Here is a 121896-nt window from a genome sequence, read left to right on the forward strand (position 1 = left end):
AACTATAGTGTTCTTTTATCGTATGTCCGTACTGGTAAAAGTACATAACTCCATAAAGTACACATTACGTCATAGTACCAGTACATACTTGTGACGCTTTATATGCCATATATATGTAGCATGTACCTTTGTAAGGCTCGCCTGTTATATAAAGCCTTGTTGTTTATAAATTTAGAAATATTTTTTTAGAGTTATAACTTAGACCACAGAGTTGTTTTACTGTACTGAGCTAACTTTCTTTGTTCATGTATATCGGCCTTACAGAATGAGTTTGTGTACATGATCAGCTGACTGTGTGTCATTCATTCACGCATGAATGCAATTCCACCTGTTATGTCTAAATTGAACTGTAGTTCAGTAGTAAATATAGGTTTTCAGCGTACTTAGTTGAGTTTCCTATTCTCGTGATAGATTAGAGTGCACTTCATTACGTGACCTCTGTGTTGGTCACCTGGTAATAGAGCGAAGACAAACCATCATGGCCTATAACACAAACTAGAATTCTAGACATTGGAGATATTAAAATTATATCTAAATGAGCCTGACGTGTAATGTCATGTACATCTACAATATATCATAAACATTAGATGGCTATACCCCACCCCTAAATAACAACAATGGACCGAAAACAGAAGGAATGTTGCAGTGCAGTTAAAGAAGATACTAAAGCATGCAGGCTTCTAAAAATAGAGATGCTGGATCCCAAAATTAGAGTTGGGTATGTACAAAATCCAAAAACAAGAATGGAGGTGTCCGTAAAAGAGGAGTATGCTTTAATATATGTAAAGTCAAAATATAGAGTCTACTTAATTCATTTTTAGAATTTAAATTATTGTAAGAAAATATGTAAGGAACTCCTTTTCTCACGAAACGTCGTTAATTTGATAAATATCAAAGATGCACTTTTAAAAGATTCAAATTTCAACCGTTACTTTTAAAAAGAGTGTTTAAGGTTCAATCGGTTCGTTTTGGACATTCGCGAAAGAAGTCTGGGTACGCGACCGCAGCGCCCCCTAACCGCAACTCGTCAGCTGCACTCGCTTTAGAGTGCCATACAGAGTTCAGGGCCTTTGCTGCGGTTTTTAAGGGGATATTAGTTGTGTATATATAATCCTCCGTGGAAAATTGTTTACCCGTGTTATTTCCCCCGGGGAGGTTTTAACGACAGTTCTTATATTTGAACTAGTTAAAGTACTTTTAAATTGCTTTTAAAATCATAATAGGAAATGGTTTGACCGGTGATATGGATTTGATTGAGGGAGTATATTATGTATAGCACTCCTTGTTACACGGAATAATTGGGGTCTATGTGCAAAATCCAAATTAAGTATGGTCACCAAATGACACTTTGTATTTAACAAATGGTAATGGTGCATGAAATCATAATCCTTTTCTCACCAGAACATCATAGACAACCGCTTTACGCGATTAAGGAGCGTTAACTTATTTTGAAAATAAAGTCACTTTAAGATGTCACATGCAAAGTCAAGTATCTTATATTGTTTTGATTATTTAAAATACCTCTATGTACATGGATGTTTGGCCCTATGATTTGGAAAAGAGTTTTTTTTTTTGTTTTTTTTTTGCCGAAAATTATGTATTATTATTTTCCTTTACGATACCAATGGTGATATTCCGATAAAACTCGAACTTAAAAAAAACACAAAAAAACCAAACTCGATGCCCGCTACTTTCAATGGGGAGGGGGCAAAACGCTGATTTTATCTGATAAATATTGTTTGTGTATTATCACATGCATTTGAAAAACATATTGACGGCGCGTGTCGCGGTTGGTCGGTGGGTTCGACTCTCACATTAAGGTGGCGCGCACCATCCCGCGAACCCGACACCTGTCCTGTGCCATTGTGACGTCACACTTCCTGTTTTGTGCAAGGTATCCGTACCAGTCACGGTCCTTATCGAGGCTAGATGCCCCTCTAATTTTAGTCTAAACCCACACTTTGAGTTTCCATAAATGATCTCCAGAAATCAGCATTAAAAGAGGGGCGCTGCAAGTGCTTGCCTTAATTATGTGAAAGGGAGAAGGAATCAGCCGCGTACAACTTATAGCATAAGATGGTATGTACATATACTTAGTCTTCAATTAGCAAATTATAATGGAAAATGGTATGAAATAACAACGTAGATTTTTAATTTAAATTTATACATACATACGTAATTATATATATTATACATACATACGTAATTATATATATTATACATACATACGTAATTATATATATAATACATACATACGTAATTATATATATTATACGTATATACGTATCTTATTTATTTATGATCTCAGGGCGACAGAATCCGCGGTTATTCAATAGCGAACGTATAAGAACGCTATCATGTAAACAAATGTTGTTTGATGATTTAATCTTTATCTTTCTTATGAGGATTGCAAACAGCCATAGGGTCATTAGATGCTCTCCTCAATTTAAAAAAAAGATCTTTGTAATCATGTTCTGTGTTTATCGAGCTACCTTTGTAATGTATATGAATAGTTACAAACTTATAGATTGGCCAACTTAAGGCTTTCTTTCTTGTATGAATCAAAGTTTGAAAATAGGGCAGATATACTTATCATAATTATTCTGGGAATTTTCTTTACAAGAAATTTGAATTCTAGTGGGCCGTGTGAATGCACAAACCTAAACAACTACATGTTGTGCATGTAAACTGATTAGTCTCGGGTGCCCTTGGACAACTTCCCATACAACCACCGATGACGTTATTGTATTACAAAAGGAATGCATGTGGTCTCCAACTATACGTAGTTTTCACCCTTATCAAATTGCATCATAATTGATATGTATGTTCACAACTGTCGGTAATTGGTCATGTAAGCGTGCTGCATTAAATCGTTAACGAAACTAGCGAGTCGTATGCAACATGGAGACAGGACAGACCAGACGGCAGTGGGTGGTCAACAGCCAGGAGAGGTGTTATCTCAGATTTCATTGGACACAAATATTGTTTCGACGTCATTGATTGGTCTCTAGTCTATAACATCGTATACGTCCGTACGCCATCTGCCTCTGTGGACCCGTTAGATACCGTATGACTTGCACATGTGCTTGTAATTATGAACACAAGGAAGTAAAAAAGTGAAGAATGCGATCAAACAATAATATACAGGTACACATGTATATGGATACTGTTGTATAACCTACAACACAATGCATTGTTTATCTTCAACGTGAAATACAATGTTATTCCTGATACATCATTTTTAGTACGATTACATATACTTGCTATACTGAATACAAGACTCGAGTAAATGTAAAGTAACACACGTATAATACTTTGTATCTGTCACTAGCGTATTTATCTTACGTAAATAATGATAGTCATAAACAATGACCGTATACTGTACAATGTTGTTCGATATCTACAACAGCATGCATGACCTTACAAAGTAAACACGTTCGTTAGTAATATATAATAATTAACGATGTAGATTCATACTCGTTACTTTCGTGACGTAATGGGGTTTTTTTTACACTAAGGCTGAGGTCTCTCTTTACAGCTCACCACCTTGTGTGTTCTCCACAAAAACAATAGCGCGGGGTCACGTAGTCTAACTATTCGCGCCAACAGACGGCCTTTTGTGCGGGCCTGTTGCGCGGATGGATTTTTATACAACACATATCTTTAATGCATTCGTTTGATGATTGTAATACTGATATTATCAAACACTGTACAATAACTACATAACATTCATTCACAAATGGTGAACGCACTGACTTCATTCTTCACGCGCTTCTCTCGCGCGACGTATTAGCACACTGTAGCTGTAGCTAATTGCGATGCGGACTTTCTCATGTTGTTTTTTGCGCATGCGCAGTTTCTGACTCATACCACAGTACCCCAGGTACCACTGACAACAGCGATCCCGCCGGGAAGTCCATGCATTATAATTTTATGAATGAATGTCAAAGAGGTCTATCCCACCAGGGATTATCGAACAGGGATTATCTTTTCATTCTAAAGGCATCATCTTAACTTTTTTCGGTATTAATTAAAACATTTAGATCATTTGATTGCGCATGAACTGTTTGATTTAACGGGGATGGGTCGCACTTCATTAACTTTAAAGGTGTGCAAAAACACAAAGTGAGCAAGGTCATTGGAACGTTTGATTTCTACCAGATCGAATGTTAATCAATAACTAGGTGCATCTGTATACATGGCCTTAAATTGGTACACGGATATTGATAAATGAACTTGTAGTAATGTCGCACAAGAGGTCCAAAATGCCTGTATCGTTATCATCTATTATGAACCTAAATGACATTGCACCACAGCACTAAAGAAACCTTATTGTATCTAAAAGTTCCAAATTAATTTTTCCAATATTAAATTATTATATTCAATAGTTCTGCGCCCCCAGGAATGAGCAGGGAGGGATTTACGCACTGCTACAATGTTTGTCGTTACTCCTCCCGTCCTTTGGCACCCGGTACCGAATATTTCTTAGTCTTTTGCGGTTTATCTCCCATAGAAATGAATTTTAAATCATGAATTTAGTTTTATTCGTCATATTATCAACATTGTCAAATAAACAGACCAATGTTTATTCAAAGCATTTTGATGAGAACTTTTGCTACCCACGAAAGTTTGACATTTGTCTTTTAGAAAGCGATGCTTTTCGTCAAGAATGCCTTACAGCTCTTAAAAGGCACACACTGGTGAAATCCAAGGAAAATCATTTGATATTACGAAAACATTAAAAAATTAAACACAACAAATTGTATCTTATAATACTTGAGTCGACGTTATCAGCAAATTAACCGGAAGTGACATTGCAGTCGGTAGGTCAGAGTGAGTTTTCTTAGTCAATGTATTCAATGGCTTAAGCTCAGTATTTAAAAAACACCAACATGATATTTTGTGTGCACGTTCTTCAGTTCCATTATTGGAATGTCGTCTGCTCTTTGGATAAATGGATGGATGGCTTCCTATGGTGTGACGTCACATAGGTCTACAAAAATCTTTCTTAGTACACACAGCAAAGGAGACCAACCCGATACAGCATACAAGTTTTCTAGAGACACCACACAAAACTAAGACCAGCATTCCTAATGAAAGGAGAGTAGCTGAGACTTGGATGTGTCGGCTGGCCGTTAGGGGACACAACCCTGTTAATTGTGTCTTGTTCGTCTCCTAGCTAAGTGTCTAGAGCTATTGTTAGTCTTTATTTGTTTGTGATATAGAATAATGTCTGATTGACGTTTTATAGACTAACATGTTTGGAGTCTTGGGGCCGAAGAATCGGCGATATAGTACTCCAGTTACTGGAAATCTGCCAAAGTTCATCCCCCAAATATTGAATCAGATCTAACACTGTCAAATTGCAAGTATATACCTAAGGTTTTACAAAATGTTTTTAGTTTCAAATTACAGTGATGATTCGAACCCATCGTGTTCGTTTTGTAGGAAACCGTCATGGTGGGAATTTTGCCTTGAATTGTCGTGTCTGGAAATACTCATGTGTGGTATCGTACCTTCCTTGAAGTACATGGGACCTTTAACGCCAAAAGTTGGTAGAAAAGAAGAAAAAACACCAATTAAAATAGACGTCTGTGTTTTACTATGTCACGTGATTATCACTAGACCGGAAAGTGAATTGGGAGGTTATCTAGTACGGCGCATGTCTGTGGCTTGACGGAGCATATCCGGGTTCTAGACAGCTGGAAGTCTATCACGCCGTCAGGTAAGTGCGATTTTAATTTTATATTTTTGGCGAAAAAATAATCAAAGTCTTCTTAATTTACTTGTTATATTGTTTAGTCCTGTAAGTATTGCTGCGAGTGATGTTTTGTTGGATTGTCGGAACTTTTAACAATACATAGTGAGACATGTGCGTTCATCGTTAACTTCTGATAGGCAGACAGGGAGAGTTTTAAATGACTACTGGAGCGATGGAATCATCTTCATTGTCTGGGGTGATCATTTTCTTTAGAGACAATTATTTTTATTCCTACATGGAATACATGTACTGTTAAACATTGGGACAAACAAATGAATCTACATATAACGTACAAGTGATGGTGACATGATAAAAAGAAACTTTGACCTACATTGTTCCTTGGAATGATCAATCTGCAACTGATAGCTTGTACAAAAATTGGAATGGAGGTCAATGTGTTCTCTTTTGGGCATACATTCAATCAACATCATACACCAAATGCAAGTCTTAGGGAGGGTACAAAACACCCTACCCTCACATCCAGTGGGATAACAACACCCTACCCCACACCTTAGGGAGGGTACCACACCCTATCCTCACACTCCCGGGAGGATAACAGCACCCTATCCCACATCCCCAGGAGAGTATCACACCCTACCCTCACATCCTCGGGAGGATTACAACACCATACCCCACACCCCGGGAGAGTACCACACCTTACCCTCACACCCCGCGGGAGGATAACAACATCCTACCCCACACCCCCGGGAGAGTTCCACACCCTAACCAGCACCCTCGTGAGGGGGAGTGTGTGCTCTATCAAAAGTCAGTGCGAAATATTGATGCAATTTTAACGTTAATGCTTCTATCAATTTTCGTATATTGCGAATGTCTCCGTCCTTTTTGTAATCTGAAACATGAAAGTTTCTAATGAAAGTTTTACGGCATAACCACCATAATTTTGTCTGAACAAATAAATGGGAAATTCACTGTGAAAGCGTTTCTAATTAAGTAACATATCTCGTAACGCCATGCTGTCGACTTTATCAGTGTTTATATACTGCAGACAACGGACTCAGACGGACGTTATCGATCCCTGACGGAAATCACCGAACCTCGTATTTTCCCTACAAATGTACATTGTATTACGCATGCACATGTAGACGAAGTTAATTGACCCCTGAACTCCGCTTTAGTTGAGACACGTCTGCAGGTATTGATATCCGGGGTCAAGGTCAAATCCGGTTGGATTGTAGTCATATAAATATGTTTTGTTGTTAGTCCTGTCTGAGCGATTACACAATTCGTGTTTTGATACATTATATTTGTCATTGTATACCCCCTCCCCGTTTACCTCCCCAAAACCCATTGCGACCCAATTCATTACATCTGGCTAGTACTGGCGGCCTAATGTTTTGAACGGATTTGAGTGGCAAAAATAGGACCAGGAAATTTGTATAGATTTGTGTCCTTATAAACGGATCCACACATTAACTGACACGCAACGCCAAAAAGTGTTATATCACGGTTGTCGTATGTTTAACGGCAGACTATGTGACGGTTGACATGTGCTAACGGTAGACTATGTGACGGTTGACATGCGGTAACGGTAGACTATGTGACGGTTGACATGCGGTGACGGTAGACTATGTGACGGTTGACATGCGGTAACGGTAGACTAAGTGACGGTTGTGACATGCGGTGACGGTAGACTATGTGGCGATTATGACATGTGCTAACGGTATGCTATGTGACGGTTGACATGCGGTAACGATAGACTATGTGAAGGTTATGACATGCGGTAACGGTAGACTATGTGACGATTGTGACATGCGGTGATGGAAGACTAGCTATGTGAAGGTTGACATGCAGTAACGGTTAACTATATGACGGTTGTTGCATGTGCTAACGGTAGCTTATGTGAAAAGTGTGACATGCAGTAACGGTAGATTATGTGACGGTTCTTATAATTACATGCGGTTACGGTAGATTATGTGAATAGTCTGACATGCGCTAATGGTAGATTATGTGATGGCTGTAACATGCGGTAACGGTAGATTATGTGACGGTTGTGACACGCGGTAACGGTAGACTATGTGACAATTGTGCCTGCGGTAACGGTAGATTATGTGACGGTTGTGACATGCGGTAACGGTAGACTATGTGACGGTTGTGACATGCGGTAACGGTAGACTATGTGACGGTTGTGACATGCGGTAACGGTAGACTATGTGACGGTTGTGAGATGCGGTAACGGTAGACTATGTGACGGTTGTGACATACGGTAACGGAAGACTATGTGACGGTTGTGACACGCGGTAACGGTAGACTATGTGACGGTTGTGACATGCGGTAACGGTAGACTATGTGACGGTTGTGACATGCGGTAACGGTAGACTATGTGACGGTTGTGACATGCGGTAACGGTAGACTATGTGACGGTTGTGACATGCGGTAACGGTAGACTATGTGACGGTTGTGACATGCGGTAACGGTAGACTATGTGACGGTTGTGACATGCGGTAACGGTAGACTATGTGACGGTTGTGACATGCGGTAACGGTAGACTATGTGACGGTTGTGACATACGGTAACGGTAGACTATGTGACGGTTGTGACATGCGGTAACGGTAGACTATGTGACGGTTGTGACATGCGATAACGGTAGACTATGTGACGGTTGTGACATGCGGTAACGGTAGACTATGTGACGGTTGTGACATGCGGTAACGGTAGACTATGTGACGGTTGTGACATGCGGTAATGGTAGACTATATGTGACGGTTGTGACATGCGGTAACGGTAGACTATGTGACGGTTGTGACATGCGGTAACGGTAGACTATGTGACGGTTGTGACATGCGGTAACGGTAGACTATGTGACGGTTGTGACATGCGGTAATGGTAGACTATGTGACGGTTGGACATGCGGTAACGGTAGACTATGTGACGGTTGTGACATGCGGTAACGGTAGACTATGTGACGGTTGTGACATGCGGTAACGGTAGACTATGTGACGGTTGTGACATGCGGTAACGGTAGACTATGTGACGGTTGTGACATGCGGTAACGGTAGACTATGTGACGGTTGTGACATGCGGTAACGGTAGACTATGTGACGGTTGTGACATGCGGTAACGGTAGACTATGTGACGGTTGTGACATGCGGTAACGGTAGACTATGTGACGGTTGTGACATGCGGTAACGGTAGACTATGTGACGGTTGTGACATGCGGTAACGGTAGACTATGTGACGGTTGTGACATGCGGTAACGGTAGACTATGTGACGGTTGTGACACGCGGTAACGGTAGACTATGTGACGGTTGTGACAGCGGTAACGGTAGACTATGTGACGGTTGTGACATGCGGTAACGGTAGACTATGTGACGGTTGTGACATGCGGTAACGGTAGACTATGTGACGGTTGTGACATGCGGTAACGGTAGACTATGTGACGGTTGTGACATGCGGTAACGGTAGACTATGTGACGGTTGTGACATGCGGTAACGTGTTTTAATTTTGTCATTGACTGTAACCTTTACATAGGAAGTATAGTCTTTTGCACAGCTATACAGACGTTTTATTACCGGAATATATGACATTTTCATGTATCATTGGGGATCGTATGCAAGCTTTGTTATATAGAACTATTTGACGATTGGACATTACACAAAATCACTAATTGTCATCCACGGATAGTATCCAACTGTACTGTCTCGAGGAGATTAAATCTGGAGACAAGCGTCTGAATGACATCGAATTACACAATCAACCGCAGAGTTTGATGACAGTCAAAGCAAGCGTTTTGGTGAATAATACATTAGAAGGTATGGCGTTGTTTTACTGCCAGTGTAACGGGATTTTACATATTACACACTTGCTCACAAAGACACTAAATACTATAAAATATATAAACAGGGTTATTTTAATTATTTTCAATATGTTAAAACGAAGCTAGACAACAGACGGGAGCCTTACTTGGTCACGAGACAAATGTATGTCTACACAATTCGTTACATACCTTTCGTGCAGTTTGTATTGACTGTATATTGCCGTAATTGAAGTTAAATAAAATTGACCTTTTTTTTTGCTTGACTGTTTTGTGTGGATGATTTTGGGAGTTGCAGTGTGATTCATTCATTTACTGAATTAGCAAAGACATCAAACTACACACCCCATAAACCGTCCTAAACATAATTCAGGGTGTGTTAATGCTATACATAGATCTCGTGATCACAATGAACCTTCATATAATCACCCAAACACCAGGCCCCTGTGCCTCTCGGTGATTAGCGTATGTGATACTTGCTGTGTAATTTAAAGGTCAAGGTCATTCATTCAATCGAATTTGTCCCTTTTTTCTCCCGTATAGTTCATCAGTTCAATAAACCATGATATATCGGACCCTCTCTGTACCAGAGTCGATTATTTGGGAGGGAAGTATGACAGCAGACGGGGAAAGAGTGACTCAGTGCGAAAAAAAACCCACTTCAATTTGAGAGAAGAATAAGTTACACTTTTAAAGCGTTCGATGTCAAAAGCCATACAAAAGGCAAGTTTGAAAGCTGAAGTACATGTATGTGTGTTAAAGTCGGGATTAAATGTAAAGATGCACGTGTGTAATTACATGTTTCCATTACGTCACATGCATTGAGACCCCCCGCAACGTATTTCTCTCAGCTGATACGTGACGGTTGCTGCAGCGAATCGAATTGCAGCCAAGGGTGCATTGACGTCATAAAGTACACACCGTGACGACACTGGGTTCACGAAGCGGAACGTATCAGTCTAAAGGAGGCATATACTGTGAGCGTACACTCGTTACGTGTGCATGTTCTGGTATATTTTAATATCCAACGTGAAGACGTAAAACAAGTCATGGTAAAAACATATAAAGTTTCTCTGCTATATGGACGTCACCTCACAACATCGGCCCAGTCACAAGCAAAGCTTAGACATATGATGTGACGGTTGAAGACGTTTTTAATGACGGACCCATGTCATTCAGAGGCACACCTTTGTGTGTAATCATATTTGAGCTATCAACATCGAAAATTGTCCTCGGATTCGTGCTAGTAGTTTATGTAGCTGGTGGCTAATGTATTTAAAACAAAGGCTGGTCTTGTCGCATACCACCAACAGTAGTTTGTGTCCAGCATCCATCTCGTCTACAAGAATACAACTATTCCTGTGCATGAAACTAAATGTTTTAATGATAAGCGCTTACAGAATCCCAGGGCAGATTTCAAATGTTGCATTTAGCCCAGTGTTCTGTTAACGTCATCTTTGACATCACATAACACTACAAGTCCCCAAACCTGGTAAGGACCCGGAGGCACGGCCAAGGACGTACCTTGTGAACCAACGCTCGCTTGCATGCACCAAGACAACTCGGGCGCAGAAACAAGGCTTTATGGCCTACAGATCAAAGGAACGCCGCTCGAATATGCACAACAATAGATTGTGCGATATCATACATATTACTGCTTTTTCTCCGTGTGTGATCCTTCTGCAGTGTGCTCGTATAAAAATATAAAAACTTAACACGAAACAAAGAGATCAGAACAAACGCGCCATACGACTCCGCGTATTTTGTGTTCAAGATCCTAAGGTCGTACTTGGTATGAGATATGATGAACTTGTACCAAACCTAATGCCCTCAAAACCTTTGTTTTCCGCCTCAGAAATGAGCATACAACTTGTGAGATATATAACGTAGTTAAGTCACATCATCATTAAGACTGAACAGTCTGAGTAAAGCAAGTCCTTTGAACGTATGGCTCAGTGATCGACATCTCTCTCTCTCTCTCTTTGAATTAGATATATCTAATTACGTATGGTTGTTACAGGGTAGTGATGGGCCAGCTCGTTTAGAAGACGCCGGGTAGCCGGGTAGGAACCATTCCTCGTCCATCCGGAGACTTGGCACAATGTTCGAAAGAGAGATTAATGAGTTGGACGGAGGAAGTGTGGTAAATGTTAATTATTCCTGAGGAAATGTCAATGAAACTATATTTTGGTATACCCGGGGAAGCTTCGGGACAAGACGAGGACTCCAATCAGGTAAGAACTTTCGGATTAACCATAGTACAGGTATGCATCTACAGGAATTAACCAAAGGACAGGTTTGCATTTATTGTAGGATTAACCATGGTGACAAATTTAGTATCGATTTTGTTTGTTTGATTAATTAACGTCCTTTTAACAACTAAATGTAGGGCCATGTAAGGACGGCCTCCCATGTATACGGTGTATTGCGTGTATGTAGTGCGACTGCATGTTTTGGGAGACTGCGGTATATCTTGTATAATGGAATGATTGCCCTTTTTATAGTGCTATAACTCTGGCGCAATCCGCCGAAGACACCAAGCAACACACCCCACCTAACCCGGTCACATAATACTGATAACGGGCTATCTAGTCGTTCCACTCCCTTTATGCTGAGCGCTAAGCAGGAATGGACACTACCACTATTATAGACTTTGGTGTGTCTCGGCTAGGGGACAGAACCGAGAGCCTTCCTCACCGGGGCGAACGCTCATCTCAAGGCCAAAAGTGAGGTCTCAATATTATCTCTCGAGTTTCCAAAAATAGAAACATTAGGTTAATACCCAAAAATATAGAATATCACGTGATCAGTCAGAAGTCAGTAATGTTTAATTGGTACATATGTATAGGATAGTGTAGACCCCTTATATCCCTGATTGTGACGTTAAGTAAGAGAGCAATGTAATATGTGTGTGTGATGGATGCGGATTACTGGGATTAACGGAACCAAGACGACCACACACGGAGTATGGACGTAAACAAATTAGTAGTTTTATTGATTTATACATAAACTACACGTATCATGTAGATCTCGCCACTAAGGTGCCTAGAGTAGTGTATTTGGGAGGAGAAACGCATGGTTACAGACACTCAATATTCCCAATACCAAAAGTATCCATCTCATTTATTCGGTCATTTTATGCGAATAAATACAATGCATGTTATTTTGACCTCGCACAGACGTCCAATTTGAACTAAAAGACAGGTTGATGTTTCCATGGCTAAGTAACAAGGGCCTCGACAGACATAGATTGTGATCAACCGGATTCTTGTCTAGCTACTGAAAATGCTTTGCAATCAAGTGCCTTGATGAACGAAACAATAAATTGAAAATGGACATTAATTTGCAGGTGCGCAGTGACTTTGAATGACTTACAGTTGACGGTTTCCTAGTTACGCTGTAGGCGATTTTGAGTTATTTGACGGGTACACGTGTACAATTAATTCAATGGGTTCCAAAATGACCTTGCCGGTTTACAGTGACCTTGACGAGTGCACAGACAACTTTGAGTGAGTGTTGGTATACCCACGTTGATCAGGAGTTATATATAGACACATCCAAATTATTTATAGTAGTGGTGTATCTCAATTTCCATCATCCCCAAAACATCACGTCTGGGAACTAGACCAGGTGTCCATATCCATGATTATGTCACTTATTGTATATTTGTGCTCTCACTGACCCTCGGTCAAATAGCGCTATGATTGACGTACGAATATAACTGTCGAGTTACAGCAGACAAATTCAAAGTTTACATCAATAGTGCCAAGGATACGCAGGTGGCTAACATTAACAACCGACTGTGACCCTGCTCGTGAAGGACACGTGGATTTTAGGGGTCATTTCCGGCACCTGGGCAGGTCATGACTTTTGACGGAACAATGGTTTAGCTGTCTGATGTCCTGTTTGTACCCCAGGGAGGCTGAGGCGACTGTCAGTCTGGGTAATAGACCTGGAATCGTCACCATCATTTTTACGGTAAGTGAATTTAAGTATTAAGTTTTTTTTTTATCTAGTAAGCGCTATTTGGTTTAAGTTTGGCGAATTAAGGTCAAACAATATGTTCTGGTGTGCTCTGTAACAGTTGTTATATACTTTTGTCAAATTGTTGCTTTAAATCTTCTTGTGCCCTCACATCAGCAACAAATCCCATATTGCACTTCTTTAACATACCCCATATTGTTGCTCTGTGTATACAACTAGTTGTTACCGTGTTTCTCTCGGTATACCCCTTATGATGCCGTGGCTATCTAGGGTGTCTCTTTAGTATATACTCCTTATTGGTACTTCTTGTGTTCCTTCCTTATGGTGGTTTGGTGTATTTTTGCCACCATATTAACAACAAGGGTCATTTAAGGACGGCCTCCCCAGTGTGCAATGGTTTGTGATATATAAATGTTTATGTTTGGGAGGCTGCTATATATATGAGTATTGTGTATCGTTGCAATGGCTCTTTTTATAGTGCTATCTCACTGAAGCATTTCACCAAAAATAACGAACAACGCATACCATCACATTATACCGACAACGGGCAAACCAGTCGTCCCACTCCGTTTATACAGAGCGCTAAGCAGGATCACGGTATGATCTCCTTAGTTTTCCTACCTTTCCTCTATATTAAGCCCTCACTGCACGTGTACCCTACCTCAACCCCAATCATTCTGTCCACCTTTGTAATGTTCCTTTTTAAAACCATCGCCATTTAGGGACGTGCCAGGTTAGTAAAAGGAATAAAGTTGGAGTACCAGGTGAAAACAACCGACTTGTGGTCAGTACATAACTGTTCCGGGAGATTACATCTTTGTTTAATATCCACTACTGCAATGTTGATATACAGGTGGTAACCAGTTACGGTGACTTTTTCGTAGTTCTTTGGAAATTTTCGTTAAATCGACATCAATAAACTTTAGTGAATCCGGTTCAATATAATTTGAATTATCTTTAGACCAAGATACCAGAGTAACAAAAGTTGTTTACAAACTTTGATGATATGTTTTTAAGCAGATTCTAATTGGTACAGGATCAGTTACCCTGAATTCAAAATATATTAATACATCATTCGACTCTAGTAAACATGCGGTAATTTAGTCACTCTCGCATTAACTTTGGTATGGAGATCTAGGTGTCTTTGTTGTACAGCGTGGCCCGTTGTTTAGTCAGACGTGTTCATTGAGAATGTCTTTGTTTGACCAACTGATATCATTGCGTGTTATATTTAAATGTTTAAAATTCCAAACAGTCATTTATATGTCTGTCGGGGGTGTGCAGAGTGTATTGTAAAAGTCACACAGGTAAGTGTGGAATGTTTACCTTGATCTAATACACCCACACATGACACGTAAAAAGGTGATATTTATCTACAAAGTACTTACCCTCTTACCTTTCCTTTTTAATTGGACATGAGATAATCTTTAATCAATCAGTGAGCACCTAGATACCTGCACGTGTATTAGTCCGAAAGCAACCATACCTGTATACCCATCCCATACTTCATTCATAAAATTGATCGGGTGTGTCTCATGAATATTTAAATGTATTATAGTATGTTGTTGGTTATAACAGCAGACAGTGAACTATAGTGCCCAGACTTGTTCGGATCATGGTATAATACACAGGTAATGTATCTTACGTATTGTAACATACACTTATATATAACATTATTAATTTGTTTTAGTTTATTCTCCATTCATGTTCCTCAGTCTAAAACTCGTTTACGTACATTTGTCTATAACTACGCTAACATTTGTCTATACAAATGTATAAGTTCTCAATACCTACGTGTAGGTTTCGTAAGTACCTTAAAATAGGAATTACCTATACAGGCAGGTGTGAACGTGATGTAAGTAGAGTTTAGGTTCTGACATCACACAAAGATATCACGATACAAAGAGTGGCACTAGGTTCTGAAGAAACTCGGATTATGTATTCTAGGACTACCCACGTCTTTCATTGCTAATATTGAAGGTAAATGTTGACGGAATTGTTATGTTAAATAACACCAGTCTAATGATGTTGTTTATTGATCAACATATTATATATTGATGTCATGAAATACGTAACAATTAAAAAAACGTGAAGCAGAAACGTGTGTAAGTGATGAAAATGATGTTACGAAAAAAATAGTTTTAGTGTCAGTCATAGATATGTTAGCCCATGTTTGTACCGGAAATTCAAAGGCCGCCGACATCAGATGTTTTATTACATGACTACGCATATTTCAAATCATCGTTTACAGTCTCCACGTGGTTATGATTGTGCGCGTTTTGTAACAATTACTTATATCCCTACAGTATATATCTACATCCGTACTCCAGTACCGCTGGTCACTGATTGGCCTGACGAATGACTGAGATATTAACCTTGAGCCATTGTTGTTCCGTAACTAAACCCGAGTGTAGATAATGTCCGGACTTGCACGTCATGTTGCACATGTATATCCGCATAGCTATGTAAATTTCAAGCCAATCAATTAGTCCTATCAAGTTTCCAGGAACGTGTATTACAATTCTGGAGTCCCGATCCTTAACATTGTACATGTACGATATCGAGTGATGACGTCACGGACTATACAATAAAATGTACGTGTCTTTGTTCTGAAATCCTATTTTTAGAAATAAAATCATTTATCTTCCTGATTTAAAAGATTTGAAATATTTTTTCTGAGAAATAAAAACCTTATTCGACGATGAAAATATCTAGGTGACGATGAAGTTTCAGTTTCGGACAAAGTGTCAACAAACAAAAGAGTAAATGATATATATAGGTGTTTTGGTTAATGTAGTGTATAAAGTGGTCATTAAAACACCATAAAAAATGTTGACAACAGATCAGCGAATATAAAGCAAGTTATTAATAACACAAACAATTACATTACCCAATAAACAAACAATTAGTCGCATCATATCTCGTCGAAGAAATAACCTATTGCCGACTCACAAATTATAACAATATTATTTAGTATAACGTTATATTTATTGTGCTAAAACGTTACAATACGCATAGTACAATAAATATTACAAATGAATAGCACACAATTCACACTTTTGTTGTATTTTGTGCCGTCCCTCTTTTGCCCACAGGTGTAGTTATTGCGTGTGCGTATTGGTTAATTCAAACAGGAAGACCACGTTCAGGTGCGACGACAGTTTTCCAGGTAAATCACACGTGTAAAAGAGGAAGGGTTCAATAATACTACGTAATACAGATTGATTTTTTATGACAATTTCAAGCTGATATTTCATTAGTCACAGGAATGATAATGTACACTCCTGAGGTTTGGTGGGCAGAGTTAGTCGGGTCTGAGATGTTGGTATTCATCTAGTGTAAAGTCAAAGATAACACTTGAAGGCACAATGTAATGATCATATATCAGTGAAGCTTCACTTTATATTAAAGGTAATATACATATAAACCAATAATATCTATACGTCATAGAAAGAATTGAAAATTTGAAAATTGAAAACGAAACCATGAATTTGGGATTTTTATTTAAAACACATAACAATGGTGAACTCGTGTTTTGATTGTTGTGAAGATAGGAGATGTTGTTTTCAACTTTCCCCCCCCCCCCCCAAAAAAAAGTCTATTTCACGTGAAGCACCGGAAGTAGTTCACCTACCGGTATTGTAACATCCGGTCGATGGGTTTGAGATGTCGTTCCGCAACCCCAACACCAGGCTTCATAAGAGCTAGTTCACGTGAAGCACCGGAAGTAGTTCACCTACCGGTATTGTAACATCCGGTCGATGGGTTTGAGATGTCGTTCCGCACCCCAACACCAGGCTTCATAAGAGCTCGGATTTACTACGCCGGTGTACAGTGATGATAGGCTTTATAACCGAGGTCAGACCACATACATGTAGATCACGGCGCCCGTCAAATGATGTCGCCATGACCGTCTGAAAGAATTCTAATTCGTGGTGTTGACAGTTTGAAAATCAGTGCCGTAATGTTAACATTAGATTAGATTAAGTCAGAATTCATCAGACAAAATGCGTTTTCCTGCGACGGATCCTTACAATGGGCTATTGTTTGAACACAGACGCGGGTTCAACAAGTTTGTACGGCCCTGTATCTGCATACGACTTTTACGAATTAAGGTGGGCATTTTCCCCTTGGATTGTACGTACTACTAAAACACTTAAAGCAATAGATGACTTCTTGATACATGTAGGTCTACCTATGACAGATTCTAAATGTGGAGAAATGCCTGAAAAACCCGAGTATCCGGAGAAAACCACAAAACTGTGGCATATAACCTGTCAACTGCTCCATGTAAGTTTCGAACTAGCGATCGAATGGTCACCGCGACCCTGTTACGGACTAACAGACAGATATGTGTGTATTTATAAATTACGGACAATATGACGGAGACAAAGACGTGTGTTATAGTTCGCCCACTCCTTCAGGGTGAGTGTAAGGCTATGTCCACACCAGGCAGTAGAAAACCACTCCTTGATAAAATGTGTGTATATATCTCACTTTGTCCAAACAGGCGCCCTCTCGCTTAAATATCGTTCTCATTACCGCCATGTTTCTCTTTCAGCGGGATGATTTGAAAAGCCATCGAAACCGCAAATATGCCATAGCGCAGATGGTGGGACCGTATTTGGATCCCGACAAAAACATTCCAAGCTCCCGCTGTATACATGGTTTGTGGTTTTCTGGCATGGTTACCGCGTGATGTCATTTCCTGACCTCACCGGTTCTTTGTCAACTGATAGTTCGATAAGAGTACTGTATATTGTAGGTAATACTGAAGGTAATCCTTTGTGAAGGCTAGATATATATGTATATGTAATATAGGTGGGGCGTAACATATATGCCCACATTGTGTACATATGTTGATATGAATATCAGGACTTTCGAATGATTTATATGTCTTCATTGGGATCCAGCAAGGATCATGTCCTGATAGATGATTTTCAAATTTAAACATATTTGTAATTATACCTAATTTGATCTCAAATTAATTCTTTTTATCCTGAGTATTTCTTTGCGTACGGTGTCTACATATTTCATTGTTTCAATTCAAGTTTTTCTTAATTAATTAAGAAATTTTATACGAAAGTTTTTAGCTATATACATGAAAAAACACTCTAATATTTAAATGATCATTTTCTCTTAAAGCCGCTGCATATTGCATAACCATGATTTAGTTTTCAGATATTTAAATTCGTATTTGTAAGAAAAACCCTAAAGGAAATTAAAGACGGATATCAAATAAAACATTAATGTGAAATGCCACTCGGCTTTCATTGAGCGATCTATAGTAGCACGTGCTCCAACTTGTAATGTCAATTTCAATGAAACTCTGTGTGGATTTCGTGAATGAACTGCAGTGGCTGTTGTTCCCTGTATTGATCACTCGCCCGTGACGGTTATCGCGCTATACATCACCGATTTCTCGATCAATATTCAACATAATGGGTCTACAGACTGTTCTAGCCAGTTTAATTGGCTCCGCGAGATACATTTTATGAATTAACGATCGGGAGTCACTACCGATACTGGCGCGCAACACATTGTAGTACATAATTTATGAATGACATTTTTCTGTACGTTTTATGAATGAACAATATGTTAGTCCGCTCTCAGTGTGCCTCGAGGTCAATGTATAATATGCAGCAGCTTTACAGATCTATATGTGAGTCCTTGGTCGAGTATAAATGAGCAACATAACTTATGAACCAAATAATATGATACATACTTGTATGCGCGTGGGCGTCGGGAAAACCCACGTCTGTAAGAGCGTGACCTTTCACCCATGACCTTTGTGCCACCACGATGCGGTCGCATGAATGACGTTCCGGGAGTTGGTTGTACAAAGGCGGAAAGTCTATCCGTACATTTAGCTGATCGGAACGTCACAATTTACTGGGATTTTATCATTGGAAATGGACCGGCGAAATATCTGTTAAAATTATCATATTTCCACGTGTTACTCGACAACGGCGCATAAGGTAAAACTACTACGTACTGAACTATTTATAGCAAATACGTAATACCTATTTCACAAAGGCAAACGTGACCCAGGGATCATACAGGACGTTGGATCAGGGAGGACTCCACAAGGTGAGTTTCTTTAAAAAACCCAAAAACATTTATACAATTACGCCCATATCCAATAATTATCCCCATAAATACTTTCGCATGTGTATGTGCCGTTCGACACGTGAATACACACATATACGTATTACATTTGTATTGTACATTTCATCAGTCATGCTATTGCGTATTTAAAATATTTTGGGTGAATGTACATGTATCATTCATGTCACTCAACCTTTGGGTACAGATTTGTTGTTTAAGCCGTTATAATTAATGGGTGGTGTTCCATTGTATAACACCAGTGAATAACTACGCAGTTATATTACTCACTCCTGAGTAATTATATCCATGTAGTTTCGTAAGCCATTAACTCTGGGTCAACAGCGTCAGTATTAACACATCTCGTGCTCATTTACGTAATCTAATCGTTATAAATCAGTATTTAAAATATTAAAAAAAAACCACTTGTAATGCTTATAAATACGCTGAATTTATTCCAAATAATACTGGTAATGCATCACACCTTTTGTTTCCGATGTATCATTAATTTACAAATATCATTATTTTAATCTCATTATACATGCTATATATAGCTTCTATTTGTTCTATGGTTCAGTATAAACACACAGGTCCATTCAAGAACCAGTCATATTTCGCTAGTGGATAGAAGTCAGAGTACCCGGAGATAAGCCACCGCCATCTGGTCTAATAGCCTTATGGAAGATTCGGGCCAACAACCCAGACAGAAGATCACTACGTAGTCTGCGTTTATGATTTTTTCACGTTAATGTGTGTTACTACACAACAAACATCGCAGGACCTCGATGTTATACTTGTTGACGCTATGCCCTATCCGTCAGTCGAGGACCTCGATGTTATACTTGTTGACGCTATGCCCTATCCGTCAGTCGAGGACCTCGATGTTATACTTGTTAACGCTATGCCCTATCCGTCAGTCGAGGACCTCGATGTTATACTTGTTGACGCTATGCCCTTTCCGTCAGTCGAGGACCTCGATGTTATACTTGTTAACGCTATGCCCTATCCGTCAGTCGATGACCTCGATGTTATACTTGTTGACGCTATGCCCTATCCGTCAGTCGAGGACCTCGATGTTATACTTGTTGACGTTATGCCCTTTCCGTCAGTCGAGGACCTCGATGTTATACTTGTTAACGCTATGCCCTATCCGTCAGTCGATGACCTCGATGTTATACTTGTTGACGCTATGCCCAATCCGTCAGTCGATGACCTCGATGTTATACTTCATGCCCTATTCGTCAGTCGAGGACCTCGATGTTATACTTGTTGACGCTATGCCCTATCCGTCAGTCGCTGCTTCAAAACAAGGCAGTGCCTGTCAGATAGGCCTAAGTGCGACTAGTGTTTACTACAAGAAAGTTCAAATAGTTAATCGTGGTTTTGGATATGGCTGATGATGTGGATCAGTTGGTGAGACCAGTGTATTGTGTCGGGGGTGAGGGGTGAGGGGGGGGGGGGCGCTCTCAGGATGTATACATTTTAAGGAACGGTAACCACCGATAAGTTACATATCCAGTTCGAGTGTTCAATCCTCGCACCTCCGATCACTGGCATGAACCAGGGGATGCCGCCAAAAAGAATGTCGTCGGTCAGGTAAAGGACAAGGATCTATAAACATTCCTTCATTTCTTAAGTCTTAGATCGCCTTCTTTAGAAATGTTAGCAAGTTTAAGGAAACTGTGCTGCGTAGAGGAATTTTTTAGCATACTATCACTATTTCTGAAACCCTCTTTTTCAGTAGTTATCGGATAGTCCAGTTAAAATTTTATTGTCAGTTTGGTAAATTTTGTGTACAGGTTTTGGTCATTGGATGGCATGCTTGGTGAAAGTAAAAATATTCGAGTTGTATTCGGTGGATTTGTTCATTTGGTGTCTGTCGTGTCCAGTTGTGTCCGGTGCGGTCAGTTGTGATGTCAGTATGAGATTGGTGGAGTGCCGTGCCATTTTTATCAGTCACTGTGTGTGCCTAGGTATCACAGGACAGATGGGAATGGCATGATTTGCCGCCTCTTACTTCAAGGGAAGCAACTCTTTGTCAAGTTTGGCTTTATCCGATCAAACTCCCAATGTACTCGGGGTCGAGAACGGTAGGCCAAAAATAAGACGGCACTATAGACTCCCAAAGTACCCGGGGCCGAGAGCGGTATGTCAAAAACAAGACAGCACTATAGACTCCCAAAGTACCCGGGGCCGAGGGACGTAAGCCGAAAACAAGACGGCACAGTACCCGGGATCGAGAACGGTAGGCCAAAAACAAGCAGCATTATAGACTCCCGAAGTACTCAGTGCTAAGAGCGGTAGGCCAAAAAACAAGACAGCACTATAGACTCCCGAAGTACCCGGGGCCGAGAACGGTAGGCCAAAAATAAGACGGCACTATAGACTCCCAAAGTACCCGGGGCCGAGAGCGGTATGTCAAAAACAAGACAGCACTATAGACTCCCAAAGTACCCGGGGCCGAGGGACGTAAGCCGAAAATAAGACGGCACTATAGACTCCCAAAGTACCCGGGGCCGAGAGCGGTATGTCAAAAACAAGACAGCACTATAGACTCCCAAAGTACCCGGGGCCGAGGGACGTAAGCCGAAAACAAGACGGCACAGTACCCGGGATCGAGAACGGTAGGCCAAAAACAAGACCATATTATGATGGTGGATGAGTTTGATACAAACATGCCGTCCTTACATGACCCTAGATGTTACTAGGGCGTTATTGTAACCAACCGAACCAAAGATTCTTTGTGCTTTAATTTGGAGAAAAATAAATTAAATAATTTCCACCTGACGGAGATAAGTGTACATTTAGAATTAGATAGCTCTTCCTTAAGTCGCCCATAGGAATTGAGTGTATAGTTTGACTTCTGATTAACAAACATCTTTTTATACAAAAATAATGTAGATTAATTATGGGTCAAATTAACGCTCAAATAACGAGCATTACGTAATTGACACCGGGAAATATAAATTCTGTCAAATTGAAAACAAGCATGATGTACATTTCAGTTGATACTTTGTAACAAACAACGTGTGAATTGGGTCATTGAAATCGGGCAGATTGACACTCCTACTTACAAAGTCTCAATCATGTGTACCGATATACAAAGTACTTAGCAATAAACCTTTGTAAACAACATGTAGGTAATGTGTTGCGTTCAAAGCCATTTTTCCAACCAAGATATTTCAGTTAAATAACAATAGTACTTTTTCTGTATAGTAAACTTAAACAGAACTAAAAAGAAGAAACCTATCTTTCTGTAAAGGATTTTAAATTAAGAAAATTGCTCGCAAAACCCACAGTCTAGAAATCGAGGCGGGTAGGACAAAAAAGATTCTCCGTCCTCTGCGGTTATGCAAATTTTTTAACGACATTGATGATGAAACCCACTTCATTTTTAAGTGTTCCGTTAAATCTACAGTGAGAACAATTTTCTTTAGTAGTCGTAAAGATGTAATTAACCATCATCTTACATATTTTGAAAATTTGATACGACTCTTGTCTTCTAATTATCAACAACTTCTACAGGATTTAAGCCTCTTCATTAAAAAGTCATTTGAACTGAGGAAAGCTGGCTTGATAAATGTTTGTTGTTGTTTTAATCTACCGTGTGTTGTGTATGTTTTGCTATCGATCCTTTTTGTTTGGATGTAAGAAAGCAATAAAGCTGAATTTAATAGAATATAATGGAAACGATAATTAAATGACCACTACCTTTCCTAAACAAAAAATAAAAGTTTCTTAAAAACAAGGGTAACTATATTGATCACATAAGATTAGTTTACAACATCAAACAAATGCAAGATTTCCTGCGTAATCTATGATAACAGTGAATCGACTAACAAAAATATAACGCGCGGTAACATTAGGACGACGGCGAACACGAGACGACGTTATGAAAACTAACATTCAAGTTCTGTTCAGAAAGTGATAAGATTACTATTAACGGTATGAAACTAATAAATTTTGCGACTGTACAAAATTATCAATCTCGATCGCTTTACATTTTAAAAATTACAGAAAGGTGGTTGGCAGGTCTATAAACACAAATCACATCCTATTGTTAATTAAATAATACATTACTCTGGTACTCAAGTTACTTTTTCATTAGAGGTTATGTCAGCTGTCGAGCCAGGGCATCATCGATATGGACGATATATAGTCGAAAATTGGGTCAAGATTAACAAGCGGCCCAGGGGCATTAACGATCATCTGACTACTTTTGGCAAAAGTCTTATAGGAAATTAATTAGATATGGAGTCTTGGTAGCCATCTTCAATTTGGGATAAACCAGAGATGTGACAACACTAAGTTGTCAAGGTCATATCAGGATTATTTCAGGCAATTTTCATAGGTTCATGGATTTCGTAGGATCGACCCGAAAAAATAACAACACATTGTCGGGACCATGTCAGGATCATTTTATGCAAGTTTCAGCTAATTTGCACCAGAAGAACTTAAAACAGTTCAAAATGTGAAAAGTTTACGACGGTGGACGGCGGACGACGACGGACGAAGCATCATCAAATTATACTTGTTCATAACAAATAATAAAATCATTAAAGATGCTCCACCGCCGACAGAGCACAAATGATATTCATCATTTGAAAAAATAATTGCTGTTTAATCGTGTATACATATGTCTAATTAACACAGAAAATAACATAAAATAATTTGTTTTGACTTTGGTGCATGCGCAATCAGTTCTTCATTCCATATAGGATATAGTGCCACGGATTTTTTTCGGGATTCAATTAATCATTTTTCAAACTTTTAAACTTGAAGTAAATTAGAAGCTCAAAGTTGTCAATGGTGATAATGGTGTAAAGTACGTAACTTTTGTAACTGAAGAAAAATGCTTAATCGTCTGCTCCTGTTTTAGATAGTGAAAAAGCGGTGGAGCATATTTAAGGGTTCCAAATCTTAAAGTGAATAGTCGGACAAAGAAAACCAGTCTAAATGCGTTCATTGGCCTTCCAAAAGTTCTCACATATTAATACGACGGTCAAGTTCTGCTTAGTTTCCCAGTTCTGACCATTAAAATAAAGAAAAGTTGAAAGCATTGAAAGCGAGGCCGCGTGGAAATGTAACCACGGACATAGTGAGGACATTTTAGAATTTCCATACTTTAAATCAATTTCTTCGTACGCAGACAGATATTGACGACAGATTTTATTTTTCCATTTCATAAGAAATTATCCTGGATACATTCACACCATTTTACCGACTTAAGCCATCCTTGCCCGACTGTTCACTTTAATCATCATGATTTCATTCTTTTTCTTCGGTCCGTCTATAATTTTACCAAACCTCCCTGTGAAGGCAGCCATACCACATTTCATAATTTTATAATCTCTAAAAATTGGTGTTATACATATGCGTAAATTAACGTCGATTCCATATCTCTGTTAGACGTGAAAATGTGGATATTTAGATAATTTTATAGTTATGGACAGAAAGGTCAAAGGTCAGCATTGTCTGTTTCAACCAACAAATGGTCCCATTGCCTCACCTTTCTTAAAGGGTTAAATTGGAATGCACGCTTTTACATTTGGTATTTTCGTAAACAACCATCTGTTCTTAAGTATAGCTGGCTCGACCGTTTGAAAGTAATTAACTTTTTTTCATTTATAGATATTTTTATTTGTATGGTCATGTTGTGTCAATAAATGAACTAAAAAGTGTATGTCATGTTGCTAGTTTTTTTGCTAGCCTCTTTTAAAGAGTGTCACCTTGACAACAACTTAACCAAACCTTTGCACAGAAATATAGCACAACAGGACATCTACTTGTTAATGTGATACAATAAAATTATGTGGAAATATAAGATTTTTTCATTTTTTCTTACTTTAATGTATTTTTATGGATGTCTTTTGACTAATAATAAATATAAAACATAAATCAATGTATCTATTGTTTCCAAGCGTCGATTTAAAGATGCTCCACCGCTGACAATTGGCATTTTTTCACTATCAAATACAGGAGCAGACGATTTGGTATTTTTCTTCAGTTACAAAAGTTACTTACTTCACACCATTACCACCATTGAAAAGTTTTAGCTTCTAATTTTACTTAAAGCTTAAAATATAAAAAATAATTAATTGCATCCCGAAAAAATTCCCTGGCACTATATCTTATATGGAATGAATTACTGATTGCGCATGCACCAAAAGCAAAACAAAATATTTTAAATTATATTTTGTGTTAATTAGAAATACATATACACGATTAAACGCCAATTATTGTTCAAATGATGAATATCATTTATGCTCTGTCGGCGGTGGAGCATCTTTAAAAAAAGTGTCTCCATGGCAACATTTCCCTCAATTTTCAGTGCTGATGTCCATTTGAACATGATAAAACTACATGATGAAATAATTAACTTTTTTTCCAAAGAAGCATATTTGCAGAGGAGATCCATACCTTTTATAAAAATGAGGAGAAAATGGTATGTCATTGTTCAAAGAAAAAAGTTATTGGATGTTAAATCCATAGCAACCGTTTCCCTTAGCAACATTTTTCTAAAATTTATAAATAGGGTTGTTGTGTACATTTGAATGTAATCTAATGTATATTTGTTCTGATAAAGACATGTTATGCATGTGCAGATGATAGAATATTTGTTTTTAATGAAAAACTATATTTTGGTTATCCTTTATTTGTAACCAACCGTTGCATAGCAACCAAGCAGTATTCTATAACAAATGTATTTCCTGGATTCAATTTTGCATTCTATTCGAAGTTATTTGATATATATAACATTTTCACAAAAGTTTTTCCATTGAGACATTCATAAATTTTCATTCTTAAAACAATTTTATGATGAAAAAATACTATGAAAGGTTGTGTACCCTAGCAACCACTTTCAAATATTTCTCCTTCACATAATTGAACACTTCATAACAATAAAATTGCATTTTCATACATAGAAATGATCAAATTTTGTGGTTGCTAAGTTATTTTTGATCAAAGATCTCAATTTTTATATTAAATTATTAGCAAAGTTTTATTTCTATCTCGAGTGTTGTCGTCAATGTGTCGGACGCGTTTCCTGGAACGTTCTGTTTAATAGGATCAACGTCCTACTGGAAGTTATTTCAGAGCGTAAATGTGTGTGTGTGGGGGGGGGGGGGGGGGGGGGGATATGCAACCAAACTTTGGAGGCTGCTGTATATTTGTGTTGTCTCTTAATGCATGACTTGTACCTAGTTTGGCTGTCGATGGGCCATACAACTCGTACAAACAAACAAACAAACGTAAAAGTGGTAACCAATGTCCTTTTACATAGATCTGGTGTTATAAAGTATATCGTCACCGAAAACATCGAACAACGAACCCCCCACCCGGTCACATAACTCACATTACATTGCAAACCAGTCGTTCAACTTAAATACGTCTTTTATAGTTTCTGTTGTGTGTCGACCAAGGGAGAGAACCAATTCAAATTGCAAATTTAGCCTTCCTCAGAGGGACACGCGGCGCTCAACTCCTGGCCATTTTTTTTTGACAAAAACGTTAAAGTAATTAACGGAAAAACACAACCAAAAATTAAAAAAAAATAATCTTGTCCTTATTACACGCAAGTCCGCCATTTCAAAATGATATGGAAAATATATATGACACACAATCGAGTACTGAAGTCGGACACTTATCTCCATACTTTCACTGACGTCATACATTCGGTGAAAAAATCAAACGCACGTTATCGATATAGTGACAACTTCCGACCGGAAGTAAGAAGTACTTCCTGTACGTCCGAGCTTGAACCGGACTTTGGCTCAAAGCTGAACTTTATTATCCCGCAAAGAAGTTGCGTTAAGTCTTTCCGTGTAAATGTTTTATACGGATCCTGAAGTGTACCTGTGTATATAAATAAAGTTATGAAAGATCCCTGGAGAAATCACTGCATGTTATATATTTCACAACTCGTGAAAACACGTTTATGCTTTTTTTACAGGTGCCATTGTTAAAACGGAATTTTTAGGTGTCATTGTTAACAGGTGTCATTGTTAAAGATGCTCCACCGCCGACAGAGCATAAATGGTATTCATCATTTGGACAATAATTTGTGTTTAATCGTGTTTATATCAATATAAATAACACCAAAAATAACATTAAATTATTTATTTCGCCTTTGGTGCATGCTCCATCATTACTCTATTCCATATAGAATATAGTGCAACGGATTTTTTTCGGGTTGCAATTAATTATTTTTCATATTTTTAACTTTAAGTAAAATTAGAAGCTCAAATTTTTCAATGGTGGTACTGGTGTAAAGTAAGTAACTTTTGTAACTGAAGAAAATTACTAAATCGTCTGCTCCTGATTTTGATGGTGAAAAATACTATTTGTCAGCGGTGGAGCATCTTTAAACGAATACCTCCGCATTTGGACGGGATAGAATAGGACTTGGCGGGCATCTTGCTATTGGTGACGCCAGTACACGTACAATTGAACCTATTATATCGGCTCCGTTTATAAATTGTTACACAAGGCAGTGAAATCTCAGGTGAAGGTTAAATTAAAATTTTCTGAAAAAACAATAATACCATTAGAATACCACATCGACGGCCTAAGATGAGGTTACAAGCAAAACAATTACAAGATTCCTATACGTAATTTATGTTAATTAACAATGGAGATTAATTTCGCTGTTTTGCCGTCAACTAAATAAATGCAGTAACAAGGATGACGGCGTTATTAAAATTCATAATTAGTTCATTTAATTAAATTGTTCAGAATATGATGATACGTGTAGTATTAACGGCAAGCTTATAGCTTTTGTGACTGCAGAAGTATTATAATCGTTTTATATTCCTTTTTAAAAATTAAAAAGCCGTTCCGCTTTAAGTATATAATACAGCAATTAAAAAAACCACAGAAGCAAAAATAAAAATTTCTTAAAAACAATATTAACATAAGAAAGACTTTATTGACGGTCTTAGATGACGTTGCAATACCAAACATTCACTACGTTGAGGACGACGGTCATACTGAAAGACTAGTGTGTTCGGGGCTATTTCTATACACTATTATGCATGTATGCATCCTGCAATTTATTCGGGATAAGGACCATAAAAACTGAACTCAATGTGACAATGTTTATTTACATAACATTAATAGTTTTAGTGGTTTTACCTTCAGCGGTGTAGAAATATTGTATTTTGTCCATAGCCTTAATAGAAGTTTAAGTTTTGGATAAAGAGCGTTGTGATCATCAGATTTTTAAGTCTAGATGAGTTGTGCCCCTTAGCTATGAAGTAAGAGTTATTCCCCTTCCAGTAAGAAATCCAATAGATTACACTTCTCTACAGCGCCAGCTTCACATACAATATTACAATGACACCTTTAATTCAATACAAACTACCGATAAGTTGAACCAAAACACTGAAAATACAATTTTTTATGTCTTCTCTCTCTTAAAAAAAGTTCTTACTTGTTTACACCAAAATACCATCACTCACGAAGACATTGCCTGTAAATTGAGGTAAAACTTATTATGATTTTGGAGTGATCTGATGAAGTTTTAGGTAATTGAACTGAAAAAAAAATCAAATTGAAATGTTACAGTCACCATCATGACACTTCCAACTAAACTAGTAACGAGACAGATAACAAAAACACTATCTAGTTTTAATTTTGCAAGAATTTTAATAACATACATATGTATATCTTGCTTTTCACAAAGTTAAAACAATTAGACAAATCACAATAATTTAACAAATTTTTTGCAAAAACAGAGTACATAACAACAGTACATTTAAAGAGAATTCACAATATACTTTAAAACAATAGCAAGAGGCTCAAACGGCCTGTGGTTCATATCGCTTACAATGTGTTCTAGGCTAACCTTCACATCTTCAAGGTCAAACCAAGGTCAAACCAAATTGATTTTCATGGTGTTAAAACAAAGTAAAATCAATTAAAACCACAAATCAAATACTATTTTGATAGTACATCAAACATCAAACATTTCTCATCATCTTAAAGATAATAATACAGATAGACAATATCAATAAAATGTTCTGTCCTTACTCCTCGTGTTTCTTTCAAACCTAAGTCCTACTGGTTTATTGGGAGCTGTAGCAGGGGATTTTGTTTAGTTTCCAGTTGACCTTTAACACCTTAATGAATGCTCCTGGTCCTTTGGGTGATTTCAGGTGGGTGCCGGCCGGCCTGCATATCATGTCCTATGGCAAGACAGGGTCCTGACTTGTCTGTTTGGAGTCAGATTTCTGCCAATGAATGGACAATCGGAAAGCTCCTCTAGGTACTGACTCATCACTTTGGTATACAAGAAGCATCTTCCAGAGAGTCTTCAATAATACCGTATGGTCCTACATGCACCGAGGTAAGGGAGTCTCTCATAAAATGTTGATCAGCACCCTTACAGATACTAGAAAGTCCAACTTAACAGGTGACAACCCTTCTGATTTCCCAGGAGTGGGAAATATTTCCTCAGACTGTCCCTCAAGATTCAGGGGAGGTCACTTTGTAGTTAAATATTCCTTTCAGCATGTGGCAGTACTGTAGACTCTGGGGGTCAGAGGGCATCGTGTATGGACCTGAATCTCCCATGTACACATGTCTAACCATAGGTCAAGGTCAACTATATATAGTGATTTTTATTATCATTTACAATGTAAGAAATGAAGAGAAACAATTTAAACAAGAATTTGAAACAAGAGGCCCATGGGCCTTAACGGTCATCTGAGTACCTTGGCAATAATCATATAGGAAATTAATTAGATATAGTGTCATGGTTGCCATCTTCGATTGGGGATCAACCAGAGATGTAACAACACTTTGTTGGGACCATGTCAGGCTCCTTTCATACAAGTTTCAGCCAAATCGAACCGGTAGAACTTGAGAAGAAGTTCAAAATGTGTTTTCAAGATGGCAGCTGTGGCGGCCATCTTGGATTTCGGATCAACCCGAAAAATAAGAACACTTTGTCGGGACCATGTCAGGATCATTTCATGCAAGTTTCAGCCAAATCGCACTTGTAGAACTTGAGAAGAAGTTCACAATGTGATTTCAAGATGGTGGCTGTGGCGGCCATCTTGGATTTTGGATCAACCCGAAAAATAAGAACACTTTGTCGGGACCATGTCAGGATCATTTCATGCAAGTCTCAGCCAAATCGCACTAGTAGAACTTGAGAAGAAGTTCAAAATGTGTTTTCAAGATGGCGGCTGTGGCGGCCATCTTGGATTTCGGATTGACCTGAAAAATAACAACACTTTGTCGGAACCATGTCAGGATCATTTCATGCAAGTTTCAGCCAAATCGCACTAGTAGAACTTGAGAAGAAGTTCAAAATGTGTTTTCAAGATGGCGGCTGTGGCGGCCATCTTTGATTTCGGATCAACCCGAAAAATAACAACACTTTGTCGGGACTGTGTCAGGATCATTTCATGCAAGTTTCAGCCAAATCGCACCGGTAGAACTTGAGAAGAAGTTCAAAATGTGTTTTCAAGATGGTGGCTGTGGCGGCCATCTTGGATTTCGGATCGACCCGAAAAATAACAACACTTTGTCGGGACCATGTCAGGATCATTTCATGTAAGTTTCAGCTCAATCCCACTGGTCAAACTTGAGAAGAAGATTGAAATGTGAAAAGTTTACGGACGGCGGACGGCGGACGGCGGACGGCGCACGGCGCACGGCACACGACGACGGACGAAGCATGATGACTATAGGTCATCCTGACCCTTCGGGTCAGATGACCTAAAAATAATCAAAGAACATTGGTAAATCCCTTTACCAGTGCTAAATAAGTCGTCAGGCAAGTGAATCACTTGCACAACCTACAACCTGTTTCTATACAAACATTTACAATGTAAGAAATGAAGAGAAACAATTTAAACAAGAATTTGAAAAAATAATCAAAGAACATTGGTAAATCCCTTTACCAGTGCTAAATAAGTCGTCAGGCAAGTGAATCACTTGCACAACCTACAACCTGTTTCTATACAAACATAATTCAATTGTATGTCTATACAATACCAACATAACCTGGTATATAATCTTTTTTTATACAAGGTTAATCAACATTATCTTTCTATCAAAGACAATTTCTTGAAAGGATACGGTAAACGGAGACACCCACAGCCTGCCGGGCGGTAGTTCCACAGGTCCCTCCAGGGGGAGTCCAAAAAGGGGACAGGGAGGGGGCGCTGGCTGTATCTGGGGACACAAAGTCACCCTTAAGGGGCTATCTGGGGTCACGACGTATAGGCGCATCAGCTGAGCTAGATAGCCCTTTGAGCTCCTAAAACAGAAGTACTGGTTAACAAACACTCCCTTCTAAAACAGGTATATCTATATTGATACCATACTTCACTAAAACAGGTATATCTATATTGATACCATATACTTCACTAAAACAGGTATATCTATATTGATACCATACTTCCCTAAAACAGGTATATCTATATTGATACCATACTTCACTAAAACAGGTATATCTATATTGATACCATATTTCACTAAAACAGGTATATCTATATTGATACCATACTTCACTAAAACAGGTATATCTATATTGATACCATACTTCACTAAAACAGGTATATCTATATTGATACCATACTTCACTAAAACAGGTATATCTATATTGATACCATACTTCACTAAAACAGGTATATCTATTGATACCATACTTCACTAAAACAGGTATATCTATATTGATACCATACTTCACTAAAACAGGTATATCTATATTGATACCATAGACTTCACTAAAACAGGTATATCTATATTGATACCATACTTCACTAAAACAGGTATATCTATATTGATACCATACTTCACTAAAACAGGTATATCTGTATTGATACCATATACTTCACTAAAACAGGTATATCTATATTGATACCATACTTCACTAAAACAGGTATATCTATATTGATAACATACTTCATAGCGTGTGGTAAAAGTGGTTTGCTTCTTTATAAAAGTCGCTTAATATTTTCTATGCATACAATAAAAGGACCGTGTGATTTATTCAGAATTATACCCAGAATGCAAGGAGGAGAAAGATGAGTTAATGGAATAGCTTTAAAAACTAAATTAAAAAGAAATCTTCGTTATATCAAGTAAGTTGTCCATGGAGCTGAGATGCCTTACCTACAGTGAGGACAGGAGCAGTACAGTGGCATGTCCAGGTTCACTAGTTTGGTAGCATTGTCCTGTAACAGGGATGTCAGTAGTGTCTTCAATCACACAACATTTACTGTGGCTAAACACCATCAATTACACAACATTTACTGTGGCTAAACACCATCAATTACACAACATTTACTGTGGCTAAACACCATAAATCACACAACATTTACCGTGGCTAAACACCATCAATCACACAACATTTACTGGGTCTAAACACCATCAATCACACAACATTTACTGTGACTAAACACCATCAATTACACAACATTTACTGTGGCTAAACACCAACAATCACACAACATTTACTGTGGCTTAACACCATCAATCACACAACATTTACTGGGTCTAAACACCATCAATCACACAACATTTACTGTGACTAAACACCATCAAATTATACAACATTTACTGTGACTAAACACCATCAATCACACAACATTTACTGTGACTCCACACCATCAATCACACAACATTTACTGTGGCTAAACACCATCAATCACACAACATTTACTGTGGCTAAACACCAACAATCACACAACATTTACTGTGACTAAACACCAACAATCACACAACATTTACTGTGGTTAAACACCAACAATCACACAACATTTACTGTGGTTAAACACCATCAATCACACAACATTTACTGTGACTAAACACCATCAATCATACAACATTTACTGTGACTCCACACCATCAATCACACAACATTTACTGTGACTAAACACCAACAATCACACAACATTTACTGTGGCTAAACACCATCAATCACAGAACATTTACTGTGGTTAAACACCAACAATCACACAACATTTACTGTGGCTAAACACCATCAATCACACAACATTTACTGTGGCTAAACACCATCAATCACACAACATTTACTGTGGCTAAACACCATCAATCACACAACATTTACTGTGGCTAAACACCATCAATCACACAACATTTACTGTGACTAAACACCATCAATCACAGAACATTTACTGTGACTAAACATCATCAATCACAACATTTACTGTGACTAAACATCATCAATCACAACATTTACTGTGACTAAACACCATCAATCACAGAACATTTACTGTGTCTAAACACCATCAATCACACAACATTTACTGTGACTAAACACCATCAATCACACAACATTTACTGTGACTCCACACCATCAATCACACAACATTTACTGTGACTAAACACCATCTATCAAACAAAATTTACTGTGACTAACCACCATCAATCACAACATTTACTGTGGCTAAACACCATCAATCACAACATTTACTGTGGCTAAACACCATCAATCACAATCACAACATTTACTGTGACTAAACACCATCAATCACAATATTTACTGTGGCTAAACACCATCAATCACACAACATTTACTGTGGCTAAACACCATCAATAACACAACATTTACTGTGACTAAACACCACCAATCACAACATTTACTGTGGCTTAACACCATCAATCACACAACATTTACTGTGACTAAACACCATCAATCACAACATTTACTTTGGCTAAACACCATCAATCACACAACATTTACTGTGGCTTAACACCATCAATCACACAACATTTACTGTGACTAAACACCATCAATCACAACATTTACTTTGGCTAAACACCATCAATCACACAACATTTACTGTGGCTAAACACCATCAATCACACAACATTTACTGTGACTAAACACCATCAATCACACAACATTTACTGTGGTTAAACACCAACAATCACACAACATTTACTGTGACTAAACACCATCAATCACACAACATTTACTGTGACTAAACACCATCAATCACACAACATTTACTGTGGTTAAACACCAACAATCACACAACATTTACTGTGTCTCCACAACATCAATCATACAACATTTACTGTGGCTAAACACCATCAATCACACAACGTTTACTGTGGCTAAACACCATCAATCACACAACATTTACTGTGACTGAACACCAACAATCACACAACATTTACTGTGGCTAAACACCATCAATCACAGAACATTTACTGTGGCTAAACACCATCAATTACACAACATTTACTGTGGCTAAACACCATCAATCACACAACATTTACTGTGACTAAACACCATCAATCACACAACATTTACTGTGGCTAAACACCATCAATCACACAACATTTACTGTGGCTAAACACCATCAATCACACAACATTTACTGTGACTAAACACCATCAATCACACAACATTTACTGTGGCTAAACACCATCAATCACACAACATTTACTGTGACTAAACACCATCAATCACACAACATTTACTGTGACTAAACACCATCAATCACACAACATTTACTGTGGCTAAACACCATCAATCACACAACATTTACTGTGACTAAACACCATCAATCACACAACATTTACTGTGACTAAACACCATCAATCACACAACATTTACTGTGGCTAAACACCATCAATCACACAACATTTACTGTGGCTAAACACCATCAATCACACAACATTTACTGTGGCTAAACACCATCAATCACACAACATTTACTGTGGCTAAACACCATCAATCACACAACATTTACTGTGACTAAACACCATCAATCACACAACATTTACTGTGGCTAAACACCATCAATCACACAACATTTACTGTGACTCCACACCATCAATCACACAACATTTACTGTGGCTAAACACCATCAATCACACAACATTTACTGTGACTAAACACCATCAATCACACAACATTTACTGTGGCTAAACACCATCAATCACAGAACATTTACTGGGTCTAAACACCATCAATCACACAACATTTACTGTGGCTAAACACCAACAATCTCACAACATTTACTATGACTAAACACCATCAATCACAACATTTACTGTGGCTAAACACCATCAATCACAACATTTACTGTGGCTAAACACCATCAATCACACAACATTTACTGTGACTAAACACCATCAATCACACAACATTTACTGTGTCTCCACACCATCAATCACACAACATTTACTGTGGCTAAACACCATCAATCACACAACATTTACTGTGACTCCACACCATCAATCACACAACATTTACTGTGACTAACCACCATCAATCACAACATTTACTGTGGCTAAACACCATCAATCACAGAACATTTACTGTGACTAAACACCATCAATCACAGAACATTTACTGTGGTTAAACACCATCAATCACAGAACATTTACTGTGGTTAAACACCAACAATCACACAACATTTACTGTGGATAAACACCAACAATCACACAACATTTACTGTGGCTAAACACCATCAATCACACAACATTTACTGTGGCTAAACACCAACAATCACACAACATTTACTGTGGCTAAACACCAACAATCACACAACATTTACTGTGACTAAACATCATCAATCACAACATTTACTGTGACTAAACATCATCAATCACAACATTTACTGTGACTAAACACCATCAATCACAGAACATTTACTGTGTCTAAACACCATCAATCACACACAACATTTACTGTGACTAAACACCATCTATCACACAACATTTACTGTGACTAACCACCATCAATCACAACATTTACTGTGGCTAAACACCATCAATCACAACATTTACTGTGGCTAAACACCATCAATCACAACATTTACTGTGGCTAAACACCATCAATCACAATCACAACATTTACTGTGACTAAACACCATCAATCACAATATTTACTGTGGCTAAACACCATCAATCACACAACATTTACTGTGGCTAAACATCATCAATAACACAACATTTACTGTGACTAAACACCACCAATCACAACATTTACTGTGGCTTAACACCATCAATCACACAACATTTACTGTGGCTAAACACCATCAATCACACAACATTTACTGTGACTCCACACCATCAATCGCACAACATTTACTGTGACTAAACACCATCAATTCACACAACATTTACTGTGGCTAAACACCATCAATCACACAACATTTACTGTGACTCCACACCATCAATCACACAACATTTACTGTGGCTAAACACCATCAATCACACAACATTTACTGTGACTCCACACCATCAATCACACAACATTTACTGTGACTAAACACCATCAATCACAGAACATTTACTGTGGCTAAACACCATCAATCATACAACATTTACTGTGGCTAAACACCATCAATCACACAACGTTTACTGTGGCTAAACACCATCAATCACACAACATTTACTGTGACTAAACACCAACAATCACACAACATTTACTGTGGCTAAACACCATCAATCACAGAACATTTACTGTGTCTAAACACCATCAATCATACAACATTTACTGTGGCTAAACACCAACAATCACACAACATTTACTATGACTAAACACCATCAATCACACAACATTTACTGTGGCTAAACACCATCAATCACACAACATTTACTGTGGCTAAACACCATCAATCACACAACATTTACTGTGACTCCACACCATCAATCACACAACATTTACTGTGACTCCACACCATCAATCACACAACATTTACTGTGACTAACCACCATCAATCACAACATTTACTGTGGCTAAACACCATCAATCACAGAACATTTACTGTGGTTAAACACCAACAATCACACAACATTTACTGTGGATAAACACCAACAATCACACAACATTTACTGTGGCTAAACACCAACAATCACACAACATTTACTGTGGCTAAACACCATCAATCACACAACATTTACTGTGACTAAACACCATCAATCACACAACATTTACTGTGACTAAACACCATCAATCACACAACATTTACTGTGGCTAAACACCATCAATCACACAACATTTTCTTTGACTAAACACCAACAATCACAACATTTACTGCGGTTAAACACCATCAATCACACAACATTTACTGTGACTAAACACCATCAATCACACAACATTTACTGTGACTAAACACCATCAATCACACAACATTTACTGTGGCTAAACACCATCAATCACACAACATTTTCTTTGACTTAACACCATCAATAATCACACTTAGTAAAAGTCTGCCTCATGGCTTAACATGTTTATCTGCTATATTTATTAGATAAAAACGTGATACACAGAATTATGAATTGTAAAATAGAATGCCCATGTCATCACATGAACAAAAACCAGTATGGGGAGAAAGACAATGTAACACAATCGAAAGGACATTAATGATACTACTTGCACAAATATTAAAAAGCAGCAGCATTAAAATATGAATGAATCCAAACATAGAAATAGTAATGAGGCATTGGTTCAGTACATGTGCTTTCTTGATTTTTTTTATTTGGTTTTCAGTAATTGAAACTCGGTTAAGCCTAATTTTCTATATCTGAATGACCTTGACATTGATGATATAAAGCACATTGTGACCTTTAACTGACCTTGACAGTGCTAGTGTTGGAAACCTTGATGATTTTTTCAGGGCCACTACAGAAAAATCGGTGACCACGTGGACATTCGTATTCATCTCCTAGGAAAACGCGTACATTCAGCTCTCCAACATCTAAATATAATACAATGGACGTTAATGATATAATTTAGTGATCAAAGTCATATACATACTACTGCCTAAGACTGAGCAAAAATGAATTACCTCAATAAAACTGATGCACAATATTTACCTTTAGAGCTAATGATGTACAATATTTACCTTTAGAGCTAATAATGTACAATATTTACCTTTAGGGCTAATAATGTACAATATTTACCTTTAGGTCTAATGATGTACAATATTTACCTTTAGAGCTAATGATGTACAATATTTACCTTTAGAGCTAATGATGTGTAATATTTACCTTTAGAGCTAATGATGTGTAATATTTACCTTTAGAGCTAATGATGTGTAATATTTACCTTTAGAGCTAATAATGTACAATATTTACCTTTAGGGCTAATAATGTACAATATTTACCTTTAGAGCTAATGATGTACAATATTTACCTTTAGAGCTAATGATGTACAATATTTACCTTTAGAGCTAATAATGTACAATATTTACCTTTAGAGCTAATAATGTACAATATTTACCTTTAGAGCTAATAATGTACAATATTTACCTTTAGAGCTAATGATGTACAATATTTACCTTTAGAGCTAATAATGTACAATATTTACCTTTAGAGCTAATGATGTACAATATTTACCTTTAGAGCTAATGATGTACAATATTTACCTTTAGAGCTAATGATGTACAATATTTACCTTTAGAGCTAATGATGTACAATATTTACCTTTAGAGCTAATGATGTACAATATTTACCTTTAGAGCTAATGATGTACAATATTTACCCTTAGGGCTAATGATGTACAATATTTACCTTTAGGGCTAATGATGTGTAATATTTACCTTTAGGGCTAATTTTCTTCTGTTTGCCTTTTCTTGATGCCATCTCACCGACAGACGGCCATTTGTCCTTCTCTATTTTGGTAGTTATGTCCCATGGTAAAAGATAGTTACTTCCATGAAGGAAACCGGGCAACTCCAAACCTGAGATATATTAGCAATACAAATAGTAACCCAAACTTTCATCAATACAGATCGTAAATCCAAAAAAAGTCATTGTTAGTACAGATAGTATATTACAAATACAAATTAAGTTCATGCAAAGCTATTACATGTATATACATGTATATAAATAGCCCTTATTAATAAAGATAATGAATTAAAAACTGAAAAAGCTCAAAGGTATGAGAAGTTTCTAGACAATACCCCTGGTATCTATTAAGGTATGCAGCTCAAAGACACAGTCAAGAACATCTTTTCCTTTTTTTATTTTAGGTAACAGTGACTTAAATTTTTGACCACACAAAATTAAAAGCTATATTGTTAGGTGGTGTGTTCATTGTGTGTATTTTATGACAATCAGACTAGTTTACAGCCTATAGTTAAAAAGATAGAGATTAAGGAAGTACTGAATATTTAAAAATTAAACTGGTTAAGAAAGGAAAATGAATGAGTCAGTACGGTAGGACTCTTATATCACTTATATGCTTTTACCTAGTGTGTGGGAGTACAGAGAACTTTTACCTAGTGTGTGGGAGTACAGAGAACTCTTACCTAGTGTGTGGGAGTACAGAGAACTCTTACCTAGTGTGTGGGAGTACAGAGAACTCTTACCTAGTGTGTGGGAGTACAGAGAACTCTTACCTAGTGTGTGGGAGTACAGAGAACTCTTACCTAGTGTGGTGTGTGGGAGTACAGAGAACTTTACCTAGTGTGTGGGAGTACAGAGAACTCTTACCTAGTGTGTGGGAGTACAGAGAACTCTTACCTAGTGTGTGTGGGAGTACAGAGAACTCTTACCTAGTGTGTGTGTGTGGGAGTACAGAGAACTCTTACCTAGTGTGTGTGGGAGTACAGAGAACTCTTACCTAGTGTGTGGGAGTACAGAGAACTCTTACCTGGTGTAGTGTGTGGGAGTACAGAGAACTCTTACCTAGTGTGTGGGAGTACAGAGAACTCTTACCTAGTGTGTGGGAGTACAAGTACTTACCTAGAGTACAGGAACTCTTACCTAGATAAGAGAATTGTGTGGAGTACAGAGAACTCTTACCTAGTGTGTGGGAGTACAGAGAACTCTTACTAGTGTGTGGGAGACAGAGAACTCTTACCTAGTGTGTGGGAGTACAGAGAACTCTTACCTAGTGTGGGGAGTACAGAGAACTCTTACCTAGTGTGTGGGAGTACAGAGAACTCTTACCTAGTGTGTGGGAGTACAGAGAAACGTGGGGAGTACAGAGAACTTTACCTAGTGTGTGGGAGTACAGAGAACTCTTACCTAGTGTGTGGGAGTACAGAGAACTCTTACCTAGTGTGTGGGAGTACAGAGAACTCTTACCTTGTGTGTGGGAGTACAGAGAACTCTTACCTAGTGTGTGGGAGTACAGAGAACTCTTACCTAGTGTGTGGGAGTACAGAGAACTCTTACCTAGTGTGTGGGAGTACAGAGAACTCTTACCTAGTGTGTGGGAGTACAGAGAACTCTTACCTAGTGTGTGGGAGTACAGAGAACTCTTACCTAGTGTGTGGGAGTACAGAGAACTCTTACCTAGTGTGTGGGAGTACAGAGAACTCTTACCTAGTGTGTGGGAGTACAGAGAACTCTTACCTAGTGTGTGGGAGTACAGAGAACTCTTACCTAGTGTGTGGGAGTACAGAGAACTCTTACCTAGTGTGTGGGAGTACAGAGAACTCTTACCTAGTGTGTGGGAGTACAGAGAACTCTTACCTAGTGTGTGGGAGTACAGAGAACTCTTACCTAGTGTGTGTGGGAGTACAGAGAACTCTTACCTAGTGTGTGGGAGTACAGAGAACTCTTTACCTAGTGTGTGGGAGTACAGAGAACTCTTACCTAGTGTGTGGGAGTACAGAGAACTTTTACCTAGTGTGTGTGGGAGTACAGAGAACTCTTACCTAGTGTGTGGGAGTACAGAGAACTCTTACCTAGTGTGTGGGAGTACAGAGAACTCTTACCTAGTGTGTGGGAGTACAGAGAACTCTTACCTAGTGTGTGGGAGTACAGAGAACTCTTACCTAGTGTGTGTGGGAGTACAGAGAACTCTTACCTAGTGTGTGGGAGTACAGAGAACTCTTACCTAGTGTGTGGGAGTACAGAGAACTCTTACCTAGTGTGTGGGAGTACAGAGAACTCTTACCTAGTGTGTGGGAGTACAGAGAACTCTTACCTAGTGTGTGGGAGTACAGAGAACTCTTACCTAGTGTGTGGGAGTACAGAGAACTCTTACCTAGTGTGTGTGGGAGTACAGAGAACTCTTACCTAGTGTGTGGGAGTACAGAGAACTCTTACCTAGTGTGTGGGAGTACAGAGAACTCTTACCTAGTGTGTGGGAGTACAGAGAACTCTTACCTAGTGTGTGGGAGTACAGAGAACTCTTACCTAGTGTGTGTGGGAGTACAGAGAACTCTTACCTAGTGTGTGGGAGTACAGAGAACTCTTACCTAGTGTGTGGGAGTACAGAGAACTCTTACCTAGTGTGTGGGAGTACAGAGAACTCTTACCTAGTGTGTGGGAGTACAGAGAACTCTTACCTAGTGTGTGGGAGTACAGAGAACTCTTACCTAGTGTGTGGGAGTACAGAGAGAACTCTTACCTAGTGTGTGGGAGTACAGAGAACTCTTACCTAGTGTGTGGGAGTACAGAGAACTCTTACCTAGTGTGTGGGAGTACAGAGAACTCTTACCTAGTGTGTGGGAGTACAGAGAACTCTTACCTAGTGTGTGGGAGTACAGAGAACTCTTACCTAGTGTGTGGGAGTACAGAGAACTCTTACCTAGTGTGTGGGAGTACAGAGAACTCTTACCTAGTGTGTGGGAGTACAGAGAACTCTTACCTAGTGTGTGGGAGTACAGAGAACTCTTACCTAGTAGTGGTGTGTGGGAGTACAGAGAACTCTTACCTAGTGTGTGGGAGTACAGAGAACTCTTACCTAGTGTGTGGGAGTACAGAGAACTCTTACCTAGTGTGTGGTAGTACAGAGAACTCTTACCTAGTGTGGTGTGTGGGAGTACAGAGAACTCTTACCTAGTGTGTGTGGGAGTACAGAGAACTCTTACCTAGTGTGTGGGAGTACAGAGAACTCTTACCTAGTGTGTGGGAGTACAGAGAACTCTTACCTAGTGTGTGGGAGTACAGAGAACTCTTACCTAGTGTGTGGGAGTACAGAGAACTCTTACCTAGTGTGTGGGAGTACAGAGAACTCTTACCTAGTGTGTGGGAGTACAGAGAACTCTTACCTAGTGTGTGGGAGTACAGAGAACTCTTACCTAGTGTGTGGGAGTACAGAGAACTCTTACCTAGTACAGAGAACTCTTACCTAGTGTGTGGGAGTACAGAGAACTCTTACCTAGTGTGTGGGAGTACAGAGAACTCTTACCTAGTGTGGTGTGTGGGAGTACAGAGAACTCTTACCTAGTGTGTGGGAGTACAGAGAACTCTTACCTAGTGTGTGGGAGTACAGAGAACTCTTACCTAGTGTGTGGGAGTACAGAGAACTCTTACCTAGTGTGTGGGAGTACAGAGAACTCTTACCTAGTGTGTGGGAGTACAGAGAACTCTTACCTAGTGTGTGGGAGTACAGAGAACTCTTACCTAGTGTGTGGGAGTACAGAGAACTCTTACCTAGTGTGTGGGAGTACAGAGAACTCTTACCTAGTGTGTGGTAGTACAGAGAACTCTTACCTAGTGTGTGGGAGTACAGAGAACTCTTACCTAGTGTGTGGGAGTACAGAGAACTCTTACCTAGTGTGTGGGAGTACAGAGAACTCTTACCTAGTGTGTGGGAGTACAGAGAACTCTTACCTAGTGTGTGGGAGTACAGAGAACTCTTACCTAGTGTGTGGGAGTACAGAGAACTCTTACCTAGTGTGTGGGAGTACAGAGAACTCTTACCTAGTGTGTGGGAGTACAGAGAACTCTTACCTAGTGTGTGGGAGTACAGAGAACTCTTACCTAGTGTGTGGGAGTACAGAGAACTCTTACCTAGTGTGTGGGAGTACAGAGAACTCTTACCTAGTGTGTGGGAGTACAGAGAACTCTTACCTAGTGTGTGGGAGTACAGAGAACTCTTACCTAGTGTGGTGTGTGGGAGTACAGAGAACTCTTACCTAGTGTGTGGGAGTACAGAGAACTCTTACCTAGTGTGTGGGAGTACAGAGAACTCTTACCTAGTGGTGTGGGAGTACAGAGAACTCTTACCTAGTGTGTGGGAGTACAGAGAACTCTTACCTAGTGTGTGTGGAGTACAGAGAACTCTTACCTAGTGTGTGGGAGTACAGAGAACTCTTACCTAGTGTGTGGGAGTACAGAGAACTCTTACCTAGTGTGTGGGAGTACAGAGAACTCTTACCTAGTGTGTGGGAGTACAGAGAACTCTTACCTAGTGTGTGTGGGAGTACAGAGAACTCTTACCTAGTGTGTGGGAGTACAGAGAACTCTTACCTAGTGTGTGGGAGTACAGAGAACTCTTACCTATGTGGTGTGTGGGAGTACAGAGAACTCTTACCTAGTGTGTGGGAGTACAGAAAACTCTTACCTAGTGTGTGGGAGTACAGAGAACTCTTACCTAGTGTGTGGGAGTACAGAGAACTCTTACCTAGTGTGTGGGAGTACAGAGAACTCTTACCTAGTGTGTGGGAGTACAGAGAACTCTTACCTAGTGTGTGGGAGTACAGAGAACTCTTACCTAGTGTGGTGTGTGGGAGTACAGAGAACTCTTACCTAGTGTGTGGGAGTACAGAGAACTCTTACCTAGTGTGTGGGAGTACAGAGAACTCTTACCTAGTGTGTGGGAGGTAACAGAGAACTCTTACCTAGTGTGTGGGAGTACAGAGAACTCTTACCTAGTGTGTGATGGGAGTACAGAGAACTCTTACCTAGTGTGTGGGAGTACAGAGAGAACTCTTACCTAGTGTGTGGGAGTACAGAGAACTCTTACCTAGTGTGTGGGAGTACAGAGAACTCTTACCTAGTGTGTGGAGTACAGAGAACTCTTACCTGTGTGGGAGTACAGAGAACTCTTACCTAGTGTGTGGGGAGTACAGAGAACTCTTACCTAGTGTGTGTGGGAGTACAGAGAACTCTTACCTAGTGTGTGGAGTACAGAGAACTCTTACCTAGTGTGTGGGAGTACAGAGAACTCTTACCTTAGTAGTGTGTGGGAGTACAGAGAACTCTTACCTAGTGTGTGGGGAGTACAGAGAACTCTTACCTAGTGTGTGGGAGTACAGAGAACTCTACCTAAGTGTGGGAGTACAGAGAACTCTTACCTTGTGTGTGGGAGTACAGAGAACTCTTACCTAGTGTGTGGGAGTACAGAGAACTCTTACCTAAGTGTGTGGGAGTACAGAGAACTCTTACCTAGTGTGGTGTGTGGGAGTACAGAGAACTCTTTACCTAGTGTGTGGGAGTACAGAGAACTCTTACCTAGTGTGGTGGGAGTACAGAGAACTCTTACCTAGTGTGTGGGAGTACAGAGAACTCTTACCTAGGTGTGTGGGAGTACAGAGAACTCTTACCTAGTGTGTGGGAGTACAGAGAACTCTTACCTAGTGTGTGGGAGTACAGAGAACTCTTACCTAGTGTGTGGGAGTACAGAGAACTCTTACCTAGTGTGTGGGAGTACAGAGAACTCTTACCTAGTGTGTGGGAGTACAGAGAACTCTTACCTAGTGTGTGGGAGTACAGAGAACTCTTACCTAGTGTGTGGGAGTACAGAGAACTCTTACCTAGTGTGTGGGAGTACAGAGAACTCTTACCTAGTGTGTGGGAGTACAGAGAACTCTTACCTAGTGTGTGGGAGTACAGAGAACTCTTACCTAGTGTGTGGGAGTACAGAGAACTCTTACCTAGTGTGTGGTAGTACAGAGAACTCTTACCTAGTGTGTGGGAGTACAGAGAACTCTTACCTAGTGTGTGGGAGTACAGAGAACTCTTACCTAGTGTGTGGGAGTACAGAGAACTCTTACCTAGTGTGTGGGAGTACAGAGAACTCTGGGATACAGAAACTCTTACCTAGTGTGTGGGAGTACAAGAGAACTTTTACCTAGTGTGTGGGAAGTACAGAGAACTCTTACCTAGTGTGTGGGAGTAACAGAGAACTCTTACCTTGTGTGTGGGAGTACAGAGAACTCTTACCTAGTGTGTGGGAGTACAGAGAACTCTTACCTAGTGTGTGGGAGTACAGAGAACTCTTACCTAGTGTGTGGGAGTACAGAGAACTCTTACCTAGTGTGTGGGAGTACAGAGAACTCTTACCTAGTGTGTGGGAGTACAGAGAACTCTTACCTAGTGTGTGGGAGTACAGAGAACTCTTACCTAGTGTGTGGTGGGAGTACAGAGAAACTCTTACCTAGTGTGTGGGAGTACAGAGAACTCTTACCTAGTGTGTGGGAGTACAGAGAACTCTTACCTAGTGTGTGGGAGTACAGAGAACTCTTACCTAGTGTGTGGAGTACAGAGAACTCTTACCTAGTGTGGTGGGAGTACAGAGAACTCTTACCTAGTGTGTGGGAGTACAGAGAACTCTTACCTAGTGTGTGGGAGTACAGAGAACTCTTACCTAGTGTGTGGAGTACAGAGAACTCTTACCTAGTGTGTGGGAGTACAGAGAACTCTTACCTAGTGTGTGGGAGTACAGAGAACTCTTACCTAGTGTGTGTGGGAGTACAGAGAACTCTTACCTAGTGTGTGGGAGTACAGAGAGAACTCTTACCTAGTGTGTGGTAGTAGTACAGAGAACTCTTACCTAGTGTGTGGGAGTACAGAGAACTCTTACCTAGTGTGTGGGAGTACAGAGAACTCTTACCTAGTGTGTGGGAGTACAGAGAACTCTTACCTAGTGTGTGGGAGTACAGAGAACTCTTACCTAGTGTGTGGGAGTACAGAGAACTCTTACCTAGTGTGTGGGAGTACAGAGAACTCTTACCTAGTGTGTGGGAGTTACAGAGAACTCTTACCTAGTGTGTGGGAGTACAGAGAACTCTTACCTAGTGTGTGGGAGTACAGAGAACTCTTACCTAGTGTGTGGGAGTACAGAGAACTCTTACCTAGTGTGTGGGAGTACAGAGAACTCTTACCTAGTGTGTGGGAGTACAGAGAACTCTTACCTAGTGTGTGGGAGTACAGAGAACTCTTACCTAGTGTGTGGGAGTACAAGAGAACTCTTACCTAGTGTGTGGGAGTACAGAGAACTCTTACCTAGTGTGTGGGAGTACAGAGAACTCTTACCTAGTGTGTGGGAGTACAGAGAAACTCTTACCTATGTGGTGTTGGGAGTACAGAGAACTCTTACCTAGTGTGTGTGGGAGTACAGAGAACTCTTACCTAGTGTGTGGAGTACAGAGAACTCTTACCTAGTGTGTGGGAGTACAGAGAACTCTTACCTAGTGTGTGGGGAGTACAGAGAACTCTTACCTAGTGTGTGGAGTACAGAGAACTCTTACCTAGTGTGTGGGAGTACAGAGAACTCTTACCTAGTGTGTGTGTGGGGAGTACAGAGAACTCTTACCTAGTGTGTGGGAGTACAGAGAACTCTTACCTAGTGTGTGGGAGTACAGAGAACTCTTACCTAGTGTGTGGGAGTACAGAGAACTCTGGGAGTACACTATACCTAGTGTGTGGGAGTACAAAGAACTCTTACCTAGTGTGTGGGAGTACAGAGAACTCTTACCTTAGTGTGTGGGTACAGAGTACAGTTGTGGAACTCTTACCTAGTGTGTGGGAGTACAGAGAACTCTTACCTAGTGTGTGGGAGTACAGAGAACTCTTCCCGAGGCAGGTCAATGCCCAGGAGGGAAACTTTGGGAGGAGGCCGAGAGTGACTACTGAGTGAAGCATTCCTGTAAATAGTTCTGTAGTAGAGTGTTGTCTCAGGGCCATCAAATGCTATAAATAGAACACATGAAGTGTTAATAGTGGTGATGTAATTTTGTCTTGTGAAATGGTAAAAATCCCATAGTTTCAAAGATAAAGCATAGTTTTAGGTTAAAGATGTGTAGTCAGAATACAGGTGACTTATCTAAATATTTCTAGACTTACCAACCTTACGAATCTTAGCTTACAGTACCTTACAGTACTAGAATCTTAGAATATTGACATAACTTGACGTGACTTACCAGATTCTGACATGACTTACTAGATTCTGACATATCTTAACAGATTCTGACATATCTTAAACAGATTCTGACACAAATTAACCTGATTCTGCAACTACCAATTTTTGACGTTACTTACCAATTCTGACATATCTTACCAGATTCTGACATATCTAACCACAGTTTTGACGCAACTTACTAATATTCTGACGTAACTTATCTGATTGTGACATATCTTACCAAATTCTGAAATAACTTACCTGATTCTGACATATCTTACAAAATTCTGACATAACTTACCTGATTCTGACATATCCTTACCAAATTCTGACATAACTTACCTGCTATTCTGACATATCTTACCAAATTCTGACATAACTTACCTGATTCTGAGACATTTCTTACCAAATTCTGGCATAAAATAACAGATTCTGATGTACCTTTCCCAGATTCAGAGACGTATTTTATAACCAGATTCTGACATATCTTAACCAGATTCCCAGGTGGCCTACAAGATTCTGACATGACTTACCAATTCTGACAAGACTTACCAGATTCTGACATAACTTACCAGATTCTTACAAGACTTACCAGATTCTGACATGACTTACCAGATTCTGACAAGACTTATCAGATTCTGACATAACTTACCAGATTCTTACAAGACTGACCAGATTCTGACATATCTTTACCAAATTCTGATGTGACTTACTAAATTCTGACATATATTACCAGATTCTAACGTGACTTACTAGATTCTGACATATCTTAACAGATTCTGACACAAATTACCTGATTCTGCAACTACCAATTTTTGAGGTTACTGACTAGATTCTGACATATCTTACCAGATTATGATATATCTTTACCAAATTCTGACTTGACCTACCAGATTCTGACAAGACTTAACAGATTCTTATGTGACTAACCAGATTCTGGCATTTCTTACCAGATTCTGAAGTGACTTACCAGATTCTCACATATCTTACCAGATTCTGACAAGACTTTCCAGATCTTGACATATTTTACCAATTTCTGATGCGACTTATTAGATTCTCAAATATCTTACCAGATTCTGACATATCTACCCAGATTCTGACATATCTACCCAGATTCTGACATATCTTACCAGATTTTGACGTGTATTACAAGATTCTGACTTATCTTACAACATTCTGACATATCTTACCAGATTCTGACGTGACTTACCAGATTCTGACCAGATTCAGACATTTCTTACTAGATTCTGATGTGACTTAATAGATTCTGACATATCTTGCCAGATTCTGACACTACTTACTAGGTTCTGACATGACTTACCAGATTCTGACATGACTTTATAAAATTCTGACATATCTTACCTGATTCTGACTTGACTGTCAAGATTCTTACCTGATTCTGACTTGACTGACCAGATTCTGACATATCTTACTAGATTCTGACATGACTTACCAGGTTCTGACATATCTTACCAGATTCTGACAAGACTTACCAGATTCTGACATATCTTAATAGATTCTGACATATCTTACTAGATTCTGACATTACTTACCAGGTTCTGACATATCTTACCAGATTCTGACAAGACTGACCAGATTCTGACAAGACTTACCAGGTTCTGACATATCTTACCAGGTTCTGACATATCTTACCAGATTCTGACAAGACTGACCAGATTCTGACAAGACTTACCAGGTTCTGACATATCTTACCAGATTATGACATGACTTACCAGATTCTGACATATCTTACCAGATTCTGACATATCTTACCAGCTTCTGACATATCTTACCAGATTATGACATGAATTACCAGATTCTGACATATCTTACAAGATTCTGACATGACTTACCAGATTCTGACATATCTTACAAGATTCTGACATGACTTACCAGATTCTGACGTGACTTACCAGCTACTTGACTTACCAGAGTCTGATGTGACTTACCAGATTCTGATGTGACTTACCAGATTCTAACGTGACTTACCAGCTTCTGACGTGACTTACCAGCTTCTGACGTGACTTACCAGTCTGATGTGACTTACCAGATTCTGATGTGACTTACCAGATTCTGATGTGACTTACCAGATTCTGACATATCTTACCAGATTCTGACATATCTTACCAGCTTCTTACGTGACTTACCAGAGTCTGACATGACTTACCAGATTCTGATGTGACTTACCAGATTCTGACATGACTTACCAGATTCTGACATATCTTACCAGAGTCTGACATATCTTACCAGCTTCTTACGTGACTTACCAGAGTCTGACATGACTTACCAGATTCTGCATATCTTACTAGATTCTGACGTGAACTTACCAGCTTCTGACATGACTTACCAGATGTCTGACATGATTTTGATTCTGACATATGACTTACCAGATTCTGACATGACTTACCAGAGTCTGACATGACTTACCAGATTCTGATGTGACTTACCAGATTCTGACATGACTTACCAGATTCTGACGTGACTTACCATATTCTGACATATCTTACCAGATTCTGACATGACTTACCAGATTCTGACATATCTTACCAGATTCTGACGTGACTTACCAGATTCTGAAATATCTTACCAGCTTCTGACATGACTTACCAGAGTCTGACATGATTTACCAGATTCTGACGTGACTTACCAGCTTCTGACATGACTTACCAGAGTCTGACATGATTTACCAGATTCTGACGTGATTTACCAGCTTCTGACATGACTTATCAGAGTCTGGCATGACTTACCAGAGTCTGATATGACTTACCAGAGTCTGACATGACTTACCAGATTCTGACCGTGACTTACCAGATTCTGACGTGACTTACCAGCTTCTGACATGATTTACCAGATTCTGACGTGACTTACCAGATTCTGACATGACTTACCAGATTCTGACATGATTTACCAGATTCTGACGTGATTTACCAGCTTCTGACATGACTTATCAGAGTCTGGCATGACTTACCAGAGTCTGATATGACTTACCAGAGTCTGACATGACTTACCAGATTCTGACATGACTTACCAGATTCTGACGTGACTTACCAGATTCTGACGTGACTTACCAGATTCTGACGTGACTTACCAGAGTCTGACATGACTTACCAGATTCTGACGTGACTTACCAGAGTCTGACATGACTTACCAGAGTCTGACATGACTTACCAGATTCTGACATGACTTACCAGAGTCTGACATGATTTACCAGATTCTGACGTGACTTACCAGAGTCTGACATGACTTACCAGAGTCTGACATGACTTACCAGATTCTGACGTGACTTACCAGATTCTGACGTGACTTACCAGATTCTGACATGATTTACCAGATTCTGACCAGATTCTGACGTGACTTACCATTCTGACTGACTTACCAGATCTGACGTGACTTACCAGAGTCTGACGTGACTTACCAGGGTCTGACGTGACTTACCAGTCTGACGTGACTTACCAGAGTCTGACGTGACTTACCAGGGTCTGACGTGACTTACCAGAGTCTGACGTGACTTACCAGAGTCTGACGTGACTTACCAGGGTCTGACGTGACTTACCAGAGTCTGACGTGACTTACCAGGGTCTGACGTGACTTACCAGAGTCTGACGTGACTTACCAGGGTCTGACGTGACTTACCAGAGTCTGACGTGACTTACCAGGGTCTGACGTGACTTACCAGAGTCTGACGTGACTTACCAGATTCTGACGTGACTTACCAGAGTCTGACGTGACTTACCAGGGTCTGACGTGACTTACCAGAGTCTGACGTGACTTACCAGGGTCTGACGTGACTTACCAGAGTCTGACGTGACTTACCAGGGTCTGACGTGACTTACCAGATTCTGACGTGACTTACCAGATTCTGACATGGTGATATCCTTCACCTCCTCCACTGTACAAGTTGGTAGATCAGTAATTGGACTAGATGTATGGTCAATGTGTTCACTCCCCAAATCTGCCAAATCATCTTGTGGAGCAGGAGTTGTCTCCCTTGGTTCCAACTCTTCGGACTTTGGTACCACTGGGGAATCCCCTACCTCCTTCCCATCTGAAGCGGTGTCCCCAGACTGAGAAGTCTCCCTTTGGTTGCTACCATCTTTGGTCCTGTCTTGGTCACTTGTTTTGGTTCCAGCGATGACTTCCCCCAAATGGTCACTTGCACCGGTCTCAGTCTGGTGGTCAGGCGTTTTAGACGGCAGGTCATCTGTGGTCAAACTGCCTCCAGTAGTGCCCTCAGGGTGGCCAAAATAGTCACTTGCACCAGACTGACCTAAAAGTTCATTATTTTCTATAATATGTTCTATCCACAATTAAAAACTCAGCTACAGCACTTTTATGAAATACACTTAGTTGAAACAATTATGATAGCTGATTAAAAACCCGAGCTACACTGAGTGATTCCTGATACACAAATGTCATGTCTTTCCAAAACTCAGAGCTAAAGCTAAGGTTAGTCATTCCTGATATAATGTCGTTACCAAGACTAAGAGCTAGACTAAGGTTAGTCATTCCTGATATGATGTCCTTACCAAGACTAAGAGCTAGACTAAGGTTAGTCATTCCTGGTATAATGTCCTTACCAAGACTAAGAGCTAGACTAAGGTTAGTCATTCCTGATATGATGTCCTTACCAAGACTAAGAGCTAGACTAAGGTTAGTCATTCCTGATATGATGTCCTTACCGTGACTAAGAGCTAGACTAAGGTTAGTCATATTCCTGATATGATGTCCTTACCGTGACTAAGAGCTAGACTAAGGTTAGTCATTCCTGATATGATGTCCTTACCGTGACTAAGAGCTAGACTAAGGTTAGTCATTCCTGTATAATGTCCTTACCAAGACTAAGAGCTAGACTAAGGTTAGTCATTCCTGATATGATGTCCTTACCAAGACTAAGAGCTAGACTAAGGTTAGTCATTCCTGATATGATGTCCTTACCGTGACTAAGAGCTAGACTAAGGTTAGTCATTCCTGATATGATGTCCTTACCGTGACTAAGAGCTAGACTAAGGTTAGTCATTCCTGGTATAATGTCCTTACCTAGACTAAGAGCTAGACTAAGGTTAGTCATTCCTGATATAATGTCCTTACCGAGACTAAGAGCTAGACTAAGGTTAGTCATTCCTAATATGATGTCCTTACCAAGACTAAGAGCTAGACTAAGGTTAGTCATTCCTGGTATAATGTCCTTACCTAGACTAAGAGCTAGACTAAGGTTAGTCATTCCTGGTATAATGTCCTTACCTAGACTTATAGCTAGACTAAGGTTAGTCATTCCTGATATAACGACTTAACTGAGACTAAGAGCTAGACTAAGGTTAGTCATTCCTGATCTAATGTCCTTACTGTGACTAAGGGCTAGACTAAGGTTAGTCATTCCTGATATGATGTCCTTACCGAGACTAAGAGCTAGACTAAGGTTAGTCATTCCTAATATGATGTCCTTACCAAGACTAAGAGCTAGACTAAGGTTAGTCATTCCTGGTATAATGTCCTTACCTAGACTAAGAGCTAGACTAAGGTTAGTCATTCCTGGTATAATGTCCTTACCTAGACTAAGAGCTAGACTAAGGTTAGTCATTCCTGATATGATGTCCTGTTTTACATCCTTGTTCTGTGGTTTACTTTCGGGCGTGGTAAGGAGTTGACCAGCTCGTATATCTGTTGTGCTTGGCTGAAACACTGGCATCTCAATATGTTCCAGTTCTTCACAACACAGCTTCTCAAGGGCCTCGAAAAAGTCATAATTTGCTGCCTGAAAAAAGAAATAATTGAAAGTTTGTGGTTTTTTTTACTTACATGTACGCTTTATATACAAAATATGTTTTGCATGCAATACTACCGCTTTTAAGGTGTGACTCTACCAAATTTCTATCACCAGGACAATATCTCACCTGCCAAGTTGGTAAAGACATGTCCAACATTACAAAGTTTGTAAATCATTCAGGGATAAAATTGATGGATGATGCTAACAACTATCTCATACATTTTTGTATGTGCATTCATGTATATTATTGTAAAATTACTTTCGATTGATGATATACCATAAATCTTAAATAAATCAATAGTTTCATGATAAAAGGAATTTTCTTTGTCAACACTCCTATAAAGACAATATGGTGGTTCTATGATATTGAAATATCATTTGTATACAGTCGCTCCTGGTTATTATGGCGCCATACCATCCAATTAAAATGTCACAATCGATGGAAATGGAGCTTATAAGGATGAATTCAATTCATAAAATGCATGTTTATTAATTCAGTTCAAACGACTTCATCATAATTTGTTTCTTATAATTTAAGTTATCAATCATATACAGCTGCTCCTGAGATTACATTTTATCGACATTCCGTAATTGGCCACCACATTACAGAATTGACAGGGTGTATGTGTGTGTGTGTGTATGGGGGGGGGTATGTGTGTGTGTGTGTGTGGGGGGGTGTATGTGTGTGTGTGTGTATGGGGTGGGGGGGGGGGGGGGGGGGGGGGGGGGGGGGGGGGGGGGGGGGGTGAAATGTTTACATTATCATCACCCCTCCTTGTAACCACAACTCTGGGGATGTATATCAAGGAGAGAATCTCTGTCTGTATGAATCATCTCGATGGCCACAATCACATTTTTGTGGTTTTTGTTACTCTCCTTATAATCCCGAATCTAGAATCTCGGTGAAGATTATTAAAACAAAAAAGTATATGCAGGAAGAAATAAAAATGGATATGACAATGCTAAAAAGTAATTAAGATTTCTTTTACTTTTCAAATAAAAAGCAAAATATACTTGCATACTCATAAAGCTTCATGAAAAAGAATTTTAAGAGCCTTTGACTTATTCAGTTTGGAAACAATAACATACCACATTCGCCCTAATTAGCGCCCAGGGGACTTCAATAATTGTAGCAAAGGGGGCCCTTATTAATGAACCAAAATGTAAATTGTGGACGAAAAAAGTCAGTCAAAATATTTTAAATTTTTCTGTACTCATAGTACATTAATCTGTTACAGTAAACATGCCTGATATCATTTAAGACAAATCATTATTTCGTCATACACATGTAAAAGATTTGCATGTTCATGTAATATGGGATACAATACATTGCTGATGTTAGAGGCAACACCTGTTGTAAAACATTGTTAAATCCATAGAATTGGGGCGTTAAAGTGGAGAGGCGCTTATTACGGCAAATAATTCTAAATTCTAATAAAAAATCCTTTGAAAACACTCACTCGCTCCAATTTTTTGCTTTTTCAAAATAATCTCTTTTTTTTATTTAAAAATCCGAAGTACAAAAATCAAATTAGAATGGCCTTTCATTATGTGACATTAGACCTTGGAGGTCAAGGTCACATTGACCTATAGGTATGCCAGTATATCATACAGAGCAATTGATATAAAATCAAGACGCTTTAGACTGACAGATATTCAATGGATACACCATTGTTAAAAAGAACCAGTACTAATACAAAAAGCCTCGATCACAGATATTATATTCTTTGAACTTCTAAAACAATTAACTAAAACAATAATCATAGTTTTAAAATGTAATCATCATTTATTTTCAAACATTTAAATGTTCATATTAGAAAAAGAATAACACATGTTATATGTTACTTGAATCTATACACCGGTATATGTTTCCCCCAAAATTGTAGCAGAATTCCAAGCCCCTTAGTCACATTTTCCTCTGTATCATCAGCTATGTGTGGTTATCTTTTCTATATACTCCTCTTGAACGAATTAATCAGCCCATTTGACCTTGAGTGTGACCTCTAGATCCCCCAACAGTTTTATGAATGTTATCAATCACCCACGAAATGTGACCACAGATAACATCGGGGGTCGTGTACCACGGTAACTTAACACCTATTAGCCCGCCAACAAACCTGTCACTTTAAAACATTTGTCCAAATTTATGGTACATGCTTTGCATTTTTGAATTTTAATCAGTTTAATATACTCATAATAAAGCATTTATGAATCAAACAGGCTTGCTATAGTTGTAAAAATAATAAAAAATTAATGTATATTTTAGAACTGCAGTAGGTCATCTAATTACTTAAAAAATAATTAATTTGTAACAAATCTTCATAAATTGGATTGAATAAAAAGATAAAATATAAGTAAACTAAGAGAATAAATTTCCAGGGCTGTCGATAGAGCACAAAACAGAAATACAGAATGTATAGTGCAACCAACACTTAAATCATGAGTACTCAGTATGTTATAAATATTAGTTTATAAAACTGCCTTAACAATGTGTGCACTTGACATCCTTACCAATTAATTTCTATTTAGAGAATTAAGCCCTGCATGATGTCATCCTCTCTACATTAATGTCTGTCAGAATGACAAACGAGGACAAAGTTTACTGTATCTAGTAGACTGGGTTTTCCCCCTCAATACCAGACAAAGCCGTGTCTGTCAGACGGACCTCCCCTGGTCACGGTGCCCCTCACAATACCACATCAAACAACCCATTTAAAAGCAAACGTATCAAATAAAACCGGAAATTACTTCCGGTGGTATAATGGAATCACATATTTTACATTCATTGTCACCATTTATACAGGCAAATTAGATTTAAATTGCTTAGTCATCACTTTCGGTAGATATGTAATACTTTGATTAGTGTATTATAATATGCTTTTAGAAAAAAAGCAACACATGTGTTACTGATGAGAACTGTCAGCACTAGGTCCTATTCTCACATGTTAACAAACTCCAAATGTTTTTCATTAATTCATTGAGTGAATATGTTATGATCTAGATCAATGAAACAGACAAACTTATATATTACTAGTAATCAACATTTACTTCACTTAATTCATACAATGTGTGAATATCAATTCATATTTATGATGGTTCAGATCCATACAAGCCCAACAAACCATTGCGATAGTAGGAAATGTTTGATGACATATCGAACTGCCACACATAAGTGCCTTGTTTAAAACGTTGAGATAAAACCTGTACCGATCGCCTTCTATGCTATTTTCAAAATGTACATGAGAAAAAGCTGAATTATTTAATAAATTAGAGATTATGAATTTTACAAAAGATGGTAAACATAGAAAGTTTAAAACTTTGAGAGGCTGCAAAGGATATAAAACACTTTAAATGCTTTTTTCTATGATAAAAGGAAATCAAGTCATAGACCATACAACTTTAAAGGCCTGAAACAAAAATTAAAAGTCATCGATAACAGTCTAACATCTATAGTTATAGTCATGTTACAACACCAATGTAAGATTCCTGAAAATTCTGTTTTACCACATTTGGGAAACATAATATAATTTGTGTCATGGAAATCAATATTTGATTGACATAATTTAGATGATGAAGCCATGGTCAGTGTAGTATTAAAGGGACTCTATAAATTAATTATCAATTTGTTCTACGTCTGTATAAGTTCAAAGTTGTTTTGGTGTAGAGGTATATGTACATTAAAAGATGGGTAAAACAAGATGCTAAAAACAGATACACAAGATAACCAAGATTCCCATGATCTCTTTATAAAATACTTTAATGAATATCTGTGTCATCATACAGTAACTGTATAATGACTATTAAAGAATGAAGTTTTCTTTGTTTTCATACTAACTCTGGCTTTCTGATTGGCTGATTCATATTTTTCATACCACTATGATAAAAAAAAAATCTGAGATTGGTGCGGAAACCTGACCTTATCCTGACGTAACAATAGAAACATTGACGTTGTATATTGATTTGGAAAATTAATCCCTGGGAAAATAAATGGAATTGTATGTGTAAAATCACAATTCAATTACGTTTATGATGTAGTGACATATGCCATGTTGTATTTTTACATGTTTATATTACATTTTTTCCATTGACTCTGTATAGGATCCAGCTTCTTTACCGCTTGAATTCTGATCACGTGACTACAGTTAGGGTCACTTAATCAGCGCAGAGGCCATAGGTAACAAATTCCCTTTTTATGTTTTAAAAGTTCAAAGTTCAGTGATTGTGTTTACCTTTGGGGTTACAGCATGGTAGTTCAGGTGTTAGTGTCCCAAGGCTAAATGATGAAGTGTTGAGACCAGTTATTATCGCTGGAATAATTTGAACTTGAAAGCTGCTGAGGTTTCAGTTACGTTGCTAGGAAAGGGGGGTGCGGGCAAAGTGTGTGATATTACATCTTGATTGTTTGTAGATCATTTGTCCGAGACACGTCCAGATGCAGTTGTTTTGCAGATAGGCAGCAACATGTGGGTTGGATTGTGTGGATTGTGTGGGTTCAGACTTTATTTGTATTGCAAAGGACATTGTTTCTGTAGCCGAGTGGATTGTAGCTGGTTTTGGGGTCAGGCACGTATGTGTTATGCATCTGATGTTTCGTAAATGTACTTGGATTATTCCGTTGGAGGTTTACTGCGAACAAGTTTGTGTTGTGAATAGAGAGCTAAAGGCAGTTTTACGGCATATTCATTATCATAAACATCGGTGATTGAAACAGTGTGTGGACACAGTAATGTTTCTCAAGTGTCCACGCTAACTTCCTCTGCCAGGTGGCATAAGTTTGCACCCCACCTGCATATTTTGTGAATGTTTTTTTTGTTCAATGACCTTTTAATATTATGGGTCATCGTTCTGTAATTTATGTTTTTATATACTTTCCTCGACTTGTATTTGTTGTAATAAAATGGCCAATTTTCAATTCACTTTGGATTTTTGGTTTTTAATTTAGATGAGTGATGTAAGAACAAGAGGCCCAGAGGGCCTGTATCGCTCACCTGGTTTGTAATGCCTAGGAATGTTCTGAATACGAGTTCATTGTTTCTTTTCTGAAGGAATTTGAATATTTACCTCTAATTCCCCTATTGGGTCCCAATCTTTCTGCTCCAGAGCGTCAAAGCCAAAATTTATACAAATTCTGTTAACCCCAAGGATGTTTCTGGGCCAAATTTGGTTAAAATCCAAGCAGAAATATATGACTATTAGCGATTTACAGGATTTACCTCTATTTCCCCTATTGGGCCCCACCCTCCTGCCCCGGGGGGTCAGAGCCAAAATTTATACAAGTTCTGTTCCCCTTCTCCCAAGGATGTTAGTGGCCAAATTTGGTTACAATCCATGCAGAATTTCTAGGACAAGTAGCGATTTATAGGATTTACCACTATTTCCCCTATTGGGCCCCGCCCCTCCTGCCCCCGGGGGGCCAGAGGCAAAATTCATACAAGTTGTGTTCCCCTTCCCCCAAGGATGTTTGTGGCCAAATTTGGTTACAATCCATGAAGAACTCTAGGACAAGTAGCGATTTATAGGATTTACCTCTATTTCCCCTATTGGGCCCCGCCCCTCCTGCCCCCAGGGGATCAGAGCCAAAATTTATACCTGTTCTGTTCCCCTTCCCCCAAGGATGTTTATGGCCAAATTTGGTTCCAATCCATGCAGAACCCTAGGACAAGTACCGATTTATAGAATTTACCTATTAATTCCCCTATTGGGCCCCGCACCTCCCGCCCCCGGGGACTAATGCCAAAATTTATACAAACTCAGTTCTTATTCTTCCAAGGATATTTCTGGCCAAATTTGGTTACGTTCCATGCAGAACTCTATGACTAGTAGCGATTTAAAGGATTTACCTCTATTTCCCCTATTGGGCCCCGCCCCTCCTGCCCCCGGGGGGTCAGAGCCAAAATTTATACAAGTTGTGTTCCCCTTCCCCCAAGGATGTTTGTGGCCAAATTTGGTTACAATCCATGTAGAACTCTATGACTAGTAGCGATTTAAAGGATTTACCTCTATTTCCCCTATTGGGCCCCGCCCCTCCTGCCCCTGGGGGATCAGAGCCAAAATTTATACAAGTTGTGTTCCCCTTCCCCCAAGGATGTTTCTGGGCCAAATTTGGTTACAATCCATGTAGAACTCTATGACTAGTAGCGATTTAAAGGATTTACCTCTATTTCCCCTATTGGGCCCCACCCCTCCTGCCCCAGGGGGGTCAGAGCCAAAATTTATACAAACTCTGTTCCCCTTCCCCCAAGGATGTTTATGGCCTAATTTGGTTACAATCCATGTAGAACTCTATGACTAGTAGCGATTTATAGAATTTATCTATAATTCCCCTATTGGGCCCCGCCCTTCCCGCCCCCGGGGACCAGAGCCAAAATTTATACAAACTCAGTTCTTATTCTCCAAAGGATATTTCTGGCCAAATATGGTTACGCTCCATGCAGAACTCTATGACTTGTAGCGATTTAAAGAATTTACCTCTATTTCCCCTATTGGGCCCCGCCCCTCCTGCCCCCAGGGGGTCAGAGCCAAAATTTATACAAGTTCTGTTCCCCTACCCCCAAGGATGTTTGTGGCCAAATTTGGTTACAATCCATGCAGAACTCTATGACAAGTAGCGATTTAAAGGATTTACCTCTATTTCCCCTATTGGGTCCCATCCTTCCTGCCCCCGGGTGACCAGAGCCAAAATTTATACAAGTTGTGTTCCCCTTCCCCCAAGGATGTTTGTGGCCAAATTTGGTTACAATCCATGTAGAAGATTTACCTCTATTTCCCCTTTTGGGCCCCACCCCTCCTGCCCCAGGGGGGTCAGAGCCAAGATTTATACAAACTCTGTTCCCCTCCCCCCAAGGATGTTTGTGGCCTAATTTGGTTACAATCCATGCAGAACTCTATGACAAGTAGCGATTTATAGGAAATGTTGACGGACAGACGGACGACGGACGACGACGGACGACGGACGCCGCGCCATGACATAAGCTCACCGGCCCTTCGGGCCAGGTGAGCCAAAAATCATACATCAGAAATGTATTTTATTGTGTCAAGCAGTCTGACAACAACATGAACATTTTGATACTGTCAACATTGCTTGTACCTAGGCAAAGGAAGATAACTCTATATGTTGATTAGATAAAAGTAGCAGAAACATTTCAACAATATGACATTGAAAGTAGGTCAAGGTCATTCCAGTAAACAAACAAGAGGCCAATAATTATTATTGAAAACGGCAATAACTCCTTAAATAAATTAGAGTCAAATCAAGCTTAATTTCAAACTTGTTTGATATTTTTCCAATGTTAGTCTACATTGAAAGTTTCATCAAGCTCGGAGCAAATTTACTCAAGTTATCTTGTTCCCAAGATTCAATAATTATTATTGCAAAAGGCAATAACTCCATAAGTTACAATCTATTCAGTTCAAACTTGTCAGAGATCTTTCCAATTTTATTCTAAAAACAAATTTTCATGAAGCTAAGTGCATATCTATTCAAGTTATCGTATTCTCAAGGTCCAATAAAAATTATAAGTGAAAAGGGCAATAACTCCGTAAATCATCGGATTAAGCTGATTTTTCAACTCATTCGGGATATTTTTAATGTTTAGTCTACATACAAAATTTTGTTAACTCGGTTCATATTTACTCAAGTTATCATGTTCACAAGGTTCAATAATTATTAGTGCAAATGGCAATGACTCCATAAGTCACGATAGAATCAGGTTGATTTTATAACTTGTCCAAGATCTATGCAATATTAGTCTACATACAAAATTTCATTAAGCTTGGTTTATATTTACTCAAGTTATCACATTCACAAGGTCCAATAAAATTAATTAGTGCAAAGGGCAATAACTCCTTAAAATAACTGTTGAATCATGTTGATTTTCGTACTTGTCTAAGATCTATCCAATATTAGTCTACACACAAATTTTCATTAAGCTCGGTTTATATTTACTCAAGTTACCGCCTTCACAAGGTCCAATAATAATTATTAGTGCATAGGGCAATAATTCCATACATTACAATCGAACCATGCTGATTTTCGAAATCCTTCCAGATCTTTCCAATGTCAGTCTACATACAAAGTTTAATTAAAGATGCTCCACCGCCGACAGAGCATAAATGATATTCTTCATTTGAACAATAATTGGTGTTTATTCGTATAGATATATGTCTAATTAACACAAAAAATAATCTAAAATGATTTGTTTCGCTTTTGGTGCAAGCGCAATCAGTACTTCATTCTACAGATGATATAGTGACACAGAATTTTTTCGGGATGCAATTAATTATTTTTCATATTTTTAACTTGAAGTAAAATTAGAAGCTCAAACTTTTCAATGGTGGTAATGGTGTAAAGTAAGTAACTTTTGTAACTCAAGAAAAATACTAAATCGTCTGCTTCTGTTTTTGATAGTCAAAAAATATCATTTGGTAGCGGTGGAGCATCTTAAAGCTTGGTTTATATTAACTCAAGTTATCGTGTTCACAATGTCTTATAATAAATAGAGCAAAGGGCAATAACTCCGTAAATTACATTTGAATCATGCTGATTTTCAAACTCATTTGAAATCTTTCTAATATTAGTCTACATACAAAGTTTCATTAAGCTCGATTAATACTTACTCAAGTTATCACGTTCACAAGGTCCAGTAATAATTATTAGTGCAAAGGACAATAACTCTGGAAATTACAGTTGAATCATGCTGATTTTCGATCTCGTCTGAGATCTTTACAATGTTAGTCTACATACAAAATTTCATTAAGCTTGGTATATATTTATATTTGAATGAAGGTCAAGGTAATTTTTTTATGAACAAATATGGCAGTCCTTCATTCCAGCATGCTACAGGCCTTAATATCAAGTCTCTGTAAGCCTTTTGATTATTGGGAATAAGTTCTTTTAAAGATTTTCGACTTTTTGAGGTCTTTGACCTTGAATGAAGGTCAAGATCATTCATTTCAACAAACTTCATCTCTGCAAGGAATATCAGTATCAAACCAATATCAGCAGTCAGGTTCATGAATTGATCTTAGACTTAAGTCTATGCTTAACAATTTTGAACAATCTATTTTTTAATTTCATCAAGGTATGACAAAAATTTTTGTTTGCAAACTGTTGGAATCTGTTTAGCGGATTCTCACAAAAGTTTGCAAACAAAATTTTTTTCATACCCCGATGAAATTCAAAAATAGTGACATCAATGCTTATAATTCACTTTATAATCTATTTGATAAAATAAGTATGTTAATGTACCAATCAAGTGATTTTTCAAGGGATTCTTTTTTTTCAAATCAATACGCAACTTCAATGTCTCTATTGTGACTTCACAATAACATCAGGGCTTTGTGACATTCTCTGATTTTTTTTCATAGTGGTATGTAAAAAACATATTTGCCAATCAGAAAGCAAGATTTAGTATGAAAAAAAAGAGAAATTAATTGTAGTGACATGATTCTAAATATACTTGATAGTATGTCTATCTGGTGATATTACATTTATGTACTTCTATTCACCACAACAGATACAGGCTACACTTTTAATACGTATTGAGAAAGTACTGATATACTTGTATCAGGATCCTATTTATACTTTTAGATTGGCTTGTCTTAATACAGCCTGCTTACCTTGTGGTCAAACGGATCATCTTTGTCGGCTTGTTTACGGCCACAGTTACAGACGGCCTTGGTCTTCATCTGACTAGAATGAGACATGACAGGCAGGTGGCCATTACCCTCTGTCTCCCGCTCTTCAGGTAGGCGATGTAACTAGAACCAAAAACATGCAATCAATACGACAGTTACAAGTCAGTAACATAACATTGACTGTTTATGTACAATTAGACCTATCTACTGGTGTCTATGATGTCATACAGCGCTACAGATATTATAACATCAAAATCTGATCTGCCTCGAGTCAGAAAACTAATGAATATGGTTATCTGATAGCAAATATACAAACACTTTTATTCTGAGAATGTGTGATGTCTATGACTGAGGGGAGATAACTACTCCCTAGGCATTACAAAAGGCTTCACTAAACAGTTTATTTAACATTTTCAATTACAGTATGTAAACTGGTAAAATATTAATTCCCAATGTGGTTAATGTGTTTGGATCCAATGAGAGGTTTATAAATACAATTAACAAAATGTAACAAATTCAATAAACATCTTGAAACAGATTTTACCATTTCACTGAACTCTTCAGGCAAGGTTTTATTAAAACCACAAATCAGTAAAAGCTGCTTGTAAGATTTACTGTGATTTTTTCCTCTATGATTATAGATATACAGTGAAGCCATTTATTTCTATATATTTTTAGTTACAGTAACATTTGGACATACCGGGTTTACACAATGGTTTCCAGTTAGACTAACTTCCTCACAAAGCTGGTGGCCATTTTTCCAGTATTTTTCACAAGCTGCTTCCAGCTGTTTCAGGTACTTCTCACATGCAGGACCTCGGGCAAATTGATTAAACACTCTGTGTGCCTGGGCTAGCTGTACAAATAAAAAAATTCAGATATACAAATACTCAGTTTCTACACTTACATATTTAAATATCAAAAATATCTATTTCTTATATTTGTGTTTATTCAAAATCTTTTTGATAATTTAAGCATTGCTATCTTGACCATGTTGAGATCTTACATTTAACATTTTAAGTGTTTCTAAAACTGGGTAGTGCTAACAAACTATATTTTTTTATCTACACAGTATTGCCTATGACTTTATGACAGTATCGTATGAGTTAATTCTGAACATTTCAGATACAGTAAGCTGTATAATTTCTATATAGTTATCTTGCATTCACATATGTGAAGGTTATAAAGGATTAGTTGTCATACTTATAGCCTATAACATTTAATTTAATGGTTAGTTGTCATACTTATAGCCTATAACATTTAATGGTGCACACTAGCCCTACATGTTGAATATTTAGGTAACCCAATGTATGTTTAACCAATGCTTATATTTACATCGACATAAGTTACATAATTTGGATTCAAAGATACAATATTAAGTTATACTGTAATATTATCAGACACTGTGAAACTTCAGTGTAAATCAAGATAGAGAACAGTTGGCAATCGAGTAATGTAACTATCAAAGTAACTGTCATGAAGTTGAATATAACTGACGTCATACGGAACCCAAGGTTATAACATACACTGAGTTATAGTTTGTAGACTGTACCTTGGTGAGGTGGAAGTTTGTTATGTAGTGGGTGGGAAGGCCCTCCTGGTATGCAGCCTCAGCCAAAGGTAGGACCTTGTTACATCGGCTGTAAAAATACATCAAGGTCTTAAGGTATATACAATTAAATCATAGTACAGTGTGTCTGCCAAAACACTTCATTTCTTCTTAATGTATATAGTAAAACACTGTTATAACGAAACTCTGGGGACCCAACAAAACTATTTCCTTATAAACATAGTTTGTTATACATGTAATACAGACATCTTAATATAGGAACACAGATGGGTAATGGACATATTCATATTGTGTCGTTTTATTTAAGCACTCGGTACGTAATTAAAGGAAATTATTCTAAAGAGGAAAACTGTTCTCAGTCATTTATGATATTTCATGTGTAAAATAGGAGAAATCTTTTACATTTGTAACCTACATGTATATATCTACCTTTGTTCATTTTTGAGAAGCAATGCCTTGACATTGTGAACAGAACTTTATTTCTGCCAAGCATGGGATCTTGAGAGCTGAATAAATCTTATAATAAGCAGAACTTATTTTTAGAGAGGTTTCGGAGGATGATACAATTCTTTAACACTTTTAGAGAAGCTTGTGTTTCCACAACGAGGACTTACTTTTCTGAGAAGCGTATATCTGTCTCCAACAGACTTTTTAGAGTGTTGAACGTAGCCTGTGCTTTCCCACTGACGGTACTCCCAAAGAAAAAGTTGTACAGCTTGGACGATACACTGAACCAGGTCTGAGAAGTGGGCACCTATTGGACATCAAAAATAATGGTTATTTTTGTACTGATAACACAAATTTATTTTTCTTTTATAATTTTATATTAACATTTTCACCTTGCTCTGCCTAAATGAAACTAGTTAACACCAATTACTTCATTCTTCATCAAAAGTTAATGATCACGCAATGACCTCTGACCGGCTTCAGACATTGAGGGACAGGGTAACATCTACTGATGTAACAAACCTACATCAAGATAGGAGGGACAGGGTTACATCTACTGATGTAACAAACCTACATCAAGATAGGAGGGACAGGGTTACATGTTACTGATGTAACAAACCTACATCAAGATAGGAGGGACAGGGTTACATCTACTGATGTAACAAACCTACATCAAGATAGGAGGGACGGGGTTATGTGTTACTGATGTAACAAACCTACATCAAGATAGGAGGGACAGGGTTACATCTACTGATGTAACAAACCTACATCAAGATAGGAGGGACAGGGTTACATCTACTGATGTAACAAACCTACATCAAGATAGGAGGGACAGGGTTACATCTACTGATGTAACAAACCTACATCAAGATGGGAGGGACAGGGTTACATCTACTGATGTAACAAACCTACATCAAGATAGGAGGGACAGGGTTACATCTACTGATGTAACAAACCTACATCAAGATAGGAGGGACGGGGTTATGTGTTACTGATGTAACAAACCTACATCAAGATAGGAGGGACAGGGTTACATCTACTGATGTAACAAACCTACATCAAGATGGGAGGGACAGGGTTACATCTACTGATGTAACAAACCTACATCAAGATAGGAGGGACGGGGTTACATCTACTGATGTAACAAACCTACATCAAAGATAGGAGGGACGGGGTTATGTGTTACTGATGTAACAAACCTACATCAAGATAGGAGGGACAGGGTTACATCTACTGATGTAACAAACCTACATCAAGATAGGAGGGACGGGGTTACATCTACTGATGTAACAAACCTACATCAAGATAGGAGGGACGGGGTTACATCTACTGATGTAACAAACCTACATCAAGATAGGAGGGACAGGGTTATGTGTTACTGATGTAACAAAACCTACATCAAGATAGGAGGGACGGGGTTACATCTACTGATGTAACAAACCTACATCAAGATAGGAGGGACAGGGTTATGTGTTACTGATGTAACAAACCTACATCAAGATAGGAGGGACAGGGATTATGTCTTACTGATGTAACAAACCTACATCAAGATAGGAGGGACAGGGTTATGTGTTACTGATGTAACAAACCTACATCAAGATAGGAGGGACAGGGTTACATCTACTGATGTAACAAACCTACATCAAGATAGGAGGGACGGGGTTATGTGTTACTGATGTAACAAACCTACATCAAGATAGGAGGGACGGGGATTTACCTTCTACTGATGTAACAAACCTACATCAAAGATAGGAGGGATGGGATATGTCCTTCTAATGTAACAAACCTACATCAAAATAAGAGGGACAGGGTTACATCTACTGATGTAACAAACCTACATCAAGATAGGAGGGACGGGATATGTCCTTCTAATGTAACAAACCTACATCAAAGATAGGAGGGACGGGGTTACATCTACTGATGTAACAAACCTACATCAAGATAGGAGGGACAGGGTTACATCTACTGATGTAACAAACCTACATCAAGATAGGAGGGACGGGGTTATGTGTTACTGATGTAACAAACCTACATCAAGATAGGAGGGACAGGGTTACATCTACTGATGTAACAAACCTACATCAAGATAGGAGGGACAGGGTTACATCTACTGATGTAACAAACCTACATCAAGATAGGAGGGACGGGGTTACATCTACTGATGTAACAAACCTACATCAAGATAGGAGGGACGGGGTTATGTGTTACTGATGTAACAAACCTACATCAAGATAGGAGGGACGGGGTTATGTGTTACTGATGTAACAAACCTACATCAAGATAGGAGGGACGGGGTTACATCTACTGATGTAACAAACCTACATCAAGATAGGAGGGACAGGGTTACATCTACTGATGTAACAAACCTACATCAAGATAGGAGGGACAGGGTTACATGTTACTGATGTAACAAAACCTACATCAAAGATAGGAGGGACGGGGTTATGTGTTGCTGATGTAACAAACCTACATCAAGATAGGAGGGACGGGGTTATGTGTTACTGATGTAACAAACCTACATCAAAGATAGGAGGGACGGGATATGTCCTTCTAATGTAACAAACCTACATCAAGATAGGAAGGGACAGGGTTATGTCTACTGATGTAACAAACCTACATCAAGATAGGAGGGACAGGGTTATGTGTTACTGATGTAACAAACCTACATCAAGATAGGAGGGACGGGGTTATGTGTTACTGATGTAACAAACCTACATCAAAGATAGGAGGGATGGGATATGTCCTTCTAATGTAACAAACCTACATCAAGATAGGAGGGACAGGGTTATGTGTTACTGATGTAACAAACCTACATCAAGATAGGAGGGACAGGGTTATGTGTTACTGATGTAACAAACCTACATCAAGATAGGAGGGACGGGATATGTCCTTCTAATGTAACAAACCTACATCAAGATAGGAGGGACGGGGTTATGTGTTACTGAAGTAACAAACCTACATCAAAGATAGGAGGGACGGGATATGTCCTTCTAATGTAACAAACCTACATCAAGATAGGAGGGACGGGATATGTCCTTCTAATGTAACAAACCTACATCAAGATAGGAAGGACAGGGTTACATCTACTGATGTAACAAACCTACATCAAGATAGGAGGGACAGGGTTACATCTACTGATGTAACAAACCTACATCAAGATAGGAGGGACGGGGTTACATCTACTGATGTAACAAACCTACATCAAGATAGGAGGGACGGGGTTATGTGTTACTGATGTAACAAACCTACATCAAGATAGGAGGGACGGGTTATGTCCTACTGATGTAACAAACCTACATCAAGATAGGAGGGACAGGGTTACATCTACTGATGTAACAAACCTACATCAAGATAGGAGGGACGGGGTTATGTGTTACTGATGTAACAAACCTACATCAAGATAGGAGGGACGGGGTTATGTGTTACTGATGTAACAAACCTACATCAAGATAGGAGGGACGGGGTTATGTGTTACTGATGTAACAAACCTACATCAAGATAGGAGGGATGGGATATGTCCTTCTATGTAACAAACCTACATCAAGATAGGAAGGACAGGGTTACATCTACTGATGTAACAAACCTACATCAAGATAGGAGGGACGGGGTTATGTCCTTCTAATGTAACAAACCTACATCAAAGATAGGAGGGACGGGGTTATGTGTTACTGATGTAACAAACCTACATCAAGATAGGAGGGGCGGGGTTATGTGTTACTGATGTAACAAACCTACATCAAGATAGGAGGGACGGGATATGTCCTTCTAATGTAACAAACCTACATCAAGATAGGAGGGACGGGGTTATGTGTTACTGATGTAACAAACCTACATCAAAGATAGGAGGGACGGGATATGTCCTTCTAATGTAACAAACCTACATCAAGATAGGAGGGACGGGGTTATGTGTTACTGATGTAACAAACCTACATCAAAGATAGGAGGGACGGGATTTGTCCTTCTAATGTAACAAACCTACATCAAGATAGGAGGGACGGGGTTATGTGTTACTGATGTAACAAACCTACATCAAAGATAGGAGGGACGGGATATGTCCTTCTAATGTAACAAACCTACATCAAGATAGGAGGGACAGGGTTATGTGCTACTGATGTAACAAACCTACATCAAGATAGGAGGGACGGGATATGTCCTTCTAATGTAACAAACCTACATCAAGATAGGAGGGACGGGGTTATGTGTTACTGATGTAACAAACCTACATCAAAGATAGGAGGGACGGGGTTACATCTACTGATGTAACAAACCTACATCAAGATAGGAGGGACGGGGTTATGTGTTACTGATGTAACAAACCTACATCAAGATAGGAGGGACGGGGTTATGTGTTACTGATGTAACAAACCTACATCAAGATAGGAGGGACGGGGTTATGTGTTACTGATGTAACAAACCTACATCAAGATAGGAGGGACGGGGTTATGTGTTACTGATGTAACAAACCTACATCAAGATAGGAGGGACGGGGTTATGTGTTACTGATGTAACAAACCTACATCAAAGATAGGAGGGACGGGATATGTCCTTCTAATGTAACAAACCTACATCAAAGATAGGAGGGACGGGGTTATGTGTTACTGATGTAACAAACCTACATCAAAGATAGGAGGGACGGGATATGTCCTTCTAATGTAACAAACCTACATCAAGATAGGAGGGACGGGGTTATGTGTTACTGATGTAACAAACCTACATCAAGATAGGAGGGACGGGATATGTCCTTCTAATGTAACAAACCTACATCAAAGATAGGAGGGACGGGATTATGTGTTACTGATGTAACAAACCTACATCAAGATAGGAGGGACGGGGTTATGTGTTACTGATGTAACAAACCTACATCAAAGATAGGAGGGACGGGATATGTCCTTCTAATGTAACAAACCTACATCAAGATAGGAGGGACGGGGTTATGTGTTACTGATGTAACAAACCTACATCAAGATAGGAGGGACGGGGTTATGTGTTACTGATGTAACAAACCTACATCAAGATAGGAGGGACGGGTTATGTGTTACTAATGTAACAAACCTACATCAAAGATAGGAGGGACGGGGTTACGTCCTACGTTGTCATCAAAACCACGCCCCAAGGCCATCTCTATGTGCTGTGACAGGAACTCTTTAAAAGTGGAATAGCTGCTTGACCTCTGTGTCCGTGACCTCATAGGTTCCTGTGGACCTGACTGAGCTGACCGCCTGTTGGCCTGATAACTTCTCGGAGAATCTGTCGAAATAATTAAAAACAACAAAGCTCCATTAAACAGTTAAAATGTGGATAATATTTAACTTTGATATTTAATTAAATCATGCCAGAATGGCTTACACTAAAATTTTAAAAGAGAAATGAAAAAAATAAAATATAGAAAGTGGGAATTGCATTCTTTGCTCTAAAGAAATTTTTAAGTTTTATATGAACGTGCTCTTGTAAAAACCTGAGTACTGTTGAACTAGTCTGTGTTGAGTGTACTGTTGTACTACCCTGAGTCTGTGTTGAGTGTACTGTTGTACTAACGTGAGTCTGTGTTGAGTGTACTGTTGTACTGACCTGAGTCTGTGTTGAGTGTATTGTTGTACTGACCTGAGTCTGTGTTGAGTGTACTGTTGTACTGACCTGAGTCTGTGTTGAGTGTACTGTTGTACTGACCTGAGTCTGTGTTGAGTGTACTGTTGTACTGACCTGAGTCTGTGTTGAGTGTACTGTTGTACTGACCTGAGTCTGTGTTGAGTGTACTGTTGTACTGACCTGAGTCTGTGTTGAGTGTACTGTTGTACTGACCTGAGTCTGTGTTGAGTGTACTGTTGTACTGACCTGAGTCTGTGTTGAGTGTAGTGTTGTACTGACCTGAGTCTGTCTTGAGTGTACTGCTGTACTGACCTGAGTCTGTGTTGAGTGTATTGTTGTACTGACCTGAGTCTGTGTTGAGTGTACTGTTGTACTGACCTGAGTCTGTGTTGAGTGTACTGTTGTACTGACCTGAGTCTGTGTTGAGTGAGTACTGTTGAACTAACCTGAGTCTGTGTTGAGTGTACTGTTGTACTGACCTGAGTCTGTGTTGAGTGTACTGTTGTACTGACCTGAGTCTGTGTTGAGTGTACTGTTGTACTGACCTGAGTCTGTGTTGAGTGTACTGTTGTACTGACCTGAGTCTGTGTTGAGTGTACTGTTGTACTGACCTGAGTCTGTGTTGAGTGTGTCTTTGTTGAGTGTACTGTTACTCCTGAGCTGCTGTAGATACAGCTGTACTGACCTGAGTCTTTGTTGAGTGTACTGTTACTCCTGAGCTGCTGTAGATACAGCTGTACTGACCTGAGGTTTTGTTGAGTGTACTGTTACTCCTGAGCTGCTGTAGATACAGCTGTACTGACCTGAGTCTTTGTTGAGTGTACTGTTACTCCTGAGCTGCTGTAGATACAGCTGTACTGACCTGAGTCTTTGTTGAGTGTACTGTTACTCCTGAGCTGCTGTAGATACAGCTGTACTGACCAGTGACCTGAGGTTTTGTTGAGTGTACTGTTACTCCTGAGCTGCTGTAGATACAGCTGTACTGACCTGAGTCTTTGTTGAGTGTACTGTTACTCCTGAGCTGCTGTAGATACAGCTGTACTGACCTGAGTCTTTATTGTGTGTACTGTTACTCCTGAGCTGCTGTAGATACAGCTGTACTAACCTGAGGTTTTGTTGAGTGTACTGTTACTCCTGAGCTGCTGTAGATACAGCTGTACTGACCTGAGTCTTTGTTGAGTGTACTGTTACTCCTGAGCTGCTGTAGATACAGCTGTACTGACCTGAGTCTTTGTTGAGTGTACTGTTACTCCTGAGCTGCTGTAGATACAGCTGTACTGGATCAGTGACCTCCGGTTGGTGACCATACAGAAATACAAATTCCTGGTTAGCTGGTACAGCAAACAAAGAGTTGTTACTGTAAAAAATAGGATTAAAAAAGGTATTTTGTATTTCACAACAGCTTTCATTTTTGAAGATATTGCTAAAAGGAACAAACTATAAGGAATATAAAAGATAATTAAAATGTGAAACCCTTACTACTATGCTACCCCAACTGAGAAAGAAGCGTGTATATAAACCCCTACTGCTCTGTGACTGACTTATATCGATATACTGTATATGAGTGCAGCTGTGCAGTTTATAGACTCAAGTACTGTCGCCAAATTCAGGGGTTTCTAAACATGCATCTTTTCAGTTGGTGTAGCCTTGTAGTAACAAGAGACCCAGAGGGCCTGTTTCGCTCACTCAGTTTGTAATGACAAGTAAATACAGGTTCATTGTTTATTTTCTAAAAGAATTCAAATATTTATCTCTATTTCTCCTATCAGGAGGTTCAGAGCCAAAATTTATACTAACTCTAGCTGTTCCCCTTTCTCCAAGGATGTTTCTGGCTAAATTTGGTTACAATCCATGCAGAATTCTGTGACAAGTGGTGATTTAAAGGATTTACCTTTGATTTCCTTATAGGGCCCCACCCTTCCTGCCCCAAGGGGGTCAGAGCCAAAAGTTATACAAACTCTGTTTCTCTTCCAATTACGATGTATCTGGCCAAATTTGATTACAATCCACGCAGAACTCTATGACTCATAGCCATTTAAAGAATTTACCTCTATATCCCTCTTGGGCCCCGCCCCTCCTGCTTCCCAGGGGGTCAGAGCCAAAATCTATACAACCTCAGTTCCACTTCCTCCCTTTGGGCCAGGTGAGCTAAAAACTTAATCTGACCTAACTCTAACTTCAGGTTTGTGACCCCTGTCTTACCTTATATTAACCTGATATTTGTGATGACCCCTGTCTGAACTAAGACCTTAAACTAACCTGATATTTGTGATGATCTATGGCCTTAAACTAACCTGATATTTGTGATGACCCCTGTCTGAACTATGACCTTAAACTAACCTGATATTTGTGCTGATCTAAGACCTTAAACTAACCTAATATTTGTGATGACCCCTGTCTGAACTATGACCTTATATTAACCCGATATTTGTGATGATCTATGGCCTTGAACTAACCTAATATTTGTGATGATCTTTGACCTTGAACTAACCTGATGTTTGTGATGATCTCTGACCTTGAACTAACCTAACTTGATATTGGTGATGATATATGACCTTGAACTAACCTGATATTTGTGATGATCTATGACCTTGAACTAACCTGATATTAGTATTGAGATATGACATTGAACTAACCTGATAATTATGATGATCTATGACCTTGAACTAACCTGATATTGGTGATGACACGTGACTTGCGTAGGATGCGATATATCTGATCTTCCATGCTGTGCTGGGGTTTACGAGCTTGGGAGGATTTCTACAAAAAGTATAAAACTTACAATATTTCACTGCGTGTATGATGAATGTTGTAGAATGACATACATATTTTCTCATTTCAAGTTTTATTATTTTCTAGACCCCAAAATTATTATTTAGGAGTGAAAAGAATTTCAGTCAAGGGGTGCATTTAAAGGGAAATTGTCTTTCTTAGTAAATGTCATATACAAATGTAATGCCTAGACAATATACCCCACACAACACCGATGTACTCACTTTACTGACGGTGTCATTCTCATCAACCAGTGGATCATGTTGGCCAGACTTGTTAAAGACAAACAGTACTCGCGGGGAACACGGACGTCCCGAGTGGTACCAGTCCTTAGATACAGGCAGGCCCTGTAACTGTTCTGTCACACAGTGTTGTAACTTTAACCTGGGGAAATATTACAGGAAAATTATAAACAAGACTCACAGGGACCTGGGAAAATATTACAGGAATATTGTAAAGCAAGTCTCACACTGACCTGGGAAAATATTACAGGAATATTGGTAAAGCAAGTCTCACACTGACCTGGGAAAATAATACAGGAATATTGGTAAACAACTGAGGAAATATTACAGGGATATTGGTAAACAAGACTCACTGGGAAAATAGTACAGGGATAGTAAACAAGACTCCCAGTGACTTTGGGAAATATTATGGGAATATTATAAACAAGACTCACAGGGACCTGGGGAAATATTACAGGAATATTGGTAAACAACCGGGAAATATTACAGGAATATTGGTAAACAACTGAGTAAATATAATAGAAATATTGATAAACAATATTCACAGACAACAGGGACATTTACAGGTATTACATTCAGGCCTTGCAAATTTAACTTTAAGGAACTATGAGCTTGTAATTGCCACACTATAAAATATGTCTTCTCTGTAGAAGAAGATAATCAATAACATGTTACAGGTATTCAACATTTATTGTGCTTTTATAAACCTTTAACATGAATTATATCAATAATTAGAGAACAAAATTCTACAAAGTTACAAAAAGAAAATCTTAACCACTGGCAAAAAAGTAGCCAAGGACAAAACTAATGTTAAAATGTGGTTACTTCAAGATAGACTGCAGGAAGTAGCCTCCAGTATCACACAGATATGAAGTGCTCGCCTTAACACAGAGAGGCTATCCTTTGGTTACCATAGCAACTGCTGAAAACCTGATGGACATGTACCTGATGGTGTCAAGTGTCCTGAACATCCTCACATAGCTGATGTCAAAGGAAGATCCTGGGTGAGACAACTGTAAAACAAGGAAGCAGCCATGGAGTAACTACAGTCAAACTTTGCTATAACGAATCCCATGGGACCAGAACAATTAATTTGTTTTTGAAACTGTAAGTTAATTTACATCATTGGCCAATTGTAACACGAATCAACGTAACAAGCAAGCTAATTCCAATTTCAGTAATTCTTTTTTGACAGATTTCCCATTATTTACCATTAAAGATGCTCCACCGCCGACAGAGCATAAATGATATTCATCATTTGAACAATAATTGGTGTTTAATCGTGTACATATATGCCTAATTAACACAAAAAATAACATAAAACAATTTATTTCGCCTTTGGTGCATGCGCAATCATTACTTCATTCCATATAAGATATAGTGCCACGGAATTTTTTCGGGATGCAATTAATTATTTTTCGTATATTTAACTTTAAGTAAAATTAGAAGCTCAAACTTTTCAATGGTGGTAATAGTGTAAAGTAAGTAACTTTTGTAACTGAAGAAAAATACTAAATCGTCTGCTCCTGTTTTTGATAGTGAAAGAATACCATTTGTCAGCGGTGGAGCATCTTTAATTGTATACTTGTTTGACAATGTATTTTATTTTCTATCAATCGATTCCACTTTTAGGCCCAGTTTCATTTTAAAACAAGGAGCCACAAAGCATGGCATATATCTCCTGCGCCCCACAGTTGGTATAAAAACCCAAATACATCATGGTTAAAGTAATAATTAATCAATTGTAAATTTTAATATATCTGAGTATTGTAAAACCGAAAACAAAAAAAACAGCATGTAGCAAAAAGAAACAGTAATCTAATGTATACAGAAAGTTTCATGGAGCTGCAATGAACACTTTAGGAGTTATAGCCCTGAAACAAAAAGAAACAGTAATCTAATGTATACAGAAAGTTTCATGGAGCTGCAATGAACGCTTTAGGAGTTATAGCCCTGAAACAAAAAGAACCAGTAATCTAATGTATACAGAAAGTTTCATGGAGCTGTAATGAACGATTTAGGAGTTATAGCCCTGAAACAAAAAGAAACAGTAATCTAATGTATACAGAAAGTTTCATGGAGCTGCAATGAACGCTTTAGGAGTTATAGCCCTGAAACAAAAAGAAACAGTAATCTAATGTATACAGAAAGTTTCATGGAGCTGCAATGAACACTTTAGGAGTTATAGCCCTGAAACAAAAAGAAACAGTAATCTAATGTATACAGAAAGTTTCATGGAGCTGCAATGAACACTTTAGGAGTTATAGCCCTGAAACAAAAAGAAACAGTAATCTAATGTATACAGAAAGTTTCATGGAGCTGCAATGAACACTTTAGGAGTTATAGCCCTGAAAAAAAAGAAACAGTAATCTAATGTATACAGAAAGTTTCATGGAGCTGCAATGAACACTTTAGGAGTTATAGCCCTGAAACAAAAAGAAACAGTAATCTAATGTATACAGAAAGTTTCATAGAGCTGCAATGAACACTTTAGGAGTTATAGCCCTGAAACAAAAAGAAACAGTAATCTAATGTATACAGAAAGTTTCATGGAGCTGCAATGAACACTTGAGGAGTTATAGCCCTGAAACAAAAAGAAACAGTAATCTAATGTATACAGAAAGTTTCATGGAGCTGCAATGAACACTTTAGGAGTTATAGCCCTGAAACAAAAAGAAACAGTAATCTAATGTATACAGAAAGTTTCATGGAGCTGCAATGAACGCTTTAGGAGTTATAGCCCTGAAACAAAAAGAACCAGTAATCTAATGTATACAGAAAGTTTCATGGAGCTGTAATGAACGATTTAGGAGTTATAGCCCTGAAACAAAAAGAAACAGTAATCTAATGTATACAGAAAGTTTCATGGAGCTGCAATGAACGCTTTAGGAGTTATAGCCCTGAAACAAAAAGAAACAGTAATCTAATGTATACAGAAAGTTTCATGGAGCTGCAATGAACACTTTAGGAGTTATAGCCCTGAAACAAAAAGAAACAGTAATCTAATGTATACAGAAAGTTTCATGGAGCTGCAATGAACACTTTAGGAGTTATAGCCCTGAAACAAAAAGAAACAGTAATCTAATGTATACAGAAAGTTTCATGGAGCTGCAATGAACACTTTAGGAGTTATAGCCCTGAAACAAAAAGAAACAGTAATTTGGCATTTTTGACTAAGTGTCCATGATAACAGAAAAAACACCAAACATGGAATAGCAAAATGCACAACTTTGGCACTTGTCTGATATATGCGGAGAGTTTTCTGGAGCTGTGTTGAACAGTTTTGGAGCCCTGAAAAGAATCTCAGACAGACGGAGTAATAACATCAGATTTATCCACTGGTGTTGACTAGTGATGAATTACTATAAATAACATCAGATTTTCCCTAGTAGTCGAAAACAGTAAAGGCATACAAAAGAACTCTTTTTATAGAACTTCAAGTTCAAGATATATTTGATGAATTAGACCTTGAATGAAGTTCAAGGTCATTCATTTTAATTAACATGATATGGTGCCCCTTGATCCCCACCATGTTGCGAGTCCAATATCAGGTCTTTAGGCCTGTTAGTTATTTATAAAAAGTTATTTAAAGATTTCAGCCAATTTGACCCCTGTGACCTTGAATGAAGATCATTTGAACAAACTTGGTATCCCTTCATCCAAGCATGTCACAGGCCTTAACTTGTATAAGGTTTCAAGGCCTTTTAATTATTCACAAGTTGTTTAAAGATTTTAGTCTATTTGACCTCTGTGACCTTAAATGAAGGTCAATGTCATTCATTTGAAAAAAACTATCCCATCATCCAAACATATCACATACTAATAATAATGAAAAATAACAGATTTCTAGGCCTCATTGCTATACTTTTGAAGTCGTAAGATTTTAGCCTATTTTACTCCAGTGATCTTGAATGAAGGTTATAAGGTTACACATTTCAACAAACTTAATACCCTTCATTCCAGCATGCTGCGGGCACAATGTGAGTATCCTGGGCCTTTCGGTTCTTGAGAAGAAGTCGTTGAAAATATTTGTCTTTTGACCCCTTTGACTCTGAATGAAGGTCAAGGTCGTTCATTTGATTAAACTTGGTTGCCCTCCATCCCAGCATGCCACAGGCCAAATATTAGAACCCTGGGCCTTTTGATTATTGAGAAGAAGTCATTTGAATGAAAAGTTTACGCACAGCGTACGGTGGACGACACATGACGACAGATGATGTATGATGAGAATAGGTCATCCTGACCCGAAGGGGGTCAGATGACCTAAAAGCTATTCATCCAATAAGAGCAGATAAGTTAATCTTATCAGTCCTTTAGTACTCATGGAATATGTTATGATAAGAACTTTCTAGCACAATAAGGGGAGACAACTTGATCTCACAATCAATAAGGGGAGACAACTTGATCTCACAATGAGGGGAGACAACTCACCAATACAATATGAGATATACTGAACATCCAGAGTAATGTTTTGGTGGTCTTGTATTCATCTTTCTGCCAGAGTGAAAACAGGTCCTGAAACATCATATTACAGACAGTCATCAACAACATTAGGTCAGGTAAGGGTCATAGGTCACACAGAGGTCATCACCATGGTCAGGTTAGTCCAGTAACTGGGTCAGATAGTATAATTACCAAGCCTGTATAATGGTATTCACATTTTTTCATTGGAAGTTTGTTAGTCAATGAACACATTTTCCAGGGAATCTATAAGTTGTGATATATTTAGCAATACAATTTACTAAATAGAGCCAGAAAAAACAAACTGTCATTAAATACTATTTATTAGATTTTAACTACAGTTCAACTTCATTATATTCTAGAAAAAATTTGAGAAGTGCAAGTGTTTTTATTTTACTATCAGAAGAACCAGTTCTCAAATCTATGGGAATCAACGATATGGACCTCTTTATGTAAATGCTTGATAAATATATAGATTTGTCAAAAAGACATTTATGTTTTTACGGATAAATGATCAAGAATGACCTGAATTGGAGATGGAATATCCATTTCTATAAATGGGAAAGTAGTTATAAATCCCTCATGAAAAACAAATGATTTAAACCTTTTGCTTTAGTAGGATTATCGTAGTTTGATTTATCCAGGACAATCAATTGAAATATTTCTCCTTAATTAAAACAAATACTTTTTCTTTGTATGCCACAGTTCCATTGACTTATATCAATGAAGTTTGGCTGTATGTTTTCAGATTTAGCAAAGCAATATTGAATGAAATAGAAAGCAGTCATTTTAAACATACTATTTAAAAATTGAAACTTAAATAGCTGACCTGTGTAGACTCAGCTTCTACAAGCCTCTGACACAGCGTGGCGAGTCGATGAACGTCATACAGGCTACGATGGTGGAGATACACAGCTTGTCCAGCATTGTCATAGTAACACTCCACATCTCCCTGGAAACATAAAACTCACTGCCATTGTAACACGCCACATCTCCCTGGTAACATAAAACTCACTGCCATAGTAACACTCCGCATTTCCCTGTTAACATAAAACTCACTGCCATAGTAACTCTCCACATCTCCATGGTAACATGAAACTCATTGTCATATAACGCTCCACATCTCCCTGGTAACATAAAACTACCACTACACTGTCATAGTAACACTCCACATCTCCCTGATAACATAAACCTAATAGAATAATTCACTATATTCTAGTTAATGTTAAGTCACAGAAGACAAATTTTCATAGCTTTTATCATAAGAACTTTTACCGGTTCTTATAATTATATTGCTGTTGATATGTTACACATGAATAACATATGAAGTATGTAACATGGGCACAGAAAATTCCTCATTATAGATAAGAATGGGCCTCAGTGTACTCATCAAACATAAGTTTTCTCACAAATTGACACCAAATAAATATTGTGATTTCTATTCAGATTCACCGGAGGATGAAACACATTTCTTTTTGTGATGTCCAAGATTAAGCACCCTATGTGCACGTACACAACTAATTCGGAAAGAGCTGGCTCCATATGTCCATCAGACCTAATCATTATTCTCATACCTGATGTCTTTGTCAAAATTGTATTACAAGGCTCTGAAGATAATACTGATTCATCACACAAAGTTATTTTTGATTCCATTTCCAAATATATAAGCGACTCCAAAAGATTCTAAATCATTATTTCATTACACCCCAGAATTCCCCTCCCCTCTGCATTATCTTTCTATTCCATTTTCTCTCTTTTAAATATCTTTCTCTCTCTCTTTCTATTCCATTTTCTCTCTTTTAAATATCTTTCTCTCTCTCTTGTCATGGAATGTTTTTGTGAGTGAGAGTGTGTGTGTTATTCTGATGTATTTTCATGTATATCTAGTATTGTCATATGTGTCGAGGAGACCTTTGAGTGGCCCTAGGGTTGTTCATAATCCTCATAAAACAAATAAATAATTAGAACAGTATATAGAAGTTGTGATGTTGAAATAATTTTAAAACCAATTAACTGTTAAGAAGTTTGTATTTGTAGCATAGCTTATAAGCTAAAGCAGAGTATCATTTAATTATAGAAACAAGTCAGAATGGTGGAGAAATACTGCAACACTAATATAGAGACCCACCAACGTATCATCAGTATATATACGTAGTCGGTGACTGCTGCAATGTACATATTAATATGTTTTTTACTTACCTTTTCTATATTTATCTTTTGGGCCTCTGGAATGCACTGAAATATTAAAGAGTTTAAAGTTTTTATACAAAAGTATGTTTAAGACATAAAAATTCTATACATGTACAAGTTTAGTGGTGGAGGATTGGCTTAAGATCAATGTCAACAAGAGAAACAAAAATTAAACAAGAGATCCATGGGCCTTAACGGTCACCTGATATTTTATACAAATCAGTTACATGTATATCATTTTCTAGCCAACTGATGTCTTTTGTTCACAAAATAGGCACATAGATCTAATAGGTATAAAATTTCATTAAGCTTGGTGCATATTAACTAACATAATCATGTTTACAAGGTTCAATAATTATTATTGTAAAGGGCACTAACTCCGTAATTAAGGTATAGAGTCGAATCAAGCTGATTTTAGAAATCATCCGAGATCTTTCCAATGTTAAGTCTACAGACAAAGTTTCATTAAGCTAATTTCATATTTACTCAAGTTATCATGTTCACAAGGTTCAATATTAATTATAAGTGCAGAGGCAATAACTCTGTATATAACTTTCGAATCATTCTGATTTTGTAACCCGTCCGAGATCTTTCCACCATTAGTCTACATACAAAATTTCATTAAGCTCGGTCTATATTTACTGAAGTTATTGTGTTCATACGGTAAGGTCTAATAGTAAGTATTAGTGTAAAGGGCAATAACTCTGTAAACTACTGTCAAATCATGCTGATTTTAGAACTTGTCCCGAGATCTTTCCAATATTATTATATCCTACATACAAAGTCAATATGTTAACATTTAACACTGAACTGCCACCTTGAACACATCTTTCTCCAGCAGGGGGTTGAGAATGGAGGCCTTGGATGCAAATCCACTGAGTTCACTCTTGCCGATAATAGAGATGACCACAACCTTCTTATCCTTGTTGGGTATAGTACTGTCAAACAAAGCACATTTTCATTTAATCTAACTTTTCTTCTAGCTGGATAACAGTTTTAAGTATTTAAGTAATCATTTGTTACTCAAATGCAGGATTCTGTGAAATGAAAACGCATAAAGTTGTTTAAAACATTTTTATCAAATAAGCTATAAAGGCGTCATAATTTTACATAGCGTCATCTTTGTACAACTTTCTTTATTATTATTCAAATATGGATAGACTTTACAGTCTTAATTTTTGTAAAAATCACAAAATCACCTCTATTGCTTACTAGATACATGTATATGGGGCTTCAAAACAGAGGTAAAACTCTATCAACTATGACATTTGCACTGAATTTCCTTGATGGCTATAGTATTCAATGGAAAGCACCTAAATTATGACAAAGTGAGACAATAGAATTTAATAATTCATGAACAAATTCAAAGACATTATCTTTAAACAGTTATACAGGTCGATAATACTGCTAAATCTGGCTATAAATATATACAATGTATAAAGCTAGATTTGACTATATAGCTAGCCAAATCTGGCTACATGTAAAGGGGACAAATACCGGTATAAATAAACAAAAGATGCATACCTCGTCACAAAATCAGTGCACACATTGAAAATTGAATGACAAATCTTATGAAAAGGCTAAACAAATATATTTTTGTAAGTTTGGGTTTTATTAGTTTAACATCCTTTCAACTGCCAGGATCATATAAGGAATTAAGAGCCAGGTTTGTTAGTAGAGGAAAGTAGGAGTAACCGAGAAAAACCACCAACCAGGAGTCTGTACCTATTTTTGCCACCCAAGACAATTTCTGCTTTTTAAATAATGCCACATTCCCATTGTTTTCAAGCCTGCTAGTGCACATTTTACACATGGTGAATTTTGCATAGGATCTGCATGCTCCAAGCACACCTGTGGCCCGAATCTTCATCAGATTGATGCTTATATTATCTGCAGATGATGTGACATGAGGCCATATATTGGATTGACTCACTGTAGTTCTGTTACCGGAGCATGAATAACTCAAATGATGGAATTTCAAAAAGTCGCTTGAAAATGAGCAAGTTAAGGCAAACATTATTCATATCACCAAATTACATGTACATTAATTCGTCATCCATGCTTTCAGACTGCACAAGAAAAATGTAGCCAGACCTCATTTGACATTTGTCCACTACAAAACATGTATGTGTAGTCAAATCTATAGCTACATTTAAAGCTACATTTCATACATATGTAGCTAGATTTAGACCTATATGGCAACCTGGAAATCATTTTTCTGACACAAATTTCTGAAACAAAATTATCCATCAACATTTCTTAGAACCCTGAAAAATCACTCAAATGCAGGACTGTTACTCCATTGCAGGACTAGTACTGCTACACCCATATGCGGGAGTGTACCCAACCTACAAAACTGTATATGAATAAACTAAAGCATAATGATGACTTTTTAACTTTAAGCCTTTTTTTTACAAAATGCAAATGTAAAACCAAACCATGATTTACTCTGTTTTGATATCAATTATCAATGAATTTTTTTTCTTCTAAGGATTTGTCAGTTTATTTTTGTTGTTCAGGTCGACCGGTAGCACCACTAAATCTGGCTATATTTTAGATAGTTAGATTTGACTATATATATAGCTAAATCTGACTATACACATATAAAGGACAAATGTAAATGAACAGGTGAGACCTGGTAACATTTTTTATGTGCAGTATGAAAGCATGGATGACAAAACATTTAAGTCAGTGATATGAATAATGCTTGCCTACTTGTTCATTTGCAGTTGACTTGTTAAAATTCCATTGTTGCAATCATTAAGTATCAATTATCACTATTTCCCTGTTACAAAATTATAACAAGACAATTCAATATGGCAATGCATCCAACTGATGAAGATTCCGGGCACAGGTGTGCTTGCAGCTACTCCCATAACATGAGAGTCGACTGGTCAGCCGTTTTTTTATCGGATGTTATTTTGCTGACTGTCGACTCTCATTTCTAAAGGCCTATTTCTTTGATGTAGCTTCCAACGTCAGATGAAGGCGGAATGAAAAGTGAAAAATATCAATATTTATAGCTCTAACAGTGATAATATTGATGTGTACTTACAGTTTAGGTATTAATTATCCCATTTATATAGGAAAACCATAACTTGAGGCCTCATAAAATAGTATTATAGCGGATTAGAATTGATGAATCCCTTCCGTATCATTTCGACCTAGTGTTAAATATGGCGGCTGGTTACTACAAAAAACGGAACATGAATTCAAGCGAGCAGAATGCAAGTAAAAGTAAAGGCAAATCAAGCGTTTTGGGGACTTTGCAATTCATTTTTTCTATTTACCGGCCGGATCGCTTTCATCATGAAGTTTTGTCTGGGTCATGAAAGTTTACGTTAGGAGATGTAAATATTTGTTTTAGATGGATTTAACGGCTGATTTTGTCAAAAAACTTGTTGATTTATGAAAAAGAGGTAGGTATTTGACATTGATAATGATTTAAATATGATTTAAACGTTTTTTATTGTCACAATCCAAACTTTGAAAATGTTACCCTCAGCATCGGGTAAATGGCCTATCGGAAGTTAGAGGTTTGACACGACGTAATGTTCCAAAAGTGTCTCGTCGTGCTATACCTCTAACATTGTTGGAGTAGCTTGCAGTATACAGATCCCGTGCAAAACTGACCACATGCAAAAAGTGCTTAGTCGGTTCATAAACTATATATGTTAAAAAGACATGTTTATAACGGAAAAAATTAATTTTCACATCTTTTTCATCAGAACATGAGGATGAATGAATACGATTATCAAAACATGCAACATCGGATTTTAAAAAAAAACCATCGGAAATTATCTCGGATGACAAAAATATTTCGTTTTGCCGAATCTCAAGATTCGTCAATAAATTTTCTATGTGTAGGCCTACGCTGATTTTGTGACCAAGTATTTTATGTCACTTTTGTTTACATTTGTCCACTATACGTGTTGTCAGATTTGGCTATATCAGTATACATGTATAGTCAAATCTGACTGACTTTATAGCCAAATTTAGTGGTGCTACCGGACCTGTTGTTCTAGAGAACAATGCTACAATGGCTAAAATAAATCTAAATCTGTCGAGGCATTCAAATAAGCCACCGACAACTGGAACCAACTGGAATAACAATTCATATGTGGCAGAATTGTGCCCCTACAGTAGGCGAGGCCTAAACAAGAAAAATCGCTAAAGCATGCGGAAGCATCATAACCATATAGATAGGCCTAATGTAACCTTGGTAATGGACCTCCTAATGAAAATGGCTAAAATGACATTTTTGCTTACTGTGGATCTAATTCCAGAGGAAACGACAGCACTCCTAAGGGCGCAGCCATTTTTAATATCCGAGAAATCCGAAGTTGTTGGATTAGAAGTATGGAGAAACCCGAGAACTTCCGATAATACTTCTATTTTCATGTTATCTCGAGCGTTTGCAACAAACCTGTGAACAGAAGCGTCTGAGATGCATAGATATGACCGACCTTGTCCTTATCAAGGTCACTTTGCCGGGAACGAGCTGAAGACAAGACATCAAAATGGGAGACAGAAAATTTTTTGTCGGTGGAAACTGGAAGATGAACGGTGTAAAAACCGACATCGACGGAATCGTTCAATTCATGAATGCCGGCCCTTTGAGTGAAAATACTGGTTAGTATCCCGACGGGATCCTTTTAAACGATCTGTGTATGAGCAGACTGCATAATTCTGATCGTCCGCTGCAGTAGTGCTGTTTGTACGTGATTGATGACATCTACGCGAAGTATGACAGTACACTTGTATGTCTATGTACTTAACACAGTATTTATTAATCAGGATAATGCATTGGTTTCTGTGCAGTCAAGCATGATTCTGCTTCTCTCGTTAATGGCATTTATCAGTCATTAGGTTTATTTGCTGCAACTTCTGAAAACGCTCACAAATATCATTACTACAAATCCATAACGTTAGGCTGCTGCAAGTTAGAAGAATGCAAAGCGTTAAATGCCTCGAAGTCAGTTCAGACACAGACATTTAGCCGTCAACAGGTTGGGGACACTCCCGTAGTAGGATAGTCCTGCATTTGAGTAACAGTCCTGTATTTGAAGGATAATTTTGTTATGCAAATTCAGGATTCTTTGAAAAGAAAATGGATAAAGTTGTTTTAAACAATTTTACCAAATAAAAGGGAGTCATAATTTTTACATGGCAACATCACTTGTACAACTTTCTACATTATTACTCAAATGGAAACAAATTCATTATCTAATTGTTTGTAAAAATCACAAACAAAATCACCTCTATTGCTTACTACATGTACGTGGGGCTAAATAGAACACAAGCAAAAGTCAATCAACCATGACATTTGCACTTAGTTTCTCTTGTGATAGAACGGGTTTCTATCATTGTTGCATTTATTTCTACAGTATGTATATTTGTTATTGCACTCTTCTAAGTCTTCACTTCAGTGATCTGTTTATGTATCTTTGACCCAAATTCAGGGGAATACTACATGAGAACAGGTCTTATCTATGGTGTGCTTGCTGTTTAGCAGTCACATTCATCAACCTAGTTGTCCTCATGATCACCCCGATGCTGACCGCTGACTGCTGGCCGGAATACACGTGTGGTACACGTGGGAGGTGTTTATCAGTCAGTTGAGCCTTGTCTGTATTTAAGCGGAAGTTATATTTAGTGTGTAGGTGGGTTGTTGTAGCAACGGTTTAACCTAAATATGGTGCTCTGTCCGGACTTTGACCAATCAGTGGTCACTTTGGGGTACTGGGTTGATGTGTCGTTATAAAAGGGGCTGCTTCTAAGGAAGCTTTGGTCTTTACTAGGGAGTATGGGTTAGGGACAGAACCACGCCGTGCACTGTCAACAGTGCAACACTTGCGGGGTCTCTGAACTACCATTTGGGTTTATACATGTACTTAGAGCTACATGACTAACAATGGTTTGTGTCGTTCTAGGGGATTGTCAGGGGCTTAGGGCTTAGACATCCATAGGAAACCTAGTTCCCACAGTGTAGTAGGGGATCGTCAGGGGCTTAGGGCTTAGACATCATTTACACAGTTAGTTATGTCTCTTAGAGTTGGGAACATTTGGTAGGTCGGTTGTCTCCCGTTAGGTGTTGTTGGACTGTGTTTGGGAATACATGGTCTTGTTGTTCTGTAGCTATATAATTAGGGTTTCGCTTCATATAGGATAATTGTATACTTGTTTCTCTTACTGTAAGTTGTCTACATCAGGCACTATTGTAAATATATTCTTTGTCAATTCTGTATTACTTGTCTTTATATAATAAATAGTTGTTTGTACCTGTACTAGTTGAGTTATTGGATTAGTATCTGTGCTTCCGCTACATCCTAGAGATCGAACCTGTTGTGAAACAGGCCTGTAACCTGTGGAGGAAACGGGATCCGGAGAGGATTTGTGACGACTGTGGACTCTGTTGTATACTAAAAATACTATATGATCACGATTTGGGACTTAAACATATAACGGGAGCTACAGTCGGATCGCCCCTCTGGGTCTCTTGTGGAAAACCCTCCCTATTACACTCTGATGGCTATATACATATATATATATACACTGCAGTCTATGCAGAGCACCTAATTTGTCACTTTATGACAAAGTGAGATAATATAATTCAATAGTTCATACACAAAAACATAGAGTCTTCAATCAGTTATATGGCTATCTGAAAAGTATGACGCCTTTTTTTTTATACAAATTTTTAAAACAATTTTATCTGTTTTCATTTCATTGGATCCTGCATTTGTGCAACAAAGTTATCCCTCTAATGCAGTACTGTCACTCAAATGCAGTACTGTTTACTTATAGTGCGTAACAATGCGCATGCACGAAACTTCGACAACGCAATCTATCACAGCTTCATTTGCATACTATTCTGCCTGGCTGACAATCGTAATAAATCAAGGATTTCCTTCAGTTTTGTATTCAAGACACAATTATTTAATTTCTTTATGTGTATGAGAATGAAAGCCCACTGCCCATTCATTCTCATACGCATAAAGAAATTAAATTGAGTATTTTCAATATGTTTTTTCATCTTTTCTCCCGTTTGAGATGCTTTATTATGTTGTGATTCTCGAGTAAAAGACTTACAAGTTCATGTAATATGGGATACCATGCTGGTGTTAGAGGGCACATCACATGTTGTAAACCTCGTTAAATTCATAAGATGTGGGTGTTTATACAACCTCAAGTTCCCTCTCCAGAAAAGGGGTGGGGCGCTATTTACAGGAAATACGATACTCTAATACATTTCTATATTGATATGACACAAGGGATTAAAACTTTGGTTTCAGAAGTGGTAGTGTCTCCCCCCGCTATCTATCTGGATTATGCTCGTCAGAAACTGGATAGTAAGATCGGTGTTGCTGCACAGAATTGTTATAAAGCAGAAAAGGGAGCTTTTACCGGAGACATCAGGTTTGTAATCCAATATACAATAACTTAATTAAGCCTACTGTAATGCTGCCGCCTTTTCAGTGAATGAAAAGGATCCAACTTTTTTCTGAAAGCCCACTGCCCATGCATTCCAATTACATAAAGCGGGGCCCAATTTATGGAAACAACCAGCACAAACCCTGATCTTTAGTCTGGTGTTGATTTGGTATAAAGTCCATAAGCTAGTCAGAAATGGCCATGGTGGCAGTAATTTGTAATCTTTCCTTAAACCTTGTATTCTATATTTTAGTCCTAAAATGATCCTAGACTGTGGGTGTAAATGGGTGATCCTTGGACACTCTGAGAGAAGGAACGTGTTCGGTGAGAATGACCAGGTACAAATCATTGATGTTCGTTTCAATTCAATGTCAGATGAACAGCTGCAAATGTAATACCTTCTCGATGAAGCTAAATAACTAAGTTAACATTTGTATGCTATAAACAATCATACCACTTATTATGTAGCAAAACGGTAAATAGTTTGGATCCCTTTGATCTCCAACACAGCTCTGCAGCGATCAGTTTGGCGGCAGCGGTGGCTGAGATGGTTTTGTCACATTGTCACAAGCCCCATCTCTGGGTCGCAATCCCAAGTTGGGCAGTTGCCAGATACTAACTGCTGGTCATTGTTTTTTCTCCGGATACTCCGGCTTTCCTCCATCAACAAACCTGGCACATCCTTACAAGTTACATGAACCTGGCTGTAGGTAATAGCACATTAAGCTAATAAACCCAGTTTTCAGTTTGGTCGAAAGGTCAACTACAAAGGTTACTTACTAAAAATAGATTCTTTCAAAAATTTTAGTTTCCAGGTGATAACTTGAGAAAACATCAACAGATTTTTATCAAACTTCACACAATTGTAGCATAAGAGAAAATACAGCTTGGGTTAGAATTTGGGGTCAAAGGTCGACTACAAAGGTCACTGTTACTAAAAATAGATTGTTTCACAAATTTTATTTTCTGGATGATAGCTTCAAACTTCATGCAATGGTGACATAATAGATATAATAGCTTGGTATCAAATTTCATACAATGGTAACATAGAAGATAACATAGCTTTGGATTGAATTTGGGGTTAAAATGTCAACTACAATGGTCATTGTTTAAGTTTGCAATCGATAACTTGAGAACACATCAACCGAATTTATTCAAACTTCATACAATGATAGCATAAATAAGTAATAATAACTTAACATACATAAGAAAATGTAATTGATGGCAGGGGACATGTATTGCTTGCAACACTAACTGTAAGCTTGTTTTACATGTTACAAAATAAGAAAATAATATTTTACCATATATATTTATCAATTTAATGATATTGAACAATCACCTTAGAAGTTGAAATGCTTATTAAGCACTGTAAGACGATCGAAAGCGAAAATGATTTATGAAGGAAAATTACAGTTTATTACAACCAGTTTAACTTAAAAATAGCTCACCTGGTCGAAAGGACCAAGGTGAGCTTATGCGATACCGCGGCGTGTAGTGTCCGTTGTCCGTCCGTCAACAATCGGCTTCTTCTCCATAACCGCTGGCCAGAATTTAACAAAATTCGACCTGTAGAATTCTTATGGGCTACTGACTGAAAATTGTACAAATGGTCGGGCTGACCCCCCAAATTGTACAAATGGTCGGGCTGACCCCCCAGGGGCCTATTTTCATGTAAACAACTTCTTGTCTTAAACTAAGTATGGGATAGCACTCATTATGTAATTGTAGCATCTTTTTAAGGTATGGATTCAAATTTATACAAATGATGGGGCTGGGCGGGGTCAAATGAGGTCAAATTAACTATTTTCATATAAACGACTCCTTCTCTGAAACTAAGCATTGACTAAAACTTATAGTCATATAATATTGATATGGTTGGGATTCAAAATTAAACTAATCGTTGGGTCAAGTTAACTATTTCTGATTGTAATAGTTTTTGTGATAGTAAAAAAAGGCCCCTGCCTAGTTACACTGATACTGTTCCCTGATTGGTCAGCCAATCATAAATGTTTGCAAACTGATCGTCGCTGTATATGTGTGAGAGATCAAAGGATCCAAACTATTTACCTTTAAGCAACATTGCTGTAGATTTTGCTTGAATCACACTTTGTCCGATATGTTATCTTTTGTGATATATTATAATGTAGTCTGATTTTGTCCTTTGTTACTTAGCTAATTGGAGAGAAGACAAAACATGCCCTGGAAAGTGGACTAAAAGTTATTGCTTGTATTGGAGAGAAGTTAGAAGAGAGGGAAGCAGGCCAGACGATGGATGTTGTGTGTAGACAGACCAAGGCTCTGTTAGGTAGGACTACTCGAGATGACATCAGAGACATGTGTCTGGGCTCTGTTAGGTAGGACACACTGGAGATGACATCAGAGACAGATGTCTAGGCTCAGTATGGTAGGACAAACTCCAGATGACATCAGAGACAGGTGTCTAGGCTCTGTTTGGTAGGACAAACTCGAGATGACATGAGAGACAGGTGTCTAGGCTCTGTTAGGTAGGTCAAACTTGAGATGACATATCAGAGACAGGTGTCTAGGCTCTGTTAGGTGGGACAAATTCGAGATGACATCAGAGACCGGTGTCTAGGCTCTGTTAGGTAGGACACCCTCAAGATGACATATCAGAGACAGGTGTCTAGGCTCTGTTAGGTAGGACAAGCTCAAGATGACATATCAGAGACAGGTGTCTAGGCTCTGTTAGGTAGGACAAACTCGAGATGACATCAGAGACAGGTGTCTAGGCTCTGTTAGGTAGGACAAACTCGAGATGACATATCAGAGACAGGTGTCTAGGCTCTGTTTGGTAGGACAAACTCGAGATGACATCAGAGACATGTGTCTAGGCTATGTTAGGTAGGTCAAACTCGAGATGACATATCAGAGACCGGTGTCTAGGCTCTGTTAGGTAGGACACCCTCAAGATAACATATCAGAGACAGGTGTCTAGGCTCTGTTAGGTAGGACAAGCTCAAGATGACATATCAGAGACAGGTGTCTAGGCTCTGTTAGGTAGGACAAACTCAAGATGACATCAGAGACGAGTGTCTAGGCTCTGTTTGGTGGGACAAATTCGAGATGACATCGGAGACAGGTGTCTAGGCTCTCTTTGATGGAACAAACTCGAGATGACATGAGAGACAGGTGTCTAGGCTCTGTTTGATGGGACAAACTCGAGATGACATCAGAGATGTGACATGTTGTGGACTAGGCTATGTCTGGGCTCTGTTAGGTAGGACACTGGACGAGATGACATCAGAGATAGGTGTCTGGGTCTGTTAGGTAGGACACACTGGAGATGACATCAGAGACAGGTGTTTAGGTTCTGTTTGGTAGGACAAACTTGAGATGACATGAGAGACAGGTGTCTAGGCTCTGTTAGGTAGGACAAACTCGAGATGACATCAGAGACAGATGTTTAGGCTCTGTTAGGTAGGACACACTGGAGATGACATCAGAGACAGGTGTCTAGGCTCTTTCAGGTGGGACAAACTGGAGATGACATCAGAGACAGGTGTCTAGGCTCTGTTAGGTGGGACAAACTTGAGATGACATCAGAGACAGGTGTCTAGGCTCTGTTAGGTGGGACAAACTTGAGATGACATTAGAGACAGGTGTCTAGGCTCTGTTAGGCAGGACAAACTTGAGATGAAATCAGACGGTTGTCTGAAACATTGTGAATGGACCTGTTATTAATTAGTTTTAGCATAATACTATTCTATGAGCAAGGAATAAATATTTTTGGAGGCTGAATTTGAACAATGTTTTCTTTGTCATTCAGATATTTTCAAACAAATATGCACCTTATCTTTATCTGTATGAAGAGGTATTTTTGAAAATGAACTTACATGTATGCTGATGGTATTATACCGTGTCTTAAACCAATTATTTTATCAAAGATAATGAAGTGTATATTTTTGTTTACAGATAACATCGCAGATGATAAATGGGGGAATGTTGTTTTAGCCTATGAACCAGTGTGGGCCATCGGCACAGGCAAAACTGCCACGCCTGAACAAGCACAGGAGGTGCATGATGAATTGAGGAAATGGCTTTCTGGAAATAAGTCTGCTGATGTTGCAAAGAATGTTCGCATCATTTACGGAGGTAAGCTGGTGAAAGTTGTCTCTTATGATTATGGTTCAGTGGCACAATGGTAATTAACACACAAAACAGCTTGAGTTAAATGATTAGATGTGAATTGACACAATACACAATACAGTTATACCTGAATTAAATATTTCAAATAGTTCTCGGAGATTACTGATTTTTGTAAGTATTAAATCCTCCATTGATATTGATTATTTTCTGTACAAAATAATTGAAATTTTATATGACCAGTGTAGGAAGCTCATGGTAGCACACTTGTGTCTTTATTTGACAGGATCAGTGAATGCAGCCAACTGTAAGGACCTAGCTGGCAAACCAGACATCGATGGATTTCTTGTTGGTGGTGCTTCTCTCAAACCAGACTTTGTAAAAATTGTGAATGCAAAGGAATGAGTTCTACATCTAGATTAGGTGCTGGTTGTCTAATGATAGAATAATCTTGGAACTGTTCATTCACAAAAGTGTCAGGTGGCAATATAGCATGTACATGTGTTGTTCGCTAGAAACATTGAAGAGGACAGACTTTGACACTTTAATTCCCAAGTTGCTTTTAGAAGTGCTACAGTTAAGTTTTTGTACAACTGTCTAGTTTGCCACAACACTGGTAAATAGATGATGATTACATGTATACATCTGCATGTTTTCTCCATGTTTATAAAATCTCAACAAATACTCGCAAGACAGCTATATCTCTGTTTTAGTGCTGAATTATTTCAATTTTTAGATACCATCATATTATGTTTTAAATCTTCCTTTAGTGTATGTTTGTGAGCTAGTTAGCAATTTGTTTATGAATCCCTCCCCCTTGCTTTCTGGTACTTTTGAAGCATTGTTATGTATCTTAGTTTATTTTGTTTATTTATCACATCAAAATGTAAACAAAGAAAATAAATGAAATAAGAAATTTGAAAATTGGTTAGTTGTGATTGTTGTTTGAAACTCTCAGACCTTAGACTAGCCAACAAGCATCAGATAATGGACTTATAAAATACAACCAAAAACCATGAGAACCTTAATAGGGTAGTCATCCTCAATACTCCACAGGTTCCGATAACTTACGATCCATCTCGAAGTAAAATTAGAGGCAGCTTAGCGGAAAACATTTGACCAATTACAGGCCAGCAAAGATTTCCTTTGAAGACTGAAGAGAGAGTGACACCTAACATCAAAGCCATACAATTGACCACAGTTATATGGCTCTTTTGATGTACATCAAAGGACTGAATTACCTGTTCTGTTCTGTTGCCTCCAGTTTTACTATGCAATAGTCCATAGGTATATATATTGTAAGTGATCAGAACCCCTGTAGTATCGAGGATGTAGGGTGGTAGGCTAGCTGCAAAACTTTCTAAGTGCAATCTATGGTAGCCATTTTTGAGCCCTTTTTAGCCACTGTGTCGTGAAATAAAGAATTGTATTGTATTACCCTTGTTACTTTATATGTAATAGGTAGCATTTGTGTCTTAAAGACATGCCAAAGTCAGCAGAGACCTACAGATGAACAGGTCATTTGAGAAAGGTATATTCCTTAGTGTAAACCCCTACCCCCACCCATAATGGTATGACGACATTAATTCACAATTATCATTTCTAAATGCAGGTAACATTAAATCGAAAAATGACCGTGTTAAGAACGCTTTCAAATCATCAAAATACATTGTAAAACTCATCTCAGCCATTCTAAACCATAATATTGTTTCCCGGGGGAGACTACCGGACCCCCAAACAACAAAATTTCGCGCCTTCAGCGCTTGAAAATTCATCAAAATGCATCGTAAAACACATCTCAGTCGTTCTAAATAGTAACATTTTTCCAGGGGGATACCTTCGGACCCCAAACATCCAAAATCTCGAGACTTCGGCGCTCGCACGCTAATTTGCGTATTCATTAATTACCTCTGTTAGCGACGCCACTGTCTATAGATGTGTACAAGGATTATGGTATCTCTTGAGGGTGCGGAGAGCGCAAGGGGGAGGACGGGGGGTTACGAAATATTGGGGACCTTTGCCCCCCCCCCCCCCCCCCCCCCCCATTACGTTTCATCTTCCTACGCCTGAGTGTCGTCTAGTAATTGTCTTCAATGATGCACTAACAGCTATATAACTATGTAGAAGGGATCCATGTGGCTGACCAGGACGGGACATTGTATGTGATTTCGGTAATCATGTCGTCATGTTCCAAGAATCCTTGTACTTTGATCATGGGTATACAACCTCGGCGTGTATCATTTGATTAGCTTCCATTGCTGTTGTTTTACTGAATGTCCCCGCACTTGTTCCTGCCACTTCGTGTCATCAGCTGCTTCAAGTCGAGCGTTGATGTGTAATCAATGCCTTTCGTAACCTCGTGGCGTTGTATTGAAACTTCTACAGCTTGTTTGTATAAATCTAGTCCGGTAAACCTGACTATATTATTAGGCTTTTTTAAATATATACTTTTTTCCAAAAAAAACCCCACAAAAAACAACAACAAAAACAAACACACACACACACACACACAAACCAAAAAGAAAACAGCCTAATAATATAGATAGGTTTAGCGGACTATATATCCATATCACAATGGCAGTAACCACTCCCTACACGCCACCTTCATCCCCCAGTCTGATCATGTGATATGATATGGTGCAATGATCATACTTAGAATCCTTCGTCCGACCCCCACATGAAGCAATAGTTATCAATCCATTTCATTGACATTGCATAGATCTGACCTTCGTCTTTTGTTTCTTTCGCTCAATTTTGCTGATCTTTATATATTTTCCTTTTATTGTAATAATGTCATTAAAAATGATCTTCGAAGATTAGGAAGTGTTTCCGGCTGAAAGGCAATACGAAACCGCGGACTAGTGACATCATTCTTCGAGGGAATCGGACCTCGTCTCTTACACTAGTTTCACACAAACACGCGCTGCCCTCGTGCAGTCTGGACGACGGAAGAATATCAAGCTAAGTTAAACAAAAAAATATGGTGTTTTGGAAGATGGTCATAGCTGATAAGAGGAACAAAGACTTCAGTAAATAACAAAACACTAAAATTAAGTACGTGTAACAGTTCTTCTTATTCTTTGACTTTATTCTTCCATAAAAAAGTAGCATGAAATTGTAGCGAAACCTCGAAAATAGGAACGAGAAGATACCAGGCTGCAATTAGAAGGACACTAATTATGAGCTAATCAGTCAACTCAAATCAAACAGAACAATATCTTTGTCATCAAATATCGGTTTAATAAAAATTTCAACAACATGTTTAATTTACATTGCATTTCACCGTTGTCACCGGCAGTTTTATGCATTCTGTACTGTGTCAGTAACAGTCTTTAAAATACTTTTTATTTTACCAAATCAACGACTGCGCCAGGGCTCATGATCGAACAGTGTAAAGTCTGTCACTAAATTGCCAGGTGTAAGAAAGACAGAAGTTTCATCAAGAAATATTTTGAAAGAACATTCCATCGATTTGAATTCCCATGCTTTATCTGCATATGATTAACTAACCTGGCATTCTCATTACTGATAAGGAATTCAGTACAGAAAACACAAAAGATTGGGGAACTGGTAAAATGAAGTAGCCCGGAGGACATGGCGTACATCCACAACACGAAATATCTGCTAATTTTGGTAGATGGAAATTCATTAACATGGGTGACCGAGTCAGTTCCAATGGGTTGGTACAACATCGTATTCCGCACAAACACGGCTCTTCCGGTAGTTCCACATCTGGGGCTTCAAGCGGTTCTAGTGGTTCTGCTGGTTCCGGTATTTCTGGTATTTCTGGCGCTTCCGGAGCCTCAATTGGCTCCATTTCGGGCGTTTCTGGGAGTTCTTGTTCTTGAGTTGGGACAGGGGATTCTGGTAAAATGAACAATCAGTTTTAATTCGCTGAAAACAAAATGAACCATTGACATCGCATAGATGGAGACATTAGGATGACAGACATTTGTCGCACAAAGAGCCATAACTTACATTATTGTATTGATAAACATGATTCAGTTTTACTAAAAGGTGCAGCGCAATATCTTGAACGGGTTAAAATATATTGCAGTGATAAGAATGTTCGAAAATCTCGCACTTTTGGACCTGAAGCATTGACTTAAAGGGCATTGTACATTGACTTTAGATGGTGCATACATATTTAACATTTTTATTGAAATATCATAATCGGTACGGAATTTATTATCCGTACTGTTCTTATCAGAATAAACAGAACAAGAAAATTTAACTTTTTGTTGCTGACGTCTCGACACACTTACGACTATTGTCGATGTTTTGATGACTACTTACCTAATCCAACCAACACTGTCTGACCGATAGAGGACGTGAACAACATCACCAGGAGAATTGTCAGTCTGAAATATGCATGATAATAACTAAGCATGACAGTCTAGGTAATATAATGCAGTTATAAAACCATCCTCGGTATTCCAGGGAGGCAACAGAATAGAACAGGTAATTGAGCCATTTGATGTACATCAAAAGAGGCATATAACGGTACACTGTGGTTGACTGTGTGACTTTGATGTTAGGTGTCGCTCTCTTTGTAGTCTTCAAAGGAAATCTTTGCTAGCCTGTAATTGGTCAAATGTTTTCCGCTGAGCTGCCTTCAATTTCACTATGAGAAAGTCCAGGGGTGTAGAGATCGTAAGTGATCGGAACCCCTGGAGTATCGAGGATGTTATAAAATGTATTTTGAGCTGTCCGTGCAATTAATCTTATTGGTATACTGAGTCTTAAGCATCTCCATGATATCAATAAATCGTGACATTGTAAATGACAGAAATCAGCCACAACAAATCGGAGCGCCCGACATGGTGGCATGGAAAGAGTTCCTTTTGAACCCCCCCCCCCCTCCAAAAAGTTTTTTCATCGCTTTAGTGAAGTGTCTGAAATGGGTTCTTTTTAAGGAGAACCAAGAAAAATTGGGGCTTGGTCTTTTTGGGGTTAAAAATTAAAAAAATAAAAATTAAGAAAAAAAAATCAAAATATATAGTTCTCTCTATACATTTGTATCTATTTTAATCACATTCATGTGATATTTTATGTATTCTGAAATGTGGTCATATACAAGGTACCATATTCGGTAATGTGGTTAGATATACAAAGTACATTGATAACAAACACATTTTTAATATTACTTACCCTGGCGGGACTTGAACCCACATAGCTTACCTTTACCTCCAAAGTCCAACGCCTTAACCATTACTCCACTGGATCAGATGGCGATTCCATGTCAATAAAAGCTATACAAATTTACTATGGCTTTAAAAGTAATCCGAATCACTTAAATGATTGAAACATATTAGAATACAATGCTAGTTTTGTGGGTTCTTTTAAACAGAGATCTACTTTGTTTATTGAGTAGAATTTATAATGAGTGAAGAAGATGATTCATATGTTTTCCCACCAAACTTACCAATTGTGGACAACGAGCACGGCTCGAAAGACGACAGCTTTCATTTTTATGGTATTTCATCTGATTCGGATAGTTCAATACCCTGTGGCCAGAGAACTCCAGACAATAGAGACAGTGTGGTGGAGTCAAATCATGATGTAAGTGTGGATCTGTTTTCTGATGTCAATGACAATAACCCCCCGGACAACGGTGTTGATGACAATGCCAATGCTGCTCCCACTACTAGTGCTTCTGGAGTGACAACGCGTTCCAAAAGAAAAGGGAAATTAAAATTTCATAACTTGTTTTCTTTGGGTGCTATATTAACTGATGATAGTAACTGTATAAAGTTTTGTCAGGATTTCAAGCTACTGCCTACGTCAGTGAATTGTCCAAATTGTCGAGCAAGTTTGACAAAACTATATACCATCGAACGTGTTGGACATCGCCGAGCGACGTACAGGTTCCAGTGTAACCGTAAAAAATGCAAAACCAGTCACAAAAACCAAGTGCCTCTATATAAAAATACATGGTTTTCTGGGTACCATTTGTCTTTGAGGAAAAGTCTGTTACTTATTTACTGTTTCTTGAATAAATTTCCATACGACTTAGCAATAGAGGAAACATCGGTAAGTTCGGCATCGGAAAGTGAAATCGAAAGTGTACAAGGCAAAAAACGAAAACTAGAGACGTCGAAAGAAACAGTGTCGGACTACTATAATTATTGCCGAGAAATTTGTTCATGGGTCGTTGAAAATACCAAGTTTCAGCAAATAGGCGGACCAGATTGTGTGATTGAGATTGACGAGGCAAAGTTTGGAAAACGTAAATACAACCGTGGTAGGATTGTAGAAGGACAGTGGGTATTGGGGGGTATCTGTCGACAACACAGGCAGATTTTCTTGCAACCTGTTGACAAACGTGACAAAGACACCCTCATCCCAATTATTCAGAAGAATGTGAAAGTAGGAAGCACCATTATATCAGACTGTTGGGGGCCTACAATAGCCTCGGTAACCTTGGTTACAAACATCTAACTGTTAACCATTCTGAAAATTTCGTCGATCCCGAATCAGGGGCATGCACAAACCTCATAGAGAACAGATGGTGGTGCATTAAACGCCAACTCCCCTCCACTCACCCGCGTCACGGCCAGAATTTCGACCTCCACCTTCTAGAGTATATGTGGAGGGCTATCGACCCGGAGAGTAATAAATTTGAACGGTTTCTAAAGGACATGGCAAAGGTGTATGAACTGCATTAGGTAAGATAAACTGTATATTTTCAAAATGTGTGGGGGGAGGGAAGGTTAAACAGCCAAAGAGTTAAAAAAACAATTTACAATATTTTCCCGCAATATGTCTTTGTCTATCAACTGAACATGGTAAGACGACATTATCAGGAAATTTTCAGGAAGAACAGGAGGGGGGTTCAAAAGGAACTCTTACCGGTGGCATTAAGGACTTCTAGGCCTAAGACTGAATACAGCGTGTTCGCAGATTGAGACAAATGCTCAACTCCAGGCCAAATGCGAAGCGCTGCCAAGAGGGACATTATAAGGAAAAGATGAGATCCTAAATTTACCTATCCTTTGATATGATCCAGTGGAGAATTCGGTAAATTAGAACGTCCTACACGCAGTGCAGAATTAAGACAGAAAAACGATAATGCACATGTCTTTTATGTATACCACCGTAGAATTTTCTGTAAACAACATGTTGTTTATTGAAATTGTTTTCTTAAAGTATAATTGATAAAATAGCACGTTATTCGCACTATTGTAGTTTTTAGCTCTAAATTTAAATTAAAGAAAAACAAAATCATTACATCAGAAATACAATTAAAAGGTATCCAAACGCATGAACTTAACTTAACAAGTTATATTTTGTTATTTAATAGTAAAGTATTCACTCACCTCATTATGTATATTAGGGATCCGTTCATATCGGCAGTTGTTTTACACAACCTTTAGACCTGTGTTGGTAGCAATCACAACAGAACTAGCTCGAATACCAACACACACCTTTGATATTTATATACCTACAAGCATGTGCCCTGAACCAGGTAAAACGTCTTGTAAGTACATTATTTGCTTGATCGAAATCAGTCACGCGTATCCGGCGTAGGCTGTGTTTCCTCCCTCCTGAGGGTATTTTAGGATAAAATTGTGATATTAGCTGTAATTTTGTTGTACATATGTACCTTATGATATTAGATCACTTCGCTGGAATGAAAGTTCTCGTGCCGGAAACAGGTAAGACAGAATCAGATTTACGTGAGACCTTAGATATATTTCTAGATCCGTGTCAACTGTTTAAAAATAACTTGGGACAGAACCATTGACCTATTTCTTGGTTAGGTAACCTATACGTAAATCATTCAGAATCCCCCGCATTGACAGATACGAATACGTGTATCTGGTAATTAGATTGTTTTCAAAGAAAGGCGAACAGCGGTCAAAGCAAGACATAATTAAAACTAGAAATTGTCATAGACAATTTGGCGGGCTTTTCACTATATTTAGTTTAGGTAATGCATGGGTTTTGAAGTTGTAACCAATAAATGACCTTGACTTTCTGCCCTGAATAAAAGTGTTTTAGTGAAGATCTGCATGAAGTTTGATCAGCCGAAGAGAACAATATAATGTTACATAGGTTTTTAGGGGGAGTTATCTTTCTTTGCGCAGATTAACCTCTGTCTCAATAAGAAATATGAAATAAAATGGAGACTACGGCTTAAAATTTGACCCGTTCTTCAAACCGGAAGTTGACATTGTTAGCCCACCATCGTTCAAATCGCCCTGCGTCCGTGGTCCGTGGTCCGTCCGTCAGTAAACAATCCTTGTTATCGCTATTTCTCAGAAAGTACTGAAGGGATCTTTCTCAAAATTCATGTATACGTTCCCCTTGGTCCCTAGATTTGCATATTGCATTTTGGGACCGATCGGAAAACAACATGGCCGACAGGCGGCCATCTTGGATTTTGTCATTTGAAGTTTCTTTTCACTATTTCTCAGAAAGTACAAAAGGGATCTTTCTGAAATTTCATGTGTAGGTTCCCCTTGGTCCCTAGTTATGCATATTGCATTTTGAGACCAATCGGAAAACAACATGGCCGACAGGAGGAGGAAGCAGGGAAAGAAGGAAAAGCAGAGAAAAGATCAGTCTTACAAAGATCCAATAAAGTTCACTCAATGGTCGGCGCCAAGATCCCTCTGGGATCTCTTGTTATAACAAGTTATTATTAGAAAAACATTGCCCTGTAGATTATCTTCAAATAACAAAATTGCATGAAAGCTGTAAAAACCAACGATAAGTTAGTTATGACCATTTAAACAATTTATTTATGATATGTGTATTTGACCCCTGTGAACTTGAATATGTGTCAAGGTCATTCCTAGTATTTGACTTTATAGCACATCCCCTGGACATCTTATATATGAAATATGAAGATCCTAGACCTTACAGAACTTCAGGAGAAAAGTTTTCAAGTTTATTGTTAATAACAGGACCTTTAACATTTGACCCTTACCGAAAACCGGAAGTTGCCATTTTTTGTAATAACATGTAGAGAGAAAAAGTTTACGCTTAAGATTATTTGCAAAAAATATTATTGGATGAAATCTGTGAAAAGAACTGTTAGTGAGTTATAAGCATTTTTAATTTTTAAGATATTGAATAAAAGTTAGCCTTTTATACGATCTACATAAAACATCAAAATATTTGCTGTATCTTAAACGGTTTTTGAGTTATGGCTGTTTCAAACTTTTTAGGTATGACGTCATGACGGCCATCTTGGATTTTTGACCTACTTAAAAATGTTGCGGTCACCCCTTCAACTCATGCCATACAATATAACAATAAGGTCATTGGCATACTTCTTACCATTTTGAAGATCTTTTGGTCACAAAAAAGTGTAGAAGAATAATTACTTACATAATAGAGAGCGCAGCAAGCGAACTCTTGTGAGATCCAGCACCGCGCAAGACAGTATCCAAAGTCACACTCTCGCGTGATTACAAAATCACACTCTCGCGTAATTACAAAGAAGTAACGCTTGCAAAAATTCAAAATGAAAACAAGTGAAAGATAAACCTTCCAATTTATTCTAACTGAATCTATCAATTACATTTTGTCCTGAATCTTATATTAAAAGCCGTTTTACGTGAGCAGTTGCTTCGGAATTTTCCGCCTGGCAACGGGGAATGACGGTGAGATATAATTTGTAGCCGCAGTCATGTATTTTTGCAGAAAGTGAATGTAGAAGTATCATATGTTCAATATTGATTTTCTTGTTATAAACTCAATGTCAGTAATTCAGCAGAGCTATGATTCTAATAATTAATAACTCTATAAATGGTTTCTAGCAGTACAGTTATTCAGCGCACCCAATAAGCTATAAAAACAAAACACATTTCAACATCGATAAGACTGATGGGTCAGTGGAGATTACTCTTTCGCCATTGGAAATCCTTTATTTACCTGGCATATTTCTATTTAGTTACACATTAAAAAAAAAACACCGAAAGAATGGATTAACTGCTGCGCTCTCAGATAGGCTTTGCCTAAAATTATATCAAAAATACTGTTAGATGTATCTTCATAATTCCAACTGTCCCGAAATCAGAATGATTTTTTTAGTGTTCCAGCAAAATTAATGTATTTTATTTTTCTTGCTTTTTGAGGAAATCAACTTTTTATGTCCCTGTTCCCCCGATGCAAAAATTCACTTTGGTTGAAAACAAGCGTTCTGACGCCCTTCAAATTTGCGAATTCAAACTCAACAAAAGTAGCGGAACAATATCAATAAACTAGTTATTTTCAGCACTAATATCGAGATTAATCAGGCATAGAACTCGATACCAGGTAATAAGAATTTTCTGTAACAGCTGTGATATGGAAATTTTGCGATGTGAGTAAATAAATGATTAATTTCTTTATTCTGATTACCATTTCTAAATTTGACGATTTGATCCCGAACATTCCAATGACGTCACTTTTTAGTCCTCTATGAGCCCGGGTGATTCGACCTTGCAAGCATTCATTTGTGGTATTATGGTGGCAATTTGCACTCATATACAACATAGTTTAAAATAATAGAGTTACTTTATCTTGAAACATTTCATTATTTAAATATCACTTTGACAAAAACAAAAACAAAAACAAACAAAAAAACAGTAGGCCTACATGTACATTGTACGTAGGCTACAAATGTAAATCTTACAGCTTTTGTGGATACAATGCTTCGTTTAGTAGATGAAATTCATGAAATATTACACAAAAACATCATTAACATGCTTCTGAAACATATAATTAATGATTTGAATTGAATACATGTATGTTTGACATTGTGTGTAGAAAATTTATTTTGGTCTTTCGCCGTCGAAAACCGATGAAACCGCGGTACCACTGGGTTGCGAGCAACTATCGAGATTTTTTCGTGGGCTTTTTTTTTCTTATTCATTAAAAAGAAGCGATCTTTGAAGACTTAAGACTATCTTTAGTTAAAAAAAATTCGGCAATAGCATTCATTTTTTTATATTTGAGTTGAATGCATCAAATCGGATATGTTCCCGACATCGACTGTGCATTGTATTTTCATGCAACTTAGTAGAATTTTACGATGCATACGCAGTAGAAAGATATAATCTAAAAAAGATTGTATTGTACAATTTCTCATTGCATATAACTTTGATATTCCATGGTATAAAATAAAACTGTCGTTTTCTCCGTATCAACGCAATCTGATTAAATAACACGATCTCGAGCCTGTGCTTCGTCTGGGCGAAATCTAACTCATTCCTCTCAGGGGACATCTTCACCGACGTTCGAGCATTTCAGGAAAAAAAAATCAATAAAATAACAAACAAAGATTATCAGGTATTTTAAAGAACAATAAAAAAACTTTGTGATTTGTGATCAATGTGTTATTATCATTTTTTCACTTTTCTTCATGCTGAAACAACAGCTACATGCACATTGCATTTACAATTTTTTTTATTTTTCCTATTAGGAAATACTAAATCATACATCATCAAAAAAAATAACAATATTATCTGCTTCTTATAAAAAAAATCACTGTATATAAAAAAGCAGAAACTGGCTTAGTGTTAACGTGCAGATCTTCTGATCTTTCGATTCTCACCACCGGCGGCATTTTTTTTCCGTTTTTTTTTTTAAATATATCATGCAAACATGCCTATTCAAAATATTCACAATATCTGGCGAGGCCTACATGTACATGTAGCTCTAGATATTACTACAAAATAAATAATTGTATCGCACCTCGGACAGAAATGTCCCCAAATGATTGGCGGAGAGCCGTCACGTGGTGACCCCCTAATACTTTATAGGGGGTCAGTAAATTTTATTATGGTGCAATATGGCGGCTGTCGCCCTCGCTTCAAAATTTGAACACATTCTCTTCAACAAAATATACCATTTCTTTACCGTAAAAATATATTTTACTTATTATTTTTTATGTAAAATTCATTTAAAATCGTTTTAATACTTCAAATTAAATAAAACGCATTTTTTAAATACGAGTTGCTTCCCCTACGCCAGTTTGAAAGTTGATGACACGGTGAAAGTCAAACGTAGGAATTCAAGCGTTTTCTTGACTGCGACCATGAACAAATGGAGGGGTTCGTGTCTTTAGATCTATCAACCCTCACTCTACAGCTAATTTATCGGCATTACATTAAGTGATTATCTCAGCGAGAATGCAGAGATGATCATGAGTCTGCGCTATACAGTAAATGTTGGATGGATGTTTGTGTCACTTTTGTTTGTGATGCTTTCAATATACAACACAGTCTGATGTCGCATTCTGGTAGGCCTATTGTGCACTAGGAATGTCGAATTATTGTTCTTCAGGTTCCTTATACAGTTATTTGCAGATTCCGGAAAGTAGGCCTACTGTAGGCCAAATATTTAAAAAGCGGCGATTGTTGTATACTTCGCCAGCATGGTTCAGGTTTGATATCGGATTCTTGAGAAAACAAATAGGAAACAAAGATCTAATGAAACAAATAAATGGTCCTCGATGCGATACATTCGTTATATAGTCAGTTACTGACCCCCTATAAAGGCATAGAAGGTCAGTAAGAAGTATAGGAGGCTCGGGCTACGCCCTCGCCCCCTATAAATTTTACTGACCCTCTATGCCTTTATATAGGGTCACATGGTGAAAAGCCCTAAAACAGAACAAAAACAAATGGTCTTTTCACCACATGGTGAAAAGCCCTAATTATGACTCGAGATATCAAAATATGACCAAAAAAGCTGTAACAAACCAATTGTGCTGAAATTCCCACCGGGAATCGAACCCGGGTCTCCTGCCACATAGTGACAAGTGTGATAACCACTTCACCATAGGAATTGCTTTCAACACTACATGTCTTTCAGTGTTTGTTGTTTTTTTTCAAATGAAAAGAAAAAAATGATGGAAATTTAACATAAAATTACACAATTTAATTTGCAAAATGAACCCAAAATGAAAATTTCATATACAATTACACAATTTAATTCGCAACATGAACCAATAATTTTATCTTTGAATGATCCTTCATATAATTATGACTCAATATATCAAAATATGACCAAAAAAGCTGTAACAAACCAATTGTGCTGAAATTCCCACCAGGAATCGAACCCGGGTATCCTGCCACATAGTGACAATTGTGATAGCCACTTCACCATAGGAATTGCTATCGACACTACACGATTTATCACAGTGTTTGTTGGGTTTTTTCCAGTGAATACAAATATTTCCCCTCTGCTTTTTCAAGGGCTTGGGACCTTCTAGCAATGTTGCTAGGCAGCATTAAAATATTTATATCCCCCCTCCCTTGTGCCTTGTTGTCCAGCACTTGATAGTACGAATTGCTGCTTCGCGATGGGCCAGGGCTGGATGGTGACGGACGAAGTGGTGATGGTAGACGCGACGTCGTGGATTCCTGTGGTACAATCGAGACAAACTGCTGAGTCGGAATGGTGCCTTGAGGAACCACCTGAACAGGACTTCAAAGAGAGCATGGCAGTATCTGTATAGGGACGAACTGCTGAATCGGAATGGCGTTTTGAGGAACCACCTGAACAGGACTTTGTTGAGGCGGGGATGGCTGTATTGGTATCGGAACAAACTGCTGACCTGGACTAGGTATCTGTAACAGAAGAGGAACAGTTATCGAAGGCGAAGACCCAAAGTATATCTGGTATGTCCCTTGAGGAATCGTGGCAAAGGGAGCCGGAACAGAAGTAACAGAAACCGGCGCAGAGACAACGGTCGTGGCAACCGAATGTAACTGGCGTGGCGCTGCTCGTTATCAATATGAACTTCTGACGACACTTCCGTGTTGGTGACTGACCTGCGGTGTTGGATGACGAATCAAACTGGTGTTGCTGGCTTTGGAATACCCTGACCGGTGAGGTTGCATGTTCAAACGACGTGGAACAGGAGCTTTAAGCTCTCCTCCGAAATCTCGATCTGTAACCCTTGCTTCAACGCACTGTGATCATGTCTCTTCGATCTTCTGTTGAACCTGTAAAATACCACAATGAAACATAACATCAATTTGTTTTCATTGTATGCAATAGTTTCACAATAAGCCAAAACAATTACTTTTTACCTTTCCACCTTTCTATATTCTTTGTCGCATTTTACATACACAATATATATACATATATTACTTACCACTGGTAACACAAGCTGAATCTGCGACATGACCTGCTGGTTGTCAAGGAACTTGTCGCGGATAGCCTTGTATGCCTGCATTTCACCATGGTCCACTTGGTACAAGAGGCTCCCTGCTTCTTCACTGGTGACGAGAAAGCCCTGCATAGGCGTATGATGATTGCCTCCACGTTTAGAGTCGGGCCACTGTGCAGGTCCTGCGTTCTGACCGAAGAAGTATTGTTTGGTTGACTCCACTCCAAGGGCCACCCTCTCTTCAACGCCTCGAATCGGGCGACTGCCCTAGTTCGGTAACGAGAGGGGAAGGCGGTGGGACTCCTGTCAAAGGGATGAAGGCCGCCCCACGATGGTGATCACCTGTCGTCTGGCCAGGGCTGTCATCTGATCCCTCAGGGACACAAGGTAATCTGCCAGGGCCTCCACCGCTTCATAGCCCTCCATTCCACTAGGTCCTCTAACTCCTGTAACAGAGAAAATACATACAATTGGGTACACACTGTCTGTATGCAAACAAGAAAGGTAGCACGCCCATATAATCAATCAATGAAGTGTACTCACATCTTGATCGTCTGAGGTGGACGTGTCGTATGTTGTCTGCATTTCGGGAGCACTGGGTGGTGTCAAGGAACTGTCCTCGGACCTATCCTTACTGGCATGCTTTGTAACAGTGGCAGAAAGTCTGCTACTCCGAAAACTTAACTGGCGCCGAGTTGTTGCAAGGGTTGGGGGTGAATCTGTAACACACAGAATAGAGCTCGAAGGTTAAAACCAAGTACATTTTAGAACCAGTCAAGCTACTCATAGATGCTGTGAATGAAGGACTCAAACAAAGGAATAAAGAAATTGGCTTATCATTTATATTGAATTTAGTATACCTGTATTATATTTTGTACAATGTTGAATTTTAGAATTAAACAAAAGATTTTTATTTATTTTTTATATTTAAAGTTGATTCAAGATCAATAAGTTGAATTACGTATTTTCCTGAAATAACTGAAATAACTGAAATAAATTTATTTTAAATTTCTTATTTCGGAAATAACAATTTCAACACTAATAAACCAGGTAAAAATGTAAGTGCCGTTCCTTAATCAAATTAATCATTTCTATATTCATATATTAATTACTAAAATTACCAATGTCTCTTCAAAGAAAAAAAAAAACAAAAAAGTAAATATATCCATATCTTAATGTTTACTTAATTTGAGAATATTTTCGAAAAAAAATAACATTAGAAGTATTACCATTTCCGGATTATGTGTTGGTTTCCTTTTTAGAAAACCAACATGGCTGCTTACATGTGTATCACTTTGATTTGCCGTTTTTTTTTACCTATAAATCATGGCCAGTTACTTTTGCCAAATAAAAAGTACATAATTTGGTTACTTATAACACTTTTTATGAAATGAACCGTTTCTGCAAGTAATACACTGTGTATTTTTGTTTAAACACAGCTTGAACAAGTCGAACAAGTGGTGCTATGCACTATTACTAAATATAGCAGTATAACGGTCGTGTCATGTTTTCAAAAACAAAAAAGATAAAATTAATCTTGACTAGAGATTGACATCTTTTTATGTATACTTTCTATATGTATTGGTTTGAAAATGATATATGATTAAAAGGTAGCTAAAAATAATATACCCCTACTATGAAGGGAGGCAACTCGAGCTACCAAATCTCGATGGAAGAGAGCGTAGTAAATTCATCAGATATAGTTCGGAACTTCAACAAAAATCACTCACTTCCACAAAAAGACTTTTGCAAACACATTTAAAACTATTTTTTATAAATCATTTAAATAAATGATTAATCACCAAATTGTGTAACATCCAAATAGATAGATAGAAATTTACTGCTGAGGAATAAATTAAGAAAGCGTTGTGTGTGGAAATACACACTTTGCTCATAAATATGAAAACGAAATAGAACGAAGTAAACATTGGAAAACATCACCGAACGCATAATTGTAAACATCGATAATCCTTGTGAAAATCATTGCAAATGTTTTTTTTTTTTATTATTTCATACCTTCATTTAGGATTTCATTTAATTTTCATCGATGATTGTTATTATTGTTTTAATGTGCTCGGGCTTACCGAGCGTACCTACATGTATGATTGGTGTTTCACAGCATCAAACAGAAAATATAGTCATACAAGCGCTTACCAGATATGTCTTTATCCATGTCACTTTCACTTTTGGCATGGAAACCAGGATGCGTTTGGGGGCGAGACTCTGGCACGGGGCCTTTGTGCTGCTCCTCACAGAGAGGGAAGACGTATTTTCCTCCTCGAACTCCTCATGCGCGTCATCCTCACTGGTTGTCGCTATCCTGATGGTGCCACTATCCTTTCCTGATGGTTGTCACTATCCTATCGTGATAGGTGTCACTATCCTATCGTGATAGTTGTCACTTTCCTATCGTAATAGTTGTCACTTTCCTATCGTGATAGTTGTCACTTTCCTGATTGTTGTCATTATCCTGATGGTTATCACTATCCTGATGTTTATCACTATCCTATCGTTATGGTTATCACTATCCTGATGGTTATCACTATCCTATCGTTATGGTTGTCACTATCCTGATCACCTGATGGTTGTCACTATCCTGGTGGTTGTCACTATCCTGATGTTTGTCACTATTCTGCTGGCTGTCACTATTCTGGTGGTTGTCGCTATCCTGATGGTTGTCACACTCCTGATGGTTAAATTGTCACTATCCTGATGGTCAGATATCACTATAATGATGGTGTCGCCATCCTGAGATGCTAACCAATTGGTATTGCCAACGAGAGTTACCAAACTGAAACATCGTGGAGTCAACGAGACGAATCCAAAGCAAAGCAGTTCACTAAAAGAGATCCAAATGTTGGAACTGCCATTCGGGAAGAAAGGGAAATCTTTCAGTATGGTGGAAAACATATGATATAATAATTAAATCATTTAACTCCATTATTTATTGTTATAGTTTCTATCAAAGATTGTAGTAACAAACTTCAACTATTAAAATCCGAGATAGATCCCTTTTCTACTTTTGGAGAAATAGCGTTAACAATAATTGATGGATGCTGGACCAAAGATAACAGGCAATTTGAACATTTGGAAAAAAGGGTACGTGAGCAATTATACTGCAGTTTAATTTTACAATTCAAACATGTTTCATAATAATAACTTTTCATTTGAGTTTAATAGTAAATGTACCTGAATGGAGCTCTGCTTATCACCAATGGTCTGCCATCCGGTGTCACTATCTTGATGGTTGTCACTATCCTAATCTGATGGTTGTCAATATCCTGATGGTTGTCACTATTAAGATAATTGTCACTACCTGATGTTCGTCGCTATCCTAATGGTTCTCGCTGTTCTGATGGTTGTCACTATCCTGATGTTCGTCACTATGCTGATGGTTTTCATTATCCTGATGTTCGTCACTATCCTGATGGTTGTCACTATCCTGATGGTTGTCACTATCGTCACTATCCTGATGGTTTTCATTATCCTGATGTTCGTCACTATCCTGATGGTCATTATCCTGATGTTCGTCACTATCCTGATGGTTGTATATCCTGATGTTCGTCACTATCCTGATGGTTGTTCATATCCTGATGTTCGTCACTATCCTGATGGTTGTTATTATCTGATGTTCGTCACTTCTGATGGTTGTCACTATTCTGATGTTCGTCACTATCCTGATGGTTGTCACTATTCTGATGTTCGTCACTATCCTGATGGTTGTCACTCTGGGAGAAATATTGATATCATTAGTATAGTGGAAAATACATGAATAAAACAAGCCAATACATTATCTATTTTTATTAGTTAAAGTTGCTTATCAAAATTGTAAAACAATCTATCTTTTTTCTTTTCAAATACATGTACTTTACGAAAACTATTCTTCCGCTTTCCGATATTCCAGACCTAATTGTAAATTTTCTTGTATTTATTTTATTTTCCAAAAAGTTTTTTCCAAACAAGTACAGAAATGACACAAAACGTTCATTCTCAAAAACATATTATACCTTGGAAATACCAATTTTAATTTTAGTCACTATCCAGGAATGTCTGCCATCTGATGGTCGTCGCTATCCCGATGGTTGTCATTATCCTGATGGTCGTCACTATCCTGATGGTTGTCATTATCCTGATGGTCGTCTGATTGGCTATGAATGCCAACTGAAAGGTATTCATTACAATGATTCCAACATCAATGACTTCTGTTACATCATCTCTGACTTTTTCGTGTATTGAATCAGTTTGTAACTGAAGAATGTATCTTATAATTGGACTTAAACTTTGCAACAAACATGTTCATTTCCACAAGTTTCATGTTCCCTCCATTTTCACCAGTACCTTGTTTCTCTGACATTCCTTCATTATCGTAATTTCCATATTTCCTAACCCATTCCTCATCGTTGTAGCAGATCTGGCTTACCTCATTATGGTATCAAAGGCTTCGTGTTTGTTATTTTTTCTTCCCTCGAGTCTTCATGTCTTCTCCATTGTTACAGGCTACATGCTTGTCTTCTCCGCCATCCGATAACCATACCGTCCTTGTGGAGGTGGCCGTATCTTTGCCAAACAGTTAATTGAGAACTTTGAGAAGGTCTTCTCACAAGATGTAGGTCCAGATAATTTGCTGTAAAAAGGTGTTTAAACACAATGAGGTGGTGTCGATGTTGCTAGGTAAATTCATCATTGTTTAATAGTTGCTGCTGATGCTACTGTTGTTTACAATTTGTCATAAAGAGTCTGCATCAAAGCATGTAACTTGTAACCATCTTAATGTCTGTGGCCGAGATGCCGCTTTAACTCAAATGGCCACATTGTTCTCTGAAGCAAGGATGACATTGATGCTTCTTCCGTTAGACAGGTGGCTTCTTCTTAGTCTAGGGGTGTTGATATAGGATTTGAACATTCCTACTTGATTATGGCTCTTCTTGTGACGTAGATACTTCTCATCGCATAAATGTTGTGTTGCAATTTTTGCATCTGAATTGTCCGCTTCATTTAGCACTGGAAGCCGACTCATGCCGACGTACCAGCCTTGACTTGTGGACTTTGGGCACAGGTGCCCCAATGATAATTTAGGCGGGTTTTCTGTGACGGCAGTTCCATTTTCTGATTGAATGACGAATGTTCTACGGCAATCGCACAGTCAATTCAATGCAGTTATCCCCGACAGCACAGCACTACCCTTAAAGTGTCCACATGAACTATAAGTCGGAAAGGTTGCCGATAATTACGGGGACAGATTACTTATTTTCTTTCTTTCCGTCTAGAAAAGTAATCCCGCCCTAAACCGGTACACCCTAGTTCATGGGGACGCTTTTGGAGTGGTGCATCGCAGTTGATGACAAAAGCGATAAAGTTTACTGTGCGATTGACATAAAACCGTTCTTCAATCAAATGAAACAACCGTCGAAAAGTCCGACTGGATTATCGTTGTGACAATGATAATTCAGGTGGGCTTTCTGTGATGGCGATTCAATTTTCTACTTGAAGAACGGACGTTCTACAGCAATTGCACAGTCAATTCAATGCAGTTGTTCCCAACAGCACAGCACTACCCTGAAAGTGTCCACATGAACTATAAGTCGGAAAGGTTGCCGATAATTACGGGGACGGATTACTTATTTTCTTTCTTTCCGTCTAGAAAAGTAATCCCGCCCTAAATCGGTACACCCTAGTTCATGTGGACGCTTTTGGAGTGGTGCATCGCAGTTGATGACAAAAACAATAAAATTGACTGTGCAATTATTACGTAGAATGTCCGTTCTTCGATCAGAAATTTGAACTGCCATCACAGAGCCCGCCTGGATTATCGTTGTGGCACCTGTGACCAAAGCTTTAGTCACAAGTCAAGCCTAATGGCCAATCTAAGCGGAAAATAAAGATGCAAAAATGGCAGCAGAACATTTACTCGATGAGATAAGTACCTACTTCACAAGAAGAAGCATAATCAGGTAGGATGTTCAAATCCTATACCAACACCCCTAGTCGAAGAAGAAGTCCCCTGTCTAACGGAAGAAGCACCAATGTCATCTTTGCTTGAGAGAATATATGTGGCTTTATGATTTAAAGCGACATCTTAAGACACAAACATTAAGATGGTGACAAGTTACATGGTTTGAAGCAGACGGTATACAACGAATTCAACAAGCACCAGCAATAGCAACAGCTATAAAACAATGATGAATTTACACAGCAACATTAGCACCACCCTTATGTATTTAACCCTCTCACTGAAAATATATCTGGACCTGCATCTTGTGTGAAGACCTACTTCAGAAGTTCCCGTACAAAACTGTTTCACAGATACTGTCACCTCCAAAGGGTCGTTATGGTTATCTACCCTGTGAATTGAAAATTTTAAAGATTGGTAATCTTGTTTAGAACTTTTACATGGCAGCTGCCATAAGTCCGGATGCGATAGTGCGACAATACCCTATGCGACAAACACATTGTCACATGGCGCATGGTCGAGTTGTCGCACGGCTTATAGTCGATCAAATTGATAAAAATGATTATTTAGAACAGTTTCATTACAATTAACTTAGCATTAAATTAACTTAAAGTATACTTACCAAAGTGCAGTTGGTAGTTTTTCAAGATACCAGCTTACCATTCATTGAGGTTAACCATGAGTCCACATCAAAGGATGCTTACCATGTTGCCCTTCCTGTCGTCACTCGGGTCTCGGAAAACTGAAACATAGTCTCCAAAAACGGCCACCTCTCGTGGTTACCATTTGCAAGAGAAAGAAGTATATAATTAGTGTGATAGCAGTATATATTGATATGCTTATTTCGAAACGTCAATGAATACGACAATGGGTCATGCGACAGTGCGTCAATATGCCATGCGATAGTGCAACAAAATGTCATGCGACAATACATCAATGCGCTATGCAACAAACACACTGTCGCATGGCGCATTGTCGAGTTGCCGCATGACGTATAGTCGCACAAATTGATACAAATTCATTATTTAGAACAGTGTCTTTACAATTAAACTGAGCAGGTATTCTGGATATACGTTGTTCACGTTTTTATACTTACCTAAATGCAGTTTGTAGTTTGTGACGATTCATGGAGGTGAACCATCCGTCGTCATCCAAGGATGCTTACCATGTTGCCATTCCTGTCGTCACTCGGGTCTCGGAAAACTGAAACATATGGTCTCCAAAAACGGCCACCTCACGTGGTTACCATTTGTGAAAGAAAGAAGTGTATAATTAATGTGAAAGCAGTATATATGATGTGCTTATTTCGAGACATCAATCAATACGACAATGCGCCATGCGACAGTGCAACATTATGCCATGCAACAGTCCGACAATGCACTATGCGACAAAAACATTGTCACATGGCGCATTGTCGAGTTATCGCATGGCGTAAAGTCGATAAAATTGATAAGATTCATTATTTAGAATAGTTTCTTTACAAATACTTAAATCAAAGTATACCTACCTAAATGCAGTTGGTAGTTTTTCACGACTCCAGTTTACCATTCATGGAGGTTAACCATGAGTCCACATCCAAGTATGCTTACCATGTTGCCCTTCCTGTCGTCACTCGGGTCTCAGAAAACTGAAACATATAGTCTCTAAAACGGCCACCGTACGTGGTTACTATTTGCGAGAGAAAGAAGTATATAATTAGTGTGATAGTAGTATATATTGATATGGTCAATGAATACGACAATGGGTCATGCGACAGTGCGTCAATATGCCATGCGATAGTGCAACAATATGTCATGCGACAAAACGTCAATGCGCTATGCAACAAACACACTGTCGCATGGCGCATTGTCGAGTTGTCGCATGACGTATAGTCGCACAAATTGATACAAATTCATTAGTTAGAACAGTGTCTTTACAATTAAACTGAGCAGGTATTCTGGATATAAGTTTTTCACGTTTTTATACTTACCTAAATGCAGTTTGTAGTTTGTGACGATTCATGGAGGTGAACCATCCGTCGTCATCCAAGGATGCTTACCATGTTGCCATTCCTGTCGTCACTCGGGTCTCGGAAAACTGAAACATATGGTTTCCAAAAACGGCCACCTCACGTGGTTACCATTTGTGAAAGAAAGAAGTGTATAATTAATGTGAAAGCAGTATATATGATGTGCTTATTTCGAGACATCAATCAATACGACAATGCGCCATGCGACAGTGCAACATTATGCCATGCAACAGTCCGACAAGCACTATGCGACAAAAACATTGTCACATGGCGTATTGTCGAGTTATCGCATGGCGTAAAGTCGATAAAATTGATAAAAATTCATTATTTAGAATAGTTTCTTAACAAATACATAGATCAAAGTATACCTACCTAAATGCAGTTGGTTGTTTTTCATGACTCCAGTTTACCATTCATGGAGGTTAACCATGAGTCGACATCTAAGGATGCTTATCATGTTGCCCTCTCTGTCGTCACTCGGGTCCCAGAAAACTGAAACATATAGACTCTAAAAACGGCCACCGTACGTGGTTACCATTTGCGAGAGAAAGAAGTATATAATCAGTGATAGCAGTGTATATGACGTGCTTATTTCGAAACGTCAATGAATACGACAGTGTGTCATGCGACAGTGCGACAATGGGTGGTCATGCGATAGTGCGATAATATGCTATGCGAAAATAAAACAATGCGTTATGCAACAAACTGTCGCATGGCGCATTGTCGAGTTGTCGCATGGCGTATAGTTGCACAAATTGAAAAACATTCATTATTTAGAATAGTTTCTTTACAATTACGTAAGTTAAAGTATACTTACCTAAATGCAGTTGGTAGTTTTTCATGACTCCAGCTTACCATTCATGGAGGTTAACCATGAGTCGACATCTAAGGATGCTTACCATGTTCCCCTTTCTGCCGTCACTCGGGTCTCGGAAAACTGAAACATATAGTCTTCAAAAATGGCCACCCCACGTGGTTACCATTTGCAGAGAAAGAAGTATATAATTATTTTAATATAAGTATGTATGACTTGCTTATTTCGAAACATCAATGAATACGACAATGAGTCATGCAACAGTGCGCCAATAGGTCATGCGATAGTGAGACAAATTCAATATTTGTAACAGTGTCTTTACAATTAATATGAGCAGATATTCTGGATATATGTTTGTCACGTTTTTATACTTACCTAAATGCAGTTTGTAGTTCATGACGATTTGAGTTTAACATTCATGGAGGTGAACCATCCGTCGTCATCCATGGATGCTTACCATGTTGCCTTTCCTGTCGTCACTCGGGTCTCTGAAAACTAAAACATATGGTACGGACCACATCTCGTGGTTACCATTTGCGAGAGAAAGCAGTATATAATTAGTGTGATAGCAGTATGTATGATGTGCTTATTTCAAGACATCAATCAATACTACTATGCGCCATGCGACAGTGCGACATTATGCCATGCAACAGTCCGACAATGCGCTATGCGACAAACACATTGTCACATGGCGCATTGTCGTAGTTGTTAGCATGCCGTATAGTCGATCAAATTGCATGTTTCTTTTCAACAGAAAACGCAAGGTATAAGTAATACGATGGTGTCTTTTTCAAGACCTCTTTTTTTACCATTCATGGAAAGCGAACCATCCGATCGTCATTTCAATTTAGAATGTTGGCCCTTGACTGTCTGTTCGGGTCGGATAAACTACATAGTCTCTAAACAACAGTTTACGGAGTTGCTTACCATTTGGCGAGAGAAAGCAAGCTATAATATTATGCGTTGGTAGACAGTATATATCACGTGCTTATTTCCACAGTCTAATGAAATACGACAAATGGGTCATGCAAACAGTACGGCAATTGGCTGGCGATAGTGACGTACAACAGTCATTTGACACAAGTACGACAATGCGCTATGCAACAAACACACTGTCGCATGGCGCATGTCGAGTTGTCGAATGACGTATAGTTGCACAAAATGATAATCATTCATTATTTAGAATAATTTCTTTACAATTACGTAAGTTAAAGGATACTTACCTATATGCAGTTGGTAGTTTTTCACGACTCTTTTTTACCATTCATGAAGGAGAACCATCCGTCGTCATCCAAGGATGCTTACCATGTTGCCCTTCCTGTCGTCACTCGGGTCTCGGAAAACTGAAAGATAAAGTCTCCAACACGGGCCTCGTTTCATGGTTACCATTTGCGAAAGAAAATATATAATTAGTATAATGGCAATATATATTTGAAGTGCTTGTTTCGAAACGCCATTGTTTCGAAACGACATGCACTGTGAACATTGTGCCATGCAAACAGTCTTTGCGCTATGAACAATGGGCAAATGCGACATTGTCACAACATGTCGCATGTCGATTTCAATCATGAGCAGTAATTCGATTAAAAATATGTTTTTTCCACGATAAAATATTCTTAACAAATACGTAAATTAAAGTATACTTTACCTAAATGCAGTTGGTAGTTTTTTTCATGACTTCCAGTTTACCATTCATGGAGGTTAAACCATCCATCGTCATCATCCAAGGATGCTTACCATGTTGCCCTTCCTGTCGTCACTCGGGTCTCGGAAAACTGAAACATATAGTCTCCAAAAACGGCCACCATTTCGTGGTTACCATTTGCGAGAGAAAGAATATATATTTTAGTGTGATTGTAGCATTATACGTATGATGTTATTTATTCGAACATTTTTTGATTGGCTGACCAATGAAGGGGGGGGGGGGGGGGGGGGAGAGACAATACATTTCATGACCACCTGTATAGATAGCAAGATATTTGTATAAAGATAAATTAGATGCCATCATAAAAAACACTTAATTTTAAATTCACAAAAATTATAGCAGTATTACAAAAAGGTACATTGACAATATACTAAAGAATTATAACTAAAAATCAAAACGAAATGTTTCTTATGTTTTTATCTTAAACCATAATGAAAGAGTAAGAGAATGAAAGCAAATGAGTGTGTGGAATATATTCTGAAAACATACAATAAAGATTATGATTATTTATATAAAAAAAAGAAAGCTAACAAAAGTATGGAAAGATGGATATTGATTGATTGACCAATATAAATCAGAAATTTGATTGGGAGTGTGAAAGTGAGATTGTCTCCCTTTATGTATTACACAAACTACATGTATTAAATAATCTCTGGTAACTTCTGAAAATAATCCTCAACCAGAATATTAAATCAGAGGGCCTTTAACTCAGTAAATATGACCAAAGTTAGCCCTTTTAGCCCCAGCTACTCCAGACTAGTCCCAATCTGATTAAAATACAGATCCTTATCATCACTACGTACGTTTGATAAGAGGATCTGACAACATCCCATTAAGGGTCACCTTTTGAAAAATATTGCTGCTGCCAGAATCATGTCTTGGGACGAAACAGTTTAAAAACAAGAGGCATGTATCGCTCACCTGGTTTGTAATGCCAAGTTATGTTCTGAATACGGGTTCATTGTTTCTGTTCTAAAGGAATTTTAATATTTACCTCTTTTTCCCCTTTCCGGGGGGTCAGAGCCAAATTTATAAACTCTATGACTAGTAGAGCCAAAATTTATGTTCCCCCAAGGATGTTTCTGGCCAAATTTGGTTCCATTCCATGCAGAACTCTATGACTAGTAGCGATTTAAAGACTTACCTCTATTTCCCCTATTGCGCCCCACCCCTCCTGCCCCGGGGTATCAGAGCCAAAATTTATACAACCTCTGTTCCCCTTCACCCAAGGATGTTTCTGGCCAAATTTGGTTTGGTAACATTACATGCAGAACTCTATGACTAGTAGCGATTTAAAGAAATGTTGACGGACGGACGGACGGATGGACGACGAACGCCGCGCCTTGACATAAGCTCACCGGTGTGAAATGGTTGAAAATGGACCTCCGTTGAAAACTGACGTCGGGTCATTTTTCAACGTTGAAAACAGACCCCGAATACCGTTGAAAATTGAACATGCCGTTGAAAATTGACAGTGTCTAGGGTCAATTCTCAACGGCAGGTCTGTTGAAAAAATGACCGTTGAAAAATGACCTTGGCAAACTATCAACGGAGTGTCTGTTGAAAAATGACTCTAGTACATTCGCATTTATAACTGTTGCACAAACATAATTCTCGAATTCTGTTATCGCCATTCCTAATATAAGCCCCTTCTGTGCTGGTATTTAAATTATGTAATCACCTCGATTTGAATTGAAATTGGTATTGTTATCATCGTAACAAATACCTTCATTTAAATATTTTAGGTGCTTGTATGTTTATTATGGAGAATACGGCACTACAAAACTTTCATTTTTTTCTATAGTCATTTTGTTCGTCCGTGTAGATAATGTTTATTTAATTGTTCTCAAACTGAGGAATTGCTATATAACACCGAGGTAACGTAGTAAATAAAAAGGAATTGTTGTTATCAACTGCATGCAAAGTTTGTACTATATGGTGTTCACTTTCGAGTACCAGTGGATAGTGCTACAAAACTATAATTATGGGATATTATTGATTTGTTTCTTAATGATTTTTTTTATGATTATATTTCCGACAATTTAACGTTTGTCAGATATTCAGTAATTGTTAATATATATGTATTCCGTGCAATAGAAGAATGCATGTATTATATATATCTGCGTATGGATCAGTTATGTTGTGTTCTGCGTGTGGTTTTGTTGTGTTGTTGTGTCGTTTTGTGGTTGTGTGTTTTTGTGTTGTGTGGTGTTTTGTTGATATGTAATGTTGTGTTGTTATGTTGTGTGGTGTTGTGTTGTTATGCTGTGTGGTGTTGTGTTGTTGTGTGTGTTGTGTGGTGTTGTCATGTGTGGTTGTGTCATGTTATTGTGTTGTGAGTCATTGGTGTGTTGTTGTCTTGTGTGTTGTTGTGTGCTGTGTGGCTGTGTTTTGTGTTGTTGTGTGTTGTGTTGTTGTTCCGTGTTTGTGTAATGTGTTGTTACGTGATGTGTTGTTGCGTTATCTTGTGTGTTGTGTTGTTGTTCCGTGTTTGTGTAATGTGTTGTTACGTGATGTTTTTGTGATGTGTTGTTGCGTTATGTTGTGTGATGTTGTGTTGTTGTCGGGTGTTGTGTTGTTATGTATTGTTGTGTTGTTAGGCGGTGTTGTATTGTTGTAGTGTTGTGCTGTTGTGTGATGTTGTGTTGTTGTGTGATGTTGTATTGTGATCTTAATCATTCTCATCATCATATCATCATCATCATTTATCATCATCTTAATCATTATCAACAACATGTAATATCATCATCATCATCATCATCATCATCATCATCATCATCATCATATTTCATCAAACATCATTATCTTCATCCTCATCATTGTCATGATCATAATCATCAAAAAGAACATCATCATCATCAACTATATGTAGTTATACTAAAAAATTAGTCGCATTATCTTCATCTACATAAACAACATCATCATAATCAATCATCATTATTGTCATGTCTCGTTTTTTTTATTTAGTTGAGTGTTATTGTTGGATGTTGTTGTATTGTTGTTGCGTGGTTGTGTTGTGGTTGTGTATTGTGTGATGTTGTGTTAAGTGTGATGCGTTGTTATGTTGTGTGATGTTATGTTTTGTGATGTTGTGTTGTGGGATGTTATGTTGTGATGTTGTGTTGTGTGATGTTGTGTTTATTTTGTTGTGTTTTGTTGTGTGGTGTTGTGTTGTGTTGCGTTGTTGTGTTGTTGGTGTGTTGCGGTGCTGTGTGGTTTCGTGGTGTTGTGGTGTCGTGTTGTGTTGTTGTGTAAAAACAAGTTCTTATAGGGTCACTTTTCAACGGGGTCTATTTCCAACGGGTCGGTGTAAAAAGTGCGCTGAAAGTTCAGTTTTCAACGGTTTTCGGGGTCATTTTTCAACGTTGAAAAGTGATCCTAGATCAGTTTTCAACGGGGTCCATTTTCAACGTTACACCAGCCCTTTGGGCCAGGTGAGCTAAAAACAGTCAGAATTATTTAATATACATAGTCATCTCGCCCAAAGAGATAAAAAAAAAATCTCGCCCCAAAAAAATAAATACACACTTAGCTTTGTTGTGCTCTTTGGGCGAGATGACTAAGTGTACATTTATACTGGGACGAAATGGCGTTTTCAACTGATGTAGCTAGGTGTATAAAATGCTTTTGATTTGATGTACAGGTGGTATAAAGGTCATGCGAATATGACCTCTTATGGGATGTTGTCAGATCCTCTTTTGAAGGGAGTGGTTATAAGAATCTGTATTTTAATCAGATAAGTCTATTTATCATGTCCACAGGGACCTGGCACGAAATGTTTTAACCAACAGTATACATATATATATTTATTATAGTAATATTTTATCAATACCTACAGCTTTGCCTATGTCTAGGAACTTAGAATATCGATAATACCAGAATGCGCAAAAAAACATCGCCCATGCGACTTTGTGTTCTGGTATTAACATATGGTAAGGGAACACCAGTATCACATAGGGTTGATATAGATACAAAGTAATCGTTTAAAACATTAGCTTATCGTTCATTATCTACCATAATAGTATTATTAACAGGATATCTTAATGGGGATATTAGAAACTGTATCACAACTCTTTATTAAATTGCGCAGAAGTTTCTAGAAATCAATTTGGTTGTTTTTGACAAAATTGTCTAATAGTCCATTTACATTAGCGAAAAATAATTCCCTGGTTCTGCGTTTTAAATTATTGACATGATTTCTTTGCTTTTTAAAATTTATCTAAATTTAGCAATGAATAGCTACGTTTAAGTTTTTTATGTAACCTATTTCTCACTCTTATTTCATGTCGTAATTCATATGTAAACACGGCTTATCATTAGGTCTTATAATAATATTTTTAGTGTGAATACAAACACGGGCATATTCTGAGTATTTTTTTCCAGAAAATAATTTACACATATCATTACATGATTGAGCGCCTCTAAATAACAACCACAGGGACCTGGCATATTTTGTATAAGATCATTAAAGTATCGGTAATTAGCATTTTTATAGCATGGTCACCAGATCGAACGTAAACAATTATTAGTACATTTCAACCATAGTGGCATCGATATCATGGTCAGAAATATATCGTGATCTACATACATCGATAACACCGGAAAGCTCTATTTCGCACGCATCGCTGACCAGCACGGGATCTAGTGACGAAGCGCGCGTTCGACCTACACGTGTAGGTTAATTAGTGTATGACATTGGAAAAGGAATATGGACGTATACTATCACTAAGTATTTGTGACGGGTTTCTGAGAGTCAATAAATGTTCAAGTCTTCAACTATTATTACATGCCGATTTTCATCAAGTGCGCTTTCAGTGGAGTTTTTAAATTGTTCCCAAAAAGGATTTATACTATCATTGGGTCTGTAAACTGTGCAAAGGAGGTATGAGGAATTATTAAAGAATATTCTACCCATACGACTTCACCTGATGGAAATTCTAAGTCAAGACAACGTTTGGCATAAATATAATAAGATATATAGACGACAACACCTCCACCATAGGAATGTACACGGTCTGTATAAATGAGATTCGGTGATGCATACTACGTGGAATTCACCTGCAATGTTTTGGGGGTGAGTTATTTTATTTCTAAGCTGCGAATATTTATGTGGAATATAGTCAATATATCAGTGTTTGTACCTTGATCGGGGTTTACATGTATATCCATACAAATTAATAGTAAAATATGTAGGACTAGAATAAAGTTTGTATTACTGAAATAACCGTGTAAACCTGAAATAGAAGAGTGTAAAATGAGATCTCGAATGGACAATTAAGGTTTAAGACCCTGTTTAATATATCATGTCTAAGCTGTAGTTGAACAAAACCTAAATAATGTCAAATTTTCAAAACGAAAGACACGCAAAGTCAAAGGACGACAGATGAAATATCGAAAGTGACACCTCGCAAATTATAGTGACACAGAGTAGATTCTACTTAGATAGTCCGCTAAAACCTGCTTATATTATTAGGCTTTTTATTTATTTTTTGCCAAATATAAAGTCTATATATTAGACAAAAAAAACTTATAATATAGGCAGGCTTAGCGGAAAAGATTCTATTAAGTAAATGCACAATCTACTGACACATACTCTTGTTGGAGCGATACGTTGTATAGAGAATTAAAACTTCCCGTCAAGAAAGACTTTAAGAAGACAAATTACTATTTT

At 38.2% G+C, this 121896-nt stretch overlaps 3 protein-coding genes across 3 annotated transcripts; 1 reads left to right on the plus strand and 2 right to left on the minus strand.

The window, feature by feature from the left end:
• Positions 1–29056: 29056 nt before the first annotated feature.
• LOC138315791 (nonsense-mediated mRNA decay factor SMG8-like) lies at positions 29057–84462 on the minus strand. Its single transcript, XM_069257062.1, has 21 exons — positions 84367–84462; positions 80915–81035; positions 80107–80142; positions 78737–78859; positions 77878–77961; positions 74392–74459; positions 73429–73588; positions 73104–73192; positions 71656–71789; positions 69903–70093; positions 65014–65153; positions 64382–64469; positions 63530–63685; positions 62812–62952; positions 52977–53181; positions 51283–51696; positions 39166–39306; positions 38201–38322; positions 32753–32814; positions 31715–31895; positions 29057–30209 (listed from the first exon to the last, which is right to left on the minus strand). The coding sequence occupies exons 1-21, from the start codon at positions 84414–84416 to the stop codon at positions 30165–30167; spliced, it is 2751 nt and encodes a 916-aa protein (XP_069113163.1). The 5' UTR covers positions 84417–84462; the 3' UTR covers positions 29057–30164.
• Positions 84463–84567: 105 nt separating this feature from the next.
• Positions 84568–92559, plus strand: LOC138315800 (triosephosphate isomerase-like). Its single transcript, XM_069257074.1, has 6 exons — positions 84568–84729; positions 87393–87516; positions 87785–87869; positions 89704–89836; positions 91465–91644; positions 91922–92559. Exons 1-6 carry the CDS (start codon positions 84618–84620, stop codon positions 92038–92040), a joined length of 753 nt encoding a protein of 250 aa, XP_069113175.1. The 5' UTR covers positions 84568–84617; the 3' UTR covers positions 92041–92559.
• Positions 92560–94854: 2295 nt separating this feature from the next.
• On the minus strand, positions 94855–101039 carry LOC138315808 (uncharacterized). The gene is made up of 3 exons (XM_069257086.1): positions 100975–101039; positions 95932–95996; positions 94855–95499 (listed from the first exon to the last, which is right to left on the minus strand). Exons 2-3 carry the CDS (start codon positions 95975–95977, stop codon positions 95141–95143), a joined length of 405 nt encoding a protein of 134 aa, XP_069113187.1. The 5' UTR covers positions 95978–95996; positions 100975–101039; the 3' UTR covers positions 94855–95140.
• Positions 101040–121896: the final 20857 nt, after the last annotated feature.

This window comes from Argopecten irradians, chromosome 1, assembly GCF_041381155.1.
Source record: "Argopecten irradians isolate NY chromosome 1, Ai_NY, whole genome shotgun sequence".
Classification (NCBI taxonomy): Eukaryota; Metazoa; Mollusca; class Bivalvia; order Pectinida; family Pectinidae; genus Argopecten; species Argopecten irradians.

Bases quoted from the DNA above. Each gene is read 5' to 3' on its own strand.
- LOC138315791 (XM_069257062.1), bottom strand. From the start codon at position 84,416: ATGGCTGCGCCCTTAGGAGTGCTGTCGTTTCCTCTGGAATTAGATCCA. The intron at 51,697-52,976 runs GTAAGGACATTA...ATGAACTTTTAG, and splicing joins TAGTCTAGCTCTTAGTCTAG to GTCAGTCTGGTGCAAGTGAC. The intron at 38,323-39,165 runs GTAAATATTACA...TATTATATTTAG, and splicing joins GAAGAAAATTAGCCCTAAAG to ATGTTGGAGAGCTGAATGTA.
- LOC138315800 (XM_069257074.1), top strand. From the start codon at position 84,618: ATGGGAGACAGAAAATTTTTTGTCGGTGGAAACTGGAAGATGAACGGT. The intron at 87,870-89,703 runs GTACAAATCATT...TTTGTTACTTAG, and splicing joins TGTTCGGTGAGAATGACCAG to CTAATTGGAGAGAAGACAAA. The intron at 89,837-91,464 runs GTAGGACTACTC...TTTTGTTTACAG, and splicing joins ACAGACCAAGGCTCTGTTAG to ATAACATCGCAGATGATAAA.
- LOC138315808 (XM_069257086.1), bottom strand. From the start codon at position 95,977: ATGTTGTTCACGTCCTCTATCGGTCAGACAGTGTTGGTTGGATTAG. The intron at 95,500-95,931 runs GTAAGTAGTCAT...TCATTTTACCAG, and splicing joins GACAGTGTTGGTTGGATTAG to AATCCCCTGTCCCAACTCAA.